We start from the raw sequence: 141,045 nt of genomic DNA on the forward strand, positions 1-141,045 counted from the left end.
TTTATTGTTGGTGTTATTGTTACAGCATTAGCCCGCCTGACTAATCATATATATGTGTACCCATCCTTATCCGTTGTACTCTGAACACAACTCCCCAAAGCCTTAGTTAGTGCTAGGCTCCGCTTCCCACTCTTCAGTTTCCGTCCCTGGCTCTATGCTCAACTTCCATCTTTACTTCCTCTTATAGTCCTTAGTCCAAAGTCATTGATAGACCGAGTCCCACCAACAATTCAAGGTTCTAAGTAGCACATCTTTATCTCTAGGCAGTGAGGCACAATAGAACGAACATAACTTGGCATTTCTAAGACCTAGATCCAAATCTCTCCATTAAATTACCAGCATGTGACCTTGGCTGTGTAACTCTCTCTGAGACTCAGTGTCCCCATCTGTAAGATGGGGATAGCAACATCTTCTTCAAATGATTGTTGTGAAGGTTAAACTAGGTAAGAGATGGCAGGGCTTACACAGCCTGATATATGTAAGTCCTGCAGTGGACCCAAAACTACGTGCCTCATCCCCAAGGGCTACCAAGGCTGGCCAAGCTCCCAGAAGCCACTCTACATTTCAGAGGGCTATGAATGCATGGGGAGATACTCCTGGCCCCAGGAGGGATAGCATCTGCTCAGCCCCCTTCCTGTACCCATAGAGACAAAACCATAGACCTCTTACTGCAAATATTGTGGCAACCTCCTTTAAATCACACATTGACAATAACACCAACAGCACCAATCATGTACTAATGCTAGTTACAACCTATTGGGTTTATTGTGTTGCACAGTCCCCAGAAGAAAATAAGATGCTAGAAGCACACTTCACTTTCACAACAAGCCTACGAGGTACTTATTCTACCGATGAAGAAAGTAAGGTTCAAAGAGGATAAGTAACCTACTGAAAGCCACATAGCCACCAGGTAGCAAAGCTAGAAATTGACCTATTCATATGTTCAATTGTCCACTGATTTAGTCAACAAATCATTTCTGCTATCTGCTCTGTGCCAGGCCCTATGCTGGGCCTCGAGACACAAAGATGCAAGGAGACCAAGTCCTCAAGGTGCACGTGGGAAACAGACCCATGACTCATTAGCTACAGTCCCAGGTAGAATGGAGCCTGTGCAATGCTGGTCCCTCTCTGGTCCCCTCCCCCCATTCTGCTACCTTCCAGAGCTGCAGAACCCCAGCAACAGCCCAGAGACATTTCCTGAGGCCACTGTTTTCCTTGGCCCCATGGTGGGAGACAGCGTGCCCAACAAGGTGGAAAACAAGGCAGGGGAAAGGGAGCAGACCTCCCAGCAACCTGTCCCTGTTGCTGGTGGGAGCATGGAACATAGAGGGCTGCCCTTGTACCCACCCACCAGCCCCTCCAGGCCATTGTTCCCTTGTTGTGACAGGGGGTTCAGCTGGGGCCCACAGACCGGGGGCTTCCTCCCCAGCCCGCCAGCCCGCCGCGCTTGGACAGCTGGAGGAAACAGGCGCTGGGGAGCCCGCTCTCCACTCCAACAACAACAGGCTGCCTGCCCACTGGCGGCCTTGCTGGGGGGCCGGCCTGGAGCCAGAGAGGCCCCCCCATTCCACCTCGCCACTGGCAAAACATGCTTTCTTGTTTTCTAAGGGGAGGAGGAGGCCCGTACCCATCCTGAGTAAACACGGGAGCTGATAAGCACGGACAGGCCTGGCTGCCAGGGTGCCAGCCGGGGCCATGGAGGCAGGGGCAGAGCCAGGCCCACCCAGGAGACCATTCAGGCCAGAATGCCAGGTTCAGAGTCAGAGGGGGAAGAGCAAGGTCCTGGCCACTCTGGGGATAAAGCACTCAACCCCAAATCTGCCTTTACTGAAAAGGGGAGACCCCAGGGGCTGCCAGGCTATGAGCACCACCACTGACCTCAGAAGCACAGTGCACTAACCTTTGAGGGCAGAAGTGCCCCATCCACTGGTGCCTGCTTCTCAGCCAGCCTCTATGCCATTACCATTTTCAGCCCTCAGAGAATGTGAAATGTAAGGCCTGCTGCCCATCACGTTTCTCAGATGAGGAGACGGAGGTTCAGGGAGGCAAAGCGACTCACCCAAGGCCACACGGCGACTGGTGCACAGTTGGGATATGAATCCACACCTGCTGGATCCCAAAGCCCCTGTCCTTCTGATCACGCCCCAGCCAGCCACACAGCCCTTTGTATTTGCAGGGGTCTTTAGCTTACGAAGCACCTATGAGCTCACCGTATTACCTTCTAAGGGCTGCAGTGGAGCCATTATCAACCTGCCATTTTTATCAGGAAGCCCTTAGTGTCTTAGTTTGCATTCCCCCCAAAGCAGACCCTGAGGTAAGGGTTTGAATGCAAAGCCGTTTATTCCGGAGTTGATCCCAGGAAGCTCCTAGAAGGGAGGGAAGGGAAGAAACAAATACAGGATGCATCAGGAGGCTGGGACTGCTGTGGGCAACTGGGACTCAGTCCTGCTGGAGACCTCTGGGACACAACATGGAACAGAATCGTCCCCCAGAGACACAAGGAAGCTGCAGTATTTACCCACCACTCCTGCCTGGCTTTGGTTGAGAGCTAAGGTGCTACTCCTGGCCCCTTAGCTCTCCAAGCCTTCAGACTGCCCTGTGAGGGGGGCTGAGCATGATCCCACAACCAGAGAAAGTCCTCAGGCAGAGAAATGCAAGTTGACATAACAGTATGTGCGGGAATAGTCAGGGCCCAGAGGACCTGAGTGGGGCACTGACAGGCCCTGCAACAGTTAGTAAAACAGGGAGCACCACTCCCATTTGGTAGATGTAACCCCTTGTGTTCTTAGGCCACACCATCCCCATACTTATGCATACTAGAACTCTGGTCCCAAAGGCCCCTCTTCATCTCTAAGTGACGTTCAGACTACCTGCCCTTTGTTGCAAAACTCTTATATATCCTGGCTCCCCGCTTTGCCTCCTCGGAGCAGTTCTCTCAGGGTTACTTGAGATGCTGCCTCCTGGGCTTGAAGTCCTAAAAATTTCCACCGAATAAAGCATAACTCTCAACTTTTATATTTTTTTTTAATGGACAAACTTTAATTCAGCACGCTACCTCCTGATCCCAAGTCTTTGGAAGAGAGGGGAGTGTACATCCTGTCACTTGACGTTTGTAACAGATGCTAGAAAGCAGTGCTCTGTCTGCTTTGGTCCAATTTGTCCCTATGCAAGGGTACACCAAGGTGGAGGGGGGAGTGGTCTACCCCACATGTGGTCAATAAAGGGGTGCATTGTCTGTAGCAAATTTTAAAAGAATAATAAAACTGACTAAAACTCAGCCAGCTTTTAGGGCTTCCCTGGTGGTGTAGTGGTTAAGAATCCACCTGCCAACGCAGGGGACACGGGTTCGACCCCTGGTTTGGGGAGATCCCACATGCCGCGGAGCAACTAAGCCCGTGCGCCACAACTACTGAGCCTGCACTAACTAAGTCCGTGCGCCACAACTACTGAAGCCCACGCACCTAGAGCCCGTGCTCCGCAAAAAGAGAAGCCACCGCAATGAGAAGCCCATGCACCGCAAGGGAGAGTAGCCCCCACTCACCGCAACCAGAGAAAACCCTCCCGCAGCAAGAAAGACCCAAGGCACTCAAAAATAAAATAAATTTATTTTTAAAAATAAAAATAAAGGAAATAAAACTCAGCCAGCTCTTTGTTTTCGCCATACAGTGGCAATTCTAGAGAATGTTAGTGATAAAACAGTCCCCACCACCCCCCGCCAAGGGGGACTGCTCCCACCACCACCCCTAAGGCACCACTGCTTGGTGCCACTCCTCTCCCACTCTGTGTCTGTGACAGACATTATAAAGCAGTCAGGTCTCTCTTTTCCACTGAAGTGAGATGCTGCTTCAAAACCTCTCCTCCACACGTTACTGTAAGCAAACCTGCTCTGAGCTGGCATCAAACTGATCCCTAGCACCTAAGATCCCTGGCCCAGGCCCTGTTCAAGAAGTGTTCCACAGGGCTTCCCTGGTGGCGCAGTGGTTGAGAGTCCGCCTGCCGATGCAGGGAACACGGGTTCGTGCCCCGGTCCAGGAAGATCCCACATGCCGCGGAGCGGCTGGGCCCGTGAGCCATGGCCGCTGAGCCTGCGCGTCCGGAGCCTGTGCTCCGCAACGGGAGAGGCCACAACAGTGAGAGGCCCACATACCACAAAAAAAAAAAAAAAAAATGAGGCTCAGAGACCCCCCAGGAATCCAAGGAGGCTCAGCAGCAGGGGCTCCAGCTGAGGTGACACCGTGGGCAGAAGATCCGGGCAGAAGGCTGCTGCATTCTGCAGGACAGGTGCCTGTCCCTGCTGGCGGCAGGCTCGGCCTCTCTGAACAAACCCGCGGCTGCCCTTGATCTCTGGCTCGTTCTCTCTGGACTCAGAGTCCTGAGCCTAGATCATACACCCCCACCCAAGCTGCCAGAAAGGGGGAGGGAGGATGATCTCACAAAGGGAAACGTCTGTAGTGCGAGATGGGGCTCAGCTTCCTTCTAAAACACATGTGAGATTCCCTCAAAACAAAGAGGGGAGTTGGGGTGCTGGGCAGCCAAAACTATACGACAAATATCAACCTCAGACCTTTGCCTCAAGGAGTTTACATTTTGGAAGGAGAGGTGAGGCGGGACCTTGGAGATCATCTATTCCAACATCTTCCACATGTTGTCAGTGGAACACCATAAGGACAGGAGTATGAGGAAGGCTAAGTGAGAGACACTGGCTAACCCAGTTCCCTCATTTCAGGCCTCTCGGAGCCTTTGATGTGCCAGCATATGCTGTGAATGTCCAAGGGAGGGAGAGATCATCCACTTTTTCCTTATTTCACCATGCAGCCCTTTTCTTGGAAAGTATTCTATAGAACTAGTATTCTGTTCAGCAGACCACACTTAGGGAACTCTAACTCAATCCTCACTTATAGACAGGGGAACTGAGAGACTTCCCTGGCGTCACTGGGTCCCTGGCCTCCTGACTGTCCACCGAGGACTTAGGGAAAGGACCTGTTCCCAGGAAAAGGAGGCAAAGATGGAGGCAGAGACCTGGGCCAAGGCAACTGCTCAGGCCCTCCCCCTGACTGGAGTCGCTGACATGAGCTCACTCTCCAGGTGCAGATGAACAATGCCCACCCTCTAGGCCTTTGGGGCCCACTTCCACCCTCAGGAAACCCCTTCCGGGGAAGTGGGGGGCGGTCATGGGCAGCACAAGGCCACCCAGAACCAGGTCCCAGCTGCCTCAGCACCAGAGGGAAGGATGCAGGACACGCAGCAATTAGCAGGTACTCGGGACATGGCTGTGCAGCAGGTGAGCTGGAGCCCAGCCCCCGCTCTGCCACATGGCTGTGTGACCTTGGGAAGGTTAGTTAATTCTCTGAGCCTCGGTTTCTTCAGCTGAAAGAAAATGATCCACTGAACTACAAATGACTCAGTAAAGTGTGAAGTATTCTTCAGATATGAAGTATTGTTGAAACAAACTTGCTTCCTTTTCTTAATGAGAGACACTGAAAAAGACTTCACAGGTAGGTCATGGCCACTCTTTGCGAGGCTTCCCTAAAAGGAGGTGTCTCCTATTTGGTTATGTTTGGCAGGGCCATAGCCTACCTAGAAACAGAGACAGGACAGCATTAACATTGAAGTATTCATTCCGGAAATATTTCCAGAGTGCCAGGAATTGTGCTCAGGGTTACATATTACACACACACACACACACACACACGCACACACACACACACACACACCCCTCATGGTGCCTCACATCTTTTATCTCCATGCCCTTGCCCTAACAGTCCAGGCTGCCTAGAATAGGCTTTCCCCTCTTCACCTGGTAAATTTCTATTTATCCTTCCAACCTCAGATGAGGGGTCTCCCCAGGGAAATCCTCCTAGCCTCTCCTCTCTCCAACCTAAGTGGATGTCTCCTCTGTGCTCTCTCTGCACAGACCCTCATCGCTGATCTTCCTACCCTAGAGTGACCTTACCTGTCTGTACACCGGTCTCCCCAAATAGACTATGAATGACTTGAGGGCTAGGAGCCTAGCCTGGCACATACAGGTTGAGTAAATTAATGTATAACCCAACCTTCAGCTCTTTCTGTTGTGGGAAGCTTGGGGTTTCTCCTCATGTCAACCCTTGAAGCAAGAGTCCATATGTCTTCCCATCTACCCCAAAGAAAATACATGCCACACGGCATCTGACTGCTGTTGATTTTGTAAAGACAGAGGACATGCACACCCCACAGCAAGACCCTCCAAATACCCATCAGACATGTTTATTTCTAATCTCCTTCCTATGACACCAGTAGTCCTTGATGGTAGCCAGTATGATGCCCCCTCCCAAGATGTCCAGGTCCTAATAATCCCCAAACCTGTGATTATGTCAGGTTACATGGCAAAGGGAAATTAAAGTTGCAGATGGAATTAAGGTTACTAGTCAGTTGACATTCAAATGGGGGATTATCCTGGGATTATCAAGGGTGTCGTAAAAAGTGGAAGAGGATGGCAGAGGTGAGTCAGAGTGATGTAATGTGAGAAGACCTTGAGCCAGCTTTGAAGATGGGAAAAGGAGAAAGGGAGTCATGTGACAAGGAATGGAGGTGGCCTCTGGAAGCTGGAAAAGGCAGGGAAACAGATTTCCCCCTGGAGCCTCCAGAGAAGAACGCAGCCTGACAACACCTTGATTTTGGCCCAGTGAGACCCATTTTAGACTTCTGACCCCCAGGACCATAGGAGTACACTTGTGGGGCTTCCCTGGTGGCACAGTGGTTAAGAATCCGCCTGCAAATGCAGGGGACACAGATTCGAGCCCTGGTCCGGGAAGATCCCACATGCCGCAGAGCAACTAAGCCTGTGCGCCACAGCTACTGAAGCCTGCACGCCTAGAGCCCGTGCTCCGCAACAAGAGAAGCCACCGCAAGGAGAAGCCCGCGTACCACAATGAAGAGTAGCCCCCACTCGCCACCACTACAGAAAGCCTGCACGCAGCAATGAAGACCCAAAGCAGCCAAAAATAAATTAATTAATTTGTTTAAGAAGCAATACACTTGTGTTGTTTTAGGCCACTAAGTTTGTGGTCATTTGTTTCAGCAGCAATAGGACACTAATGCATCCTCTTGCCCTTGCCCCTTACCATGCCCAGACTCTCCTGCCTCCAGCAATTCCGCTCTAGCCCCAAACTTGCACAGCTCACCCAGCTGAACAAAAGCCCTGCAGTTTGCCCAAATGCACCCTCCTTAAAAGGCAGTTTAGCAACCATCTGTTGTTATATAAAGTATATCCCTCGACAAGCGGGCTCACACCCTCGCAACTAATCAAAATACTGCTTCCAAATAGATACGATATTCTCCCTGAGATATTCTCCCTGAGGGAAGTCTGGCGAATTGATTTTCTCCCTCTTACCACAGGTGAAAATAATAATATAGCTAACATTTGGGAGCACTTGCTATAAGCCAGGCACTATTCTTAGTGCTATATGTATTAACTCATTTCATTCTCCCAACAACTCACTGAAGCAGGTGCTGGTCTCAGCCCCATCTTACAGTCCAGGGAGTTGAGACACAAAGAGTATAAGTAACTTGCCCAAGGTCACACAGCTGAGATTTTAATTCAGGCAGTCTGACTCCAGTCTGGGCTCTTAATCACTGCACATCCTGTCCCCCCATACGTGAGCAACGAATAAATGAGGCATGTGTGCAAAGTGCACGTGGATGTGCATGTGGACGTCTCTGTGTGCAGATGCTGAGAAACCAGGTCATGAAGACAGAGGTCCTGTGCTCACGTTTCTCATGGTCCAGCGGGCGACAGGAGGCCAATTCATCAGTCCAATGCTCTGAGAGCATCTGTGCAGAGCTCTGGGAGCAAAGGGGAGAGTCCAGATAGGAGTCAGGGAAAGCTTTCTGGAAGAGGTGGCATTGAGCTGAATTTTTAAGGGTGTGTAGGCAATAGTCAAGTGAAAGGTGTCAAAGGGCATTGGGTCAAAAAGACCCTGAGGCCTGAAAGAGAAATACAGAGACAGGACAGAGCCATTGAGAGACAGAGAAACACTGACTGCAGACTATAGAGGCAGAAAAAAAGAGGCAGAAAACAGCTGACTGTGTCGCATCTGGCTGTTCCCGGCCCAACCTCCCTCCAGTTCTGGGACAGAAAATAGCCTGGCTGACCCGTTGTGTGCAAAGCATTTCCTGTGCAGCCCTGGGGACCCCCGAGCTGTACTTTCTCAGGGGTGGGGCTGGCGGGGGGTGGGGCAGTGAGGGCAGTGGGGGAGGGGATGAAGTCTCCAGGACGAGAGTGGCTGAAGATGGGAAGGAAGCATGTGCCTATGTCAGGGTCCATGTATGCGCAGGGGGGTGCATGTGAGGGAGGGTGCCCCGGGTGTGCGTGATGCGGCTCCGTGTGTGCACATGGCTGACCCTGGGGTTCATGTGTCTCTTCATGGAAAATGAAGGCTGGGTGGACACACAGCAGGTCATGGCGGCCACCTCCCTGTCTTAGGTCTCGCGGCAAAGGGCAGCTCTAGAAGCCTTCTTGAGTACACAAGCCATCTCCTCTGGGAAGCCACCAGCATCAGTGCTCCTGAAGCAGCTTCCAGTGGACTCTTTATCCTGCCTGGTCCCCAGGGACGCCGCCTCTGCATGCTCCCTTCTCGGGTCACTGACCTAGTTCCAACTTTTGCTGGGGACTGAGTGATCCAGCCAGAACCTTCTCTGAGGGCCTTTCCCAGAGAACAGGGGGAGGATCTGGGGACGGTCAGGCCTGGCCTCCAGAGCCCAGAACATCTAATCAGGGAAGATATCCTCCTCTCAGGAAGATCCCAAACAACTCCAAGTGACTTCTCCATGCCTCCAGCCTAGCCCCTTCCCTCATCCACCTCACTGAGTCCCTGTCACCACATTCCCCAAGGTTGTTTTTGAGACTGTCGTTAAACAAGCTCTCCCTACCCTATCTTTATGCAGTTTATTATTTTGCCTTCTACCCCCGCTAGGTTTTTATCATTCCAACACACGTGATATCTTTGAATCTAGAGCACACATTTTTCCTATTTGATGGACCTGCAGAGACTGAATGGCCAGCTGCTGGGTGGCCACAGAGGGACCGCTGCAGAGTGGATTCCTGTGCAGGAGGGAGGCTGGGCTCAAAATGTATGTTCCCTTGCTCTCCTTCTAAGCCTGAGGTCTCAGCCAGCATCACCTCAAACTCTGACACACCTAACAACCAGCCAGGATCTTTGTTTCCACCACACTGGGGCCCATGGAGCTCACCCCAAAAGACCACAGAAGAACTTCAAGGCTGGAGATACACTGGCTTCACCCGACCGGGCCAGCCAGGCCTTCCTGGCCCTCCAAAGGCCTACAGCCCTGGCTCCCAAGCAGCTGCAAAAATAAGAGGTGCTGTCATCCTCGGCCTCCCAAAAGGAGACCAATGAACTCCTGGACTAAGAAACAGGAAGTAATGTTGTGGAGCACCTATCACGTATCTCCTTTAACTGACACCAACCCTTCTAAAAGGGAATTGCTATTCTGGTGAAGAAGGGGTTTCCAGAGGAGGCTAAATCAGGATTCCAAGTCAGGTTGTGTCTGATACATTTAAAGGACAGCACCCCCTCCCCCCAGCAACCCTTCACAAGGGGAGGGCCCGACATCGGGGTATATACAGGACGCAGGCTCCCAGAGAAAGGGGCCAGAGCAGATGACCTTCCCCCGGCCCAGCTCCTGGGACTGGGACAGAACGTCAGGGAGAGGGATGAGCTGCTGGCAAGGGGAATTTCTCTCCCGGAGGATCACGTGAGAGAAGGCTCACAAGCACACAGCTTTGGGGCCCAGAGACAAAGTATGATCTGAATTTGGTGAGAGGAATCTTCTCCCCACTTTGTGGCACTCCAAGTGGCTCCAGTTCACGGAGGACTGAAGGAAACAGGATGCCACCTGGCACCCAGTCTGCTCGCGGGTTTGAGGGCACGGGGACAGCACCCAGCAGGGAATAAGGGCTTTTTCAGGGGTCCCATAGCCCTTCTGTGGCTTGCAGGCCAGGACCAGTCATGAAGAAACAGACTATGAACACATGTGAGATGTCCTGGGAACCCTCCGAGTAGATAGAAGTCTGGGTCCTATAGATGGGGAGCTATGAGGCAGAAAAAGTGGGGCGTTAAGGCCAATGTGATTTCATTTGCAGGCACAGGTTGGTGAGGCCAGGGAAAGCCACATCTCACACACTTTAGAGATGGGGGTCAGGCTCAAAGAGGCCAAGTCACAGGCTCCACAGCCTTCCACTCCTTCCAGGACAGCAGCTGACCTGGGTCACCACTAATGTCCACCTCAATGCCAAGGCCCCATTTCTAAGGCCAGTGCATTTCTACTAAGAAATCACCATAGCAGAGAGGGCTGAGCCTACGTGGCAAACCCCTGCCCTGCCCAAGAGGCATTATCATACCCATTTCCCCTGTAACATCTGCCTTCTCTGAGAACTGGGTCCCCTTCCACCAGCCTCTGCAGAAGCTGCCGTGTCTCACCTAACACTCACCTTTCCCCCAGGCACTACCTGCTAGTCAAGGGCCAGTGTGTCTCTTCTCTGGGATTCTTTTGGATTCAGAAACCAAGGATCAAAGTTGTTCCTGTAATATATCAGACTTGGGAGCTCTCAGCAGCCCTGTTTTCCTCCACATGGAAGAAAAAGGTGTGCAGTGAGAGGCTGAGAGAGCACTCGTGAGCCCCGTGTCTGCCACTGAAGCAACTCTGCGGAACTTGAAGGTCTTCTTTGCCTGCACAGTACACGTTGGAATTTGGTCACTTGCCTAAAGCCCTGCCCAGCCCCCACACGCCCTTTCCCCTCCATCCCAGGATGGGCTGGACAACGAGCAGCGCCAGGGAAAAGAAAAGCTGGGGGGGGGCACCAGTCAGGCTGTCCCTTGGGGCTCCTCCCAACAATGGCATGGGCAGCACACTGTTTGTTCTGGGTCAAGACACCTCCCCGGATACCCCCACCCCTCAGCTGGCAGTGAGTGAGGCAGAGGCAGAGGCAGAAACAGACGGTAGAGGCAGCTGCCAGTATCTTTGGAAACCTTCTGATGCCTGGGGACCACCTCCCTGACCCCAACTCTGCGTAAGCAGGGAGGGAAAGAGGAGAGGTCAGATGGGGGACGAGAGAATAACTTGTTCTATGCTGGGGAAGAAGGCGATGACCCTGGGGTTAGGTGGAGAAGGGGCTGGGAGACCTCTGACCAATAGAAACAAGGTGGCCCGACTGAGACCTGCAACGTGGCTGCAGCCAGCCATTTCTCTTTTCTTTCCTTCAGGGTCCCCAACTGTGAAACATGCAATGGGAGCAGAATATACTCTGAACTAGAGAACCATGATCTCTCCCAAGTCTGGGGATAACTTGGCGTCACGTGTGATCCCAGACCCACTCCTAACCTTAGCACCTGCCAAGCTCCCCTGAACTCTGACTACTATGACTGTCTGTGTAGCTGCCCAAGGTGGGGGCAAGCACAGGGGACCAACACCAGTGGCCTCAGGTGCCAGGCATGCTGGACTTCACTGCTGGTGCAAGCTGATGGGAAAGCACGGGAAGCTGGGACTTGGGCAGGGAGGGTGAGTTCCTCCAAAGGCAGGATTCAGCCCAACATCAATGTCTTTAGGCCAGTTTGGTATTCAGAGCAGACAGCTTTTAGAACTGGAGCTTCAGGAGATGAGTATATTCAGAGCAGGACCCGAGTCCTGCAGCTTGGGGGCACAGAAACCCATCCGAGCCCCTCTGGGGATAGAGGGCGAGAGGAGAGGGACACCAACAAGACTAGACAGGGTATCCGGAAGCAAAGCAGGGCTTATCAATGATATCGACTGGGAAGGTGCAGCTGGGGTTAGATGGCTAAGATCCACGGGTGCCCAAAGCTAATTCCAGAGCCCAGAGCAGCCATGTGAATGGCTCTGGTATCTACACCAAGGACAGGAGACAAAGGGGGAAGAGAGTCCAGAGCAGCAGGCTTTGGGGTAAAGTCTCCGGGCAGTTGCGGCTCCCCCAGGCCTAAGCAGTCATGATTCGTACATGCACGGGGGCCACGGAACACTGTCAGGCCTGGAGGTGACCCAAGCCTAGAGTGCAGGGCTGACTCTGGGCAGCTTTCTCAGCCCCGTCTCAGAGGTCCCTGGCATTTGTGCTGTGGATTAACTCCACTGATGGCAGAAGAGTGCCACACAGAGCGTCCAAGACCACAGACACTCCAAGTAGTAGAGGGCCACTCCTCAGCTCTGGGTTACCCACACTCCCACCCCCCATTCATTTATTTCCCTCCTTATCTGCTTATCAGATTCCGGGGTTAGAGCACATCCCCCAGCACAGCGCTGTCCAGTGGAACACTCTGCGATGATGGATATGTTCTGCCTCCTCTGCCCAGTACAGTAGCTACCAGTCACCTGTGGCTATTGGACATTTGAGATGTGGCTGGCGAGGAACCGAATTTTTTTATTTTAGTTCATTTCACTTTTTTTTTTTTTTTTTTGGCTACACTGTGCGGCTTATTGGATCTTAGTTCCCAGACCAGGGACTGAACCCGGGCCCTCGCAGTGAAAACACGGAATGCTAACCACTGGACCACCGGGGAATTCCCCATTTTACTTTTAATAGTTACATGTGGCTAGCACCTACCACACTGGACAGAGCACTCTGTCAATACGGTGGGGCAGTCAACCCTTCTGAGGTCCAAGCACTTAACCATGTCGTTGTGCCAGGAACGATCAAAAGGGTTCTCTGTTAAGGTAGGGCTGGAGTGACAGAGATAAGAGGAGAAAGAAAAGAAAGGAAGACGTATCTACCTTATCTCATCCTCACGGAAACCCTGCAAAAGCCATATGATTATCTCCACCTTACAAATGAAGAGACTGAGACTCGAACAGGTCTAATAACTTGCCTAGGGTCACACAGTTAGTTAGGGTCACAGTCAGGGTTTGAACCCAAGTGTCAGACTCCAATGTCCACGGTTTTCCACTTCATCATGTGTCTGAGGAAGAAAGTGTCCCTTCCTGGCACTGACGGGTCAGGGTTGGGAGGGCAAAGCCGTGGGCTGCTGGACGGTGCTCTAACGCGCCTCTTCCTGAGCTAGGTCTGCCCTGTTAACAACTTCATTATTTATCTTGAAGTGCATTTCAAGAACTCGGACACACCCAGATCCACACATAAGGCCAAAGGCACATGGCCAAAGAAAAATTATCTGTTCTGTGCTTCCATTAGTGCAGATAATTAACAGCTGGCTTGATATTCTTGGCATAAAGGAAGACAGAGCTCTTGTTTTGTTTGGGCTGATATTAAAATAACTATTTATCCCCTCTGCACGCGGATTTGCTCACTCACTGGAGAACCAGACAGCAGGGTCAGAAGTGAGCTGGAAGGGAAGGAGATGAGGGTGGAGAGGGAAATAACATTTCTTAGACATCTAAGACTTGCCAGGTACCAAGCTAAGAACTTCAACAAATTACTCAACTAATAATCATCCGATGAGGTAGCTATGACTATTCGTGTTTTACAGGAGCAGGACTGAAGCTCAGAGCGGTGAAGCAACTTGCCCAAAGTCACACCGTTGATGGTGGCAAGAGTATGACTTCAAAATCCAGGTCTGCCTGATTCCAAGGCCATTTTAAATCACACTGGCTCCTGGCAGAGACCTGGAAAACTCCCCACTGCTAACGAAGTGCCTGAACTCCTTTCCAGCTCTGTCTGGCACCACACCTAAAGCCAGGTTCCTGCTACAACCATCCCTTCTCCCAAGTTCAGGCTCCCAGGAGCGGGAGAGGACCCCAGCCCCCAATCCCACTGTGCAGTCGATGACAATGAGAGGCAGGCGTCCCCTTCTCACCGACCACTTTCCTCCCCACCCCATGGGGAGCTGCCAGTTCAGCACAATAGTGCATTCTGTGTCCAAGAGCCTCTGCTGGCGGTCCCCACGCTTTTGCAGCCCCTCCAGACAATGGCAGGGCCCAAAGGCCTGATAACCAGTGACAAATGTATGTGAATGACCAGCTCACAGGAAGTGGCCTTCAATAGTCCGATAGCTTCCTGTATCCTGACATTGTGAAGGCCCACTTCCTGTGCTGTCTCCGAAAATACAGCAAGACAGTGCTGGGGGCAGGGGCAGAGGCAGGGCTTCCCTGTCCACCCCCAGGCCAGGTACTATTCAACCCTCTCCCCCAACGATGCCAACAGTCTCACCTGACTCCTGGCCAAACCCCACCCCAGCCCAGGCACAACAGAGGACCTATTTTTAAAGGGTCTGCAGCCTTTCTCAGTCCCCCACCGCCCACCCCTGCCCAGTTGCAGGATCCCAAGCCTTCTGCTGGGAAAGGCTTTCCCATGGCTACTTGCATACCTCGGGTGTACACTATAAACACACTTCCCTGTGTCCGCAGGTCACTGGACTCTGAATGATAACCTTCAATAGGCTTACAAATGCTTATTAAGTCACCGGCTTCAACCTTATCTTCCCAGAGCGGACAATCACAATTCCTTCAGCTTCCTCCTTGTCAAAAAAGGCAAAGCACAGCAAGAGCCAGGGAGGCCTCTGCCCTCACTGGGCTCCAGATGGACTCAGCAAAAGGCTTTCCCAGGTTTCACCTTCCCAAGCACCTTTCCTCCCAGAAGGAGCTGGTCAAAGAGATCAAGACCGCCTCCCAACTAGCAGGAAGGTGGGGTAAGAGCAGGGCTACTGTCGGGAGTGTCTTCCGTGGAGTCAAGCACTATGCTTAGAGCTTTCCCCTCGATTACCTGGTGACGGAGGTAGAAAATCCTCATATTAAAGATAAGCACTGAAATAAGCCAGACAAAGACAAATACTACATGTTATCACTTATATATGGAATCTAAAAAATAAAACTATGAATATAACAAAACAGACTCACAGACATAGAGACTCACAAACTAGTGGTTACCAGTGGGGAGAGGGAAGCGGGGAGGGGCGAGATAGAGGTAGGGGATTAAGAGGTACAAACTACTGTGTATAAAATAAATAAGCTACAAGGATACGTTGCACAACACAGGGAAGATAGCCAATATTTTATAATAACTATAAATGGAATGTAAACTTTTAAAAGTATGAATCACTCTGTTGTACACCTGAAACATATAATATTGTACATCAACTATACCTCAAAAAAAAATTTTTTTTAATAAAGACAAGCACACAGAGAAGTTAAGTCACTAGCCCAGGGTCACCCAGCTAATGAGAGGCAGAGCCATACTACCCCCAGCCTTGCTTGGCACTGGGAGATAGGTTTAGGTAGAGGGGAAAGGGGAGGATACCATTCGCCCCCTCCTCTCATTCCCTCTCTAGGACACCCACCCACATTCCAGACATGGAAAGTCCTCCCCTGCCTTCCCGGCAGGCAACCCTGGAGAAGGGCAGGGGGTTGCACCCACCCCATCAGTGGCCTGCTGCTGTGAGTATTGTTCTCCACTTTCAATGCCGGGGCACTGAATCAGCCTCAGGCCATTGTGGTCGCTGGGTGGGAGGGGGGCTGGTGTGGGAGGCAGGGAGAGGTCAAGAAGTGACAACCTATTCATTGCCCTTAGCCACTGGAGACCTGAGAGCTGCAGCTCAGCCAGTAGGAGCCCCCAGGTTCCGTGTGTCCAGGAATCGGGGAGAACAAAGAGGTCTCTGGAGATGGAAGGAAGGAGGGCAGGAAGCCCTCACCAACTTTCCCACCCTCCACCCTCCACCGTCACAGGGGAAGAAAGTAAAAGGGAGTGGCAGCCAGCTTCCCTGGGGGTAGAAAAGAACCCAAAGCCAGCAGCCCAGGGCTGAATTCCACAGCCTTCTCCACCAGTGACTTAGAGGGTGACTTAGCCTCTGAGTCTGTGTCCTCACCTGTAACTAACTAGGCTTTGCAGGGATTAAATGAGGTATCATGAAACACTCAGCCCCACGTTCACTGGAGCTCAGTGAGCAAGTAGGTTTTCCTTCTCAAGTTTTCTGGGCTTTCTCTGCCTCGGGTTTCCGTGACTAACAAGGTCCACAGCAGAAAGAGGGTGGCTGCCCTCTTCCAGCCCTTTTCCAAGAAGCAGGAAACCCGCAATCGTGGGACTCGTGGAGTGGTCTGGGCAGGAGGCGGCCGGCAGCCTGGCCTAAAGCACCGTCATCCCTGCCTCCAATGCTGGCTCCTGGACCCTGGGGGACCCGCGGCCACATGAGACCCTGGGCTGCTGACCACAGAGGGAGGCACCGAGGGCTGGGGAGGGGCAAGGCACCATCAGAGGCCCCTGAAGTGACCTCTAGCCCACCTAGTGGGGCTGCATAAAAGTGACAGGGAGGTGGGCTCCTGGATTTGTTATCTGTGGCCAATTCTGAATCCCAGCAAACTTCTGAGCCACTTTCCCACCTGCTCAGCTTTTATCAAAAAACACATAGCTCAAGGGAAAGAGTCTTTTCCAGAATATCAGCCTGAACCAAAACAATCAGACAGGTAAATCTTCTAGAAAACAGACAACAGAAGTGATGCTTGGATGCTCAGTGCCGCTTCTACTCCTCCCTACACAGAAGGGTCCCAAGTTGCAGAGCTCAGCTAAAGCCCAGGCAGCTGGAGTTGTGTCCCCTTCAAAGTCAGTGTGGCCCCTCTGGGAGGGCCTGGGGCCACGGCCAGACTCTAATGGTTGCCTAGAGGCGGAAGGGCGTCCAGTCTCTGATAAGAAGGGGAAGAGAGGACCAGTGCCTGCACCCCGCCACTGACTGTTCCTTCACCCCAGAGACCACAGGGATAACCAGCTCAGAGAACCTTCCAGCCCAGGGTTCCCACCCCGAGGCTTCTGGTGAGAGGCGCCGGCACCAGCCTCACTCCAGGACCAGGCCAGCAACCAGGGACCAGTGAGCTCCTGCCTCAGGAGGCTGGGCACCCGTATCCAAGGCTCTGGCCACTGCCGCCCTCTCCTTGGAGATTCCCCCAGAGGCAGCCCCTTCCATGATGCCACCCTGTCTATCCTCCCATTATGGGCTGAGCTGTGTCCCCCCCCCCCAGATTCATACATTGAAGACCTGACTCCTCACCCCAGCACCTCAGAATGTGACTGTTCCAGAGACCAGGCCTTAAGCAAAGTGATTAAGCGAAAATGAGGCCATTAGTGGGCCCTAATCCGATCTGATCAGTGTCTTTATAAAAGGAGATTTGGACACAGACACCAGGGGCTCAGGTGCCCAGAGGGACAAGCTTGTGAAGAGGCAGCAAGAGCATGGTCTCTGCAAGTCAAGGAGAGAGGCCTCAGAGGAAACCAACCCTGCTGGCACCTTGATCTTGGACTTCTGGCCTCCAGAACTGTGGGAGGACAACAGAACAAATTTCTGTTGTTTACAGCGCCTGGTCTGTGGTACTTCGTTGCAGCAGGCCTAGCAAACTAAGACAGCCCCCCGCCTCGTCCGGGGATCATGAGGAGGGGTCTGGGGGGACTGCCCCCCATTTACTCCCAGCTGAGCCTCACAATGGGTTGGCGCTCCAAGAGCCACAACAACCCAGGCAGGGCCCCTCCCACTCAGCCCCACCCCTCCGCTGCCCAGCTTCTACATCCTCTTCCAGAAACCCCCATCTGCCTGCAGACCATGCAGTGAGCCAACCAAGGCAGGGCTATGTGGGCATCAGGGACCCCCCTGGAGCTGGGGATGCCGTAAAATACCAAGGGGGTACAGAGGGACTGGGAGTGGGGGAGGCAAGTGGGAGGAGAGCAGCATCGAATGGCAGAGCCAAGCGGCCTCAGAGTTGAGGACCAGGACCCCTCACCGTCCCCCAGCCCTCCGCCACGGCATTGCCCTAGGCCTCGGTTCCCCTCTACAGTCAGGCACCCCTTCTTAGAGACCACAGACCTGAGTCCTGAAGTGCGGGTAAATGCATGGGATGGAAAAATACCACTAATCAAAATAACCAACTTTTCCTAAGGGCTAACTACACGTGAGTCTCTGTGCCAAACGCCTTGCGTGTTTTCTTTCCATCTTCACAATAACCCTGAGGTAAGCAATATATTAGTTCCACCTGACACTTGAGATTAAACTCTGAGAAGTTAAGTAGCTTGGCAAAGGCCACAGAGCTGTAAGTGGCAGTGCTGGGCTTTGAACCCAAGCAGTCTAACTCCAGAGCCAAGTTTGTTGGAGGCAGAAGGGGAAGGCTGGGATCTGAGCCCATTGGTGACGCGAGGGCCAGCCAAGGACAGGGCTTTAGGGACAACAGCAGACGGAGCAATCCACCTTGTCATCAACTGACCAAATTATAAACACAAAGGCCTCCATCTGTGGGAAAGACTGTGACCTCCTACCCTCCCGCACGTGGGGAAAACAGCTTGGAGAGCATCAAAGGGGCACAGCTGCCCCAAAGCTTTATCTTTGGTCTGTGTGCTGGGAAAATGAAACTGGGAAGGGGCAGGAGAAGCGGGCTGCAGCCTCGGGCAGAGACAAGTCACGCCAGCCACCAGCAGAGGGGCTGTGGCAGTGCCAGCTCTGTGCCCACTAGCCCTCACACACTCAAGGGTGTTTCCATTGGTAGAGTCAACTGGTTGGCAGGCCAGCTGACCTCAGTTTGGTGTGATGACAAGAAGCAGACTGGGAAGGGGCGGGGCCGTGGGATGGCCGCAAGCCAAGCTCTGCCAAGAATTCCCTGTGTTATCCTGGGTGAGCCATTTCCCGCCCTGCGCCTCGATCCTGTTAGCATAAGGGGAACCAGGACTCCTCTCCTTTCTGTTTGAGCTCCTTGGGGAGAAGGGACAAACGAAGAGGGCTTCATATAAACACAAGATGTTCTAGGCCAGCTTCTTGATGAAATGAGGATACCTAGGGAATTCCCTGCTGGTCCAGTGGTCAGGACTCGGTGCTTTCACCCTGGGGCCCAGGTTCAATACGTGGTCAGGGAACTAAGATCCCGCATGCTGCGCAGCATGGCCAAAAAATAAATAAAATAAAATGGTTAATTAGAAAAAAAAAAAATGAGGACACCGAAGCCTGCCCCATCCCTGTTTTCAAGGCTTCTGCCTCACCTTCCAGCCCACCCCCTCCCAGGCCACAGCCAGAGGGAAGGCACGAAGGGGAAAAAGGAGACAGAGAAGACACTCCAGAAGCAGCGGTTCCCTTGGGCTCCCAGGCATTCCCATGCCTTCCCAGATTTCCGTGTTCCGCAGGGTCAACCCAGAGGTCTGCTGAGGCTGAGGGAGAGCCCTACCTGGTAAAGGCATTAAGTGGTTCCTTGGGCTCTGACCCAGAGCCCTGCCGGGCTCCTTGGAGGGTTCCCATCCACCCTGCTGAGCTGCTACACGGCTTTGATCACTACTACACGAAGGGTTTCCTGAATGCTTTCCTGAGGACATTGTTCCCCACTACAGAGTCATCAGGGTCAAATTCATCATGGGCTATGCTGGTCCAGGTCCTACCCAGTGGGGAAAGCCCGCCCTCTGTCCAAGCCCCACTTCCCCTGGGAAAATTAAGCCAGTGGTTGCTCTTGGTTTAGCTCATTACCAGCTTTGGGGAAGGCAAAGCTGTAGCAAGACACGGCTGCCATTAGCTCAAGGCTGCCAGGCAGCTCAAAGCACACACCTGGGAGCCCTGCTCCATCTTCCAAAGAGGCTTGTCTCCAAACCCAGCCCCAGTTTCTGTCCCAGAATCACACTCAGGGGCCTCTTAATTCATTCAACATTTATTGGAAATGAATCTGTGCAAGGCTTGGTCCCTGCCCTCAAGGAACTCACAGTCTAGGGAAACAGACACACGACCATCACAGTGCCTTGTGTAAATGCTGCAGCAGGAGAGCGGACACAGGGTTAGAGAGGCAGAGGGAATGGCAGTCCCTGCTTAGCTACCTAGGCTGTCTTGTGGTGTAATGGAGTTCACCAGGCAGCCAAGGAGGCCCGATGCATAGTGCACCCGGAAGCATCAGGATCGGAACGAGCATAACACGTCAGGAAATGGTATCATTACAAAGCATGTTCTGTCCTGGGGATGACGGGAGGGAGGCTAGGGCAAGATGATGAAAGAATCTGCATGGCACACAAGGGGCTTTGGTGAGAGAAGCCATGGAGGTCTTTAAGGAGTGACCTCATTAAAGATGTGTTTTAGAGAGAAAAAGCTGCCAGAAATGGGAAGAATTTTCAGGAAGAGACCAAAAGTTTAGGCAAGAGAGATTATAAGGGCAGGGAAGTAAGATGGAGAACAGAGGATGAATTCCAGATGAAGAAGAAGTGGGTCACCACAGGTTGGGGGAAGGGGGAGTCAGAACCAAGTTGAGCAACAGGAGAGAGGAGACGGAATCCATGCCAAACACCAGGCCGGGTGTTTTACAAACACTCTCCATCTTCACAAGAATCGTCCCCATTGTACAGATGATGCTTAGAGAAGTTAAGTGACTTTTCTGGTCACGCAACTAGATTACAGAGTTAAGCTTCAAACCCAGGTCAACACCTTTAACTGTCATACAAATCTAGACAGAGATGCAGTGAGCTGTTTCAGAGAATGATCTAGAGCTTGGGGGGAAATTCACGACTACAGATAAGACATCTGGGAGTCCTCAAGGTAGATCAGCAGGTGGTTGAAGCCACAGGTGAGGCTAAAACAGTGCAGCAAGAAAAAAGCCAAGGATGAAACTGGAAGAACACTCACAGGTAGGAGAACAGGAGGAGCCAGTGGCAGAGGAGACAGCTGGAAAAGGAAACACAGGTGGTGGTGATGTCAAGACAGAATTCAGTGAAGAGTGCCGGACACTGCAAAAGATTAATTAGTATGACTGGGAGTGGATACCACATGTGCAATCACAAAAGCTTTTAGCCAAACTGGTTTCACCACTTTAGTGGTAGAAGTGGAGAGCAAGCAGCAAGGGCTAAGAGGAATGCAGGGATGGGGCTGAGGGCAAGCTGGCCTCACAGCTTGTTTTCTTTTTTGAAACCAAGCTTGTTTAAAAAAGAAATCAGGAACTTCCCTGGTGGTCCAGTGGTTGAGACTCCATGCTCCCAATGAAGGAGGCACAGGTTCGATCCCTGGTCAGGGAACTAGATCCCACATGCCGCGCAGCACAGCCAAAGAAGACAAATACATAAGAAATCACCTTGAAGGCTGCATCTGAACCCATACATGCAGAGTGTCAGGCCACACGGTTATGCAAAATTCTCTAGCTGCACTGGGCAGTTCAGGCCCAGAAGCAAACAGAAATGGACAGTGGAGCTGGGGTTGGAAGTGAAGGAACAGGGCCAGTGGAGAGGGGCATAAGAGTACAAGGGACTTTGGACTCTTCTAGACAGAAGAGCTGCCCTTTCTGGGACACCAGTAAAGATGTTTAAAAATCTCAAAAATATTTGGAGGACCCATTTGGAATTTTTAAACAAAAAACCAAAGCCAAGGTTCATCTCTGCATTGTGTAAAAGGGATTTGATAAACAGATAACTAATGTTAACAAATTTAATTTAAAAAGAATAAACTTTTTAAGTACATCAAGGCACCACTGGAACAGGATGCAAAATGATACACACTAATTACTAATTACTCCTCTTTACTGTTCAAGCTGATTCCCCAAAGACTTCTACTTAGCAAATACTTTGAAGAGACTGTTCAGAAAAAGAATAAAGGAGCATTTATGTCTATTCCATTATTCAGACTGGCTGCCATCCTGATTCGATAAAAGGGAGATTTTACTGGGATAGAACAGCACTTGCACATTTTCGAAGCTCTAAGCTGGCTTCTCGCTCTTTTTACACTACAGCAGGAAGGATATCAGTACCCCTATTCTTCCAAGGCCAGAAGAGGTGAAGGGGCATGTCCCAGGCCACCCCAGTCTCTTGCCTCCAAGTCCAAGGCTCTCACCTCCACCCATCCTGACGCATGCTACTCCCCGGTGTTCCCCCAAACCTCGCTCCGCCCGTCTTGTCTCTGACCTTGAGACGGCACCGATGCGGCTACTACTTAGCGACACAGGTTGAAGCCTGCACCCCCGTGGCCAGCCTGGTTCTTGGACAAGGCAGCCTTTCCTGTAAAATACTCCTAAGAAGCCCTCAACCACCAGGCCTGAGAGGGTCCCTGTGAGGGTGGGTCCCTGTGATCACCCTCCCAACCACGGCTGCTCTCCCCTCCGGATCCCTAGCTCAGCAGGATCACAAGGCTACGTGAACTCACTAGGATCACAAGGCTACGTGGAACTGTTTTTCTGCAATAAAACTCCAGCAGCCAACATTTATTGAGCACCTACTTGTTGCCACGGACTCTGCTAAGAACTTTACATATGTTACCTTAACTTTGTAACAACCCAGCAAAAATAGGTACTCTTATCCCTGTTTTACAGATGAGGATAACCGATACCTGAGGCTCAGAAAGGCTACGTGACTTGCTCAAGGTCACTCAGCTAGTGGTTGAGGCAGTACTCATAAGTCTGTCAGACTCGAGAATCCACTTTATTTTCACTGTACCACACCGCCCTGGCTCACCACTCTACAAGTGCCTAGAGACCCACACCAGAGTGGAAAAGGAAAAGTGAGGCAAGGCACGAGCCTTTTCATTTTCACTGCCTGGCTCCCAAGTGACTCTGGGGACGCTAATCCCATGGTGTTTCACTCGGCCGACGGCCTCACCAGCCTGGGGCCCTGGGAAGCTGACAGGAGTCAAAGGGCCCCCTGGCAGGCTTGTCCTGGCAGCTGCCCAGCTGACTTGAGCTAACACAGCAACAGGCACAGGAAAGGCTCGAGAGAGAGTGGAAAAGCACCAGACTCTGGGCCGCTGAGGGCAGAGAAGTGATCCCGGCCATGCTCAGACGGGATAACGCAGCTCTAAAGCCACCACTATCACCAGGCTGGGAAGAGACGGGGCGGGGCCGGGAGGGGTGCGTAAAAGCCCCAAGTACATCTACTTACTAATGTGTTTCAGTGAATCGTGACTGCTGGGCCAACCCAAAAGAGGGTCATGTGCCTCCAAGGTGAATCAGCAAGTGTGGAAGAAAACCAGTCCATGCCCTGGTTGGTCCCAGCAAGCCTGGCCCACCTTTGCCCCATCCACAGAAACCCTGCTGCCTGATGATACCTGAGCAGAGGCAAGAAAGCACGCATGATCTCACAGCCCCGCGGTAGCAGCGGAGCTCAGCCAGCCCGTGGGAAAAGAGCGAGCCAGCTGAGAATACTAACAGACTTGCTGGAGGCAAAAATTCAGCGAGGGCAAGCCCGAGGAAATAAAATTATTTAAAAGGAGCACAAAGTGAGACTAGAAAAAGGGAGCAACTTGGACTTCCAAAGATAGTGCTTCTTCCATCAGGCACTGGGAGGACGTACATCAGTGGTGGCAGGGTTATTCTAAAATATCTGAAAATCCAAAAATGTCTTAGTCTGTGGGAAAACTTTTTTTGTGTTATTTCTGTAGGTTTTCTGTCCTGTTATGTTTTGCTTAGGCTGATATTAAACTACATATGTGCAGGATGCCCAAAAGTGTTTTGAGGGAACCAATCCTGGGATCTAATGTTTGCCACAGTTGTTAGACTGCTTAAAAACAAAGCACACCTCTAAGATTTCATTAGAAGGCAAGGGGCAGCTTGACAGGTGGCATATTGGCAGCCACTGGATCAAATTAACCCTATGGGTATGTTAACATGCTTAGAATTTTTAAAAAAATAAATTTTCAACATTTAAAAATCAGAAGTTTCCATACCACACACCTCCCCCGTCCCCCCCAAAAAATCTGAACTTCTGGCATCTTTTCGAGAGGAAAACAACAATCTGGTATCTCTGGGCAAGCAGCACAAATTGCACGAAGCTGCACAGCCACTGCCCCCTTTAGGCAGGCCTGTGCTTTTCTAGCACCTGGCCTGGCCGCTCATTTAAGCCACCTGACTGACCCCTGTAGGCAAGAGAGTTTGCTACTGGTGGTTTAGCCCAGTGAAGGGATCCCAGGCTTGGTCGTCCTCAGGACTGCCACAGGGGGGCAGCACTGGTCTGCCCATGAGGCCTGGACAGCCTGAGCCTGTAACCAAGCTGAGCTTACTAGCACATCCTTCCAGAACCAGAAACCTCATCCTCACTTCAGCAGCAGACCCTGCTTCCCCACGCTCCCCATCGGATTTATGCCCTGAGAAGCAACAGCAGCTCATCTCAACATTCCCAGCAGGCCTCGGCGACTGAGGGGAAGCCACCGAATCGACTTGCCCCTCCTCCTCTGGCTTCTGGCTACCACTTTCCACGTCCCCCCGCTCCTCCCACCCCACAGCCGGCATCTCTACCTGTTCAGGAATTCTACCTTCACCCACCTGTTAACACCACTGGGCCTCAGATCCGGAGGTAAGAGGCAGGGCAAACACCCTCCTCCTTTTAAGGCAGGTTCATTCTTCATCAAATGCTCATTACTTGTCTTTGCTCACTCAGGTTAAAGGTCAGTTGACTTCATGAGGCAATAGGTTGGCTCTCTGCTCTCACCCCTTCCAACCTCACCGACAACATCTTTAGTGGCAGCATTTAGTATAAGCTCCTACTGCCCTTCAGGAAAGACATTTAGTATTATGCATTGAGGCCCTTAAAACTGTTTGTCCCATTTCATCCAAAATGCCATTTACTCTTAGAGGAAAACACAGGCAGAACACTCTATGACATAAATCACAGCAAGATCCTTTTTGACCCACCTCCTAGAGAAATGGAAATAAAAACAAAAATAAACAAATGGGACCTAATGAAACTTAAAAGCTTTTGCACAGCAAAGGAAACCATAAACAAGACAAAAAGACAACCCTCAGAATGGGAGAAAATATTTGCAAATGAAGCAACTGACAAAGGATTAATCTCCAAAATGCCATTTACTGTTCCTACCATTTAGTCCAAAAATGCAGGAAAATCCTTATATAAAATACTCTTTGCAGTATTTCTCCTAGTGAACGACCAGAAACAACCCAAATGTCCAGCAATAGGGAAACTGTTAAAAACAAACTATGCTGTATTCCCACTTGATGGGCAATTACACAGCTAATGAAAACAATTAGGATTATGAGGACCATGTGATAAGATAGGAAAGTGATTATGATATGAAAACACTATGTACAGTAGTATCTAAAAAAACTAGTCCAAGAATTAGTGAAAGATACCAAAATGTTAATATTTTATCTGTACCAGAGCCCTCAGAATGTGGGTAACCTTTTTTAAACCCCTACCAAATTTAATGTACATATACTATTATAAGGAAAAGTATGTGTGCATGTGTGTGTGAAGTTGGAAAATTTGATAGCAATTGTTAAGCTCCTTGGTCTACTCTTAATGTAGACTTTGAAAGTATATAAGCCTCATGTCATCATGATAAAAAGGCCCTTGGGAACCTGCGCCTCCAGGACTCACCGCCTCCAGGATCCAATGCAGCCACGCTAGTAAAACAAAGCTTCCGGGGCCCCAAAGTCCTTAGTTAAAGGCCAATTTTATCCTACCCGGAGATGCCTGCTTTGCATAGCTCCTAGGAGACCCCAGCACCACCTGGAAGACAGGATTAGATCAAAATGGTTCTCAGACGCCACTTTAATCAAGTTTTGCACTACACAGTGACGGGGTGGGGGGTGAAAGACAATGACTGTTTTCAAGCAAATTCACCTGCCCCAAGGTGAACAGCCTGGGCTCCCAAGAACAGAAAACTGCTTTCCTTCCCAGGGGAATCCCCTTCCTGAGCTGACAGGACAGGATTTCAGGGAGAATGCGCACAAAGGCCAGAGCAAGCTAGCTAAGGGAGCCAGGGAGATTTCTGAACTCTTCCCAGTGCAAACTAGAACTAGGCATGTAGGTACCCCTCCTAAAGGCATCACCCCAATCCCAGCCACTCCCACCTGAGGCCAAACTGCCTCCCCACAGGGACTGACAGCCAATGTTCACTTCATCACTCTCCTCCCTGTGGTGCACCTAGCAACGCAGAAGCCTGAGCAGCTGTGGTCACCATCCAGCAGAGGCAGCCTTCAGGCCAGAACCCTCACGGGCCTTCCTCTTCACTGGCCCCTCAGCTACTAGTGTGTCTGCCTGGCCATAGCAGAGCAGCCAGTATGTGTGTGGCTGTGTGGGGCGGGAGGGGCCAGAAGAAGCAATAAAGTAAATCAGATGTGGGTTCTGGTTGCTGGGTCGACATGGTGGCAGGACCAGTCCTGGCCCCCAGAAGGACCCATAGGGCCCTGTGTCCTCCATTAATTCTTCTCCGGGCGGTTTCTGTTCAGGACAGCTTTAGGGGCAAATTCCAGCTTGTCCTTAAGGCTCACGACCTGGGTGTGGTCCTTGCCTAGCAGCTCATCCAGCTTGCGGTCCTCCCGGCGCTCCGAGATGCTCTTCTCCTCCTCCACAGGCTGGAGATCCTTCCCCCGGATGAACCATTCCAGGTGGTAGCCCACAGCCCCAACCACGAAGGCCACGGGAAAGGTGACATAGGGAGCATAGGTGCGCACCACGGTCCAAAGCACAGGCCACATGACATCTGCAGAAGAGTAGGAGGCCGCATTAGGGAGAAGCAGCACCCCTTCCCACCAAACACGGACAACCCACCAGGGCTCTCCACTCACCAGGCAGCCTGGCACAATTTACTGAGCATCCACCCCATGCAGAGCAATGCAAGAGGGCACCCTGCTTTATGCAACAGTTGGGTCTCCGAAACAATCCAGGAAATTTCAGAAGAGTCAATTGTTAGGGAAGGGGGAAAGAATCTCATTTACGTACTACACTCTTTGACAATTATGCAACCACGTATGGCAGCGTTCCCCACGAGAGGACCTCTGAGCCTTACCTAATAAAGCTTCAATCCTACTGTTGACCCCAGGCCCTCCCTGCACAACTTGCCAACATTCTAAGAGCGGGTAAGAGCCTTTCTCTGCTCTACAATATTCCTCCATCAGCAGAGCCAGCCATCCTTTCCCCACCACGCTCACCGCTGTGAGTCTCCTGTCTCCAGGTTAATGAGAAGTAGTTCCTCTGCCCCACATAAAGAATAAGCAACGTATTTAGGCAGCCAAAACCCCAAACCATTACCCAACCACTCTGGATTTTAGATAAAGATAATGGTTTTTTCCTATTCTGAACCTGACTTTTCTAACAAGACAAACCTCTTCCTTACAAATCTGCTTGCCAAACCCCTTTCAAAATACACTCTCTTCAACCAAAGCCATATCCTCGTATTTGCATAAACTCCTAAAAATATCACCAGCCCATTATACATACTCTGGACACACTAGAACTTGAAAATTCTATGTTAAAAAACTACTGTACAAGAAGTGGAAAAACAAAGAAGTGGAATGACCCCAGGGCTTCCAGAAATTAAGTAAGGCAACACCAGGATAATGTAAAAACGCAAAAATTGGGTCACTCTCAGCCATTTAGTCTCAAATGATTATTATCATTATTAACAATTATCAAAGACTATTCACAACTATCATAATAGTGATAGCTCCATTTATTGAGCACTTATTACATGCCAGACCTTGGGCTAAGCTCTTTATATATACTCTCTCCTTTAATCCGCAGGTCCACTCTCTTGATGTAGCTGGCATGACCAGAGGGTTAAGTAACGTGCCCAGAAGTCTCAACTGAAAGATCATTCCTTTTGTGCACCTGCAGGTATTTCTCCAATCTAGCTATTTCTGGTCTGAACCTCACCAAAGTTAAGATGACTCTCTCCCCCTCCCTTTGGTTCCAATTCTCTCTGGAAGAACCCCAGCATTTTGTGGACCCAAGACTATAATGGACCATCACCAAGGAAAAAACTGCAGCAGCTCCAAGACTGCCCTCTGAGTCCCTGTCTTAGCACCAGGCACTATGCTGGACAATTAACACACTAGTCATCATCTGATCTTCACAACACCTCTATGAGGTAGGAATTATTAGCCCAGATTTTTGTTGAAGGCCACAAAGGCTCAGGGACATAAGCTTAACTTGCCCAAGATCACCAGAAGTGAGAGAGACATTGACTGGAACCCAGGCCTCTCCAACTTCAACACCTATGCTCCTTCTACTGGAAAGAACACACTGCAAATAGGTGTATGGTTTCTGTCCAAATCCTGGACTTGAGAAGAACTTACTGCAATTTTTTCCCATCAGCTTGGCATTTCACTACCTAGAAGAGCTTCCCTTTTTGCAAACTCTAAGATTACACTCAGAGATTTGTGACATTACAAGATTTAGGAGTTGTTAAAAGAGGCACCCTTGAAGAATCTCAAACCTAATATTTCATTTTCTTTCCTACCTGTAAGCAAGTTCTCTATAAGTAAACACTTTTCCTAAACAGCAACTCTCCACTCAGATTTCCAATCTGTCTTCAAATATATGAAGCATGAGTCCACAACTAATATTGCTTCTCACATGCAGCCCGAGGTCTCCCTCTGTGGTCGGGTTCACATTCTAATCATTCCCAAATAACGTAATCCTTTCATTTATTCAACATTTATAACCACTTTCTCTGTGTCACACATTGGGCTGGCCTACCCCATTTGTCTGCATTTCTCAAAGCACTTAACCCTCCAAGAGGGAAAGGCCCATGTTTGTGCGTCCCCACTGTGCCCTATTCATCCCCCACCCCTCCCACCACGCCCGGCATTAAGTGCTTAAAAAGTCTGGTGAATGAATGAGAGCCCAAGCAACTCATTTGTGTAAAACCACCGCAGTCATCTAACCACCCGCCCTCGAAAGGCGGCAGGAACACAGCAGGTGCCTTTGCTGATTACAAGAAGCTAGATACTCTAACAAGTCATCTCCAGGGTGTCAAAACGAAACAGGCAAAAGTGGCAAATATTTCCAGCCCCGCAATGAAGGAGCCTGAGCGTCCGGTGAAGGTCAAACGGTAAAGGTTGCCGGGAAACCTGCCCTTGTGCCGGGGACCTCGGAGGCCCTAGGAGACGCGAAGCCGCAGTCCGAGATTTGAGAACTGCTAACAAGGGCAGAGGAGACCTGACTGGGTGGAAGAATTAATTCTGACCGGTACTGAGCCCGGTCCGGGTATGAGAGCGCAAGGAGGTCAGGTCCAAGGGTCTGCCCTTCTCCCTCCTCTAGATTCCCGGTCCCCTGCCCCTATCCCACCACGCTCACGGCCTCGGCTGGTCTGTCCTCACCCACGTGCCTAAGGCCGAGAAGCCCGGGCTGCAGAATGTCTGCAGGGCGCTCAGACTGCCACGCCGAGCCCGGGGAAGAGAGGGAGCAGTCTAGCCTGGCCAGGGCCGCAGCGGACGCTCGCCATCTCCCTTCCCCTAACTCAGAGGTCAAGGCCACCAGCCGTCGCCACAGCTACGGGCGGCCCAGCAGCCGCTCGGGGGTAGGAACTGCCTGCCGGGACGAGTGCTCACCCGCGCCGCAGCTCACACCCCGCCGTCCGGCCCCAGCCCTCCGCCCGCGATCCGCCCGCGATCCGCCCGCGCTGGGGGAGCTCCGAAGCCGCCACTCCCAGCGGCCCGCGAGACCTCGCCCCGGACCCCGCCCACCGGCGCCGGCTCCCTCGGAGCGCAGGGATTGGCTGAGCTCCAGAGCCAAAGGCCTGAGGAAGCTAGGGCTCCGCAACGGGCCGCGCTGCGCAGAGGGACACAGCGCCCCCTCCCGGACAGGAGGTTTCCCAGTGACATCACCACGGGCTTTCGCGTGGAGAAAGTAGAAGGTCACGCATTCATGTATTCAACTGATGTTTATTAGGCTTCTTCTAAGACCTTGGTCTGGGCACAGAAAAATAAAAAACATGATCCTTGACCTCAAGAAGGTCTCAGCAGAGTAAAATCTAGAACTCTTAAGAACTCTTCTGGTCTGGGCTAGCTTTCTAGCAGCGTGACCTTGGGAACATTGTCAATCTGCCTGAGCCTCCTTTCCTTCTTATGCATAGAGGTAATAACACCTATTTCACAGGATGTTGTGAGAGTTGATGAAACAATGTATGCAAAGTGCTGTGCTGGCACATAACAAGCAGGGAAATAAATGGTACTATTGTTAGTGTACAAATAATTAAAATATAGTAAAACCTGTCTTACTTGACCCTTAGGTGCAAGTATTCACTGCCTCCTCTGTGTCCCCACTGCGCCCTGTACAGATGTCTACTTTAACACATATAGAAAAAAAAACACCAAAGCTTAAGCTCCATAACACCCCCACCTAGCCCTGTCTTTCCACCTTCATTCCACTAGTCTCAGGCAGGCGTACTTATTTACCTTTGGTAACACATACTAAACCCCTCTTATTCCCCTCCCCCACGCAAACCAAACTGTTTCACACCTCTGTGCCTTTACTTATGCTTTTTCATCTACCTGGAGTGCCCTTCCCACCTTTCTTTACCAAAGTAGCTCTGTCTTGTTTTTCAAGCTCAAGGGACACCTTGGTAGGAAGCCTCCTAGATTGCATTATCAGGGTAGATTCCCTTCCTTTATGATCTCAAAGATCTCAATGCTAAGCTCTGACAATGGAGGTGGAGAAAAAGGAACAGATAAAGAATAAAGAAATGTGTACGAAACCATTATTAGCAGAACGTGTTCACTGAGGGAGGACAAGGGAACAGAATTGCCCAGAATAACTAGCATTCAGTCAGCCAATTAACATGTGCTAGGCATTGGGGATGCAAAGATGACTGGGACCGTGTTTTCCCCCAAGAGTTGTCTGACTAACAGGGAAGCAGAGGGGTCTACAAAATGTCGAGAGAGTGTGAGAAATGTGATGACGGGAGCATGCACAAGTAGCACAGAGAAGGAGCCCCAGGAAGAATCAGGGGAGGCTCCCCAGAGGAACCTGCCCTTGAGCTAAGTCTCAAGTAGTGGCTAGCAGTTCTGTCAGGCAGAACTGAGTGGGGCTGCAGGGCACAGATTTAGGAATCAGAGAGTTGTGGGTTCAAATCCTAACCCTGCTGCCTGCTAATCTCAGAAAAGCTGTTTACACTCATTGTTTTAAAAAAGACAGTAATAGTACCCACCCCCCTTTGGTTGTTCTGTACTAAATCACCTAATGTGTATAAAATGCTTAGCATTTACAGTATATGGCACCTTCTAAGTGCTTGGTAATTGATCACCAGCATGTTTAGTATTCCTCAAATTTACTCCTCCTTCTGTAATGTCCTATGTCCATTTATGGCATTACTTACTCACCAAGCCAAAAACCTGAGTGACACCTTCAAGGCCTCTTCATCTCTGCATTATTCCCCAGATCCAGTTTATAGCACCTATGCCTCCTGAATGTCTCTCAAATTCATCATCATCTCTTACCTGGACCACCTTGGCAACTCCCTTCAATGGTCTCTCTGCCTTCCATTGCCTCCTCCAGTCCATTTCTATTCTGTTGGCCAAAGAGTCTTTCAAACACTTAAATAAAACCATGGACTCTCCAACTTAAACCCATGGCTCCCTTCCAGCCACATCTCCTTTATTTCCCCTCTACCCGTTCTAGCCTGTCACCTCTCTCCAGTCTCTGCTCTTCCCATTATCCCACACACACATAGCATTCCATGCCTTTGCCTAAGCTGGTCGGTCCTTTTGCCTGAAATGAATGTCTTCCCTCCTCATCCCTGACTACAAAACTCTAATTCATCCTGCAAGACCCAGTTCAAAAGGCTCCTCTTGCAGAAAGGTTTCCTAGACTCGCCGGCTGCTAGAGGCTCCCTCCTCTGGTCTCTTCAGCCCCTCTGGGAGAGCAGGCCTCCCTTTGTACCATAACTTTGTGTTTATGCGCCTTGCTATGGCCAGATGGGAGCAACTCAGGCACAGGGACTGGATCTAATCCTTCACATGTCCATGGAGCCCAGCACAACTACCTAGGCCACAATACCCTAAGGAGACTCCCCACATGCCCCCTACATTAGCCCCACAAGGGGAGATTTTAGACATCACATCTGTAGCAGGATGCCCACACAGTCTTGGATGCTACCCGGCTCTCCGTGTCCATTCCCATATACCTCATGGTCCCGGCAAGCCTGGCCCAGTTTCTGGGAAAACACAGAGACCCATAAAAATCTATATAATGTAGAGGTTAAACTTGGACTCAGCTACTTCCTGGCTTCGTGGTTTGGGCTAAGCTGTTGAACCTCTCCAAGTCTCGGTTTTCTCATCTGTAAAATGGGGGTGATAACAATACCTGCTTCATAGGATTGCTCTGAGTATTGTCTAGTTCAAACCTCTCCCAGCTCCCCATTTTCGAGAAAACTGAACCTCAGGATGATAGTCACTCAGCCAGTGCCCCACTTGGCAAATCTGGGGGAAATAGACATATGAACATTTCTAGTTGAAACTCTGAGTCATCCAATTTCAGTATTCCCAAACCTGGCTGCCATCAAAATGATGCAGTGGTTAAGAATCTGCCTGCCAATGCAGGGGACACGGGTTCGAGCCCTGGTCCGGGAAGATCCCACATGCCGTGGAGCAACTAAGCCCATGTGCCACAACTACTAAGCCTGCGCTCTAGAGCCCGCGAGCCACAACTACTAAGCCCATGTGCCTAGAGCCCGTGCTCTGCAACAAGAGAAGCCACCGCAATGAGAAGCCTGTGCACCACAGGGAAGAGTAGCCCCCTCTCACCGCAACTAGAGAAAGCCCGCACGCAGCAACGAAAACCCAACGCAGCCAAAATAAATAAATAAGCCCAAAAAACTCATCTGAGAGCAAAGACTCTTCACTAAGTCTTGCACAGGGCCCAGGAATCTGTTTGGGATCAGCTCCAGGCTGATTCACTTTTGGGAATTCGGGTCGCACGGGAGCCCTTTTCACCTCCCAGTGGCCTCAAATGAGTGTGTGTGGGAATATGACCTCTTGCTTTTCAGGTGGTCTTCCAGACCAGCCTGTAAAATATGTTCATGCCACTCTCTTGTTCAAAACCCTTCTGTGGCTCCCCGTGGCGCTCAGGACCCAGGCCGACCTTCCTCAAATTGACCCAAAAGCCCAGCATGATCAAGCCTCTGCACTCCCAATACCTCTTTCTCCTCCAAGCCTCTGCACAGCTGTTCTCTGATCTTGAACATTCTTCCCAGCCCTCGCCCTCCTTCAGTGGCTAATACCTAGTCATCTTTCCAGCACTCACCCTTATAATGTAACTGCTTACTTACTTGTCTTTCCCATATGGCTGTTAGCACCATAAGAGCAGAAACTAACTTGTTCAGAGCTATATTCAGGTGCTGGACAGGGCCAACAGTGGTTCTTGATAAATATTTGCTGAATACATGAATGAGAAGAACTGGCTAGTCCAGTGTGGCCCAGAAGAGCAGCCAACCCTTTTGGAAGGTTCTTCGTCCTGCCTCAGAGTCCACATCAACGCAAAGACTAGAGAGAGGGCTTTGTAGGTAGGAGCTGCCATTCAACTCCTTCTGGGCTCAAAAGGCTTTAGAGCTAAACGCTCAGGATTTACATTAGACAGACTTGGGTCCACCACTCTTAGGCCTGCCTGTGACTTTGGCCAGGGCCCTTGACCTCTCCTGGGCTTCAGCTTTCTCATCTGTTGTAAGGATGAGCTACGTTCGTGTAAAGCACTCTCATCTTGCCTGACTCTCAGCAAGCATCCAATAAACATTAGCCATCACTACTAGGTTTGGGATGCCACTGAGCTTCCCAGGAAAGTTCTGTTCTCTCTTTTGTTCCCCATCAATGTATACCCATGCACAGGAGGCATCAGAAAACATGACAGCACAGAATTGAACAGTTTTCTGGAGCGGAAAGAACAGTGGCCCCTTAGGGAAAAGGAAACCAATATTTGCCCATATCGAAGAACAGCAGCCCTCCTGTTTATGGAGCACACGCTGTGTGTCAGGCATTGGGCTCTGGGCTTCCCTCTCTGGGGGAACCCTGGGGAACTGGAAGGCAGAAAGGGAACCGGACTAAACTAGGAGGAATTGGAAGACAGGCGTCTTCACCCCACCCGGGCCCCTTCAACCCACCCGGGCCCCTCCAGGAGGGCTCAGGTCCTCTGTCGCCACCCGGCGGGGCCGAATCCCCGTTCCCCCAGCTGGCCCAGACAACCCCGCTCTCCCCAGACCAAAAGCCTGGGCTCCGGCCTCTCCTCCCTCCACACCCTGTCCCAGGCTCGGGCAGAGGTGGCTTCTTCTGGAGAGAGCAGCTGGCTCGAGTGCAGTTCTGCCGTTTTATTTTTCCTGGGATACTCAAGGGGATGTGGGAACAGCCACAGGTGTGGTGAGGGGAAGCCCCCATCTCCCCTCCCCAGCAGCTGGGAAAGGGGAGAGGCCCAGGCGCCCTGGTCCTGGGTTGGTCCAGCCACTGTGGTCCCTGGGCCCGGTGGGCTGAGGGCTGAGGGTAGAGCCCCTGGGAGGGTGGGGCGGGCTCCTAGGCGGGGTTCGGGAGTCTTCATAAAAAGCCACGAAGCTTGATTCCCCACGAAGCCCAGCCCCGCGGGGTGGGGGGGACGCAGAGCCCAGATGGGGGACCCGGCCCGGCCTGGCCCGTGGGGTAATGGCAGAGATGGTGCCCGTGGGGAGGAGGTGGGGACGAAGCGTCGGACCTGGAAGGTGGGGGGTCCCGGTGGGAGCGCAGGGCGGAGAGGCACGGCCCCCAGCCCAGCCCGGGCGCCTTCGCGTGGGGTCGGGAAGGTAAAAAACCCACGAGACCGTGACGGGCAGGAGGGGCCGGGGCGTGCGGTGCCGGCGGGGCGGGCGCACGGGGCAGCCCGCGTTCACAGTGACCTCGACGCTGGGTGTACAGTACGGGTAGAAAACCGCGGGCCCGGGCCCGGGCTGGGCGAGCCGGGCCGGTCACAGCCTGGTCTGGGCCTCGGGGATGTAGATCTCGATGCTGTCGGCGCTCTCGGTGGCCGAGCTGTGGCGGAAGGAGGCGGCGCGCTTGGCCGCCAGGAGCCGCTTGCGAGCTTCCTGCCGCTGCCGGTCCACCGAGTCCAGGGAGCGCTCCTTCACCGGCACGCCCCGGCCCCGCAAGGGCTTCTTTGGTATCGGCGGAGGGACCTTCTTCTCCTCCTGCCGGCAGAGGGGGCGGCACTTAGTTTGGGGGCGGGTCCCACCCGACTTCCCAACCGGCGCCCCCGCGGCCCGGAACGGTTAACAGCGCGCGCCTCTGACTCGTGAGAGCGGTTCTTGAGAGCGTGTGACGGCCCCCGAAGCCCCAGGGGTGCTTGTTCTGCCAAGGTGAAACCCACATTTTTCATTTTTTAAAGAGATGGACTCGAGCGCCCCCTGGTGGAGCCGTTTTCCACAACTCGCATCAGAGCGTTCGCTCCCTCCTGGTCCAGAGGAGTGCAGTTCCCCCCGACGCAGGCAAGGCAATGAGGGCTCACGTTCCAGGCTGCTGGGACCCATCACTGACAAGGTCTAGTGAGATGAGGGCTGAGGGGACCTTGAAGGTCCCCTCTGTGCCGAGGTCCAAGCTGAGGGCAGTCTGCCCTTCTGGAAGCTCTAGTTTGGCTCCCTCAAACGACAGCTGGTCCGAGGTGGCTGCAGCCACCAAAGGGTTCTTGCAGCTCAGGCAGTGATGAGCAGTGGGACCAAGCAGAGGGCAGTGACCAACAGCAGGGTCGAAGAGGGTCACCATCACCTGTCCAGGACTAGCTTTGCTGCCCAGGGTCGCTTCTCCTGCCTTCCTCCCCCCGCCCCCACCCACACTCTCTGGGGAAGGGCATTTTCCAGGGTCTGGACTCTTGGTTTGAAGGGACCTCCCCCCACCTTAGGCTCCAGGAGTTTCCAGCTGTTGGCCTTGAGTTGCTGTAGCTCCAGGAACTTGAGGGTAACATCCTCGATAGAGAGCTGCAAGAGGTCCCAGAAACCCGCCAGGTCCTGGAAGGTGGGCACGGGGAACGCAGTGGGGTCCTGCAGTGGAGGGAGACAGAGGGGAAGCAGTTAGTCGGCAGGGTCTGAGCCCCAGCTTGGACCAGAGAAAGCCCAACCCACCCTCATTGTCAGGAAGCTCAACCTGGGAGAGTGGGGAGGGGACTGGGAGGTAGGGAGACAAGACAAGACAAACACCTGGTCTCACTTCCAGGCGTACACACACTCCAGTCCCCTACCAGGTACACACACCTGATAGGCTCCGTGCCATGGGCACTCACCATGCTTTGCTGACACAGCCGGAAGAACTGCTGAACCTTCTGGGACAGGAGAAGTTGTGTGCTGCCCACGGCACTGCGGATCTTCTCCAGGACTGGAGAGCAAAAGGAGATGCGGGGAGAGGAAAGATGCCTCTCCTTACCCAGCCTCCAGGAAGTCTGCCCTGAATGACTGACCCCTCTGTTATCTGGCACCGTCTGTCTATCCGTCTGTCTCCTCCGGCCCCCTCCCCATCCCATCCTCAAGGTCATAACAAGCAGCTCCTATCCCACTTCACCAAGAAGACTGTCTCCTCAGACACTGAGGTTTCTTCTTTCACACGATCTACACATCTTGACTGCTTATCCTCCTGTGTCCGCTTCCCTCCCATGTCAGAGAACAGATGGAAAGCGGTGCCAGCCTAGCCCAACAGCCTTAGCCAGGCACTAGCTCCGTGGCCACTCACTGGCAGAACTTTGTCACTCCTCAGTATATGACTCCTTGGCTCACTGAGAATTACCAAATAATGTCAGGTGCATGACTCTTGTCTGCTAGTCACTATCCCATCAAATTGGGGATTCTGCGGTTAAGACTGTGTCTCCCCTCAGACTGGACTTGCAGGGAAGGGCATGTCCTCCCTCGTGCAGGGCCCTGTCTCCCTGGCTGAATCTCCTTCTCCTAGGCCTCAGACATGAGCTGACACTGTGCACTGCCTCCCCCTCTGCCTGAAGTCCTGGTCTCACACCTGGATCAGACCTGGATTCCCACACCAGCCCCGATGGGAATAGGGTCCCCTCAATCCCCATGGACTTGGGCTGGCAGCCATCTCCTAGAAGGCCCAGCCCTTTCACCCGGTCACTTTCCCAGTCCTAGCTCCGACCTCTGAAGCTGCTCCCTGCTTCCTTCCGAGAGCTCCCAACATGCCCTACTGCCAATGGGAGCCACCAAGGTCTGGGGCCATACGAGCAAACTGTGAGAAAGGCACAGTCAGGCCCAGCCAAAGGCCTCTCCTATCACATCGTGGTAGTGGCCGCCGCCGCCACGATGCCTCCGTGCCCGGGGTCCCCTCACTCACTCTCCTCCGGCAGTTCATAGTCCTCCGCCTCGCGCTCCATCTGCTGGCACCAGTGCTCCAGCTTCTCCACCTCCGCCCTCAGCATCTTGATGAACCACTCGCCATCCCGTGGGCTGGGGGACGTGCGGCCTGAGTCGGGGAGGCTACGTGAGCCGCGCTCCATCCAGGAGTCACGGCGCCCGGACCCGGGGCCGGGGGTAGGGGCAGGGGCGGGGCCGGGCGACCCATCAGTGGCCGGCGGCTCATACGGCAGTGGGTAGCCCTCGCGGTAGGCCCACTGGCCCTGCGTGTGGACCGTGCGGAAGACTGAGTAGGTGGGGGCCCGGGGCCCGGGCTGGGGCTCAGAGGCGTGCCTCTGGAAGGAGCGTCCGAACTGCAGGGCCTTGTCTTCTGTGGCCACGGTGGCCAGGCCGGCCAGGCCCTCCAGCTCCAGGTCGGCCTGCACGCCGGCTGTCACACTGTTGGAGCGCTTGAACCTCGCCCGCCTGGTGAGAGAGCTGGCGGTTATCTCTGCCCCTGCCCAGTCTCATGCCAGCCCTCACCCGCACCCCAGGCCAAAAGGAAACCTACAAAGTGATGGACATTAATTCACAACCTTTAAATGTATCAGTCCTTGCCATGGGTCGGTACATAACATACCTACCTGTTGCACCGGTTCTGGACAGGGGTGATATTCAAAATATTTAACCACCTGTACTTCATGGGCAGAACAGATGCTGGCAGACACCAATCAGACGGACAAAGCCAAAGTGCTAGGGCATCACCCCGCAGAAGCTGGATTGTGGGCCAAAAGGGCCTGGGGAGGGTCCAGGGTGGTGGCTCTTTACCAATGAACACAGCATTATTTCAGCATTTTAACAAACAACGTGTCTTCGCTAGTTCATACCAGCTGTACGGGTATATCCTCAGTCCTATGGAGAGATGAATAAACTATAGCACAGAGAGGCCCACAGTCAGCCAGCTGGAAAACAGGGGAGCCAAGATCTGGACCCAGGGCTGCCACGCTCCACAGCCCAAGAACTTCCCACCACACCAGCTGCTAGAACATCAGGAAGAACTGCCTTAGAGCAGCTGGAGAGAAGGGGTGGGCTGCAGCTGGGAGGACTTCTCCTCTAGGGACCCCATGGCTCAGCACGGAGCCTGGCCAGACACAGTCAGCGGGTGCCAGTGGAGCTGAATTAAGTTGTTGGCAGGAATGACACAGGGCCTGGAAATTTCTTGTCTTTGAGTTAATAATATGCAAATCTTATGCAAAACAGAACGTCAGTTGACCTTGTTCTCCCCCTCCCCACTGAGTTCAATCAGAGTGAGGGCTCTTTTCTATGAAGAAGTAAGTGCTCCCTGAGGCGCATGAGGTTGGGGTCAGATAATAGATAATACTTAAAGAAGAGAGAGTCAGGAGATGTGAGGGTGGCAGGGAGAGGTGAACAGACGTTTGAGATCTGGAAATTCAAGGACCATGAAAGAAAAGCCCATGTGTCCTAAGCTACCTCCACCCTCATATGGTCAGAAGAGAGAGGGTTTTGGGGGGCCAGATTTAGGGGCTCCTCCTGCTTCCCAGAAGACTCCCCCACCCCCCACAACTTTAGCCTTCCTCATGCTGCCTGGGCCTTCTCTCCCTGCCTGCCTGCTTCCCTCCAGCTGGCGGGCTGCCTGCTGGGAGCCTGTTGCCATAGAAACCAGACCCAGAAGGATGCTGCAGGACCCAGGAAAGAGAGATGCACTCATGTGCAGTCCCCAGCCAGCCCTATGTCCCAACCCCCACCCAGAGAAAGGGAAAGCAGGAACATATCCGCATTGCCTCCCATGTGGTCTTCACCTTGGCACCTGCCCTGGTCGGGGCTTGCATCTCTCTTTCCTTGACTATTGGATCAACCTCCTTTCGGACACTGCTGCCTCCACTCAGAATAGCACAGAAGAAGAGCAGTGGATTGCGAGGCAGACCGGAGTTCTAACGCTGGCCTTGTTGCTATGTGCCTTTGGGAGGTCACTCACCCTCCACCTGGGCCTCCACCTGGGCCTCCACCTGGGCCATCTAGTACGTATATATGTATGTGTGTATATAAAATACACTATATGATATATATGAATATGTATTATATATAAACACACACACACACATATGCTATAAAATGACAGGAATGAACCAGTGCCAATGCCAAGGTACCTCCTCTCTCTAAAATTATACTTTGCAGGTGGGGGATGAGTGAAATAGGTGAGGGGGATTAAGAAGGACAAATTTCCAGCTACAAAATAAATAAGTCACAGGGATGAAATGTACAGCATGAGTAATACAGTCAGGAATATCGTAGCAACTTTACACGGTGACAGATGGCAACTAGACTTACCGTGGTGGTCACTGAATGACGTACAGAAATATTGAATTTGTGCACCTGACACTACACAGTGTTGTAGGTCAATTACACTTCAATAAGAAATAATAATAAAATAATTTTTTGAATAAGATAAAATGAAATTATACCTTTTAAAAATTATACCTTGTAAAATTCTACCTATGCATATTTTAAGATCTGGGGCCCAACATTCTCTCACCAATCCACCCAGCACTGGAGTAGTCTTTCTAAAGCTGACCTCTGCCCAACCCATTCCCCTGCGCAAAACCCTTCCATTGCTCCCCATTGCCAACAAGATAAAGCCCAGGCTTCCTGTGCTAGCATTTACTCTGGATGCAGTCCTCTCTGGCCTCATCTCCCTTGAACCCTCCTTGCTCCCCAAGTAGATTATACTGGCCCTGACTTCAGCCTCTGCACGTGCTATTCCCCTGCCTGAAATGGCCTTCCTCCCCCTCACTGCCTGTTGGTTCCCTGCTCAAGCCCCCTCCTCTTCTGTGAGCCCCCTGACTGCCCCGAGGCCATCCTCGTACCATCCCTCCCTCAGCCGTCTTCTTGCATTTGGAGGCAGTCCCACGGTTTGGTTACCTTGCTCTGTTTCTGGTGAGAGTTTTGTACGTCTAACTGAACTGTCAGGGTGCCCTTTGGCTCCCTTTAAATATTTTTGTGCTTTGAGCTCGTTAGCCTCTGGCTCCTTCGGCGCTCCAGCAATTGCAAACCACACAGGTAAAGGTGGGGCTTGCCCCAATAAATACATTAGTGAAGATCTGCCTTCCCTATTTGCTTTTCTGTTACCCCCATGAAACATGGAGCTGTCCTTTGTCATCACTGGGTCTGTGCCTTTCACTGTCCTCTGAGGGGTCCTGAGAAGATCACACTGTATCTTTTTTTTTTGGCTGCGTTGGGTCTTCGTTGCTGCACGTGGGCTTTCTCTAGTTGCAGCGAGCAGGGGCTACTCTTCGTTGCAGTGCGCGGGCTTCTCATTGCAGTGGCTTCTCTTGTTGCGGAGCACGGGCTCTAGGTGCACAGGCTTCAGTAGTTGTGGCATGTGGGCTCAGTAGTTGTGGCTCATGGGCTCTAGAGCACAGGCTCAGTAGTTGTGGCGCACAGGCTTAGTTGCTCCGTGGCATGTGGGATCTTCCCGGACCAGGGCTCGAACCTGTGTCCCCTGCATTGGCAGGCAGATTCTTAACCACTGCACCACCAGGGAAGCCCCACACTGTGTCTTGATGGAAGTAGGCCACGCAGTCTGGAACAGAAGCATGAATGCCCCAGGCTTCATGGTTCTCAAGTCAGTACCTCAAGTAGCTCTCTCACTGTGTCTACTTGAAGGAACACCAAAGAAATTGAGGAGCTTATGGGATTACTGGAAACACAATCTTCACCAACACTTCCAGCCAGGAGCCAGAGATCTGCACAGCACAAGCAGGAATGGTCATCTTTGTGCAAGTGGCATTTAAAACCAGCAGTGTGAGACAAGATCACCCAAGAAAAGAGAAATGGAACAAAGATGCAAAGCCCTGGGGAACACAGACATTTCAGGGGCCAGTGGAGACGGCAGAGCCCCAGGCATGTCTAAGCCAGAGAGGAAGAGGAGGAAAATCAAGAGAAAGTCACCTAAAGGCAGACAGGGGACCACAAAAGGATGAAATCCTCAAAAAAGGGTCTCAAGCAGGAATGAGCAGCCAACTGGAAAATGCAGCCAGTTGAGAATGAAAGGTGTCCATTGACTTGGCAATATGGAAGCCACTGGTGATCAGGGCAAGAGTCAGTTTGGTGGAGTATGGGGGCAGACGCAGATGGGAGGGGGTTGTCACGAGGTGGAGAAAACTAGGCAAGACAACTCTTCCAAAGGGCTTGGTTGAGAAGGAAGGAAGAAAGAAGACAATGTACCTTTAAGGAAGGCATGATCTGGTTATTTGTCAATTGTATCTCCATAGAGCTTGAGGGGGAGAAAAAGGAGGGACATCTGGATGTTTCTCACATGCCATATCCCCAAGGGGTAGGAAGAATAATGGCCACCCAAAAAAGTCCATGTCCTAATTCCCAGAACCTATGAATATGTTACCTTCCACAGCAAAAAGGACTTTGCAAAAATGATTACGTCAAGGATCTTGAGACGAGATCCTGCAGTCTCCAGTTGTGTCCATTTTAATCAAAAGGGTCCTTATAAGTGAAAGAGGGAGGTAGGAAAGTCAGAATCAGAGAAGCAGATGGGACAATGGGATCAAGGTTGGAGGGATTGCCTGTGAGGACTCAACCCGCCGCTGCTGGCTTTGAAGACAGAAATGGGCTACAAGCCAAGGAATGCGGACAGCCTCTATAAACTGGGAAAGGTGGAAAAAATGGATGCTTTCCAGAGACTCCAAAAGGGGTCAGTCCTGCCAACACCTTGATTTTAGCCTAGTGAAACCCAGTTCAGACTTCCAACCTCTAGAAATGTAAGATAATAAATATGGACTATTGGATGCCACTAAATTAGTGGCTATAATACTGTGCTGTAATAATACAGCAGCCGTAGGTAACTAAAACAACCTGTAAAGAGAAGTCAATTCAAGCTAGAGAAGAGAGAGGCAGTAATCCAAGGACCAGATAGGAGGGGAACAAATAATAACCACTTTACATGAATCAATATGCTCGGCCCTCACATTAGTATCACCCCTACTCACAGACGAGAAAACTAAGGCTTAGAGAACCTAAGTGACTTCCTAAGACCAGACACTTATTAATTTAGTGCAGTCTGTCTGCAGAGGCCAGCTCTTAAACCATTACACTCCACTGCCTTCCTAGGACGGAGGGACAGGAGCAGCTTTAACCAGAAAGGCAGATGCCTCAACCCCTGAGGCAGGACTGCTGGAGGAGGCAAGGAAAGAGATGCAGTTGGAGGCTGGTCCGGCAGTGGAGAGGGGTCCCACCAATGACCTCAGTCGTTACAAAGAAGTAAGCAGGGAGGTCGTCTGCTGGAGATTTGGGGGTGAGAAGGCTGGGGGAGGGAATGAGAATGAATAGTTTTAAGGAAGGTAGGCTAGCAGAGTGGTTAAGCATGTATGCGCTGGAGCCAGAATGTCCGGGTCCAAAACCCAGCTCTATGGCTCGTGCCTCAGTTTCTTCATCTATAAATGAGAATGATAATAGTACCTACTCACAGGATTGTTATGAGATAATGTATCTAGGAAACTTAGAACAGCACGTGGCCTGCCCACTGCAAGTGTTAGCTGTGACATGGTGAGGCAGGAAGGTTTGTAGCTCACACTGAATAAAAAAGGGAGGTGGACAAGTAAAACAATGGGAGTGTAGCTCTGAGAACCCAGCCAGACCATTGTAGTTATTGATTATTATGATTGCTGTTGATCATTCCCATCTGTTCTCCCACAGCACTCTGAATAAAACCTTTTTTATACTCCATATCACATTGTATTGTAGTTAGTTATTTACATATCTGTCTCCCTTACTAAATTGGGCACTTCCTCAAATAAACGTTGGTTATTTGGTTGGTTGGTTGGAAGGGAGGATAGTAGAGATTACGAATCATCCCCCAACATCCATTCTCCTTTCTTCCTTAGTAAAAGAATCCCACGATTTTAAGCTAGACACAGGGCCCCTTCAAATAAAGATTCTTTTACCCATCTCCCTTGTAGCTAGGTGTAGCTATGTGGCTAAGTTCTAGCTCATAGGTTATAAGCAGAAGTAGTATGTGCAACTTTCAGAAAATGTCCTTAAAAGGAGAGGGCAGGCCCTTCTTTGTTCTCTTCTCCTCCCTGCTGACCATAATGTAGATATGATGGCTGGACCTCAAGCAGCCATTTTGGAACATGAGATGGAAGCCACGTGCTGAGGATGGAGGAGCAATAAGATAGAAGGAGGCTGGGTCTGACACTGCGGAGCACGTACCAGCCCTCAACTGACTCTCTGGACTTCTAAGCAAGAGAGAAATAAACTTCTATCATGTTTGAGTCACTGTCATTTGGGGGTATTCTGTAACTCACAGCCAAACCTAATCCTAACTCTAACTGATCCATTTTCAGGGTAGTGAAGTCCAAGGCTTATGTCCCTATTTAGTTTTGGATTTGGCAGTATCTGCTGCAGTCTTCACCAATCGCTGCAAACACAGGAGAGAAACTGGCTTCAGTTATGAATCATCACTAATTCATAACAATGCCTTTTACAATATTTTCTCCCCAAGCCTTTTAACACGGTTGAGGAGGCCTCCTCCCCTCAAGTCCTTTAGGGTGACAATGCTCACATTCCTGATGATTCTGGAAGTTATCATGGTTACTTCTGGGAGATGTTTCTCCTGTGATTCTCTAAGGGATAACACAAAAGGCTCTGGGAAGAAACTGGCTTATCCCATGAGACATACTGTCCAAGGAATGATCAACATCCAGGAGTTGTCAAGAAGTTTTGCCAGGAGTATTTGGCAGCAGGCTGGCGGGGGGGTGGGAGGGAGAATGGGCGTGGACATTTCAGCAAGGCTCAGCCATTATAGCAGCTCCCTCTCTGAGAAAGCATCTAAGAGTTTAAACATATAATCAATCAGGAATCCCCAAGTGCACCACCGCAGGCTGGGGGCTGTGACAGTGATGCCGAGGTGGGGCTAGGGTGGGAGTTGAGGAAGAGTCGTGACCATCCTGGAGTTGACGCTGAGGAATAGAGGCAGTGTCCACACCCCAGGCTTGTGGTCAGTCAGCGACTCGTTGCTTTTGCAGGACTGCTCTTGGAATATAACTTCATGAGGATGGAAGCTTCCTGTTCTTTCTGCACATTCCCTTCTCAAGGTCCCAAAGCCGGAAATGATCATGAAGCTGAGGGAGGGGTGGACTTCCAACACAGAGTTCTCCAGGGAGCCCTGGTTGGGCACAAGGGGATCTAAGTAGGGTTGTCAGATAAAATACAGGACTCCCAGTTAAATTTTAATTTCAAATAAATAACAGATAATTTTTTTAGTATAAGTATGTCTCAAGTACTGTTTGGGAAGTACTTATACTAAAAATAATTCATTGCTTATCTGACAATCAAATTTAATTGGGTGGTATGGTGTTTTTACTTGTTTACTTTGTTTTGTTTCTGCTAAATCTGGAATTTAAGATAAGATCTTAGTGGCAGGGATCTAGAAGTGGAAGCTACAAGGGGATCCCATGATTAGTGAGAGAGGCAAAAATCACATGGTTTTGATGTTCTCAAAAGGCCCTAGGGACAGACTTCTCATGTCCATCAATGACATTTGATGCATTCTTTTATCATGGCCCACAGTGTGCTGGGTCCGGGAAGACAGGTGCTGTAGGATGCCCTGAGATGGGGGTGGTAACTGTTTCTTAATGATGCTCCCTCCCACCACAGGGCCTTAGCACCTGCTGGGCCTTCTGCCTGGAACACTCAGCTCCCACTTTCACTTTGTTAATTTTTGCTCCTCCCTCAGATCTCCACTCAAATGTCACATTCTCAGGAAATCCATGCCTGACCCCTCTGCCTGGGTCAAAGGCCCCTATTACACACTCTCATAGTGTACACACCTCTCCTTTGTGGCTCCTTCTCAGCTGTACTTCTGCATCACTTAGGAGGTTCTTAGATTAACATGGCAGCAAGCTTCACAGGGCAGGGGCTGTGCCTGGCTCTGCTCACCTTTGTATCTTTGGTGCCCAGTACAGTACTTGACAGATAATATAGGGTTATAATAAATGTCTGTGGACAGATGAATCTTAGGTGGAGGTGCGGTGGACATGGAACTGAAGGGGCACCAACCCCAACCCCTGTCTATTTCTAAGCCAAGTCACCACTGATGATGAGCAACAGAACGGACCCACAGACAACTCCCAGGTATAAAGGGCTACAAATCTGCACTCCTCGCCCTACAGGTTAGCAGGGAACACCTGAAAGGCAGAAAAGGAGAAACTTTTCCTCCCCAGCAATTTTTTTAAACCAAAGTACAGAAAGAGAGAGAAATACTGGGACCAGTGAGACAGAAGCAAGGACAAGAGAGTCCAAGAAAATGGGGTGGCAGTGGGTGGGGGGCTAGGCCTGGATGTGTGCCTAGAAGGGCTGCTGGTATTCGTGGCTCACTTTTATGTACCAGCTGGGGCATGGTGTGCGGTAAGTCAGACTTAAAGTGCCAGGGACATAAGGGAGAGAAAGGACGGTGCAGGTGTATAACTAAGGATGCCTTCAGCAGACAAGCAAGGGAGCCTGGCCAGAAAGATGCGCCAGATTTCTTCTCTCCCCACCTGTCACCCCCTCTGGATTCCCAGTGTGATCACCTGTCCCAAGCAATCCAGTTCTTTAGACATTTATCCATAAACCTTCTCCTCTCCCCTGCCCACCCCTCCAAACCTCCCCAAGCACCTACACAAGACCAAGGAAGACCTCATTCTCTGCCTGTCCCCACCCTTCCCTGACTTCACTCCAAACGCTTCCAAAATTGGTCCCACTTCTCTCTGTAACTGCTGCTGACGACTGATCCATGTAGTGGACTGGACTAACTTAGGAAGTGCCCACCCACCCCACCCCCATACCTATAGAAATGCTGGATCAAATAGAGCCCAAAAGATGGTTTTGCTACAATGCCAAGCTTGAAAGCAGGAAAGAGACATCTTCAGGTAACAGAAACAAAAAGGAAATTCAAAACCTTAGTGGTGAAAGGGAACCGAAGCCAAGTGAGCCACAGGACTATGGGCCAGATATATCCTAGAGGCTAGATGGTAACGCCCAGGGAGGATTAAAGGAGAGACCCCAAGCCTCTGCATCCTGCGGACCTGGAAGGAGACCCCGCGCATAAAGCCAGCAGCCAAAAAAAAAAGGTGGTTTCATTTACAAATGTGGACTAGAAAATTCATGTCATGATTCAGGTATGTGGCCTGGAAGTAGGATGCTGAGAAATCAGAATATTAAGGCTGCTCTGGTTGTGGGTACGGGGTTTGAATGAGTAGTACCAGTGAAATACAGAAACCTCAAGCTGAGATATTAACTCTAAAACTGGTCCCAAGCTCAAGCAATGCTTGAGCATAAAGGAAATTGAACCCAGGAGGAAGCAGTGGGCAGTAACAAGCAATAGTGAACACATAAATTGTTAAAACATGTTTGTAAATCTAAACTATTAAACCATAAAAGATATAACAACAACAGATTCTTTAAAGGGTTTTAAAGGCAGGGTTTTTTAAAGAGGTATAATCAAAATACTAGATAAATATAACATGGAATGGGAGAAAATATTTGCAAAAGAAGCAACTGACAAAGGATTAATCTCCAAAATATACAAGCAGCTCATGCAGCTCAGTAGCAAAAAAACAAACAACGCAATCCAAAAATGGGCAGAAGACCTAAAAGACATTTCTCCAAAGAAGATATACAGATTGCCAACAAACACATGAAAGGATGCTCAACATCACTAATCATTAGAGAAATGCAAATCAAAACTACAATGAGGTATCACCTCAAACAGGTCAGAATGGCCATCATCAAAAAATCTACAAACGATAAATGCTGAAGAGGGTGTGGAGAAAAGGGAACCCTCTGGCACTGCTGGTGGGAATGTAAATTGATACAGCCACTATGGAGAACAGTGTGGAGGTTCCTTATAAAACTGAACATAGAACTATCATAGGACCCAGCAATCCCACTACTGGGCATATACCCTGAGAAAACCATAATTCAAAATGAGACGTGAACTACTATGTTCACTGCAGCTCTATTTACAATAGCCAGGACATGGAAGCAACCTAAGTGTCCATCATCGGACGAATGGATGAAGAAGATGTGGCACATGTATACAATGGAATATTACTCAGGCATAAAAAGAAACAAAATTGAGTTATTTGTAGTGAGGTGGATGGACCTAGAGTCTGTCATACAGAGTGAAGTAAGTCAGAAAGAGAAAAACAAATACCGTATGCTAACACATATATATGGAATCTAAAAAAAAAAAATGGTTCTGAAGAACCTAGGGGCAGGATAGGAATAAAGACGCAGACATAGAGAATGGACATAGAGAACGGGGAGTGGGAAGGGTAAGCTGGGATGAAGTGAGAGAGTGGCATGGACATATATACACTACCAAATGTAAAATAGATAGCTAGGGGGAAGCAGCCACATAGCACAGGCAGATCAGCTCGGTGCTTTGTGACCACCTAGAGGGGTGGGATAGGGAGGGTAGGAGTGAGACGCAAGAGGAAGGGGATATGGGGATGTATGTATACATATAGCTGATTCATTTTGTTATACACCAGAAACTAACACAACATTGTAAAGCAATTATACTCCAATAAAGATGTTAAAAAAAAAAAAGTGCTGACTCAGGGCTGGAAGGCATGGGAAACACTGGCTCTGCCCTGAAGGAGGAGGAAGCTGCCTGTTGCCAGACACACCTGATGGCTTTCACACTTTGATGGCCCTTGAGATTGCTTTGTAGAATCACTCATTTTTTTTACCAATAAAGGAAGAATTTAAAACATATATATATATATATATATATATATATAAAACATGGAAAATGGGAGGAGGGAGTTAAGAAGGAAATTAAAGTATACCAAGGTTCTTGTTTTGTGCCTATTTCAGGATAGAAGTACTAACTAATTTTAGACTTTATCAGAGACATATGAAATTAAGTATATTTGTTTAAAATTTGAGGGAAATCACTACTAAAACGTAAACTTCCAAAGCAGTGGAGGGATGGAGGGAACAAGAGAAATAAAGTCACCTTGATCGGTTCAATAGAGGACAGAAAAGTAGGGGAGGAGGAAAGCAAAGAAAAAGCGTGTCCAGGGCTTCCCTGGTGGCGCAGTGGTTGAGAGTCCGCCTGCTGATGCAGGGGACACGGGTTCGTGCCCCGGTCTGGGAAGATCCCACATGCCGTGGAGTGGCTGGGCCCGTGAGCCATGGCCGCTGAGCCTGCGCATCCGGAGCCTGTGCTCCGCAATGGGAGAGGCCACAACAGTGAGAGGCCCGCGTACCGCAAAAAAGAAAAAAAAAAAAAAAAAAAAAAGCGTGTCCAGTAGAAAATTTTTAAAGAGATGATAGAAATAAGGCCAAATAAATCAGTAATCAAAAAATATATAAATGGATTAAATAGGTCTACTTAACTCTATTAAATAGGTCTACTTAATGGATTAAGTGGATTTAATAGGATTAAAATATATAAATGGATTAAATAGGTCTACTTTACTTAATTTTAGGAGTTTAGCATAACCTTAATGCCTGAACTGAAAACAATAAAAAAGCATGTCCAGTAGAAAATTTTTAAAGAGATGATAGAAATAAGGCCAAATAAATCAGTAATCAAAAAATATATAAATGGATTAAATAGGTCTACTTAACTCTAGCTCCATACTGCTTACAAGCAACATATGTAAAACATAAGGCTATGGAAGGCTGAAAGACAAAGGATGGAAGAAGATATAATGGAAAATTAATCAAAAGAAAGCAGACGTAGCAATAAAATCAGGCAAAATCAACTTCAAGGCAAAAACCAATAGTAAGGATGAAAAGCATCCTATTTAATGATAAAAGGGCCAACCCACCAAGAAGACACAACAATCATAAGCCTGAATGCTAAATAGCATTCTCTCAAATTAAGAAAAAATTGATAAAATTCCCAGGGAAAATGACACATTCACAATCATGGTGACACATTTTTAAAACACCTCACTCAGAACTCTTAGATCAGACATCCAAAAAATATCAAAGATAAACATTTGAAAAATGCAATTTATAAGTCTGACCATATATATGCTATGTGTATATGATGAAGGAAGCCTTGACAAATTCTAAGGAATAAATATCATACAGAATGCATTCCATGACCACAATATAGCAAATCTAGAAATCAGAAGTGAAAAGGAGCCCCTCAAACCAAAAAATACATTTCGAAACTAAAAAAAATTAAAAAATAAAAAATTCTTCTAAATAATTTACAAGTTAAAAAGTAAGTTATGATAAACTTCCTAAAGGAAGTTAGTTACAAACTATTTATAACTGAACGATGAAAACACTGCACCCCAAAACATATGAGATACAGATACAGCAGTGTAGTTAGAAGGGAATTTATAGCCTTAAAAACATGTTAGAAAATAAGAAATAGTGTTCAAGAAGCTGAATAAAATCAAATATGGTAGAAGAAAGAAAATAACAGAGAAGTAGTAGAAGAAAGGAAATATTAAAGCTAAAAGAGAAACAATAGAGATGCTCACCCAAACCAAAAGCTAGTTTTTTTAAGACTAATAAAATATAATTTTAAAAATATATTAAAATGATAAAATATACAAACCTTGAGCAAAATGAATCAAAAAAGAGAGGTAGGGTATAAGCATGTGGTATTAGGAATAAAAAGGGGGGCATAACCTATAAATATAATAAAAATGTGTAAAATTATAATACCATGAGAAAGAATATTTGTACCAAAAATTTTGAAAACTGTCAATTTTTGTTAAATGGTCCATTTTTTAGAAAAATATAAATCATCAAAATTGACTGAAGAAGAAAAATAAAACCATAATAGATCAATAACCATGAAATAAACTGAAGCTGTAGTTCAAAAAGTTTCTCTTATCCCAAAAAGGCCCAGATAGTTTTATAGGCAACCTTTACCAAACCTTAAGGAATAGATAATTCCTACTTTACACAAATCGTTTCAAAGAACAGAACAGAGAGAATGTTACCAAACTCATTTTAGGAGTTTAGCATAACCTTAATGCCTGAACTGAATAACAACAATAAAAACAAAATTGTAGGCCGATATCACTTATGAACATAAATATAAAAATCTTAAATAAAATAACAGCTATTCAAAAATCCAGGAATCTATATGAAAATAATACAGCAAGACTGTGACAAAAACTGTTAGAGTTCCATTTCCCATTCTTCTCTTTGTGTTTAGCCATAAGAACCCTGATTTTCAGCTCTGCTCATTGCACATTGCTTCCCAATAAGAGACTATTCCACAGCACCTCCCTTGAAGCTAGATGCCACCACGGGATGAGTTTTTAGCCAGTATGATGTGGGAAAGTGTTGTGTGTAACTTTCAGGAAATCTTTTTTTTTCTTTTTTTTTTTTTTTTTTTTTGGCCTCACCGAGCAGCTTGCGGGATCTTAGTTCCCCGACCAGGGATTGAACCTGGGCCATGGCAGTGAAAGTGCCAAGCCCTAGACCATTGGACTGCCAGGGAATTCCCGCCGGAAGTCTTTCTAAAAGGAAGAACTGCATCCTTCTCTCTTTCTCCTTGGTGCTGCTCAGAATGCAGACAGGATGGCTGGGGCTTGAGCACCAGCTCTTTGGTTATGAGTGATATACAAAGGGTAGAAGATCAGCAAGACAGGACGAGCCTGGGGTCCTGACACTGAACTTCTACATCCAGCCTTTTTCTTTTTTCTTGGTGAGAGAGAAATATACTGAAGTCACTATTGAGACCCTGTTACAGCCAAACTTAATCCAAACTGATAATGGGATCAAGTGGGATTTATCCCAGGAATGAAAGAATGGGTCAACATGGAAAATCTATTAATATAATTCACCACATTACAGATGAAAGTATTAAATCTATGATCATCTAGGTAGATTCTGGAAAAGCACTCAATAAAATTCCACTCTCATTTTTTATTAAAAAATAAAAATTAAAAGCTCTTAGCCAACTAGGACTAGAAGGGAATTTCCTTGACCTGATCAATAGTATCCAACAAAATCTGTTGCAGGGCTTCCCTGGTGGCGCAGTGGTTGAGAGTCCGCCTGCCGATGCAGGGGACACGGGTTTGTGCGCCGGTCCGGGGGGATCCCACATGCCGCGGAGCGGCTGGGCCCGTGAGCCATGGCCGCTGAGCCTGCGCGTCCGGAGCCTGTGCTCCACAATGGGAGAAGCCACAACAGTGAGAGGCCCGCGTACCGCAAAAAAAAAAAAAAAAAAAAAAATCTGTTGCAAACATCATCACACTTATAACTGGGCCTTAGAAGATATTCACTAATGTCAGGAAGGACATAAGAGTGCTACACTCAACAGTAAACTAGAAGTCCTCTTCAATGCACTATTACAAGGGAAAGAAATTATAAAAATACAGATTTAAAAGAAATATCCTCATCTGCAGAAAATATAACTGACTATATAGATAACCCAGCGTGATTTTCAGACAAACTTTGGGTCCTAATAAGAGAGAGCAGCAAGGCTGCTGAATACAAAATCAACATATAAAACTTAATAGTGTTCCCAGACACTGGTACTGCCCAACAGGAAAAAAAAAAAAGATCCCCAACAGAAGATTGTCCATAATGCCTTTCTTCTGGATCATGAAAAAATCCTGCTTTCTACCTCTCCATACCCACCATTACTTCCCTGAAATTCATTCTCCACTCAGCAGCTAGTGATCTTTGGTAAACATAAATTAGATCATACCACACTCCTTCTTTAACCTTTTAAGGGCTACTCATTAATTAGAATTAAATTCCAGTTCTTTATCATGCCCATGCTGTACATGACCTGGCCCCCACCTATTCTCCAATCTACTCCCTCACCATTGTCCTGTCCTGTTCCACACCAGCCACATGAATTTTCTTTCAGTTCCCAATGCATGTCAAACTCTTTCCTCTCCCAGTGCCTTCACATATGCTATTCCCTCCTCCTGGAATGCTTCCTCCCCCGACCATCACCTGAGTGTTCCTAGTCAACCCTCAAGTCTCAGTTTAAATGTCACCTGCTTAACCTAAATAAAGTTCCTTCTCTCTTAGTGCCTGCTTTTTTCTTTCATATTCCCACCATAATTGTAATAATATCACATTACCTATTATACCACAGTGTGTAATCATATTTTTACTCATGGTTTGTTTATTCATTGCCTTGACTCCCTTCTAGGCCATAACTTCTACGAAGGTAAGAGTCATGTCTTCCACATTTCCCTGAGCATTTAACAGGCGCTGTCATATGCTTATGACATAATAAGTGTTAATAATACTTATTAACAGATGCTTAATAAGTATTTTCTGAATGAATCAATCCACAAATGAATGACAGAGGTTACTGACATAGTCTGAGTCTCAGTAGAATGCCTGCTGCACTCTTCCCAGGATTCAGGCTTGTTAGGAGGAATGGGGGGACCCCCAGGGGTCTATGTGGATGAGGGACCAAGAAGCCCCATGAGGGAGCAAATGGGGGCACATGGGCTTGGTTTCTGGTCCATGGGCAGCATCAGAGCTGGGGGCAGTGGTCTGAACACAGAGCTGCACCCAGCCATGACTCCTACCCCACCTCTCAAGAACTCAAGTCATAGACTTGCAGAATTGGCTTTACCGTAAAGCGCTACTTTTCTGTGATCTTTGTGGAATATTAAGAATTTGGAAGACGGTAGCTTTCAGTAATAACGGGGGCAACAAGGGCGCCTTTTTGCCGCACCCGATGGAGGCATTTACAGCTTCAGGAGCATATGGAGCTGCAGGGAGCTAGCGTGAGAGTAGAGAAAAGTGATGAATCCCCACAGGAACCCCAAGAAGTCTTGATCAGGCACACACACACACACACACACACACACACACACAAGATGCTCCCAGGGGTTCCCAAAAATAGTTGGGGGAATTTAGGGAAGGTCTAAAACCCAACAATGGCAACCGGGAACAGAGCTGTGAGGGACTGCTTCTGGCACTCTACTTTTATTCCTTCAAGGGGTATGGCCTGGGCAACACAGATTACTACGAAACTCTTACAGCCAGCCCCAGGCAGGTTCCCAGACACCACACTTAGGGCCACTGGCCTGGGAGCACTGCAGCCCAGAGGGCAGATGGGCCACTGTGACACTGCCACATGGCCATTAGAGAAAGCATCTTCCCATAGGAAGCCAACAACAGAGGGATTCCTCCCAGTATTCCCTCCAGAGTTCTCAGTGCAAATTTTTCAGTTTGAAATTAAGGAAACACTGTTTCTGAGGCCACCTAATGCCAGAATAGTGGCATACCCCCAACTGGTTAAATGCTTGTATGAGCCGAGTGGGGAGGAGTATTATATCTGCCCGGGGCCCCTGAGAGGCAATCTTCATGTTTATTTGTTTCTTTTGGGGTTCACATACTTGTACACCACAGGAAGTAATGAGGGATTGGAAAAATCCTGTTATCCCCTCTAAAGGACAATTGCTAGAGGCCTGCTTTGCACCTACCTGCTACTTCTCCCTACTACCCCGTTCCCGGGACCACTGTATTCTCCTGTCCACCTCACAGCACCTGGGACAGGTATGGGTACAAGGAGAATTCACTTTAGACTGCCCTGGTGACACCTCCATGGAGAGCCTCTGTGGCTGCTCTGACACCTCCCCATTCAAAGGGCTTGTTCTCAGGACCAGGAAGAGAGGGTGTGCAGGGAGCCCAGGCCAGTGAGGTCGTTATGCATCCCTCTCTCCTCTTCTCCACCCCACCCCCAGCAAAGCCTGAGATATCCCCACTCGGACCCACCTCTTGTCTTCTTCCACCTGTACACCGATGGAGTGGAACTCTCTTCGACTCCTGTTCTCCGTGTCCGAGTCTGAGATAGTCTCCACCTGGTGGCAGGATTGGGAAGTCAGTGGCCAGGGCTAGACCGAGGGATGCAAGTCCTTCCCAGGGAGAAGGGCAAGCGATGCCTGAGCCCCAAGCCAGCTGGCAAATCCTGAAAAGACAATCTGCCTGAACAAGACGAGAGACCCAGGAGGTTAGATGCATCAAGGTGCCAACCTCTGGGCACCGCTCTCCGCTCGCCAGGGGTGATGGTGCCAGGATGAGGGACAAGGATGTGGGCTGGGACTGTCTGGAGCAGCCCCGTCGATGATCAAGCTAAGAGTAAGCGAGGAAAAGGTCTATATCCAGAAGGGCCCACTGACCCCCTCAATCCATCCTCAACCGGGCGGGGCCTGAACTTCCTCGGCGCCTCCTCCTTCCATACCTGCACCCCGATGGACGGCCGCCACTTCCGCTGCCGCGCCAGGCTCCGCAGCTCCTCCCTGCCTGGAATGGTCTTGATGATGAGTGTGGGGGGCTTGGGGCTGGCCCGGGGTGACACCGGCGCCAACTCCAGGGTGCGCGCGCCCATGGCCGGGCCGTCCAGCCCGTCGGCGGAGCTGCAGCGCCGGGCTGGGCCCTCCGCCGCGGTGAAGCTCTCATGGGCGGAGTCGGTGCTGCTCTGGGCGGTGATGGAGATGCGGGGCGGGGCCTGGCTTCCCGGTGGGATGGGGGGCGGGGCCTTTCTGAAGTTGAAGGCTGTGGCCAGGGAAAGCAAAGACACATAGGGTGAGAAACACGTCCTGACAGGTGTCTGCCACTCCCCACACCCACGCGGTACCACGGGACCCAGCAGCCACGTGTACTCCACGTGCTGCTACCTACAGAACCACGTATCCTTCTCCCCATCATCCGACCCAGAGAGGCAAGCGATCTGCCCAAGGTCACACAGCAGAGCCGTGACCAGGGCCAGAACCGGACCCAGATCGCTCTCCAACCTAGGGCCGGGCCAGGGACAGAGGGGGCGTACTCACAGGAGCCGGGCCTCCCTGAGACAGAGGCAGGGGTAGAAAGGAGGGGCAGGCAGTCATCGTCTTGAGAGCAGCCGGCCTGGATGGCCCGGAGGTAGCTGTGGCTCCGCATGCGGAAACAGCCGGGCAGGTCCAGGGCGTCCACGGCCTGGGACTCCAGCTCCCCAAACACGGACCCGCACACGGCCTCCAGCTGCTGGTTCAGCTCCTCGCTGAGCTGGGTACAGGAGCCAGAAGGACAGTTACCGTGGTGCTGAGATGGGATGGGGGCGTCTCTGAGGCACTTTGCCTTAGGAATATATCTAGTTCTGCAGAAGCTGTGTCTCTGTATGACTCTTAACGCCTTTGGACTAAAAGAAACCCTCACCCCCTGCAAAGAAAGACGGAGGCACCTCTGCCCTGTGCTGCTCGCCAGGCCTGCTTTGGGACCAGCCTTGGGGTCTAATCTTTCCTCTAAATACTCCTCCCTGGACCCCCCCCCCCATGCCTCTCCCAGATGCCTAGCTCGGGTGCCTCCAGACCACCCCATCTTCCTCTCCACCTGTCCCAGCCCTTCACGTTTCTCTCACTTGACCCTGGGGGGAGAGGACCAGAGAGCTGACAGCCACCCTCCTGCCAAGTATGGGGATGGGGTACTGTAGGGAAGGACAACTTTTATTTTATTATTTATGACCAACTGCATTACAAAAATGATGGAAAGCAACCTATAGAGATAAAATGATGTGGCAGGAAGGAAATTAATGGGTACATAACAGAGCAAAAATTATCATCCTTCAAGTGTTCCAAGCCCTCCCCCACCTTCTGCCCACTAACTAGGGTTCTGGTTCAGCCTGCCGGTTCCTTCCCTGCCCTCATCCTCTGAGGAAAGTTCAGCCACTGCTGATTGAGGTTCTTGGTTTTGGTTTTGATATTTTGTGATGCAGAACCCATGGTGTTTAAAAAAAATTGAAGCAACTAAGAAAAAGCAAAACAAAAATTTTGTTCATGGAAGCATGTCACATAACACTCCACTAAGACTAAATATACCAGCGGCTGTAGCTTCATTTGCTTTATATGAGAAAACTGACACAAAGAAAATATAAAGGTAGGGAAGAAGGTGGTTCAGTGGTAAGCTCAACACCCAGAGCACAGGATGGTTGCACATTTGACCCTGAGCTTCAGAGCACCCATAGCTTCAAGGAGTATAGCTTCTGGGTTGCCCACATGGGCTATGTTGTGAGACTCAACTGGACTCAAGTGCTGGCTCTGCTACTTCCTAGCAGTGTGGCCTGGGAACATTAAAGTTTTGGGCCTCTGTTTAATCACCTGTCAAATGGGAATGATAATGGTACCATCTTCATAGGGCGATTTAGGAAACTCAGAGAAAAACAAGGGAGGCACTTGGTGCAGGTAAGCCCTCAGTCAGTGCCACAGGATGGTCTCAGGGCCTACCTGGTAGACACAGGCCACCACTCATGACAATCACACTATTCTTGTCACTGAGTCCAAGAGAAATTCCCCCATGGGTGATTATGTAGAGGCCACTGGAGGAAGTCATGGACAAGGTCCTCAGTAGCATCCACATGGTGAATGTGACAGCAAGTATCCCATGGTTGCATCTTGTGACCTCCCAGGAAAGATTCATGGCATCATATTTATGTACAGTCAACAGAGAAAGGAGTAGCTTGACTCATGTGTAAACTGCAGCTCAGTGATTCCAAACTCGGCCCCCAAAGTGTATATGACATTATATCACTAGAGTCTACCTCAAATTGAGCAGGAATTTCCATCCTATTCTACAGATAGGCAAACTAAGGCTCAGAGAGGGCAGATGAATTATCCAAAGATGCCCAGCATGTAAGTGAGAAAACTAAAGTGTCCAGTTTCCTGTCTCTCCTGCCAGGCTAACTGAGCATCAGAATGTCCTGGAGAGCTTGTTAAACCTGTATTAACTCAGTCCCCACCCTAAGGATCTGAACCCAGGGTTCTCTAACTATAAGCCTCTCTTCACCTTGGCTGCTTTGAAGGTCAGAGCCAAATTTGCTGGAGATTCAGTGATTCCAACATGGGTCCAGTAATTAAAAAGAAAGACTGTCTGCAGCTTTTTCTAAAGGAACTTCATTACAAGTGTACAGAAATCACAGGCCATGGACAAATCAATCCAAGATCCTGTAGACATGAAGTTCTCCCATGTTTGTCCGGCACAAGCCACACTCCTGTGGCACCTGTGACTTTCACGACTCCTTGTGAGTCTACCTCTCATTTTCCTATCTCTTGACCTCTGGGGTACCAAGCACCAGTGGTACCTGAAGCTCAGGAGCTGATCTAACTCTTGCTATTTCTAGGCCGGGCTCAAGATACTCCCCAACTAGAACCAATCCAGCCCAGAGGGTCCCTCTGAAGCACAAGAAAGCTTATCTAACCCTAGCAGAGAGCATTTCAGTCTCAAGTCTGGACACCAAGGATGGAAGGAATCTCACTCTGTGGCTTATATCTACATCTCCAGCCCTTTTCTCTGTGTAAAGCACTAGGCATAATATCTGGCATATAGCAGGTGCTCAATAAACATTAACTACTATTATTAGTAGCAAGAGGTTCTTAAATCACAGTGACAATACCTCTCAAAGGCCCATCTTTCCCAAGGGTTCTCAAGCTCTTGAAATCCCCACCATATGCTAGTCCCATGACCAATTCTATCCAAGGCAGACAGAAGGAGGGTGTGAAACTCTCTGGGGCTACACATATTCCATCTCTACTAGCCAAGAGGAGCTTCTGGCGTTCCAATAAGGGACCAGGACCTAAGGGAAACGTAGATTTTTATAGACTCTCAGAGGAATACTGCATCTGAGCTGATCTTTACTGTATTACAAGTATGAAATTGTGACATTGTGCTGTGAATTCTCCTATTTTCCCTACACTGCCTTCCACCCTGCTCCCCTCAACTCTCACTTTCAGGAGAGTCAAAGCCAAAGAATCCTCTTGGGAAATGAGAACCTTAACCTTTCTGCAAACCAGACTCAGAATCAGTAAATATTTCCAAGGATGTGGGATATTTAAAAGAAAATACTTTGTTTGGGTCTAACTGAAAATTATCTGTACTAGAGTTAGTGGGTCCAACTGGGGACAAGGCAACATCCTGTATACTTTACATATGTCATTTGGTTTAGATAACCTTGGAAAACCCTCCCATTTTAAAACATTCTAAAACACTTAATAAAATATAACAAACGTTTTATATACATTAATTGAGCTCACAAGAAAGCGAGGTAAGTCCCCAGGGGACAAAAGCAAAGAGGAGACTGGAAAATCAGAATATTAACTGTGTGAGCCAATGCTGCAAACAGCCCAGTGGAGGGTGGGAGGCGGGGGCAGGGGTTGCTGGTCTCAGTAACCAAAGGGCTTAGATTTTAACACCCACTTGGGCCCACACGAAGCGTGGAATTGGAAATGGGAACCTGAATAAAAGTAGGAAAGGGGAAAGCTTTGATGAAAAGACAAACTAGAAAAATCAATTATCAACACAGACTGATGACAAGGGAGCTAGTCTGTAGTCTAGGCACTGGGGAGAGGGGAAAGATGATAAATCTCCTAAGAGTTTATACCCACAAGCTAGTCTTCACACAGACCCAGTCTTCAGTGTCTGCATGGGCCAGACGCCCCCCAAATTAAAAATTAACATAAAAAGGTGCCAGACCGAGAATAGTTGAACAGAAGCAATTTAAAAATATTTTCTGAATGGTTCTGAAGAACCTAGGGGTAGGACAGGAATAAAGACGCAGACGTAGAGAATGGACTTAAAGACACAGGGAGGGGGACGGGTAAGCTGGGACGAAGTGAGAGAATGTCATGGACTTATATAAACTACCAAATGTAAAATAGATAGCTAGTGGGAAGCAGCCGCATAGCACAGGGAGATCAGCTCAGTGCTTTATGATCACCTAAAGGGGTGGGATTAGGAGGGTGAGAGGGAGATGCAAGAGGGAGGAGATAGGGGGATATATGTATATGTATTGCTGATTCACTGTGTTATAAAGCAAACATTAACACATCATTGTAAAGCAGTTATACTCCAATAAAGATGTTAAAATATATTAATTAATTAATTAAAAATATTTTCTGGGGGACCCACTCCTAACCCAGGCTGATGAGGGTTCTCAAAGATAAAGCTACACTGAAGATGAGCTCATATTAAACTGTGTGGTAGACAACCTCTAACACAGCTCCTAATCATCTTCACCTCCTGCATTCACATCCTTGCATAGTGCCCTCCTCTTGAGTGCAGATTAGACCTATTGGTCCACTTCTAATGAACAGAATATGGCAGAGACAATGGCATGTCACTTTTGAGATTAGATTACAAAAACACTGAGGCTTCCATCTTGGACACTTTCTCTCACCATCTCTCTCTCGGAGTCTTTGCTCTGGGGGAAGCAAGTTGTTATGTTTGAATTGTGTTATGTTGTGAGCCATATGGTGAGTCCCACACATCAAGGATCTGAAGCCTGCTGACAGCCATGTGAGTGTGGAAGGGGATCTTCCTCTAGGCAAGCCTTGAGATGACTGCAGCCTTGGCCAACACCTTGATGAAGCCTGTGAGACATCTGATCCATGCGGCACCCAGCTAAGCTGTGCTTGGATTCCTGACCCACAGAAATTGTGAGATAATAAATATTTTTTGTTTAAGACTCTATGTTTTGGGGTAATTTATTATGCAGCAATAGATCACTAATGCAGACAGTGACATAAACAAGAACTAAGCTTCTACTGAGTGAAGCCGTTGAGAATTCAAGGTTTATCGGTTACTGCAGCTAGCGTTACCTTAGCTAAAACAGAATAGCTTTTAAACAATGTTTAAATTTTCTAAAACTTAAAATATAAATAAAACTGAAAACATAAGGATAGAATAAAAGCTTTGAGGGACTTTCCTAGCGGTCCAGTGGTTAACACTCCACGCTTCCACTGCAGGGGGCACAGATTTGATTCCTGGTCAGGGAGCTAAGATCCCACGTGCCACATGGTGCGGCCAAAAAGAAAGTTTTGAAAAAACCAGAAAGATTTGAAAAGGGACTAAATCAGATTTCTAGGGGGCAAAGGGGGAAATTTAAAACACAACTAATGAGTAAATGAAACACAATTGAAGAGAAAAATAGTGAACCAGTGAATAGTGAATAATATCTGAGGAACTTACCTAGAAGGCAACGTAGAGAGGTAAAGAGATGGAAAATATGACGGAGAGAATAAAAAGGCCCCAAATACAACAAATAAGAGTTCTAGAGGGGGCACTCGATAAAATGTAGAAGAGGCAATATTCAAAGGGTTAATAATAGTCACTGAGAATTTTCCAGACTTCTGACTTCAGACACAACAGAGTGAGGATACCAAATCCTATCCCCCAAGACAAGTATAAAGCTGCACAAAACTGTCAAAAACAACCATTTTATCACTCTGAAAATCAATCAAAGGTATACAGCAAAGAAACACATTCATGAAAACTACTGAACTTTGGGTAAGGACAGCATGAGTCTGTGGTGTCCTTGCCTGAGGCTGCTCCCATTACCCAAGCTCCCAGCTCTGTCTGTTGCAATAGTTCAAAAAGGGTGGGCCAGGCTATGAAAACCAGCTGCTTCACTGCAACTAACAAAGGGAGCTCACTTAATTTTGAGCATTGTCTGTTATAGTGTCAAGGATAGGAATAACCAGCAGCACTGCCAGGCTGAGGTTTCAGCACTGTTTGGGGGCAAGCAACGGGACTGTCAGACTAGACAGGGATTTGATGGGGAGTTCCAGGGGCTAAGACAGCCACAGAGAGTTTGATAAGCTCTTCACATAGTCTGGGTTAACTAGAGGCTGGGTGCATGTACAACAGAGATCAGAGAGGCCTTGAGCCCACCCACATATCCTTTGCCAATGGAGCCTGTGCATACGTGCAGAAGAAATGCGAGAGAGCCCAGTGAAAAGTAAAAGCCAGCGATGGCTTGAAAACAGCACAGTGTTTGTACTCCCCAGATCACACATAGAACTATAAAAGGAGAGAGAAGAAGTCTTACGGGCTTGAAGTTTTTGAGCACAACCTCTGATCAATCTCTGGCTGGACATTAAGCTATGCAGAGACAGGGTCAACCCCTAGGAAACCAGGCTTTAAAATAAAAACAAGAAAGAAAAAAAATTAGTGGAGAAATCAGAGGCTGCATCTGGAATCATAGATAGATTTCACAGATTTAGCCCAGGGATTAACAAACAAACAAACAAAGCAATAACAATCTTCAAGAGGTAAAATAAGAATCCAGAGTTGCTACAATACATTAGCTAAAATGTTCAGTATTCAACCAAAAAATTTGTGACACATGTAAATAAACAAGAAAATGTGAATGTCCCCAAACATTTGATTTATCAGACAAAGACTACAAAGCAGCTATTATAAGAATGTTCAAAGAACTAAAGGAAAGCATGTTTAAATATTTAAAGGAAAGTACAACAACAGTGACAGCATTAATAGAAAATCACAACAAAGAGAATTTTTTTTTAAAAGGAACAAGAAAAGAACTTCCCTGGTGGCTCAGTGGTTAAGAATCCGCCTGACAATGCAGGGGACATGGGTTCAAGCCCTGGTCTGGGAAGATCCCACATGCCGCAGAGCAACTAAGCCCATGCACCACAACTACTAAGCCTGCACTCTAGAGCCCGCGTGCCACAACTATTGAAGCCCATGAGCCTAGAGCCCCTGTTCCGCAACAAAGAAAAGCCACCACAATGAAAAGCCCACACACCTCAATGAAGAGTAGCCCCCGCTCGCCGCAACAAGAGAAAGCCCTCACACAGCAACGCAGACCCAACCAGCCAAAAGTGGCAGCCAAAAATTAATTAATTAATTAGTTTTTAAAAAGAACAAGAAAAGAATCAAATGGAAATTCTAGAGCTGAAAAGTACAATAACTGAAATTAAAAATTCACCAGAAGGGCTCAGCATAAAAAGTGATCAGTAAACTTGAAGATAGATGAGTATAGATTATCCAATATAAAGAACTGAATGGGGAAAATGACTGAATAGAAATGAACAGTGCCTCAGAGACCTATGGAACAACATCAAGTATATCAGTATGCATGTAATGGGAGTCCCAGAAGAAGAGAGAGAGAAAGAGGAAGAAAAAGTATTTGAAAAAATAATGGCCCCAAACTTTCCAAATTTGATGAAAAACAATCTACAGATCAAAGAAACTCAATGAATCCAAAGTAGGTTAAACATAAAGAGATCCACACCCAGACACATTACAGTCAAAATGTTGAAAGACAAAAAGAAAATCTTAACAGCAACAAGAGAAAAACAATTCATCGCATACAAAAAAAAATTTGATTAAAAACTGGTTTTTCATCAGAAACAATGAACACCACAGGCAGTGGAATGGTATAGTGAAACTGCTAAAAGAAAAAAACTGTCAACCAGGAATTCTATATCCAGCAAAACTATCCTTCAAAAAATGAAGTAAAAATAAAGACATTTCCAAATAAATACAGACTGAAGAAATTATTGCCAGCAGAACTATCTTACACGAAATACTAATGGAAGTTCTTCAGGTTAAAAGGAAGTGACAACCAGTAGTAACTCAAATCCACAGGAAGAAATGAGGAGCACCAGAAATGGTAAATATGTGAGTAAATATAAATAGGTCTATAAATATATTTTTCACATTTTTTTCTCTCAACTTCTTTAAAAGACGTAAGCAAAGCAATTATTATAATACTATTATTGGTTTATAATAATTTTTAGGTTTATAACACAGGTATAGGTAATACATATGACAATAATAGCACAGAAAAGGGAGAGAGAAAGGAGATATATTAGAGCAATGCTTCTGTATTTTACCAGAATCAATTAGATTTTAATAAGTTAAGATACACATTGTAATTTCTAGTGCAACCACTAATAACTTGAATAATATAGTAAAAAGGAATTAACGAAAAGAAATTAAAATGGTACACAAAGTATTTAATACAAAAGAAGGTAGTAAAGGAAGAACAGAGGAACAAAAATGACATGAGACAATCCAACCATAACAATAACCACATTAAATGTGAGTAGACAAAACACCGCCATTCAAAAGGCAGAGATTTTCAGACTGGATAAAAAAGCAAGTAGATAGAAAGTAAAAAGAAGGAAAAAGATGTACCAGCAAACAGTAACCATGAGAGAATTTTCCAGATTTGATGAAAGACATGAATCCTCAGATTCAGGGAACACACCACACACACACACACACACATACACACACACACACACACACACACACACACATCATAGTGAAACTGTAGGACACCAAAATCAAGGGCAAAATTTTGACAACAATCCAAGAGAAATGAAAATAACCAAGAAAGACTATTAGATTGATAGTAGACTTCCCCACAGCAACAACAGAACAGATGACAGAGGAATATCATCAAAACACTGAGAGAAAATAAACGTTGACCTAAAATTCTGTGATAAGCTAAATTATATAAAATAGTGAGAGTAAATGACATTTTTGGTTAAAGGCAGAATTTGCCACTAACAGACACTCACTGAAAAAAGTTACTAAAGAATTTACTTTAAAAGGAAGAAATGAAATGTAAGAAGGTATAGTGAGGGGGAAAAAGGTAAAAATGTGAAGTATTAGTAATACTACTAATCAAGTATTGGTAGTATAAAATTTAATAACAATAATAAAGATTAACTGAGAGAGGTAAAAAAAAAGGTGGGACTAAAATACTGGGCAACTGGTACATGTAAGAAGGGAAGAGGTGATCAAAAGTAAAGCGTCCTAAGGTCTTTACATTGTTCAGAAGAAGGGTAGAAGTAATTGTCAATCTAAGACAATCTGAGAATTTGCTAAGTCAAATATGCACATGAAAGTATAAGAATAACCACAAAAATAATGAAATTAGTACATATAACTGCCAAATCAGTGTGGGATTTGGTGAAGAGAAAAATGAAGAAAATCCAATTGATCCAAAAGAAGGCAGCAAAGGAGTAGAAAAGCATCACCCAAAAGGCAGGATAAATAGATGGGCACAAAATAAGATGACAGAAATGAATCCAAGCATATCAGAAATCACAATAAATATAAATGTACTAAACTCTCAAACAATTGTCAGAATGGATATAAAATAAAATATAGCTATAAACTACTTACAAAAGACACACCTAAAACATAAAGAGACAAAAAGCTTTAAAGTAAAATATAGGAAAAGATGTTCTAGGAAAATACTAGAAGGGCAAAAAGTGATAAAGATAATAGAGTGATGTCGCTAGTTCATTAAACCTGTAAATTTCCTCTTCTGTAAATCAGGGGTTATAAACCATGGCCCCCTGGAAAAATATGTAAAGTATACATGATGTTAGATAGTGTAAAGCGATGAAAAGAAGAAGTGGTGGGGGGGGAGGAAGAGGAAAAGGAGAAGAACAGAGAAGGGAAACAGGAAATGTTGAGGGGGTTAAAATTAAAATTTAGAACGTTTGGGTAAAGACCTGAAAGAAGCGAGGGAGCAATCCATGGGAGTATCTGGGAAGGAGAGATCCAGGCAGAGGTAGCAGCAAAGGACCTAAGGCTGAAGCACACGTGTGGTGTCAGAGGTGCAGCAAGGAGACCAGTGTGGCTGGAGTGGGTGTGGGATGGGAACAGTGTTAGAACAGGAACTCAGAGGGAGCAAAGGGCCAGATCATGCAGGGCCTTATACATCATAGTACAGTGTTTGACTATTCCCCTGAGCAAGGTCTTGATTGAATGCAATTTTATTCTTAAATGATCACTCTGGCCGTATTATGAGAGAATGAAGTGGAGCAAGGACAAGTGCAAGAGATCAACTAGAAAACAGTGCAACAGTCTAGACAAAAGAACTTGCACTGACGTGGTGACTTGCACTGACGTGCTGGCAGTGGAGATGGTGAGGAGTGACTGGATCCTGGAAATACTTTGAAGGTGGGACCGACAGGATTTGCTGAAGGGTTGGACATGGGATGTGTGAGAGAGAAAGGAGTGCAGACTGACTTCAGTGTTTTAGATCAGTGCTCCTGGAATAACAAAATTGCCATTATCTGAAATGGAGAAGACATTGGATGGAGTAGGAAATTTGAGGAGGGAGAAAAGGGTACCAGCAGTTTGGTTTTGAACATCTCAAGTTTGAGATGTCTACTCAACATCCATGTGAGATTTCAACACACAGATATATATGCATTTATGGGAGAATGTGGGCTGGTGATAGACATTTGGGAGTCATCAGGCTCTCAATAATATTCAAAGCCATGAGCCTGGATGAGCTCACCCAAAGAGTGAGTGTAGGAAGAAGTCCAGGAACTAAGCCCTGGAAAACTCCAGTGTTCAGATCCTGAAGAGTTTGCGGGCACCAGTGACACAGACTAAGAATAGGCAACCAGAGAGAGAAGGCAGAAGAACCTAAAAGGTGTGGTGTCCTCAAAGCCAACTGAGAAAAGTGTTTCAGGAAGGAGAGAGTCATCAGCTGCGTTAGATGTTGCTGATGGATCAAGTAAAACAAGGTCTGAGCATTAACTAGTGGGTTTAGCAACATAGAATGGTCTTCTGTGAAAAGATGGCTGTGCCAATCAGATTCCCTGATTCAGGAAATGTAACAAAGAAATGCTGAGAGACTGCAGCAGCAAAACCATGGGAGCCAACCAGGACGGTCTTTGCATTGCTTTTTTTGCCCAGCAAACAGTAAAAATAGCTAACCTTTATTGAGTGCTGGCTGTGTGCCAAGAACACTATTATGATGCCTATTTTTAAATAGGGAGAGTGGGGCTCAAAAAAGTCAAGTATCTTGCCCCAGGTCACTCAGCTGGTAAGTAGCTGAGCTGGAATTCAAACCCACCTCACGCATTTAATTACTAAACTGCACTGCCTCCTTTAGTTAAGGGTAAAGTCTACACTTAGGTAGAACTCACACTTGTAAAATACCAGTGTGGGGCCAGGTACCTTGTGTTTGCATATATTTTCTCACTGAACTCACAAAACCCCTGTGAGATAATCATCATTACAATTGTCATTTCAAAGATGAGCCAACAGGGGCTTGGCTTCCCTGGTGGCGCAGTGGTTAAGAATCCGCCTACCAATGCAGGGGACCAGGGTCGAGCCCTGGTCCGGGAAGATCCCACATGCCACGGAGCAACTAAGCCCATGCGCCACAACTACTGAGCCTGCGTGCCGCAACTACTGAAGCCCGCGCATCTAGAGCCCGTGCTCCGCAACAAGAGAAGCCACCACGATGAGAAGCCCGCGCACCACAACGAAGACCCAGCACAGCCAAAAATAAATAAATTACATTAAAAAAAAAAAAAAAAAAGATGAGCCAACAGAGGCGTTGAGAGGGAGGTATCTTGCCAGTGTTCCACAGGGTGGAGTGGAGGGGAAAGACCTCAAGCCCTGATCATCTCTGAGACTGCAGTTCTGCCTATCTCCAGTCTATATGCTCAATCTTGCCTTTTACATGGGGTGGGTTGGGAGAAATCAGGCCACGAAAGGGCTGGGGAACCTCAGAGAACTGACGCTGCCGTTACAAGTTCATCACTTTGAGGATGCTTTGTGGTTTTTAAGGATGTGACTCTCTGAGATCCTCAGTCTGAGTCAGCTCCAGGAGTCCCAAGGCAGGCTTCCCAGCTCCCCAGAACCAGACCTGTTCTCTCTCCATGGGCAGATTCCTGATTTTAAGGCCTAGGCTGAGCATGGGACTGAATCCCCCTTCCCACCCTTTCCTTCCAGCATGCTGGGCCTCTCCCTACCTGTCCGGTGGTGAGGGAACGGCTATAGCCAGGGATGGAGCTCCGGGGGTGGATCCTGGGTGGGACACAGCAGCTGGGAAAGGTCAAAATTCCAGATTCAGAATGGGGGTCTGCTAGGAGGTGGGGGAGGGGAATGAGAGCACTGAGGCCCCTGAGCAGGTCTAACCCTCAGAAATCCCAGAGATCCCCAGGAGACTCCTGGGTAAAGGGATTCTGCCAAAGAGACATTCAGATAGGGGTTATCACAGGCACCCCCTCTTTATATGGGGCAGAGCAAGACTGCCCAACTGAACCCTAAGCAGGGAACCTGACTGGTACCCACTCTACGCACGTCTCCTACAGGCACCCAGGATCAGCATCCTACACCCCACCCCCACCCCAGCTCTCCCTGTCCTTACTTGATCCGGGCCTGGTCCACGCTGGAGGAGCGGCGGGTGGTGAAGCGCCGGGCGACCGCTTTGGGAGATGTCTTGGGGCTGCCATCTGAGTCTCCACTCTCCTCATCCCCCATGGCTTTGATGTAGCTGCCGCTCCGCATCCTGCGGCAGGGGATCTCCCCGTCCTTGCCCCCAGTGGGGTAACCCCCCCAGTCATCTTGCGGCACCTGCAGGGACAAGGGGCCTCTGTCTTTCAGACAAGTCCCTGCTGAATCTGGAAGTGGGGACCCACATTCTCCACTGGCAGTGGGAGACACTCAGCCCTGGCTCAAGCAGGCCACGTTCAGGAATGTGCAGAGGCAGAGCAGGTGAGGTCTCCGCTACAGGAGATGCCCCATCATCCTCCATGTGCCTTTTGCTCCTTAATTGAGGACCACCTAGAGAGTCTAGGAGCTGACATGCCAGGTGCCAAGAGGCTGAAGCTCAGAGGCCAAAGTGACCTATGTCAACCTCACCCCTCTAAAGCGTCACCTGACCTCAGTGACCTTTCACCCCTCCTTCTCCTTCATCCTCTTAACTGCTTATAGCCCAAATCCTCTGACTTTCTGCCTCCCTTCTGTGAAGAACCACAGAGGGAGTGACATCAACTTGTGCCTCAGAAAGAGCACTTCAACAGTCCAAACAGAGGATGGATCGTGGAGGGCCAGGAGCAGGGCAGGGGCTCAAGTGGCGAGAGGGAGACCAATTAAGAGGCTGATGCTGTTATCCAGGCAAGAGATGATGAGGCTTAAATTAAGACAATGACAATGAGGGGGAAGAGGAGATGGAAATGAGAGGTGTTAAGGAGCATCAGTGAGCCTGATTAGACGTGGGGGGTGAGGGGGTGGGGAGGAGTCGATGACGACTGAGATCCTGCTGGCTGAGGACCTGGGGGGATGGGGCTGCTGCTCACTGAGCCACAGAATCCCAGAGAAACAGGTTTGGGGAAAAGGTGATAGGTTCAGCGTTGAGCATCTTGAGTTGGCAGAGAACTGTGGAGCAGGTGGTTGGGCGTTTGGTTCTGGAGTTCAGCGGAGAGATCTGGGCTGGAGGCAGACATGGGGGAGTCATGGGTGGCAGCTGAGTCCACAGGAGTGAATGAAACAGCCCAGGGGAAAGAAGAAAGAGAGGTGGGAAGGGATCCACTGACATTTAAAAGGGGACTGCGAAGAAAGGGAGAGGAGCCTATGAAGTCACCTGAGAAAGAGTGGGCAGAAGGGTGGGAGGGAAGTCAGGAGAATGCCATGTCATGGAAACAGGAGACATTTCCAGAATAGAAGGAGTTGATAATGTCAAATGCCACAGTGCGTGCAGAGGTTAGTGATTCAGGCTAGGGAGTTAGAACCATGTTCGAATTCTGGCCCCGTCACTTGCTAGCTGGGTAAACTTAAGCAAAACTGATTAATCTCTAAGCCTCAGTTTCCTCGTCTGTGAACTGGTGATGATAATTATGCCCACTTCACAGCATTGGTGGGAAAGATAAGTGAGCCAATATAGAGTGCCCAGCACAGAGTAAGTGCCCAATGTTGACCATTGTTATAAGCATTGAAAGGTACCTTTCAAGGAGAGTTCTCAAGAGACCATTGGTGACCACTCCCAGGACATTTTAGAGGACAGGGGTGTGGAAGTCAGACTGCAGTAAAGGGGAGAGTGAAAGGAAGTGAAGTAGTGGAGTCTACACTCTAAGAACTTGGAAATGAAGGGAAGACAGGAGGGAGATGGAAAGGGGTATGGGGTTGAAGAAAAATATTTTTTTTTTAGGATGAGAGAGATTTGGGCATGTTTGCAGGACGAGGGAAAGAGTCAGTAAAAGAGACAGTCTTTAAATGTGGGGAGGAAGGGGGGACAGCTCATGGACAGAGGGGATCCCAGAGAGATGGGCTCAAGCCCTGTGGAGGCGTCATGCTGGGATGGGTGGTCCTGGCTTCTCCTCTGAGCCAAGAAGGAAGGGTATGAGGGTGGCTGGGGATTTTGATGAGTCCCCAGGTGCACTGACAGGAAGGTGAGGGAGTCTGGGATGGTTGGCCTACACTGTGAAGAATGAGGTGTAATGAAGGTATGCGGGAGGGGCCCAGGGCAGGTAGCGAAGATTTAAAACACCTGTTGAAAAGAACAGGTTAAATGGGGTGGGGGTCAGGCTGCAGGGAGAGCATAGGGCTCGGGAGAGGAATAGAGATTCTGGGGTGGGACTAAATGAGGGGTCAGAGATCAGTGTAAGAACAGGGATGGGATGGGGCCCCATGAAGGAGCCCTCAGGGGGTGAGGCGGACAGGGCTCGGTGTGGGGCTGGGCTCAATCAGAAGATGGGAACGCAGGGAAGAGACGAGGCTCCATAAAGGAACAAGGGCTCTGAGTGAAAAGAGGGATTCTGCAAGAAGTCTGAGAGAGAGCTGGCATCCAGTAGGGGAACAAGGTCTCAACAAAAGGACTGGGGATCCAACAAAGACACCTGGTCTGATGTGGCCAGCTTTCCCTGCTTTTGTGCCAGGGAGGCACCAGTCCGTCTAGAGAGTCCCTGCAGCCCCTTGTTCTCCCCCACACACAGGCTCAGACTTTCCAGTCCTAAGATTCCCTGGAACCCCAGCCCCTGATCGATCCTTGCCCTTCCCCATACTCTACAGAGAGGAGCCACAGAGGCAGAGGGAGGCAGATGGGACAGCCAGGCACGCTCTGCACACTGCAGGGCTCCCACTCCATAGCCACTGCGGAGCTGCTGGCTCCTCTGCAGGACACTGTGAGTTGCATGTTAAAAAGGAAGCCCCCAAGGAGGTGAGGGAAGCCCTGGAGAAGCAGCAGGGAGCAGCGGAGTGGTGGCAAGGTTCCAGGGATGGGAGAAGAAGGGTTGGTGTTCTCTCCTCGACCCTTTCTGCTGGACCCTTCAATCCCCAGCTTAGAGAACCTCTCTCCCAGGGAGGGGGCAATCCAAGGCCAACCCAGAAGTCCTGAATCCTAGAAGTCTCCAACCTCCCCTTCTGTCTCCCACCCCTTCCTGCTTCCACTGTGGCCCCATCTGTTCCCTTGAGCTTTTGTGAGTTCCCTACCCAGGAGAGCCCTAACATGTGAACAACTTACCAAAAAGGCCAGTGACACCCAAAGACACATGCAAGCTCAACTCTCCACACCTTTGAACGTGCTGTAGTCTCTTCCTGGAACACCCTTAATCCTGGAACTTCTGCACTCAACTAACTCCAAATTCTCCACTGAGATTCTGCTCAGGGGACATTCTTCCTAGAAGTTGTTCTGGCCACCATCACCCAGGTGGGTGAGGTGCCTCCTCTGGGCTCCCAAGGCTCTCTCCTCTCACAGCCTCATCACAGTGTATTCTACCTGATGCCTTGTCTATCCCACCTTTAAATGGTGAGCTCCTCCCAAGCAGCATCTGTGTCTTCATCTTTGTACCCACAGCACCCAGGAAATGCTCACTGAATGAATGGACGCAGATGAACTACGCGGAACGTGGGTTTGGGGGATAACCCTAAGTCTACGGGACTTCTAGGACTTGTCTAGACTTTTCCTCCTAAAACTACAGCAGGGCTCAAGAAAGCCTGTCAGGGGATATGAGAGGGGAGCGTAAGGCAGAGAAGAGGGAGGTTGATGGCAAGAAGAGCCCCCGACCCCATCTCAATAGGAAGACGGAGAGGGGACAGTGAGAGATGGATGAAGGCTCCATAAGAAGAAGGGTTCAGAGCTCTTAGCCTCAACTGCAGACACTATAGAGTTGGTAGAAGAGGACAGGGACAGTGTGCCCTGGCCTGCTGCTGTGTCTGGAGCTCAGACTTGTGTGAAGCCCAGCCTGGGGAAACCCATGAGACAGGCTCCCAGGCTCTTCCACAGCCTCACGGGTGTCCTGCTGCAGGTTCCCCAGAATGACAAACACCAGCAGAGGCACATTCTGGAAATAACTGACCTTCACATTCAAACAATATCTGGACCACCCAGGTTTGGGCAGAAAAGAGGTCTGGAGAAGGCCTAAGGGGCAAGAGGACTGCTTTCCAACGGCTGACCTCCAATCTTGGGGAAGCTACAGGCAGGGAGCACCGCACTGTCCTGTTCACTGCCTACTCTCAACCTCATTCTGCCTCCAGCCTCACGAGGCAGAGGCCAGCACAGCTTGTCCAAAACCTCAGGTAAAGGAAAAATCTTCCCGGCACTGACATACAGTATCAAAATAGAAGGGCCCCTTCACTGCATAAACAGGGAAACTGAGGTCCCCAAAGGGGCTCAAGGCAATACAGTGAGGCAAGGGAGAGCCTCCCTGACTCCAGACTCTCCATCCTGGGAATAGCTGGCTCCCACCCAACCCTTTCCACAGCTCCCTGGGTGACAACATTGATGAGGGCTGAGGACCCTGTTCCCCACCCCCACCAAAGCCTCACCTGCAGATAGTGATAAGTCCTGGCTTTGGCCTTGGCCTCTGGACCCAGGAGCCCCTTGCCTGGCCCGGCCCCTGGGTATCCATCCCGGCCCTGGCTGACCATCATGGTATGCCAGGCACTCCGCTTGACCGATTGTCCGTCCAGTGACATGGACATGCCAGTGCAGGCGAGACAGCGGCCTTCCGACCCGCCCGAGCGCCCCTTGAAGCTCAAGTCCCGGTAGGACCCATCTGGAGCCTCCAGGCAGAAGGGACCACCAGGCTCCCCAGGGGGCCGCCCACCGGCCAGGAAGCCGCTGTCACTGTCCAAGTTGTCGTCGGAGCTCCACCAGCCCGCGGCCTTGGCCTGCTGCCGTCCATCCCCCTTGCGGTCCTTGCTCTTGCTCCTCTTGCCATGCCGGGACTGGTGGTGGTGGTGGTGGTGGTGATGGTGGTGGTGGGAGGTGTGGAGGCCTCCAGAGCCCGGGCCAGGGTAGCTGTCTCCGCCGGAGCCACCTCTGCCCTCAGCCTTGGGCCCATTATAGTCCCGCTTCCCTGGCGCCTCCAGAGAGTGGGACTTGGCAAACAGCTTCTGCACAGAGTGAACCAGGTGCCGGATGCGGCTGGGGCTCTCGCTGCGGGCCTCCGGGGTAGTGCCAGACCCTGGCCCGGGCCCGGCCCCTGCTGGCCCTCGCTGGTATGGCAGCGTGTGGAAGCCATCTTGTTGAACGGGCAACTGCTTTTCAAACTGGTCCAGAAGTGTGGGAGGCAGGCGGGGGGCACCCTTGCCCTGTGGGTGGCCCACACAGTCTTCACAGGTGTCGAAGGGGCCCTGGCCAGGGTACATCCTGGGGAAGGTGCTGCTACCCCCCCCAACCCCGGCCCCTCCCGGCCCTCCCTCGGGGCCTGACGCTGGTCCCTCACTCAGGCTCAGGGGCCCTTCAGGAGAAAGGTGTCCCAGGCCAGCTCTTGGGGCACAGAAGCGGGGCTCGGTGGAGAAGGCCTCCCCGGAGCCCAGCAGGTATGGAGCCCTGGCAGCGGGGCCCACGTCCATATGCTGCTGGTCGGCAAAGCGGGCTGGGCGGGGATGGCTGCCTCGGTCGCCATGATAACCCCTCATGGCCTCAGCAAGGGCTCTTCATAGTGCTGGGGGCCAGGCCCCAGGAACCTCCTGGAGAAACAGGGAGCAGTGGGATTAGGACTGAACGACAGGCCACGTCACCTGAAACTATCTTTTATTAGGTATTCTTATATCCCTTTAGGTAGTGCATACCAATTTAGTGCGATGGATTCCACTATCTTTCCACAAATGGGCTTAAAAGCCTTAAAACAGTCATACTAGACAAAGATGCTCACAAGGGCACAAAATAACGTCATCATCCATCAAATGCTGCAAATATGATAAATACTTATTCACAAGAGGAAATGCCCTCAACCAAATGGGTTTTTTAAAATCCTTAGGTAACCCAAAATAAAAAGATACCAATACAGACATAAAAACAATAGTCAAACATACTAGCCATTAGGTGAACTAGCTTTTAACAAGCTGACATGAGGCAAATCGATCCAGCACCACACCTGTGTCTCATCCCTACCCAATTCCACGGCTAGGAAGACTCAGGCCTCTGGGTCACAGCTCCCAGAAGCAATAACCAAAGAGAACACTGGACCCAAATCTACGTATCTATCACGATTCTGCAGGAAAACCCCTCTGCTTCCTTCCACACCCAGCTCCTTCTATCTGGCTGTAAGCTTATTCTCCTTCCCCCCCTACCCAGGACTGAGATAAGAAGGGATAACCTGAGATGACTCCACCTTCCTCTTCCGGGTTCCAAATATCCCCTGATGAAATTTCCCCTTTTGCCTTTTACCACCCACCCCCATTCCAATGGAGGGGAGTCATGAAGGGAGGAGAAACATAAAGAGGAGGAATGCTGGCTCTTCGAGCAGCATCTGAATCCTAAACTGGGGTTAGAACCCAGGAGTTCCTCCTCCCAGGAACAGTGGGCTGGCAGGGCAGGGGGGTGATGGAGAGAAAGCATTGGAACCAGTGCTCCTGGCCCCCATCCCAGGCTTGCCAAGACTACAGGACAGAGAGGTCAGCTCTCAGCAAGTACTGCCTCCAATCAGGACTCCAGAGCTGCCAGGACAGGAGCTACGGCAGGAGGGGGTGCCAGCAGGAGGGACAGGGACTGAGGAGCTGGCAGACGGCGCCCTCTCTCATCCCAGACCAGGCTCCTGGGCCATCTGCTGACTATGAGGTGATGACAGCCTCAAAGACTCCAGACAGCAGCACCTCCAAGGCTCTTCCTCCTTTCCTCCCCTCCACTGCCTCCCCATACCCACCATGGGGATGGCTTCTTCCAAATCCTGCTCACAGCTCATCTCTGAGCACTTGCTACGTACCAGGTACTGTGCATACCTAATATTCTCTAATCCCACTGAAATCCTATGTGTAGACATTATCCACACTTACCCATGAGAAAATTGAGCTCAAAATGGTAAGGTCACAAAGCCGGTAAATGGGTGAGTCACTTTGAATCAAGATTCAAACCCAGGTTATTCTGATTTAAGAAGCCCATCTCCAAAAACAAAAAAGAACCCCATCTCTCAGAGTCTCCTACTACTCACCATCCGGGTTGTCCCATCCTTGGTGTCAGGATTCCCACCGCCAGGCAGAATCCTAACTTCAAAAGGCTCAGGACCACTGGCTCCTGACCAAAAAGAAAAGGGTGGTAAGCAAAGAGGAAAAGAGATTCTCCTGGAGTCCTCCGAGGACCAGTCTCAGGCCTTGACAGTTTCCGTGCCCAACCCCCCAAACCAGGACTGATTGGATCCCCCATGATGCAGAGCCTTTGGGCCCCCAGAGAAATGAAGTTGGCTTCATTATGCAAATGTATGCAAATGAGCTTACAGTTTGGACTACCTCCAACTGCAGGTGTCTGTGTGATCTGTCCATGGTGCTGAGCCACTGCATTTTTTTTTCATTGCCCTCAAATATGATTCCATTCCACAAATATTTGTTGAGCAGCTACCATAATAATACTCGGAATGAGAAGTGTATAGAGGTGATTTAAGTGTGGCCCCTGTCATCGAGAGGCTTGTAGTCTAACAGGGGAACAATCTCTCACGTGATAGGGTTATTTTAGGTCCCTGTATTTTTGCACAAGCTGCTCCTTCCTCCTAGAATCTCCTTTCATCCACCTTCCAACCAACTCCCCTGGCTAACTAACACTTATTCATATTAAGCCCACCTTCCCTCGAAGACTTTTTGTGCTGTTATTCTGGGTTATGCCTCTCTATTGGGTTTTTATCACACCCTGGGTTCCTCCCATGAAAGCAGCTATCACACTGCACTGAAATTGTCTGTTTCAGTTTCTGTCTTCCCAACTAGAATCTGGTCTTCTGCAGGGTAGGAACCAACCTCTATTTATCACTGGATCTCCAGCACCTAACTCGGGGCTTTGCCCAGAGCTGGTACTTAATAAATGTTCGCTAAGTAGATGAATAAATGACTGTGCTGGAAAGAGGTACCAAAATGTCAGGCCAGTTAAGATGAGGGCAAGAGCAGATCCAATAGAGGGAAATTGAGGAAGACTTCCCAGAGAAAAGTGTGTTTAAGATGGAGAACAAGATGGCTGTGTGTAAGGGAGAGAGAATTCCCAGTGGAGGGAACAGCAAGCATAAAGGCAGAAGAGTTGGGCAAATAAGGAATTCTGAGGCGTGGGTTGAGAGAGTTCCAGCAGACACGGGTTTGGAAAACACTGGGAAGAGATGGGAGAGAGTCAGAAAGGAAGACGACTCTGAAGTTTGCAGCAGCCGTGACTGGAAGACTAATGATGCCATTATTAGGCACAGGGATGTCAGGAGGAGCTAGCTCTGCGGACATGATTAATAGTAGTGGAAGAGACACAGTCAGACAACAAGAAGAACTTCCTGACCCTGACGGATGTGAGACAATGAGGAAGATTGTGAAGTCTCCTGGGAATCTTCCACAGAGGGGAAGGTAGGACATGCCCAGCCCCTGGCCCACCCTATGGCCTGGGCTGGAGAAGATGTTCGTTATCTTGCCTGGAGGGGAACTGGGTGGGGGGCACCTCACAGGTATTAACTGCCTGGCTCTAGATGACAATTCTCCTCCTCTGCCCCCCTCTGGGGAAGCAGAGGGGACTTCAGACCAAAATGGCCTCTCAAGCAGCTATTGGAAAAGCACCTAGAAGCATCTCCCCACCTTGGAAAGAAGCTTTGATAGCTTGGTCTTTCATCCATGGCATGGTCCTTCTCTTCCTGCCCCAGGCAGGACCCATGTCTGAGACTCACAGCACAAAAGGCCACTTTGACAGAAACCCAGACCATCCCATTTGCTTTCTTTGTGGCCACATCAAACCTGGGAACGTCCACACCAATGGTGGGCATTCCCAGGTTTCCCCCCTTCCTCCACCACCACACAGGTGCTGCTGCCAGCCCTAAACCTTCATAAAGATCTTATCAGTCTCTTTAGCATCAATCCATGTCCTCCCAGCTCTAGTCTCAAAGGAGATGGGTCCCTGTGTTTGCTTCTCTCCAGACGAGCCACCCCCAACTCCCTTACCCATGTCCTACAGGGCAGTACTCGCTAGTGGAAAAAGCTCAAGCCCTGAGACCAGAAAGTGTGTGACACTAGACAAGTGACCTACCCTCTCTAAGCCTAATGATACCTGCTCACCTATCTCCAAGGATTTTAGTATCAAGCGATACAAAACCACTCTGTAAACTCTAAAAGATTACACAATATAATCCCACATGTGAAGCCTTCATTTTGGACTTCCCAAATCCCCAACGTCCAAATATTAAACAATACAATCAAATCCAAATTACTGGGAGAAGAAGATATCCAATTGATGGATTTCCTAAAGAGAAGACTTAATTGATATAGATTCCATTATATAAACTTCCTCCTATATATCACACTTATGATCACATACCTTCTGCTGCCACCTCCTTACTAAACATAATCCACAGGCAGGAAAAACAAGCGAGGAGGGGACTAATAATTCAATCCATCGCCAAGTCCTATGGATTCCGCTTCCTAAAAATAGATCTGCCCACTTATTTCCATATGCACCAAATCACTGTCGGCTGACTAGCCAAAACTCATTCTCAACCTCCTTTCCCCTTTCCCAGCCTCCCTTGTACCTAGAAGCCACATGATTCACTTGTAGCTAACGATATATACATAAAAATTTGATGAGGGATTCTGGGAAAGATTTTTGCCTTTATAATAAAAGGGATGGGGCTTGCAAGTACCATCCTTCCTCCCTTTCTTTTCAACTTGAATACAATCATGATGCCTGGAGCTAGGGTAGCTGTCTTGCCACCATGAAAGAAAGGCCTAGAGAATCACAGAAATGCTGGCCCTGGAGTCACTGAGCCATGGCTCCGACATAAAGCAGTTGCCTTCCTCCAGGCCTAAATGCAGGAAGGAGTAAACTCCTCCTTATTTAAACCACTGTTGGCCAGATTTTCTGTATTTGCAGCAGAAAACACTGCTAACTAATCCAACTACCTCAGAACATCATCTCCTGCCTGGACGTCTGCAAAAGCCTCCTAAATGGTCTCCCTGCTTCCGTTCTTACCCGGCTCCAATCCAAATGGTCATTTGGAAACACAAATCTGATCATGTCACTTCTGTGGTTAAAACTCTTCACTGGCTTATTGATGTTCTTAGGATAAAATGCCTTAACCCATCCAACAAGGCCTGCAGGCTCTGGCCCTCCCTGGGCTTCCAAACTCTGCTCACAACACTCTCCCCCTTGCTTCCTCTGCTCCAGCCAGGCCAGTCTTTCTGCAGTCCCATGATCTCTCCCATCACGGGGCCTATTCCCCACCCCCTACCCGTCCAGAAAGCTTTTCCCGTCCACCTCTGCCTTGCTAACTCCTACACACCCTTCAGATCTCAGCCCGGTTGTTGCTTCCTCAGGGAAGCTTTCTCTGGCCTCCCTGACTAGGTCAGATCCCCCTGCTGTGTGCTCTCAAGGCACTGTGTACCTCTATAGCTCTTCTATCATTACCATTGTCAATTTGTGTGATTCAGAAATTGTCTGTCTCTCTTACATGGAGCATGTAAGCTCCATGTAAGTGGAGGAATTTCGTCCATCTTATTCACTGCATTACCCCCCCCCCACTCCTAGAACAATGTTTGGTAGATGGCAGGTGTTTGTTGAGTGAATATAAGCCTATAAAGAACAAGATCCTTTTCACTTATGACATTTTAATTCCCACAACTATGCCAAGGGATAGATATTATCCCCACCTCCCAATTTACAGAAGAAGAAACTGAGGCTTGGAGGGGCTGACCGTCCCAAGGTCATACAGTTGGTGACAAACCCAGAAGTCAAACCCAGTGTAGTCCCACTCCAAGGCCTGAGCTTTCCTCATACCTGGGCTGCTGCTCAGGGAAGCCAAACGGATTAAACACCCTTCTGAAGGAACACAGTAATGAATTTGGTTTTTTTGTTTTGTTTTTTAAAAAGGAAACAAATGACTAAGAACCACACACATACTACACACTCCAGAGGTAACCAAAGTGTGGTTTAGCCTTTTCCCCTGAGTGGTGAGTACTGAATTTGTTCCAAGTCCAAGGTCAGATAAGTACAGAATAAAGGAAGCTCCCTGAAACCCTCTGACAACTCTGGATGCTGGTGCTACTTTCCCCCATTTTATTGCACCAAGTCATCTATCTACTATCCCAGGCCACCAGCACACAGAGAGCTGCCCAGATGGCGAACCTCTGAGCCCAGGGGAGCAGCTGCTTTTGCAGTTGCCTGTAGCTGGCTAGGAAGTGGGGAGTGAAGGAGGCTAGGAGGGTGCTGTGAGTGACACATTCTCTGATGCAGCTCGCATCTATCTGGGATTGGAAGAAGTGGCACACATGCTGTCACCGAGAAATTACCCAATTTAGCACCAACTACACAATCCAGCAATTAGTGTCTTAAACTGGAACTTGCTGGGGGCTGCCAGGCTGGCAGAGTTGTTGTTACAAATCTCACTGGGAAACCAGCTGTGTAATTCGCCAGGAGGTTGTCACTGCCCCAAGCAATTACCTTCCAGAAAAACAATGGGAAATGGAGGAAGGAAAAGGGCTGCAGAGGAAAGAGTCACAGTGGTTTCTTGTCCTCTCCCCCAGGACCCTGTGTGGCCAAACCAGCTGATTTTCCTTTCTTGAGACCTAGGTGACTCCCAAACTCCCTGGATCAAAGCAGTTATTGGTATAGCCTCTGTTGTCAGACTCTATTAAAGCCCCTTTCCATTCACTTACTAGCTGTGTGTACTTGGGCAGGTGATTCACCTCTCTCAGCCTATTTTCTCTTCTGTACAATGGGGATAATATTAGCACCATCAGAAAGGGATGAAGGATGTGATGGTTAACCAGGTAAAGCATATAATACTGCACCTGGCACATGGTGAATACTCAATAAAGGTAGCTATCCGTATTTGCATTTTCATTTTTACGACTTCCTCCATTGGTTTACAGTGTGACCTTGAGTAGGTCACTTAGTATCTCTGGGACAGCTATATAAGACCGAAGGTATTCTACTGGAAAAAAGCAGTTCTTACTCAAGATTGTCCACACCTGGGCAGCCAAGGAGCAAGGTGCCTTCGACAAAAGCCAGGGTCTCAAAGGCTGACACAAAGTGATGCTTTGGGCAAAGATAAAGATTTCAGAAATCAAGTATTAACTGCTTCATGCCTTCCCCCAAGAAGCTGTCTGGAAGAGCTACAAGCTGGACATGATGGTCCAGATGGCAGCAAAGGGTACAGTTGCTCTCTTGCTGTGGATCAGCCTTCTCTAGTCCCCTCACACTGGAGCCTCTGAGGTCATCCCCTCACCAGTTCCAACATAGCAGCACCTACAGCAAGTGAGGCCTGGAATTCATTTTGCTGCTGTAGGCCCAGGCTCCTCCACACCTGCGGGTGAGCTACGTGTGCCCTTGGGACCTCAAAGTTTCAGGCATTGCCTTCCCACCCCCTTTCCCTGTGTCAACCTAACCAGATTGGCCAGGATTCTGCCTCAGTTTCCCTTTCCAGTCCTCCTCCACCCCCTATCCTGACAGCAGCTCAGAGGCTGGGGCTCCGTCCCCGGTGAAGGGGCCAGCTAGTGGGGGGCCCTAACACAGAGCCTCTGACCTGTAGCCCACACTCCCATGCCCACGGATAGGAATTCCTCCTCAGCCCCAGCCTTTTCCTGCATCCAGGGCTGTCCCAGCCCCCTTGACCATTTCAGCACTGGCTTTTCTCAGCTGCCTTCGGCAGGATCTCCACAGCTGGGCTGGTTTCCTCACCCCTGGCCTCTTGCAACCTCGCTACCCAGCTCTGTCACTGAAGACTCGGCAGGCCTCGTGCCCAGCCCCCACCCTTAGGACCCTGGAAAAGCCTTCTCTTCCTCTCACTACCCCAGAAAGTGGAAAGAAGGGAGGGGGAACAGAACAGGAGGGAGGTTTGGGATCTTTTTCATTCACCTTTATTACTTCATTTAATCAACTCTTCCTAGGGGTTTAGGGTAGGAATTTTACAGAAAATGGGCTTTCTGCTCCAAAACACTTGAGACACAGGAAGATCCAAGTCTAAATCCATCTCCTGACCCGTTGGACAGCGCTCAGCCCATGAATAACCCACACTACCCATAATCTCTTTGAAAATCCCACCTCAGGGGGCTTTGTACTTGATGTTCTCTCTGCTGGAACACTCTGCCCCAGATATTCCCATGGCTTCCTCTGTCTCCTCTCTCAGGTCTCAGCTCAGAGAGGCCCTCCCTGACCACTCTCTAACTAAAGTCGGACTCCATCCCCCAGAAACGCTCTACATCACCCGGTTTCATTGCCTTCATAGCACTATTGCTCTTTGAAATTATTTTCTTTATCTATTACATGTTTATAGTATGTTTCCCCATAGCAGAATATAAGCCCCAGGAGGGCAGGGACTAAGTCTGTCTTATGTGCTGCAGTATCCTGAGTGTCTAGAGCAATGCCTAGCACGAACAGGTGCTCAAAAAGTATCTATCGCATGAATGAATGTCGTCACTTTCCACTCCACTCCTGTGTCCAGCAGCCCACAGAAAGGGCCTCCGCTCCTTTCCCTATAAGGGCTCTAGAGAGCCCCTGGAGGATTTGGTATTCGAAATCCCGCCACCAAACCCAGCCCTGTTCGTCACTGTTTATCTAGGCCCTCTCAAATGGCAGGTAAAGATGGTTCTTTTCCAGCCACGTCTGGGGCTCTCGAGGTGTGCCCCTTGGCAGAGTTCAAGGAAGGCAGCAAGGGGAAAGAGGAATGAAGGGGGAAATTTACACTCCCCACACTGCAGAGCAGAAGGAGGAGACCGTGAGGAGGGAATCTCCCAGCCCCAAATAGGTCTCTTCCTCCAGACTCTCTGGGTCCCAGCTTCTCTCCCAGCTGGGGCCATATAGCCCAGAGGCACCAGAAGCAAAGTTCAGGCTTCTCCAGGGCTACCAAATGCCCTACGAGATACAGTTCCGCCTGACCAGCCTCACCCCTCATACCCGCTAGCTGCGGCCACAGCCAACTGCTTTGGGCCCGTTCTTCCCTTTCTGTCAACTCATCAATCCTCAGGTTGCTCAGCCTGTCCCTGCTCCCCCTCCTGAAGGTCTCCAGGAGTCTGCTTTGGGGAAGTCATCCCAGCCAACCGCTGAGAGGCAGGATCCCAGGACTAGACTCCTATAGGACCCTGGTCAGGGATGGCTAACGAGAGAGACTGTGGGTGATGGGTCCCGAGTGACAACTGTTTGGGTTCATGTCCCAGGTCCACCAGTTACTAGACACGTGGCCTTAAGGAAGTCCCTGCATCTCTCTCTAGTTCAGTTTCCTCACCTTCCAAATGGGGACAAGCCTAGCTCTTTTCTCACCATGATGTCATGAGGATTAAGGTACTGCGGGTCAAGTAGCACAGAGCTGAGGGTTAGCTCCTGACTGCCAGGGAGAAAACACTAAGACATGTGCGATCTGGGAGCAGCGCCTTCGACAGGGTTCCTCAGACAGCCTCAGTCAGAGGCTGTAGCCATACCTGAATCAGGTATGCATCAGAGAGCCCAAACCCTGAATACTCATTTGTTTCATGCTTCACCCAGGACTTTCTGTTTGCCTAGGTTCCTTTTGAAGACCTCCCACCCCTTAAGCATGCTGAAGACAGCAGAGCAGCTCTGGTGGCCAAAGATGATGGCATCTGAGAGAACTAGACGCCCTTGATTTGTAGACCCCACTGATCCCCGCAGCCAGGGCTGGTGGTCTTTCTTCCAACTCCAAGGATCCGGGAGGGAAAGCCCGGTGAACTTATTGCTCGGTATTGAAAAGACAATCATCTGCTTCCGACCATTTCATCTCAGTCTACCTGCGTGACCATGAGTCTCAATTTGGTCATCTGTAAAATAGGGATAACGATACCTACCTTCTAAGGCTGTGGCAATGAGAAAATAAGCTGATCTGTTCAAGGCAACTGGCACATATGTTTCCACACGTTGGCTTCTCCTGACGTGAGCACCCTAGTGCCTTCTTTTATTTGTATGTGTTTGATGAGATTTGGGCTGACGCTGCCCTGGCCTCCAGGATGCTGCCAAACCTGAACCTTCTAGGGCCATTAGAAAACAACAGGTAGAATCCCAAGTCCATGGCAAGGGTCCCCTGGGCAGCAGCTTCTCAGCCAGGCCAGGCCTGTGGCCTGTGCTACTCTCTGGCCCAGGTGTCTTGCTGCCCCATGAAGCCTGCCTCCTGGGTTGGCACACTGTCCTGGAAGCTCTCTGTGAGAGGTGGGGCCAGGATTGCCCACACCAGGGTCTGTCTTCTCTGGGCCTCTCCTACAGGGAAGTCAAGCACAGAGCCAGCCCCCAGGGGACCCGATGAGGGCTAGTTGGTTGGCTAACTGCCAGGTTGACGTGGTGCCCCCTCCCTCCCCTCTGCTCTGCCTGATCCTCCCCCAGCAGCCAGGGTGTCTTAACCCCTGCTCTCCTCGCTGGACTTCCGGGCTTAGCAGGAGCTAGGACCACAACGGGAGAGAGTATGGGGAGAGGAGTCAGCACAGACTATGAGATTCTTCCGTATGGAAAGCCTGTCCTCCCAACTTTGCCTCTGATGCAGTTCAAGTATCCTCTCTTCCGAGAAACCTCACCTAAGCGTGCCCTCCTCATCAATCCCAGAGCACAGCAGTTGCTACCTTCACTAAGGTCCCATACTTCAACACAGTAGGATAAATAGCTGTCTGCAGGCTGTGAGCTCCTTGAAAACCAGGATCCATCTGATCTATCTCTGTATAAACAAAACCTGGCTTATAGTAGATGCTCAATAAGTTCAAGATCAATAATTGAGCCATCAAGAAGCAGCACCCCTCGGCTGGTGCACAGAAATAGGGAGAGAAATGGGAGAAGGCATGAGGGAAATGACTCCCTGCAGCCGGACCAGAACTCTCCAGCAGGCAGAGCTGGTAAAGTGTGACGTGGGTTTCCTGAAGAGCTGGGAGTGTCCTGTCCAGGGAGGCATATAAGCTGAGATTGGAGGACCACTTTGGAGGATGGTATAGTATGCATTCAAGCACAGAACACATTTCAGATCATACACCCTCTGGTACCTTTCAACTCTGAAGTGTAAGGCTCAGCTCTTTGAATGCCTACAACTGAACAGGCATTGTGTTAAGTGCTTTAGATGTACTTCTTTGTGTAGGCCTCGCAACCATCCTTTGTAGTAGGTTCCATTATTATTCCCATTTTACAGATGAGGAAATTGAGGCTAAGAAATGCAAAGAAAATTGCCCAAAGTCACACAGGTGGTGGAGGATTTGAATCTGGATCTAGTCCTGGCCTGACACTCTCAACCACTAGGAGACCAACCCCTGGCAGGTCTAAAAGAGCATCTCTCTCTGACCAAACTGGTCTGTTGAGGTCACCAGGTGGACCCTCAGTGTGCCCTGATTCATCACTCAGCCTCAGGAAACCTCCACCCTTGCCATCCCTCCCTTGCACATGGGCATCCGGTCCCAAGACTGCTTATTCACAATTTAACACACGTGTTCTCCAGAAGCAGCTTACACAGCCATGCAGACTCATCCAACGCAACTCACATGGCATTTGTCCTCAAATAGCTAGTCATCATCACATAATGTGCACAGATATACACAAACTTGTTCCCACAAGGGTCCACACGCACGTGCATTTTCATCCAATGGACATTGATGCCTGTGCACACAGAAGCTGTGCAGATACAGAACCTCACATACACGTTCACATGTTTATCCCCACACAACCGACATACATGTTCATTTCACATCACTTAAGCACCCACATCTGCTCAATGTCATACACTAAATCCTCCCCCAACAAGAACTTTATCCATTGTTCCCAGATCCAATACTAGGCCCAGGTGAGCAATGATGCTGCCTCCCTCTGGGGTTGGCCAGGCAACCCAAAGATCGGGAGATGGTTCAGCCTGCCTGTGATGGATGGAATTAATCTACTGAGCTGGAGAAACTAAATAATTAAATCCCTAATCACCCCCCCCAAGCCAGCCCAAGCCAATATAGCTGAGGGAGGGAGGGGGCTCTGAGGCCCAGACCAATATCCTAGAGAGGAGGAGGGGCTTGGGAAGAGAGGCATAGACAGAACTCTCTAGGAGGGTTCTCTGGAAGGCAGACAGACAGACATGGTTCTCCAGTGCTACCGGCTCTCCCTTTCCACATGGAAATGGTGCAGCTTGGGAAGACAGCCCACCATCACCCACTAATACAGAGTGAGAGGAGGGGTACAGTCCTTCTCCCACCCTCCCCAGAGTCCTTCCTGCCCCTCCACGGTGTGCGTCCTAGCAGTGTAAGGGGATGGCAGACAGGACACTCAAAGTGCCCAGGACCATGGCCGTCAATGGGGACTGTCAACCCAAAGGGGGGCTGACGTAAAATCACTCAGGCCCTGGCCACCCCTGGAATAGGCCCCTCCCCTGCCTGCCGCAGATGGCAGGGACGGACCCTCCACACAGGTGCACCTGCTTCCCTCAGGAAGTGGGTCCAGCACGTGACTAACAGGCTGAGGATGGAGCAGAGGCCTGGGCAGGGGGGCTCAGGGAATGAGCCTGGGAAAAGGCCCCAGTCCGATTGGCTGAAAAGTGGGTCATTTTCCTTTTGAAAAATAGTGAGAAAATGGAGAAGTAGGTCGTGCTCTCATCCCCTCAACCCCAGGCACCATCCCGGACTTGTGGGGTGGGGCGAGAAGGAGAGGTCTGCACATGCCAAAGCCCCATCTCCCCCAGGACTCCACTGGGGGGGGCGCCCAGCCCAGGAGGCCAAGGTTGTCATCACTCAGGACGCCCAAGGACACGCACTCTCTGAGGCCAGGCCGGGAGCACAAGCCCCACCCTGCCCCGGGGGCCCTGGGCCAAGCTGGAGGGATGGGCGCTCCCGCGTGCAAGACCCTGAGGAGCCCCCTCCCATTCTCCTGTCTGTTGTGGTGCCTCCTCTCCTCTCTTCTCCTCCCTTTCCTCGTCGTCCACGTGGGCAGAGTCGTTGCCATGACACCGCGGGCAGGTGGGCGGCTCTGGCGGCTCTTTCGGCCCAACCCCCACGCTCAGAGCCCAGGTGGGAGGGGAGCGGCGGCAGCGCCCCCGCCCCTGGTCCAGATGAGAGGAGAGATTGGCAGAAGGTCCCCATCATACACCCCGGAACCTGGAAGGGGCTCTAGCTTTTGGAAATGAGGCAACCCAGCTCTTGGAGGGGTTGCGGAGGATCTCTCAACGCGGATTTTAGGCCTCAGGGCCCGCCCCCTACGCAGGTCAGGCAGCGGCACGAGCGGGGCTGACCCACAGGTCCCACCTCTTCCTCCTTTTCTTACCAGCCCGCCTCCAAGCGTTCCCCAGGTACCAAGTTTCAGTCACTTCACCCTAGAAGCTGAATGGTCGTGCCTGAGGTCTAACCTCAGTTCCTCATTCTGCAACACAAGCTCAAGTCTCTATGCTTTTTCCTTAGAGAGGAAATCAGACACAGCTGAGCCTCTCAGAGAGATTCCTTCCCTACCGCCAAAGCCCCAGCCTGTCCGCTAGAAATCGGGTCCCAGTTCCCTGGGTGTCCCCACATCCCGGAACTCCCACACCCTAGTGGGGAACCACTCACTCCTAAGCCCATACTTGGTCAAGGCACCCACCCGGCTAGGAAACGGGACCAGAGTGGAAGAGGGAGAGGAGTGGGGGCAGGGAAAGGTGAGGGCTAGAAAGTGGAGGCTGCCTGAGGATGCTGTCCTGCCTCCCACCACATCTGGCCTCAGGAAGTCTCGGCCAGGCCTGAGCTCCTCACGGGCTCTGAGCACCCCTCTCAGGATCCACGTGTTTCTCCCCGTGTGTCTCTCAGACTCTGTGACTCTGCCTTCCAAAGACCCTTTCCACCGCTCAGCACCCTGTGCCCTATCCCTATTCCCTCAGGCAGGGGCCCTGCGTCACTGATCAAATGGAACCTGCCTGGCAGCCCTTCGCAGCCTGGCTGACAGGGGTAGACATATGTGGGGTGGTGGTGAGAAGATCCCATCATCCAGGGTTAGCTGGAGGCTGTCCCGCTTGTCACTGGGTGTTCATGACATACGTACCAATTTACATATAAAGACACTTTTACTTTCTTCCTTAGCCTTCCGCGACTAAGATAGTAGATGTCACCGGCTAAAATATGACATGTGCACACGTGTGCCTGTGTGTGCATACATGCGCGTGTTTGGACACTGTATCTCCCTGTCTCCACCTCCACTCCCAACGTTCTCCATCAGGCTGCCCTCATCCTAAGTTCTCACTAAAGCTCTTACAATGGGTTCCTAACTGATCTCCCTGCCTGTATCCTGGCCCAGCCCGATCCACTCTCCTCACTGGCTGCCAGTGCGATCTTCCTAAAATCTGTTTATTCAACAGATACGTATTGAGTGCCTCCGAGCCAGGCACTCTTCTGGACACAGTAGGTACAGTAGTGAACAAAACATTCTCTTGCTCCATTCTCATGAAGTTTCTCTCCTAATGGACAAAGAGATGATGAACAAATATATGAAATAATGGAAGTGGTAAGTGCTGAATTATTTTTTAAAAAGGGGAGGTGAGAGGACAGCATGACAAGGGGCTATTTAAGATAGACTGTGGGGCTTCCCTGGTGGCGCAGTGGTTGAGAGTCCGCCTGCGGATGCAGGGGACACGGGTTCGTGCCCCGGTCCGGGAAGATCCCACATGCCGCGGAGCGGCTGGGCCCGTGAGCCATGGCCGCTGGGGCTGCACGTCCGGAGCCTGTGCTCCGCAACGGGAGAGGCCACAACAGTGAGAGGCCCGCGTACCGCAAAAACAAAAACAAACAAACAAAAAAAAGACTGTGGGGGAGGCCTCTCCAAAAAAGTGACTTCTGAGCAAAGACTTGAATCAAGCGAGGGAGCAAGTCATGTGGGTATCTGGAGGGGAGAGCGTTTCGGGCTGAGGGAAAAGCAGAGGCCCCCAACGTGAGGCTGTGCTCAGCATCTTTGTGGAACCGAAGGGAGGCACTTGTAGGGGTGGCATCTGAGATCAGGGAGGTCCCTGGAGGCTATTTTACACACAGCACTTATGTCACTCCGACCCCACTAAGCACTTAGGATTTCACTCTGAGTGAGATGGAAAGCCACTGGAAAGGCATGATCTCATCTTAAGCTGGCTGCTTTTGTGGGGAGACTCTCTGGAGGAGGGGCTGGCAAGGGTGGAGGTAGGGAGACCAGTTGGGACATTTCCTGTCACTAAACCACCTTTTCCTACCTCTGCCCACCTGGTGAACACCTGTTCAAGCCTTGGCTCAAAGGCCTCCTCTTCTATGGCTCCTTTACCAAACCCCTCCCTTCCCCGCTCCAGAACTGACCAAGCCCTCCATAGGCCTCCACTTGCCCCCGTGAACACTTACGTCCTCCTACTTTCCTGAACACTCTCCTTACTTGGGTCCAGGTCTTTTACCTTCTCTAGACTGTAAGTTACCTGAGGTCAAGGACCATCACCAGTGTCCAGCACGGTCTGTGGCGCATCACCGACATAAGAAAAACGCTGGCTGAATGAATGGATGAATTGGGGGGGGCACATGTGATGGAACAGGGACTATTTGTAGGCTGTTGTTAACCTGGGTGAGTGAGGTGCACGTGTATGTCATCGTGGGTGGCAATCAGGCCAGTATTAACACATGCCCACGTATTTCTTCTACTCTGTCTATATGCATATGTGTGTTAGCGTGTATGTACATGTCGACAAATCCCTCTGTTGGTATGTACATTCCTGTAGATTTTTCACGTGTATGTATACATTTTAGAAAGTGCATTTATGTTCAGACATGCATATTAAGGCGTAGACAAGTAATGCACACATATACATGTACACACGCCCATGTGTGAAGCTGATGCACACACTTGGGCCTCCCTAAAAATCCCTACCCCTTTCATCCACTAAGCCCAGCTTGTTCTGCTTCATTCTTGAAACTTCAGCAGTAACGTTCAAGCTCCCAAACTCTTTCCCCTACATACACCCCTGAGCACCATAGCATCTGATGTGCCTTGAGCTCAGCTCCCTTTCTCAGCTGTCCCCAAGGCCTGTACAGTTTTCTCCTCTGCAAGATCCTTTCATACGGATGGTGGCAGGGAAGAGTTGGGTCCCCATGAGAAGATAACTTGAGACACCTCGAGGAGCCTGGTTTTTGGAAAAGAGCCACAGGCATGAGAGTGGATCAAGTTCAAGCTTGTGTGAAAACAACTTTTGGACAGTTCCAGTGTTTAGTCAGAATCTCTCCGTCTCATTCTTTCTGTCACATTTATTCACATGAATGACTCAACTTATGTACACATATTCACATGCTGCTAATTCATGTGCCCCCACATACATGCTCACATGCATACTTACACTCACATATATGTATGGTTGGGTGAGCACCCTCCCACACACGGGTTTAAGTAATTGCCTTTATGGTCACATATATACATAGACGCATACATAGAGTCATACATACATATCACGTAATACACAAACTCATAAATGTGTACCCATTCATACAGCATACTCACACATACGTATGGACATATACACAGTCACATACACACTCACAGGCAGGAATACACATGCACATGCACTGGAATAGCAGAGATGTGCACAAAGCCAGGAGTCCACATTCTCTCCAAGTGACATCACAAGTTTGCGTTTGCTCTCTCCTCTTGCCAGTCTCCCACTTCATTTTGGAAAGTTATTCCTATTATCAATAGGATATGCCCCACTCCTGGATATACTCCATTCCTACCCACTCAAAGAAAACAAAAGTCATTCCAAAAAAGGGCTCTGTCATCCCCTTGTCTCATGCCTGGAATAACCAATATTTCCACAGACAACCTGGGAGGCAGGGAACAATGGAGTAGGTACACCTCAGAATAGGTGCACCTTTTTCCACCCAACAGGCAGCCCCCACCTCCCATATATATACAACTTTTTAATTCTGAAAGGGGAAATGAAGAGAAAATATCAAGGCCAGAGTTCTTCCTCCCAGTATCTCTGGGTATGGTCCACGGCTCCCAGACTCCAAAACAGCTATTGGGGCAGAGGGAGGAACAGTAAGAAAATTATCCCTGGGCCTTAAAACTTCTTGGGGATGCTTCTCTTCTTCCCTAGGGGGCAGCTTCATGATGTTCAGTGAACCCCTCCCACCCCAGCCAAGGGCCCCAGCAAAGACAGGGTAGGCCTGGAGGCTTAAAAACGTAAAGGGGCAGGGGCTGATCTCGGCTCACAATAATAAAAGAAGCAAGTATTTAGAAAAGAGGAGCTGGGTAGGGAGCAGGGGAGCAAGCTGAAGACACCTCCCAACAGGAAGGCAGCTGCTGGAACACTGGGTCGTGAATAGCAGGACCCTCCAATGGGCCAGGGAGAAGGGGGTGGACATCCAACGTTCCATGTGGGGGTGGAGGGGTGACTGCTTCAGGCAGTAGCAGCAGCTCCAAAGTAAAGTCTTATCAAAGCTGTTATGTAACCAAGGGAGCTGAGTGGAGCACAAACACCTCCCCTCCCCAAACAGGCACCCACACCCACACCCACCACCTCCCAGCATCCACAGCATAGGAGAACTCAGCTCCTCCCAAGCAGCTAGAGAAGGGAGGAATCATCTTGATGAGTTACATCAAAAACATGATGGGTGAGGGGCTCCTTAGTAAGTAGAAGTCACATCTGGAAAGGGATGAACGGGTTCAGTGTGGGGTCCCTAAATACCTCCCCTTTTTTTTGAACTCCCTGCCACACCCAGTTTTTGCCCAGCATCCAGAAACTTTCTCCTTCCTCTCCCCTCAAGAAGGATCCCATTTGAATATTTGATTGTTCCTTGGGGATGGGAGGTGAAGCTGCTATCATCCACTCCTGTCTGTTGTTCCCCCACAGCCTCATCTGCATGTCCTGACATTTGGCTCTCATCCCCCTGGGATGACAAGGGAAGGGACCTGGAAAAATAAGTCCTTGCTCTATTCCCTTCAGATTTACAAAGATGGAGCATAAGAACCCAGAAAATTAAGATGATCCTGACCCTAGATTAGTGCGGGAAAGATTTACAAGGGAGCTAAGAACTGAAATCCAGACCCCCATCCCCCGATTTGAATCCTTTTTCTCCCCCCCAGATTTTTCTCTTTTCCCACTGCCCCATCTCTAGTAGCCTCCTCCTTCTCTGCTGCATGGCACTGAACAATCCCACCCACTCCTTAAGTCCTTTGCTTGGAAATCTTTCTCCCCAACAAAGTCTCTCCCAAATGCTGCTCTGAGCTCTGGTTGGGGTGGGCAAAGCATGAGACAGGCTTGCAGAAAATGTCACTGTCTCCTGTCCTGAGTTTGAAAGTATGGTGGGCAGGGGGATGCTACATGGTCAATCAAATTATCCTAAACTCCTGAGCTCTACGCACCCCAGGCCTAACCAGCAAAACCTGAAGTCTCTTAATCCAGATCTGCCTTGAGCCTGAAGTTCTGGGACCCAGTAGGAGAAAGGCTGGTGCCAATACCCCTAAGCTTATTGCACTAAAAACTACCCAAGAGAAGAGAGCTCACAACCGCAACATCACCCTCCATCCCTACCCCCACACCAACAGTCGGGTGGTTTTGGAAAGGAGAGGGGAACTGAAACAGGAAAAGAGGAGTCCCTTTCCCAAATACCGTTAGGAACCGTGAGGCCTAAGGTCAGAGGAAGGACCCCAAAATCTATCTTTCCGTCCAGGGATCCTGTCCTTGGAAAGTAGGTCATCAGGGAGAATTTTTCTAGTGAGCCCTCAGCACTGCCCAGCAGCCTCTCCATCATTGGGCCCCCAACACAGCCCCATTCAATACCCGGGACAGTTCCAAAGGAGCAAATCCCACCGAGTCCAATTCAGCACTTGGGACAGCTCCCAGCCACTCTGCGGTCCTGTTGCCAGAAACCCAGGATGCCAGAAACGAAAGGCTTACCCCACTACACCCCCGGTTTAGTACAGAAGCCCCTTTCCCCTGCCCCTCCCACACTCGCTCCCATCCACCGGAGGCACCTGGTACTCCTCTCTTCCCTCTATGTCCAAAGAAAGAAAAGAAACCCAGACTCCAGGCTTCCCTGAGTGAGCCTAGAGAGAGGACCCCACCCACCTCCTTTCAGCCCTGAGCCTCTCAACGCCACTCACAGCTGGTTCTAAAACCACTTTCCTTCTCAACCACCCCCCCAAAAATAAAATAAAATAAATACTCACGTGGGGGCCCCCAGCCCTGTAAGCAGATATGGCGGGGGGAGGCAGAGAGAGGTAGCTCCCCACACCCCGTTCTGAGCCCCCTTTCCGAAGGAGCCAGCTCCCATCTGGACTGGGGGGAGGAGAGACATGTGGAAGCACTGAGTGAGGGGAGGGGAGAAGGGAGAGGGGAGGAGGCAGGAGCGGAGGACTGCGGGGGGGGTGTCGGGATGGGGGCGAGGGAATCCTTCAATTTCATTCTCTCCCCATGTCTACATCAGCCCTGCAGGCTCAGCTCTTTAATATTTACACACAGGAAGAGGGAAGGATGAGAAAGAACAGAGAGTGAGGGGGGCAGGAGATACCTGAGCTCAAAGGGCATAAACGCAGGGGCCTTGGGGAGCTAGGAGCTCACACCATCCCCAGCCCATTCCCATTCTGAGCTCTTGACTGGAAGGAAAAAGGAACCCTGGGACCATTCTGTCCCTTTGTTAACAAGACACTTTGAAGCAGCATCAGAAAAAGATCAGATCCCCACCCACATACCTGGACACCCCCACAAACCCAGATTTCTCGGGTGCCTTATGTTCAGAGGGCAGAGGCAGTATTCATGCACAAGCACGTTCTGATGCTTGGAGGAGTGTTTGCATGTGGACCGCTGTGTAACAGCACATGAACATGTCAGCTAGCATGTACAGGTTTATACAAGTATGTTCTGAGTGCATCCACATGTAACAGCCCATGCAGTCATACGCAAACTTATATAATCGTATGTGTCAACCAGTCCCCAAGCGACCTCCTCGCAGCTCTCCAGCTAAAACCCCAAGGACAAGGCCACCCACCTCCCCAGATTCCCTTTTCACAGGCCCTTCCCTCACAGCCTCACTTTTTCTTTCTGTAACATGGGGAGAAGGACTGATGGGAAGGCATGCTGCATTTGAGCCCAGGGACTTGACAAGTTATTAGCAACGATGAGCTGGCAGTGCGTTGCCATAACGATGGTGCCACCACCTCACCCCAGCTCAAACCCAGACTCCCCAGACGGCAGGAGGCCCGCTGAGCCAGCAGCCTTCAGACCTGGGGGAGGGGGTGGGTAAAGAGGGAATCAAGATGTACTGCTTGTAGAGTGGAGGGTATGCAGCTGTTCTTCCAACCCCCACTGAGAGACAAAGCTTTGAATCTACCAAGTGGGATGAAATCAGATGCTGGAACGGTTTCCTGACCATGGGGAGGGAAGACACTGGAAGGGGTCTGTAGAAGCCCCTCTGGACAAAACCTCCTGTTGTCACTTGCTCTTTTGTCCCTCACTCAAAAGAACCTCTTCTACTGATCTCAGTAGATTAATAGAAAAACCAAACAAATAGGAAGCACTTCTATGAATTCTGATTTTCCCACCTGTAAAATGGGAACACTTATCTTTTTTTTTTTTTTTTTTTTGCGGTACGCGGGCCTCTCACTGTTGTGGCCTCTCCCGTTGCGGAGCACAGGCTCCGGATGCGCAGGCTCAGCAGCAATGGCTCACGGGCCCAGCCACTCCGCGGCATGTGGGATCTTCCCGGACCGGGGCACGAACCCGTGTCCCCTGCATCGGCAGGCGGACTCTCAACCACTGAGCCACCAGGGAAGCCCGGGAACACTTATCTTTATCATTTAGCCCAGGCTCCTGGAAGGCTTAATTAGAAAGAGTTTAAGGGTAACCACAGACCCCTCCAAAATCAGACAAGCCCCAGAAGTTTCTCTACCTAACAGGAACATATGAAGTAAGGAACCATCAGGCCAATGAGGCAAAATGCATCAGAAACTGGATGGGATGAAGGAAAATGGAGCTCAGCCAGCCCAAGTTCCAACATCAACTGGAGAGAGATGAAGGCAGCTGCTGCCACAGAAGAAAGTCTGGGAGTCTGGCCTGCAGCAGCTTCAACCCCTCAGCAGGAATTAAGAGATGCTCAATGGCCTACCTCAGTGGTGGGTATGGCTAGGAATCCCCATTCCCAGGAACATCTGTAACTCCTTCTCTTTGGAAAGGGGTCCCAGGTTGAAGGGTCTACAGCCTTAAGGTTACTGAGTCTTTGTTTCTTCTCCCCAAATCCCCTCTGCTCAGTTTTGATGAGCAGAGCGTGGGGTGAGACTGGGGGTTTCTAGGAATGGAAAGCAACATGGAAGGTTGTAAAGTTCCTAGGCTAAAACTAGCCAGGAACCCACAAGTTTGCTGTGTGACCTTGGGCAAGTCCTCTCCCTTCTCTGGGCTTCAGTCTCCTCACTTTGTAATTAAGAGGTTGGACCAAGTCAATTCTAAGCTTCCTCCCCTGGCCATCACTCTAGAGCTACATACAAGCGCACTCCTTGGATGTGAGCCCCCTGGCATAAAATGCAGTGGGCACTGCCTGCCAGATCAGTGGGGCGGGGGGGTGGGGGATGCGGGGGTTGTATCTGAGGCTGTTCATCCTATGTTCATGTTCCTTTTAGAAACACCTGCCACCCTAGCCCTCCCGGCTCCCTTTTTAGACCCTGATTCACTGCCAACTCACGAAGCCTCTCCCTCCCCTCCCTCTTCTCTCCTCCTCTCTCCCTTTTAGGCCTTGGCAGCTGGGTGCAGAAGTAGCCCCAGCACTCAGGGCATGCTGGGTGGAGGTGGAGGGCAGTGCCACCAGGGTCAGAGAGAGCACACCAGGGAGTACCACTCTCTAACCCTGGCCCAGCCCAGCTCTTTGAGTCACCAAAAGACCTGGGTTGGAGTCTTTCCGAACCACTGACTAGCAGTGTGTGATTGTGGGGAATGCAATTCACCTCTCAAGCCTCAACATCCTCATCTGTAAATTGGCATTATATTAAGTTGAACCACATGAAATTGCTGTTTTGTAGGTAAAAAACAAAAACAGTTGAATATTGACAATTTCATATGGCTTAACCTGCCCTGCCTGTTTCCCGGGATTGTTAGGAAGATGAGAAAAGTGTTGAGAAGGGAGCGTTTTTTAAAAGCCCTGAACTGACATAAGGGCATTTTTTTTTAATTATCATTACTTCAAAGAGCTTTTGCACAGACCCACCAGAGTCAGTGGGCTGAACCAATGACCCAGAACTTGGAAATTTAGGGATTGGAAGTCTGGAAACAGCCACCTGCTCTGATGACTAAGAACAGGACAGAAGCCTCCACCTGGCCTCCTGAGCTCCTGGCTCTAAAGGGCCCTTGGTGAAACAGTACTGGGGTGACACAAGTTCCAGGCCCCAAGAAGGAGAAGCACACACAGACACATACACTCCAGCTCCCCCACCCACAGGCCCAAGGGCCTCAGCATGCAGCTAGGACACAACCAGTAGCATCACAGAGGGTACCCCATGGGGTAGGTGAAGGTGGGAACCAACGTGGAAAGTGCAATGCAGCTCTTGCCTGAGTCAGGGGTGAGGAGTCCCTGGGGAGGGGGTTTGAGCTGACCTCTGAAAAGTCCCCTCTCCCTGTCCCATCCCCAATACCACCAGAAATCCCCTGGGAGAGGAGGGGACAAAGCCCAGGTGCGAGTGATTCAGAGTGAACCCTGCTCGTATACATTCTCTCTCTCTCTCTCTCTCTCTCTCTCACACACACACACACACACACACACACACGCACACATTCACACAGGCCACAGATACCTGGACCCACTCACAGAAACAGTCGCACCGGCACACACACATCCATTCGCATACACACTCAGAGACATCCACAGACACACACACAGTGACAACACACACTCATTCACACACATGTCCACCGACACATACACAGCAACATACTCACACGGCATACACCCACTGACACGCACACACTCACCCACAATGACACACGCACACTCGCTGCATACACTCACTGGCACACACAATCACGCACAGACCCACGGTGACACGCACGCGCACTCACACACCTGCAGAGGAAACTTCTCTCTGGATCTCCCCGACACCGCCACTTGCCCTCCACAACCCAGCTGGCTACTCCCTCCCAGACCCAAGCCTCAGCGGCCCAGGGCTGGGCCGGGGCGGGCGGCCACGCGGCTCTACCCCGAGAGCCGGTCCGCGCTCCGCGTGGTCCGCCACCGGTCAGGCCCGCGGGCAGCCAGGGCGGGGCGGGGGCGGCGGAGGAGGCCCAGTCCTCCCCCATCCCGGGGCCGGGAGCCGAGGCCGCCGGAGCCCGGGGCGTGGGCGGCGCCGGGGCCGCAGCCAGGCCGAGGCTGGGGGGCGCTGCAGAGGGCGCGGCGCGCGAGGCCCCGTCCCCACCCCTCTCCGCGCCTTACCTGGCCCGGCTTGGGCTCCGGCCGGGTTACATGGTGCCGGCGGCCCGGGCCGGGGGCGCTGCGGCGGCTGGCGGGCGGGCAAGGACGGGGCCCGGCACTGCGGAGCCCCAGGCTGAGGGGCCACGCTGGCTGCTGAGCCCCGAGCGAGCGCCGAGCGGCTGCGGGCGCGGGAGCGGGAGGCGGCCAAGCCACGGAGGCTGGATTTCCCGGGGACCAGGAAGGGGAGGCGGGGGGATCCCGCCCGCGCGCTCCGCCTCCGCCCCCGCCCCCGCCCCCGCGCACGGCCGCTTAGCCCGGAGCCGGCGAGAGGGAGGGGACCGAGCTCCCCGCCCCCGCACGGGACCCAGGAGGGCCGAGGTTGCAGCTCGCGAACGGCCGCCGGGGTCTCAGAGGAGCCCCCGCTTAGCTGAGCGACAGCGCTGGGGAGACCCAGGTGGGGGGGCGAATAAGCCCCCGCCTCCCCGGGGACCGCCGGGGACCCAGGAACGGGCACACACAGTGTCACAGTCACGCACAGCCGCCTAGGCACAGAGACCCCAGCCCAGAGGCGGGCGGTTAGGGAAACAGTCACACAGCCTCCCAGACACGGTCTCGCGCCCCACTGAGGCACAGTCACACCCTGAATGTCACACACAGCCCCCCGGGCACATCCCTCTAGGAGACTCTTCGGGTTTCCCGGGTGAGCTACTCGATTTCAGCTCCTGGCCTCGGGTCTAAGAGCCCCCTTCCTCTGTTTCCCAGGGTGGGGCGCTGTGCCGGGCCTCAGAGCCACAGACAGGCATCCCCCATTCACAGTCCACACAGCCCAGGCATCCCCAGTGTGGAGCGAGAACCCCGCTAGACCTGTCGACTTTGCTGGGGCCCCCACCTGTACCCACTGTGCCCGTCCACCGCTAGGCCCTGAGCCAAGGGTCGTGCCTAGGCGGGGGCGGGGGAGGGAAAGGGGACGGTCCGAAGCACAGCCGGAGGCTGCAGAGCCAGGACACAGGCTGCAGGAGACAGGAGAGGCGGAGGAGAGCTGACTGCAGCAGTCCCTGGCTTGAATCCGTCTTGGCGCCCAGAGCGATGCTGTAATGGGGGGGCGGGCGCGCGCACTGGGGAAGCCGCTTGGGGAGGGGCTCATTCTGGATTCCGATTTCCCTGGGTGAGTGTGAAGAGAGCACTGCCCCAGGCTCCGAAAGTTGGGGTGGAGAGTAGTGGGCAACCTTAAAGCCTTCTTGCCCTCTTTCCTCCTCCACACTTTCTGGTCCTGAAAGCTTTGGGGTGGTGAGGTGTGGGCTTGGGAGGCTAGGGACACTGACCATCCTCCTCTCTAGGAATAGACCTTGGAGTAGTTCTGATTGAATACCCACCCAACAACCTCCTTCTCCCTGTACCCCTTTGGGGTCACTGGCTCTCCTCCTCATATAAAGGGGGAGACTGAGGCAGAGAAAGTAGAAGTCACAGGCCCAAGTGAATTAAAACTGGGAGTCAAGCCCTTTTTCCATTTCCCAAGAAGATGTTTAAAGATGCCACATGACATAAAGTTCTGGTGGGAGATAGGCAGACTGGTCACCTGTCCTGCTGCCCACATGACCTGTTCAGTCAAGACGTTCCAACATGAGCTAAGGTTGCAGATAGTTCCCCAGCCTAGGGATCGGCCAAGAGCAGATATCAGGGAAAATAAGATTTAAAGTTGATCCTAGGAACCCCCCTTAGAACTACAAGAAGCATCTCACTTTCCATGAAGCATAATAACAGCTATCATCTAGGATGCTAAAAGGCACCACTATGTTTTCTCAGTTCTAAGATGTATACTTTGTTAACTATTCTGAAATTGGAAGAGCATCTTACAATGGATAGGGACATTTTATATGGTTTTCTACGTTTCTCTTACAGTTGTATAAAAGAGCTGATGTGTTTTAGAATTGAGAAATAGTGTAGTTTTCACTTGTTTATTCCACAAACACTTACTGATTGTACCTGGCACCTTGCTAGCCCATTGAGGCATAAAGATTAGTCAGACAGACTTTAGACAGTGTTCTCCCACATCCATCCAGTGATGTATAAGGGAGATGGAGACGTAAATCAATCATTACTATGAGAGCCAGCTTCATGGGAATGTGAACGGTGCAGTCACACAGAGCCCCATGCTTACAAGGCTTTATGCTGGGCTGTCACTGTCTTGAAATTCTTAATAATTTTTTAACAAGGGACCCTGCACTCCACAAATTATGACTGCTGTATTAGGAATGCCAGGCCTTAGTAGAAATGACGGATTCAAGCCAGGGACGCTAAATACTTTTAGCGTCTAGAGCTCTGTCTGGGTGAAGAAGGGCAGTCAAAGAAGTAAAGAAGCATAACGGAAGCATATGAGTAGAGTTTCAAAGATTGGTAGAGAGAATTAGGGTAGAGAGCCACACATGTACAGAGACAGAAATTCATCAAAATGTCAATCAAGCAGTATGGCAGACCAGGGGCTTGGTTCACCCTCCCACTGAAAGCATGATAAATGATTTTTTTTTAACTTTTAAATCTTCTTAAATTCATCAATGAGCTGGCAAAAAAAATAAAAATTACTCCAGCCGAAATCTAAGTGAAGGCAGAACCAGAGAAGTGAGCAGAGCACTGAAGCCTGTTAGCCTTGGGAGCTGTAACACATTGGTTGCAAAAGGGGCTCACCTCTTCCTGAATCCTTGTCTTTTGCCATATGACTTTGCAACTTCCTGCATCAAGAGGGCGCTCTATTTTCCCACCCCTTGAATCTGGGTGGACTTGTGACTTGCTTTAACCAATAGAATGTGGAAGAAGTCATGGTGTGCCAGTTCTAAGCCTAAGCTATAAGAGGCTTGCCTACTTCTACTCTTTCTCTTGGTCTCCTGCCTCCTTTCTGAGAACAAGCCTGGTAACCTGCTGTCGGATGAGAGACAAGATACAAGAGAGCTTTGCTATCCAAGACAAGACCATCATAGACTAGCCTATAGCCAGCTGACCCCCAACCATGTGAGAGAGTCCCGCCGAGAGCGACAGAGACATATACCTAACCGTAGCTGACTGCAGATATTTAAGTGAGACCAGCTGAATGAGAAGAACCACCCAGTCAGTTTGATGACTCTTGAGCAATAATAGATGCTTATTAATTTAAGCCACTGATTTTTTTGTTTTTGTTTTTTTTGCGGTACGCGGGCCTCTCACCGCTGTGGCCTCTCCCGTCGCGGAGCACAGGCTCCGGACGCGCAGGCTCAGCAGCCACGGCTCACGGGCCCAGCCGCTCCACGGCATGTGGGATCCTCCCGGACTGGGGCACGAACCCGTGTCCCCTGCATCGGCAGGCGGACTCTCAACCACTGCGCCACCAGGGAAGCCCTAAGCCACTGATTTTTTGAATAATGTGTTATATCACAATTTTTTGGCAATAAATAACTGATTCAGGGGTATTTGCTAACATATGAAACTGAACTTCACTTTTTGTGAAAGAAGGACATGAGGGAAAGACAGGACAGGACATGAGGGAAAGAAGATGAAGCACAGGGTTTAACTTGGGCAAATACTTCCCTGTTTAAACTTAGAACCCTAAAGGGCTCTACTCTAATGTACACGTGAGCTAGGAAAAAACTCACCCCATCCCCACATGTAGGAAATTGCAAGGAAAATTATCTGTTTTAAACCTTGGCAATAACAATGAGTGTAGGGAGGAAGAGTCACCTCCTGAGATTCCATAACTACAACTTAGACCTCACGTGCAATCAAACTCACTCTACCGAGGTGATCTGAAAAACCTGAAACCAAAAATTTAGTATAAATTGTTCCCAGACAGGTAGCGCCCCAGGTGCCTGGCAGAAGCAAATGTAAATCTTTGTTAGAGGAACTCACTTTCATCTTAGGCCTCAAATAATTTCCACAGATAAAGTTCCAAAGAAAATGAACAACAACAAATGGCAGAAATGCATCTGCAAAGAACCCAGTTATTAGACTTATGAGACACAGAACATAAAATAATTATGTTTAATGTATTTAGAGAAATAAAATAATCCTGTTGCCTTTGGCTTATTTTCCTTGTCTCATTGTGCTGGCCAGAGTACAATAGAGTACAACGTTAGGCAGAAGTGGTGACGGCGGGTATGTTTGTTTCATTCATAACTTTAACGCTCTGACATTTTTTCTTTAGGATGATACTTATTGTAGGATTTTTGAACACCTCTCTTGATCAGGTAAAGGCAGTTCCGCTTTACTTCTAATTCACTAACAGTTTTAATCAAATATATGTTGAATTATTCAAGGACTTTTTCTGCATCTTTTGACATGATCATATGGCTTTTCTCCTTTAATCTGTTGTCATCATTCCATTTAGAGATTTTCCTAACATTAAATTTCACTTTCCGGAGATAAACCCAACTTACCTGAAGAGCTTAATGGTTTATTTTACATATACTGTTGGATTTGATCTGCTAAAATTTTGTTTTGGATTTTTGCATCCTATATTGATAAGTAAAATGAGCCTGATATTTTCCTGTTTTTTTTTTTTCGTCTAGGATTTGGTTTCTAAATTATCCTAGCTGCATAGAGTGAGTTGGGACAATATTATCCCTCTTCTTTTCTCTGAAGAAGTTTGTATAAGATTGGGATGGTCAGATATTTGTAATTTTGGTGAGACGCATCTGTAAAAGCATCTGGAACTGGTGTGTTTTTTTTTTTAATGGGAAGTTTTCTGTTTTGCTTTGTTTTGTTTTGTTTCACTATTGCTTCTGTTTCTTTAACAGGACTATTCATTTATTTTATTTTTATTTTTATTTTTTTGGCCGTGCTGTGCGGCTTGCGGGATCTTATTTCCCTGACAGTGAAAGTACCGAGTCCTAAGCACTGGAGCACCAGGGAATTCCCTAATAGGACTCTTTCAGGTTTTCTATTTCTTTTGAATCAATTCTAATAATTTATATCTTGCTAAGAATGTCTATTTTTTCTAAGTTTTCAAATGTATTGTCATAAAGTTGATGATAAAATTCTATCATCTTTGGAATCTGCTTCCTCTGCAATTGTCCCCCCTTTTATAATATTTATTTGTACCTTCTCTCTTTTTCTTGATTCTCATTGCCAGAGACTTGTCCATATTTTAATTATTGTAAAGGAGCAATTTTTTTAGTTTTGTTGCTCTTCTCTATTGTATCTTTTCTAATTTCTTCATTTCTGCTCTTATTTTTATTATCTACTTCCCTCTATCTTCTTTAAGTCTACTCCTTCTTTAACTCACTGGTTAAATTGGAAATGTAGTTTCTGCCAAGTGCCCGGGTTTGATCCCTGGTCAGAGAACTAACAACCTGTAAGCCACAGCGTGGCAAAAAAAAAAAATTATCCTTGAAGAAGTATTTTCACTGCATTTCGTATGTTTTCATTATCATTCAATTCTGAGTGTTTTTAAGTTTCCATTGAGATTTCTTCTTTGACCTATGAGTTATTTGGAAGTGTGTTAATCATTTCCAAATAGCCGTATTTAGTGTACGTTTTTGTTATTGTCTTCTAACCTAATTGCACTGTGATCGAAGAATCTTGCCTGTATGATAGTTATTGTTTGAAATTTGCTCTGTGACTAGTATATAATCAATGTTTGTAAATGTTACATGTGTGCTTATGGTAGTTAGTCTCCAAGGTGGCCCCCAATTATTCTCATCTCAAGGTGTTTATTCTTTTGGGTAGTCCCCTCCCACATTGAATAATAGGGCTGTTATGTACAACCAATATGACGTTGCAGAAATGACAGTACGGGATTTCTGAGGCTACATCGTGAAACACGTTGCAGTGTCCATCTTTTGGTCTGAGGTTGCTCACACTGAGGGAAGCCAGCTGCAATGTCATGAAGACACTCAAGTAGCCCTGTGAAAAGTCCTACATGGGAAGGAACTGAGGCTTCCTTCCAACCACTAGCACCAGTTTACTTGTTATGTGGGTGAATCTGTTTGAAAGCAGATCCTCCAGCTCCAGTCAAGAAGACTGTAGCCACTGACAACATCTCTCTGAATCTCATGAGACATATTGAACTAAAACCACCCAGCCAAGCTGCTCCTGAATTCCTGACCCAGAGACACTTAGAGATTTAAAAAATACTTATTTTTGTTTTACACTATTGAGTTTGTGCAGCAGTGGATAACTAAGACAGTTTTGAAGAAGATTTTGTACTCTCTATTGTAGAAAGGAGAATTATGTACAGTCATGCTTCTGTTTGTTCAATTTTATTGTTTATATCTTCAATATATTTAGTGAATTTTTATCTGCTTGACTTATCAGCAATTTAAGAAAATGTGTTGAAATCTCCCATCGTAATGTGGATTTGTGGATTTCATATTGTAGCCCTATCAAATTTTCTTTACCTTAAGGTTACTTTCTTAGGTGCATGCGTGGTACGATTAAAGAGGAAAAATAAAACTATCATTATTTTCAGATGACATAATTTTCTACATAGAAAATAATCTAAAGACAAACTATTAGATGTAATTGTATTTAGCAAGGTATCTGAATAGAAGATCAATATACAAAAGTCACTTGCATGTTTTTACATTAACACAATAATAAAACATGTAATTTGTAAAAGTACATCATTTATAATAGCTACAGAGGTGTTAAATATTTAATAATAAATCTAATAAAAGATACATAAAAGTATAAATATTTACTCAAATTCATTAAAAAAGACCTAATCAATGGAGAGATATTTCACATTCATGGATAAAAAATCATGATTTTTGGGCTTCCCTGGTGGCGCAGTGGTTGAGAGTCCGCCTGCCAATGCAGGGGACGCGGGTTCGTGCCCCGGTCCGGGAAGATCCCACATGCCGCGGAGCGGCTGCGCCTGTGAGCCATGGCCGCTGAGCCTGCGCGTCCGGAGCCTGTGCTCCGCGACGGGAGAGGCCACAGCGGTGAGAGGCCCGCGTACCGCAAAAAAAAAAAAAAAAAAAAAAAAAAAAAATCATGATTTTGTAATGATGTCAGTTCTTTCCATATTGATCCCTACATTCAATGCTATTTCAATTTTTAAAAGTGTAGGGCTTCCCTGGTGGCGCAGTGGTTGAGTCTGCTTGCCGAAGCAGGGGACACGGGTTCGTGCCCCGGTCCGGGAAGATCCCATGTGCCACGCAGTGGCTGGGCCCGTGAGCCATGGCCACTGAGCCTGTGCGTCCGGAGCCTGTGCTCCGCAACAGGAGAAGCCACAACAGTGAGAGGCCCACGTACCGCAAAAAAAAAAAAATGTACTTTGATAAGCTGATTCTAAAATCATTATGGAAAAATAAAGAACCAAGAACAACTAAGGCACATTTTTAAAAACTTTTTATCATGAAAAATTTCAAACACACACACAAATATATAGTAGAAAGACTAGTATAACACCCCCGCCCCCATGTATCTATTACCCAAATTCAATTATTATAAATTCGTGGCCAACTTAGTTTAATCTATATATCTCCCACTCTCCCTCTCTGTATTATTTTAAAGTGAGTCATAAACATAATATTTTGTTAATAAATATTTTAGTATGTATCTCCAAAACCCAAGAATTTTTTGTTAAACCTAATTGCAATATAATGATCACATCTAATAAATTTAACAATAATCCCTTAATATCATCAAACAACTAGGGAAATAGCCAATCAAATATTTCTGATTTCTCATACATTGTACAGTGGACCCTTGAACAACACAGGTTTAACTGTGTGGGTCTATTTATTCACAGATTTTTTTTCAGTGAATGTGTACTACAGTACTACATGATCCATGGTTGGTTGAACCCACAGATGTGAAACAGCAAATATGGAGGGCCCACTGTAAGGTTATAAGTGGATTTTTGACTGCTCAGAGGGTCAGCTTCCCTAACCTCCACATTGTTCAATGTTCAAGGGTCAGCTGTAATTGACTGATGTCATTTAAGTCTTTTTAATATCTAGATTCCCTCTCTCCATTTTTCTCAGCAAATTTTTTTTTTGCAAAAAGCAAGATTGTTAATCTTGAGAACTTCCTACAGTTTGGATCTTTTTACCTGCAGAGTTATTTATCATATTTCTTTATCCCTCATATTTTTTGTACATTGCTAATTAGATCTAGAAGTTTGATCAGATGCAGGTTCATCTTTGGGGCAATAATTCTTCATAAGTAATGTTATATATTTCTATCATAATCTCTCTTTTTATGATGTCTCCTTTTTCTGCATTAGAGGCTGCAAAATGGTGGTATACCAGTTTTATAATACCCTCCTCAATTATTAGCTGGAGCACTTTTACAAAGAAATACTTCTATCAAAAGAAACTTCTCTCCTCAATTATTTTACTGCCCTAATGTAAAGTTTGTAGAGGAAAAGAAGAAAAAACACGTGATTTTTTTTTCCTTCAGTTTTCAGTCTTTTAAACAATGAGTTGGGTAAAAAAATGAATCTTGACCTCAAAAAGTAGAAGAAAAAATCTTTGACTATAAAAAAAGCAATTCAAAATGGATTATAGACCTAAATGTGAATGGTAAAATATTAAAGCTTACAGAAGAAAATATAGGAGAATATCTTTATAACCTTGAAATGGGCAAATATTTCTTAAGCAGGAAGCAAAATGTGCTACCAGTATAAGAAAATATTGAAAAGAGGATTATGGGAATATGGTGGAGTAGAAAGCACCAAGAATCTGTCTTCCCATCTATACATCTGCATTGTGAGAATTTGTCTGATATAACTATTTTGGAACTATGGAGGCTATTGAGGGCTTGAAACTTTCAGGGGAAAACTTGGACTGTAAATTGCTATTGATTTTGGTAAATTTCAGCTTTTAGTATGGTAGCAGTGGCCTGTTCCCCATCCTCAGCCATGTAGCAGGTAGCTGTGCATGTATTCCTGGAGCAGCTTGCATAAGCCAGGGTGCAGAAAGGGCCCTGTTCTCCAACTATCAGAGATCTATGCTCTGCTCAATGAAGCCATATCTAATAATAGAGGTATAGACAAAGAGGAAGTGTCCATTGTTGTTGGAATTCCACCTATGATTGCAAGACCCTACCCCTCTGGCTAAAGTGATTTCCAGAGATTTATGGGGCTGGAGATTTTTTCCCCATTCATTTTCCTCTTTTCCATTTTTGGGACACAGGAATTAAAGACTAAGATATTCAAAAGCAACTACATATTCAAGAGAAATTAGAGTGTCACCATCCATGCCCAGGAAAAGGTACAGGCTCAGAAAACACTTGAGAAGACCTCAACTTTACACCTCATGTTGATCCTTGGTACAGAAACAGCCTACAAGAATTTATTTTAAAAAAACAACAGCAAACCCTCAGGATGAGGGAAAAATCTGATTTCCAGAGTTACCACATTATTAGATTAAAATGTCCAGATTTCAACAACAACAATAAAATCACAAAGCCACAAAAAAAAAAACACAAATCACAAAGAAACAGAAAAGTATGGCTCATTCAAGGGAAAAATAATAAGCCAACTGAAACTGTCCTTGAAAAAGACCTAATGGTGGCTCTACCAGCCAAAAGCTTAGAACAACTGTCTTAATAAAAAGAAACTGAAAAGATATTCTGGAGATGAAAAATATAATAACTGAGGGGAATTCCCTGGTGGTCCAGTGGTTAAGAATCCTCCTTTCAATGCAGGGGACACAAATTCAATCCTGGTTGGGGAACTAAGATCCCACATGCTGCAGGGCAACTAAGCCCATGTGCCACAACTACTGAGCCTGGACTCTGGAGCCCGCAGCCACAATGAGAGAAGCCCGTGTACTGCAAAGAAGAGCCCGCGCACCACAACTAAAGATCCTGCATGCCACAGCTAAGAGGTCCACATGCCACAACGAAGATCCTACATCCTGCAATGAAGACCTGACACAGCCTAATTAATTAATTGAAAAAAAATACAATAACTGAAATAAAAATTTACTAGAGTGTCTCAAAGGCAGATGTGAGCAGGCAGAAGAAAATATAAGTGAACTTGAAGATAGGACAATGGAAATTACTGAGGCTGAGGAACAGGAAGAAAAATGAACAGAGCCTAAGGGACCTGTGGGGCACCATAAAGGAGACCAATGTACTTATTGCAGGCATCCTAGAAGGAGACAAAAAAGAGAAAGGACAAGAAAGAGAAAGGACTCTTCAAATATTTGGCTAAAAATCTCCCAAATTTGATGAAAGACATGAATACAAACATTCAAGAAGCACAATGAATTCCAAGTAGGATGAACCTAAAGAGACCCACACTGAGACTAATTATAATCAAACTTCAAAAGACAAAGAGAGAATTTTGAAAGCACAAAAGAAAAGCAATTTTTCACAAACAAGGGATCATCAATAAAATAGTAAGCAGATTTCTCATCAGAAACTTTGGAGGCCAGAAGAAAATTGCCAATATATTCAAAGTGTTAAAAGAAAAAACTATCAACCAAAAATCCTATATTCAGCAGAACTGTTCTTCAAAATGAGGGAGAAATTAAGACATTCACAGATAAACAAAGCTGAGGGAGCTTGTTACCAGTAAACCTGCTCTGCAAGAAATGCTCAAGGGAGTCCTGCAGATTGAAATGAAAGGACACTAGACTCAAAGCTGTATGGAAAAATAAAGATCTCACTACAGGTAAATTCGTGGACAATTATAACAGCTAGTATTATTGTAATGATGATTTGTAACTGTATTTTTTGTTTGTTTCTACATGATTTAAGAGACTAATACATTTAAAGAAAAAATTAGTGTAAAAGTTAGTATTACTATAAATTTGGTTCGTAACTTCAAATTTGTTTTCTACATAATTTAGGAACTAATGCATTTTAAAGAATTATTAATTTATGTTATGGGACACACTATATGTAAAGACAAAATTTTGTGACATCAACAACTGAAAGGGGTGCAGACAGAGTTTTTTTGTATGTTATTGAAGTTAAGCTGGTATAAATTCAAATTATTGTTATAATTTTAGGATTTTAAATGAAATCCCCATGGTAACTACAATGAAAAATAGCTCTAGAATATACACAAAGGAAATGAGAAAGGAATTTAAATGTTTCATTACAAAAAAAAATACCTAAACACAAAAGAAGACAATAATGAATAAGAGTGGCTATACTAATGTCAGACAAAATAAAATTTAAATCAAGAAGCATTACAAGAGGGCTTCCCTGGTGGCGCAGTGGTTGAGAGTCCACCTGCCAATGCAGGGGACACAGGTTCGTGCCCCGGTCCGGGAAGATCCCACATGCTGCAGAGCGGCTGGGCCCGTGAGCCATGGCCACTAAGCCTGCACGTCCAGAGCCTGTGCTCCGCAACGGGAGAGGCCACAACAGTGAGAGGTCCGCGTATAGCAAAAAAAAAAAAAAGCATTACAAGAGACAAAGAAGGACATTATGCTGAATGAAATAAGCCAGTCATAAAAAGATAAATACTACATGATTCCACTTATATGAGGTACTTAGAGTAGTCAAAATCACAGAGACAGAAAACAGAATGGTGATTGCCACTCATCGGAGGGAGAAGGGAATGGAGAGTAATTGTTTCAATAGGTATACAGTTTCAGTTTTGCAAGTGGAAATGTGTTCTGGATATGGATGGTAGCGATGGTTGTACAAGGATATGAATGTACTTAATACCACTAAATTGTACACTTTAAAATGGTTGTGAGGGTAAATTTTATGTTATGTGTATTTTACAACAATTTTTTTAATTGAAGAAAAATATTAACAAATTGGATTTTGTTAGAATTAAGCAGATGTTCACTAAAAGGCACCATTAAGAGAATGAAAAGGCAAACAACAGACTGGGAAAAAATATTTGCAATACATGTATCCAATAAAGAACTCATATCCAGAATATAAGAAGAATCCCTCCAAATCAACATGAAACAAAATAACAAACAAAAAATTTTAATGAGAAAAATACTTAACTACTTCTCAAAAGAAGGTCTCTCACTGGCCAGAAAACCTCAATTGGATACCACCACACACCCAACAGAATGGCTATATTTTTAAAAGAACAATACCAAGTGCTGGTGAAATGTGGAGCAACTAGAACTCTGATATATTACTGGTAAGTGTGTAATGGTACAATCATTTTTGGAAAACTGTTTGACAATATCTCTTAAAGCTAAACATATACCTACACTATGACCCAGCAATTCTACTCCTAGATATATATCCCCCCAAAGTGAGCGCATATGTCCACCCAAAGACATGTACAAGAATGTTCATGGCAACTTAATTCATAAGGGCCCCCAACTGAAAACAACAAAATGTCCATCAATGGTAAAATAAGTAAATAAATGTTAGAATATTAAAACAGTGGAAAATCATGCAGTAATAAAGAGAACAAACTACCGCTACATGTTACAACAGTGAAGAATTTATAACCTTGCTTCTTAAAATGTGGTCCACAAACCAGCAGTATCAGCATCACCTGAGAGCTTGTTAAAAATGCAGGATCCACAGTCTTACTGAATCAGAATATACTTTTTTTTTTTTTTTTTTTTTTTTTTTTGTGGTACGCGGGCCTCTCACTACTGTGGCCTGCTCCCATTGAGGAGCACAGGCTCTGGACGCGCAGGCTCAACAGCCATGGCTCACGGGCCCAGCCGCTCCACAGCATGTGGGATCCTCCCGGACCGGGGCACGAACCCGTGTCCCCTGCATCGGCAGGCGGAATCCCAACCACTGCGCCACCAGGGAAGCCCCAGAATATACATTTTAACAAATTCACTAGTTGACGCAAATGCACACTGAGATTTGAGAAACACTATTCTATATCTTGTTCTGAGTGATAGTTGCATAGATTTATATAACTGTAAATTTTCATCAATCTCTACATTTAAGATAATACTTTCAATTGTACATATTTAGATCTATACATTTAAATGTACTCTACTGTGTCTTTTTAAACTCGATACAAAATTAAGATAATCAAATAAAAGTAATGATTTGGTTCACTAGCATTCTTAAGGGCACCAATGAGGATTTTAAAAATATCATTACAGGGACTTCCCTAGTAGTCCAGTGGCTAAGACTCTGCGCTCCCAATGCAGGGGGCCCTGGCTCGATCCCTGGTCACAGAACTAGATCCCGCATGCCGCAACTATGGATCCAGCATACCACAACGAAGATCCCGCATGCCGTGACTAAGACCTGGCACAGACAAATAAATAAATAAATATTTTAAAAATATCTCATGGGCTTCTCTGGTGGCACAGTGGTTAAGAATCCACTTACCAGTGCAGGGGACACAGTTTCAAGCTCTAGTCTGGGAAGATTCCACATGCCATGGAGCAACTAAGCCCATGCACCACAACTACTGAGCCTGTGCTCTAAAGCCCACAAGTCACAACTACTGAAGCCTGCACGCCACAACTACTGAAGCACAGGCGCCTAGAGCCCATGCTCTGCAACAAGAGAAGCCACTGGAATAAGAAGCCTGCATACCACAACAAACAGTAGCCCCCGCTTGCCTCAACTAGAGAAAGCCTGCATGCAGCAATGAAGACCCAACCCAGCCAAAAATAAATAAATTAATTAATTAAAACAAAATTTTTAAAAATCTCATTACAAACTCATGGATTTAAATACATTTAAAGTATTTTAATCCATTGAATTAATTATTCTATTTTGCTCTCTTTTTCCCATCTTTGACCAAAGAGAGCCTCTTTAAGCTGACTGCTGGGCACTTTGCAACTCCAGAAATATTGGTGATTTCCTTGCTTTCTAATATAAGAAAATGTTCCAGAACTTCCCTTGTGGCTCGGTGGTTAAGAACCCGCCTGTCAGTGCAGGGGACACAGGTTCAAGCCCTGGTCTGGGAAGATCCCACATGCCGTGGAGGAACTAAGCCTGTGTGCCACAACTACTGAGCCTGCACCCTAGAGCCCGCGAGCCACAACTCCTGAAGTCCACACGCCTAGAGCCCATGCTCCGCAACTAGAGAAATCCTGCGCACAGCAATGAACACACAACGCAGCCAAAAAAAAGAAAAAGGAAATGTGGTACATATATACATATTATACAATGGAATACTACTCAGCCATAAAAAAAGAACAAAATCATGCCATTTGCAGCAACATGGTTGCAACTATAGATTATCATACTAAGTGAAGTAAGTCAGAAAAAGACAAATACCGTATTATATCACTTATATGTGGAATCTAAAATATGACACAAATGAACCTGCCCATCAAACAGAAACAGACTCACAGACATAGAGAACAGACTTGTGATTGCCAAGAGGTGGGTGGTTGAGGGAGAGATGGACTGGGATTTTGGGTTTAGTAGAAGCAAACTATTACATATAGAATGGATGGACCACAAGGTCCTACTGTATAGCACAGGGAACTATATTCACTGTCCTGGGGTAAACCATAATGGAAAAGAATATAAAAAGGAATATATGGGCTTCCCTGGTGGCGCAGTGGTTTAGAGTCCGCCTGCCGATGTAAGGGACACGGGTTCGTGCCCCGGTCCGGGAAGATCCCACATGCCGCGGAGCGGCTGGGCCCGTGAGCCATGGTCGTTGAGCCTGCACGTCCAGAGCCTGTGCTCCGCAGCAGGAGAGGCCTCAACAGTGAGAGGCCCCAACAGTGAGAGGCCCGCGTACCGCAAAAAAAAAAAAAAAAAAGGAGTATATATATATATATATAAAACTGACTCACTTTGCTGTACAGCTGAAATTAACACAACATTGTAAATCAACTAAACTTCAATTTAAAAAGAATTGGCATCAAGAATTTTTTAATTTCTTTATATGAATTCCTTCAAATGAATGAGAAAAAGATAATCAAATAGAAAAATACATGATACAAGAGTAAAATACATGAGCAAGATATATGAGCAGGGAATTCTCAGAGGAAAGACCTATGGTTAATATACACTCAGAAAGATGCTCAAACTTATTAGTAAACAGGAAATGCAAATCAAGATCACATTGAGATACCAACTTACACCTTTTTTTTTTTTTGCAGTACGCGGGCCTCTCACCGCTGCGGCCTCTCCCGTTGCGGAGCACAGGCTCTGGACGCGCAGGCCCGGCGGCCATGGCTCACGGGCCCAGCCGCTCCGCGGCATGTGGAATCTTCCCGGACCGGGGCACAAACCTGTGTCCCCTGCATCGGCAGGCGGACTCTCAACCACTGCACTACCAGGAAAGCCCAACTTACACCCATTTGATTGGCAAAAATTAAGTTATCTGACAATTCCAAATGTTGGAGAGAATGTGGATCAACAGAATCTCCTATATTTCTTGTGGAGGTATAAATCTGAACAACGATTTTTAAATAATTTGGCATTAATTTACAAAGTTTGCCATTACACAGACCCTCAAGGGTAATATTCAGAGTATTAACAACCAATACCACATGGATACGGACAAATTAGAACAGATGCCTGGTCAACCAGACTGGATGCTAGCCAATAGTGCTACTGGTGTGCACTGGTTTGTTACTAATGCTACTTCCAGTATAACTCAGCATTCCACCCCTATTTACATATCAATGGAAACTTGTTCATGTTTATCAAGAGATAGGTACAAGAATATTCATAGCAAGACTGTTAGATATTAATGCCCAGTCAAAATGCCTATTACCAGAAGAACAGATAAAATAATCATGGAGTAGTCACACAATGGAATATTATAAAGAGCATGTAGAAATATGGATAAATCTTAGTTAATATAACGTCAAATTTTCTCTAAGTCCCAGAAGATTATATACATGCTAATACGCTTTTCATAAAGTTCAAAAACAACTAAAACTGAACAATATACTTAAGTCACATAGACATGTTATAAAACTATAAAAACAAAAAAGAAAGGGAATAATCATCACAAATTTAGGAAAGGGGAAGCACAGTTATAGGATGAAGAGGAGTAGATAGGTAGCTCTTCCAGCTGTGGGGTTGGATGGTGGGATTATAGGTATTCACTACATTCTTTTATATATACATACAAACATTCATTCATACACAAATAAGAGGTCTATGTCCAATGACGCCAGTGACCATGAACTAAGGGTTATGATTTATCCAATTCTGTGTCTCAGATTCATTAAAAAATTAAAGGCAATTTTGAAACATGAGCAAAGAACAAGGAATTTTAAAGAATGACCAAGCAGATAAGAAAAGGAACTAAATATAACTTCTAGAAATGAAAAATATACTAGTTATAATTAGAAACTCAATAAATGGGTTTAACAGCCAAGTGGAAGCAGGTACTAACAGAACCAGTGAAACAGAAAGGTAGGACTGAAAAAATATATGCAGGAAACATCATAGAGAAATAAAGCTCTGAGGGAGAAGGGTTAAGAGACACGAAGGGAACATGAAATGACCTAACATACTTCTAATCAGAAGCCCTACCCCCCAAAAAAGAGGGAGAGAATAGGGCAGAAGCAATATATGGAGAGAGAATGATGATTTTTCAGAACTGATAAATATATCAAACTATAGATTCCCAACAAATTTCAAGTAGAATAAATAGAAAGAAATCCACACCTACAACATTATATTAAAACTGTAAAACCAAAGATAAAAAGAAGAATTTAAAAGCAGCCAAAGACAGGTTGTCTTCAAAGAAGCAATAGATAAGCTAACAATTGACTTCACATAGCAACAACAGACACCCAGAAAACAGTGGCTCAGTATGTTCAATACGCTAAGGAGACAAAACAGTCAACTTAGAAATCTGTGCCCAGTTAAAAAAGACTTTTCACATTTTTTTTTTGCTATACACAAAACCATCAATTTTATTCCAGAATACATTATCTTAATGATAATAAAAAGCTTCTGTATGCACATACTGCCAATACATTTTAAAAGGCCCAAATTTTAACAAATAGAATAGAGAGTGGCATGGACATATATACACTACCAAATGTAAAATACATGGCTAGTGGGAAGCAGCCGCATAGCAGAGGGAGATCAGCTCGGAGCTTTGTGACCACCTAGAGGGGTGGGAGGGAGACACAAGAGGGAGGAGATATGGGGATATATGTATATGTATAGCTGATTCACTTTGTTATAAAGCAGAAACTAACACACCATTGTAAAACAATTATACTCCAATAAAGATGTTAAAGTAAAAAGACTTTTCAAGATCATGGTGAAATAAAGATATTTCAGAGAAGAAAAAATTGAAAGATTGCCATTAGCAGACCTCAATAAAGAAAATTATAAAGGAAGTTCTTTAGACAAAATATCTTCTCATGTAAAAAGTGATCTCAGATGAAGGTTTAGGATGCAAGAAGTAATGAAGAACAAAGAAAATGGTAAATATGCAGATACATATAAATAGGCCTTGACTGTATAAAACAGTAATAATACAGGATGGTGGGTTTTTCAAAGATAGAATTAAAACATATGACAACAATAGCATATATCTCTGGAAAAGAAAGAAAAAAATGGAATTAAAGTATCTAAGACCCTTGTATTTGATGAGAGGAGGATAAAGAGATCGATTAACTTCAGACTTTCATAAGTATATATGTTAAATTTTCTAGAGTAATCAAAAAAAGAATAGAAATAGAATATATTACTTCCCAAACAGTTGTAGAAAAATTGAAATAAAAGTTCGTCAATGAAAGTGGGAATCCAAGTGCCATTTCAAGATGATGAGACTGTGGGAATAATGGTAGGAGATGAGATTAGTCATAAAAGCAAGAGTCAGATTATAAAGGGTCTGGTGAGCCCAGCTGAGGAGTTGGATGCCTAAGCAATGTGGAGTCAGCGAAGTTTTAATTTAGGCAAGACTGACATGATCAGATCTGCTTTAAGAAACAGCATTTTTTGTTTTTTGTTTTTTGTTTTTTGTTTTTTGTTTTTTGTTTTTGCGGTACGCGGGCCTCTCACCGCTGCGGCCCCTCCCGCTGCGGAGCACAGGCTCTGGACGCGCAGGCTCAGCGGCCATGGCTCACGGGCCCAGCCGCTCCGCAGCATGTGGGATCTTCCCGGACCGGGGCACGAACCCGCGTCCCCTGCATCGGCAGGCGGACCCTCAAACACTGAGCCACCAGGCAAGCCCAAGAAACAGCATTTTAACAACAGTGTGGATATAGACTAGATTTCATGTACACACACACACATTTATATAAAATCTCACAAAGATAATCAGAAGTGTCAAACTTTGCCAGGAGGTGAATACAAATGTCACCCATTAACATTCACAACTAAATCTTGGTAGCTTAAAACCCAGACCTTTTGAAAGCAAGCAAAAAGTGAGAGCTTTAACCCGTGGCTAGCCAAGCCAGAAACCTGCTCAGTCAGAGCCCAAGCATTTGTGGAAGCTCCCTCCACACTGGCATTGGCACCCCCATCATTGTTATGTGCCATTGTTAATGGAATTAAAATGCTGCTGCTTTGGCTTGAGATTAAAGTTATCTCTTGTGAAATGGAGAGAAAGCTTTTTCTATGTAATGCTCAGTTGGAGAGGTCCTGCAGTGAAATTGCTTGAGCTGTTAGTTATGTCATTCTTTTCCTCATTGCCATGGATATACAGGCGGGGACTCCATACCTCAGGCCCTAACGTTTCCATGAGAGTCATACTCCTGCTGAAGCTCCATGCTTATCGATGTTATCACCACCACCACCACTAGGAACCAATGAAGCAGGAACTCAGCCATGCCACATGCTGGTAGAGTTGGAATTCAGCTGTAGCCTGAAGGTCATGAAACTTAGAGCCTGTACTGTACTCATGGCCAAGAATCCATGGCTTCACTCCTTGGAAGTAAGAAAGAGACTGTCCTGATGAATGTTCAGTGGAAGAGAGGAGGGCAGCCATAGCGAGGTTGACTGAGCCCCACGGTGTTATAGATATCAATGATTTGACACTTCCAATTCAAAAAATAAAAAGTATTTTTATTTCCGTTGTTGTTTATCCACCCTACATATAATACTTTGCATCTGCTAATCCCGAACTCCCAATCCGTCCTTTCCCCACCCACCCTCCTCCTTGGCAACCACAAGTCTGTTCTCTATGTCTGTGAGTCTGTTTCTGTTTCATAGATAAGTTCATTTGTGTCATATTTTAGATTTCACATGTAAGTGATATCATATGTTATTTGTCTTTCTCCTTCTGACTTACTTCACTTAGTATGATAATCTCTAGGTCCATCCATCCAATAATGCAAATGGCATTCTTTCTTTCTTTTTTATGCCTGAGTAGTATTCCATTGTATATATGTACCACATATGCTTTATCCATTCATCTATTGATGGACATTTAGGTTGTCTCCATGTCTTGGCTATATGTTCTAGGGCCCTATGTGGGCTGCATGAGCTCTTCGGCTGTGATGGAGCCAACTACTGTGGACACGATGGTAAGAGGGACTGGCCCCTGGTCCAGTTGCCTCCAAGGCTCATGCAATAGCTGTGGACCCACTGGAGGGTGGGGTAGACTTCCTGTGTAGTAGGCTGTGTAGCCGAGGGCAGGGGGAGAGGTGGTTGAGGCTGGTGCCAGACTACTGGTGGGTGGGACCAGGTCCCCAGCACTAATAGTTTAGATAGAGGATTCCAGAATGATGCTTGCCAGCTCTGGTGTTATTGCAGTAGAATGAGCTCCCCAAAATGGCTGCTGCCGGCATCTCCATCCCCAGAAAGAGTCCCAGTTGCCTCATTCCCCTCAAGAAGGCTTTCCAGGATCAGCAAGAGGGTCGGATGCAGGCTCCTTTCAAACTGCTGCTTCTGTACTGGGACTCAGAGCATGTGAGGTTTTGCATGCCCTGTTTAAGAGCAGAGTCTCTGTTTCCTATAGCTCTCCTGAATGTAAGCTCCACTAGATTTCAGAGGCAGATGTTCTGGAGTCTGGTCTTCCTGGCGCAGGATCCCCAGGCTGGGGAACCCAATGTGAGGCTCAGACTCCTCACTCCTGCAGGAAGACCTCTACAATTGTGATTTTCTGCCCTTTTGTGGATTGTCAACCCAGGTGTGCGGGTCCTGACTATCCCACACCCCTCCTACCTGTCTTGTTGTGGTTCCTTCTTTATGTCTTTAGTTGTGGAAAATTTTTAATGCTAATCATCAGGTCATTCTCATAGAGAGTTGCTCTGTAAGTAGTTGTAATTCTGGTGTGTCTGTGGGAGGAGGTGAGTTCAGGGTCTTCCTACTCTGCCATCTTGACCACTTCCCCCTAAGTATTTTCTAATTTTCCTTGTGATTTCTTCTTTGCTCCACTTGTTTAAAAGAGTATTATTTAATCTCCACAACTTTGTGAATTTTCCAGTTTTATCTTTGTTATTGATTTCTAACCTCATCCATTGTGATCAGAGATTACTTTGTTGATATCTATCTTTTAAAAATCTATTGAAACTTAATTTGTGGCCTAACGTATAGTCTACCCTGAAAAATGAGCCATGTGTCCTTGAGAAGAGTATGCATGCTGTTGTTGTTGATAGAGTGTTCTGTATATGTCTGTTAGAATACTTTGGTTTATTGTTCTGTTTAAGTCTTCTATTTCTTTACTTCTGTCTGGTTGTTCCATCCACTATTTAGAGTGGGGTACCAAAGTCTTCAACTATTATTGTGGAGCTAGTTTCTCCTTTCAATTCTTTCAGCTTTTTCTTCATATATTTTTATTGTAATTAAGTGGTAAAATTTGTAATTGTTCTATCTTCTTGCTGTATTAAACCATTTATTAATATATAATGTTCTTTTTTGTCTCTTGTAAACTTTTTTATTTGAAGTCTATTTTGTCTGATATAAGTATGGCCATACCAGTGCTCTTTTGGTTACTATCGTATGAAATGTCTTTTCCCATATTTTCACTTTCAACCTGTTTGTGTCTTTGGATATCAGATGAGTCTCCTGTAGACAGCATATAGTTGGGTCATGTGTTTTACAGAGCTACTAAGCTCTGTCTTTTGATTGGAGAGTTTAATATGTTTACATTTAAAGTAATTACTGCTATTCACTTCTGTCATTGTGCTATTTGTTTCTATATGTCTTCTATCTTTTTTGCCCCTCATTTACTGCATTACTGTCTTCTTTTGTGATTAGTTGAAATTTTTATTTAGAAATTTAGAAATATTTTGATTTTTCATTTCCTTTTATGTATATTCTAGAGCTCTTTTCCTTGTGGTTTCCATGGGGATTACATTTAACATCCTAAGATTATAACACTATAATTTGTATTTATACCAGCTTAACTCCAATAACATACAAAAACTTTGCTCCTTTACAGGGCTGTCCCCACCCTTTTCAATTGTTGATGTCACAAAATTATATCTTTATACATTCTGTGCTCAAAATCATAAACTAATAGTTCTTTTAAATGCATCAGTATCCAATTATGCAGAAAATAAGATTTGGAGTTACAAACCAAAGTTACAGTCATACCAGATTTTACACTAATAAGTTTTTTTAATGTATTAGTCTCTTAAATCACATAAAAAACAAACAAAATACAGTTACAAGCCACTGTTATGATAATAATTGCTCTTATAATTGACCATGCATTTACCTTTACTGAGATCTTTGTTTATCCATACAGCTTCCAGTTACTGTTTAGTTTCCTCTCATTTCACCTTTCAGGATGCCCTTGAGCAGATACAGTCATGACAAACTCCTTCGGGTCTTGTTTATCTGAATGTCTTACTTTAATTTATCCCTCCCTTTTGAAAGACAGTTTTGTCAATATAGGATTCTTAGTTGACAGGTTTTTTTTTCTTTTGGCACTTCAGATATATTGATCACTGTCTTCTGGTGTCCAACTTTTTTAATGAGAAATTTGCTGATAATCTTATTGACAATCCCTTGTATGTGACAGGTCACTTCTCTCTTGCTGCTTTTAAGATTCTCTCCCTGTCTTTGTCTTTTGAAAGTTTGATTATAATGTGGCTCAGCATGAGTCTTTTTGAGTTCATCTTACATGGAGATTGTTGAGTTTCCTGGATGTTTATATTCATGTCTTTCATCGCATTTGAGTAGTTTTCATCCAGTATTTTTTTCCAATATTCTCTCTGCCCCTTTGTCTCTCTCCACTCCTTGTGGGACTCCCATTATGCATATGTTGGTCCACATGATGGTGTCCCACATGTTCCTTAGACTCTGTTCACTTTTCTACAACCTTTTCTCTTTCTCTTCTGCAGCATCAACAATTTTCAATGTCTTATCTTCAAGTTCACTGATATTTTCTTCTGCCTGCTCAAATCTGTCTTTGAATTCCTCTAGTGAATTTTTCATTTTAGTTATTGTACTTTGCATCTCCAGAATTTCCTTTTTGGTTTCTTTTAGATTTTCTATCTCTTTCTTGATATTTCCATTTTGTCCATACATTGTTTTCTTGACTTTCTCCACATCTTCCTATAGTTCTTTGAGCATCTTTAAGGCAGTTGTTTTAAAGTCTTTGTCTAGTATATCTTCCATTAGATCTTCTTTAGGGATGGTTTCTATTGGTTTATTTTTCTTCCTTTGAATGGGCCACACTTTCCTGTTTCTCTGTGTGCCTTGTGATTTTTTGTTGAGCACTGTACATTTTACTCTAATAATGTGGTAACTCTGGAAATCAGAACCTCTCCCACCCTCAGGGTTTTCTGGGTTTTTGCTTCTTTTTTCTTTTTTTTTTGCAGTACGCAGGCCTCTAACTGTTGTGGCCTCTCCCGTTGCAGAGCACAGGTTCCGGATGCGCAGGCTCAGCAGCCATGGCTCACAGGCCCAGCCACTCAGCAGCATGTGGGATCTTCCCAGACCGGGGCATGAACCCATGTCCCCTGCATCGGCAGGTGGACTCTCAACCACTGCACCACCAGGGAAGCCCTATTTTTTCTTTTTTTGTTTTTGTTTTTTATTGTTGTAGGTTGTCTTTATGCTGATGATCGGCCTGAGTTGTAAACTTAATGTCTTCTTAGATCTTTTCTATGCCTTTTTGTGGAACTGTGTGGTCATTATTTAATTCTCCATGTAAATGCAGTTTCTTTTGAATGTGCTTGTCTTTAATGTCTGGCTCCCAAAAGGGAAAAAGTGAAAAATGAAGGAGGGGGAAAAGGGCACTGGTTCTTTAAATCCCCTGAAAGTCACTTCAGCCAAGGGGGAGGGTCTTGCAACAAGGGGGGAAGGTGCAACAACAATGAATGCCTACCTCTTATCACCACTGTGATAAGAAGCAGCAATTAGCAATCAGAGCAGAGACCAACTATATTTGGCAGACAAGATCATTTTTGCTACCACATGCTATGTGCAAACTCCTCTAGGAATACCTGCACAACTGCCTGCTACCTGGCTGAGGGGTGGGTATGGGTCACTGTTATTGTGCTAAGAGCTGAAATTAACCAAAATTAACTATAATTTACTGCCCAAGTTTCCACAAGAAATTGCAAGGCCTCAACAGACTCTAGATTTCCAAAGTAGTTACAGCAGACATATTCTGCCAAAGCAATTGCTGTCTAGGTAGGAGACAAATTCCTGGTGCTTCCTCCTCTACCATCTTCCCAGAATCCTCCTGAACAGCAAACTAATATTACATATATTGTGAACTACTAAAAGAAAATATGGAAGTCAAAAATAATTATTGCATAATTAGTTTTATACCATTGCTAGAAAACCAAGATTTTTTCCTTTTTATTGGCATATACTTCATATGCAGGAAAGGGCACAGATCCTTAATGTACAGATCAATGAATTATTACATATGTAATCGCTATCCTGGTGAAGAGGTAAACATTTCCAATATGGCAGAAAGATTTCCTTATGTACCATGCCACTTAATATCTCCCATGAGATTACCCACTATTCTAAATTATATCACCATACAGTAGTTTTGTCTGTATTTTACATTAAAACAGGTTCCTACATACTATATATAGAAAATCCTAAAGATGTCACCAAAAAACCTAATAAATAAATTCAGTAAAGTTGCAGAATACAAAATTAATATACAGAAGTCTGTTGTGTTTCTATACACTAACAACAAACTATTAGAGAAATTAAGAAAATAATCCCATTTACAATTCCATCAAGAAGAATAAAATATCTAGGAATAAATCTAACCAAGAAGGTAAAAGACTTGTATTCAGAAAACTCTAAGACATTGATGAAAGAATTGAAGATGACATAAACAAATGGAAAGATATACCAGGCTCATAGGCTGGAAGAATTAATATTGTTAAAATGACCATACCACCCAAGGTATTCTACAGATTCAATTCAATCCTTGTCAAATACCAAAATACAAAAATACCAAAGACATTTTTCACAGAACAAGAACAAATAATTCTAAAATTTGTAGAGAAACACAAAAGACCTTGAATAGCCAAAATGACCTTGAGAAAAAAGAACAAAGCTGAAGGTATCACAGTCCCTAATTTTCAAACTATACTACAAAGCTACAGTAATCAAAATGGTCTGGTAGGCACAAAAACAGACACATAGACCAATGGAACAGAATAAAGAGCCCAGAAATGAACCCACGTTTATATGTTCAATTAATCTACAACAAAGGAGACAAGAATATACAGTGGGAAAAAGACAGCCTCTTCAATAAATGGTGTCAGGAATACTGGATGACTACATGCATAAGAATCAAACTGAACTAATCTCTCACACCATATAAAAAAAAACAAACTCAAAATGGATTAAGGCTTAAATGTAAGACCTGAAAACATAAATCTCCCAGCAGAAAACATAGGCAGTATGTTTGTTAATCTTTAATATATGCTTCCAAATAGTTTTACAAATGTTTGTACAAGTTGATACTCCCATAAGCAATGTATGAAACTTCTAGTTTCTCTACATCTTCATCAACTCTTGGAGTTTTCAGTTCTTTTAATTTTAGCCATTTAAAATCGGGTGAGTATGAGGTGGTATCTCATTGCAGTCTTCTTTTTTTTCTCATTGCAGTCTTAATTTGCCTTTATCTGAAAGATAATAATGCTGAACAGTTTTTACAAATGTTTACTAACCATTTGGATATCCTCTTTTGTAAGCAACCTATTCAAGACTTTTTATCTTTTTAAGTTTTTAGTTGTAGTTTTTTTACATTGCTCATGAAAGAGTTCTTGATGTATTCCTGTTATGAGTTCTTTTTCCAAATATGTGTTGCAAACATTCTCTACAAGTCTGTGTTTTGCTTCTACAGTCCCTTAATTTTGTCATTTGTTGAAGAGAAATTTGTAATGTGAATGAAGTCAAAATTACCAATCTTCCTTTTTATGATTATTTCTTAACTATAGTCCTTAAACTAAGTGCTGTTTAAGAAATCTTTGCCTACTTGAAGTTTATGAAGATATCTCCTCTGGTTTCTTTTAGAAGCTTTATCATTTTACCTTTCATATGTAGGTCTATGCTTCATCTCCAATTAGTTTTTAAGTAGAGTGTGAGGTAGGGATCAAGGTTAATTTTCTCCCATATCACTTATTTAAAAGACCCACTTTTACCCCCACTGAATCACAGCAGCATTTTACTTATAAATCAGAGGACTATATGAGTGTGGACCTATTTCTTCTCCTCTACTCTGCCCCATTGAGCTAACTGTCAATTTTTGGACCAATTACAAAGTATCTTAAAGCGATGTCTGCCTTGACCTCAGCCTCTGGCAATGATGGACTTATGGGACCTATGCTTAGCCTTCCACCAAAAGAAGTAGGAAGGCTTCCTTGGTGACGCAGTGGTTGAGAGTCCACCTGCTGATGCAGGGGACACGGGTTCGTGCCCCGGTCCAGGAAAATCCCACATGCCATGGAGCAGCTGGGCCCGTGAGCTATGGCCACTGAGCCTGCGTGTCCAGGGCCTGTGCTCCACAACGAGAGAGGCCACAACAGTGAGAGGCCCGCATACAGCAAAAAGAAGAAAAAAAAGAAAAAAAAAAGAAGTAGGAAACTTGACAAAGTATATGCAACAACTGTTTTCATACATTGGACACATAGCGCAGAACTGTAAACCTGAGAGAAGGAAAACAAGCATAGTGAGCCCTATGAATTCCCCAGCAATCTGCCTGGAGATGCATTCTGGACCATGGTGCAGAGTAGACGATCTTATCCCAAGCAGAGTATGGAAGTCTTGTTTAATTGAGGAAAATAGAAATTGGGATTTGTGGAGCCTGACCTAGCTGCAACTCACAGGGCAAAGTTACAAATAAAAGGAACCCTGAAAAAAAGAGCTCTAGAAATCTGATTAAAGGTTCCCTTGGGTTTATTCTAACCCCCAAGTCATGCACAAAAAGGGGAACACCACAGGGCAAAGAACATGTAAGGAATTGTAAGGTTAAAAGTTATCAGAGCTTGGGCTTCCCTGGTGGTGCAGTGGTTAAGAATTCACCTGCCAAGTCAGGGGACATGGGTTCGAGCCCTGGCCCAGGATGATCCCACATGCTGCAGAGCAACTAAGCCCACGTGCCACAACTACTGAAGCCCATGCACCTAGAGCCTGCACTCCACAACAAGAGAAGCCACTGCAGTGAGAAGCCCGCACACCACAATGAAGAGTAGCTCCTGCTCACCACAACTAAAGAAAGCCCGTGTGCTGCAGCAAAGACCCAATGCAGCCAAAAATAAAATTAATTAATTTTTTAAAAAAGTTATCAAAGCTCACACAAGTTTGGGAGACATTCAAACTCTGACCAGTTAGAGTGGAGAGCCCTCACTGAACACCCGTGGCATTCACTAAAGCTCTCAGGAGGATCATGCATTAGTAGTAGGGCTAAATTATCCCTATAGTAAAGATTACTCCCAACTAGTCCTGATAAAACTTTAAAACAATGCTGAAGAAATCAATATGATTTGAAATAACTTAGTTGCCTCATAGTACAAAGTACAAAGCTCTTTAGAAAGACACTGAAACTCAATAACATAACTTCCAAAATGCCTGACATCCAATCCAAAAATGATAGATATGCCAGGAGAATGTGATCCATAATCAAAAGAAAAAAATTAGTAAATAGATACAAAGGTCAGAAATGAGAACGATAATGGAATTAGCAAACAATGACTTTAAATAACTCTCATATATATGTTTAATATAGTCAAGAATGTGAAGGAAAACATGAACATAATAAGGAGGTAAATAGAAGACTTAAAGATAACTAAGTGGAAATTCTAAACATAAAAAATACAACATGAAAAAGTCACTGGATGGGATTAATAACAAATTAGACGCTGGTGAAAAAAAGATCAGTGAAGTTGAAGACAAAATAAAACTTCAAAATAAGGAATAGAGAGAGGAGGGAAAAGAAAGACTAGGAAAAATGAACAGACTCAATGGAGCAATTTCAAGTGGGTAGAACCCTGCCAAGCTGTGGAGGCAATGTTACCACCCCAGTGGGTGTGAATGGCAGAACATCTAACCAAAGAGGATTTTTCTCCAACCTTAAAATCTTGTGGAGCTTGCCTTGCTAGATTTTGGGCTTTCTTGGGGCCCATCGCCCCTTCCTTCTTTCCTATTTCCCCCTTTTGGAACGGGAGTGTCTCTCCTATGCCTGACCCACCATTGTATTTTGGAAACACATACAGTGGTTTGTTTGGTTTCACAGGTTCAAATCTGGAGCATAATTTTTTCTTGGGTTGGATTATACCTTGAGGATCATCCATAACTGATTTAGATGAGACTTTGGACTTTAGATTTTAGAATTGATGCTAAAACAAGGTAAGACTTTTGCAGATGTTGGGCTGGATTGAACATACTTGGTTATCAGAAGGCCATGAATTTGGCAGGAGGTTGGGGATAGGAATGAAATACAGTGGACTTGAATGTTTGTGTCCCCCAAAATTCATCTGTCAAAATCCTGCCCCCTCCTCAATGTGATGGTTATTACAAAGTGGAGCCTTTTGAGGTAATTAGGTCATGGGAGTGGAGCCCTCACGAATGAGATTAGACAACCATCATACACAAAACTCTTTGAGAAAATAGATGAGAAAACATCCCATCTTGTTTATAAGATCAGCATTATTGTGGTATCAAGTCCAGACAAAGATATTTCAAAAAAATAAAACTGCTGATCAATATCTCTCATGAACATAAGCACAAAAAACCCTAGACAAAATATTAGCAAACTGAATCAAGCATTATATTAAAAAAATGTCTTGATATCTGGAAGTGTAAGTCCTCAAAATTAAGTTCTGTCAAGACTGCCTTGGCTAGTCTAAGTCATTTATATTTCTATATAAATTTCAGAATCAGCTGTCAACTTCTATAAGGATAACCCTGCTTAGATTATAACTGAGATTGCATTGAATCTATAGATCCGTTTGAGGAGCACTGACATCTTAATAACATTGAGACTTCCAATCCGTGAATGTGGTATATCCCTTTATTTACTTGGATCTTCCCTAAGAATATCTTAAGATACTTCAGTTTAGAAAGTCTTGCACATCTTTCATTAGATTTATTAATAGAATTTGTGTGTGTGCATACTATGGTAAATGATATTATTTTGTTTTGTTTTCTAACTGTTTGCTGCTGTTATATAGATATACCATTGTTTTCGCATATTGATCTTGTACCCAGTGACCTTGGTAAGTTCACTTTTTAATTCTAATATTTTGTCAATTTGGATTCATACGCAATCATCTACAAATATTGATGTTTTACTTCTTCCTTTCCAATCTTTTTAACACATTTCTTTTTCTTTCTTTATTGCTAAAATTGTTTTCTTTCTTTCTTTACTGGCTAGAACTTCCAGTAAAATGTTGAATGACATGGTGATAGCAGACATCCTTATCTGTTTCTGATCTCAGGGCTAAAGGTTTCAATGTTTCATAATTAAGAATAAGGTTAGCTGTAGAGCTTTTGGCAAGTAACTTTCATCAGAATAAGGAAGTTTTTCATTCCTCATTTTCTGAGACTTCTTATCATAAATGGGTATGATATCTATTAGTTTTTCTTTATTCTGCTAATGTGGTGAATTACATGGACTGCTTTTTGATATTAAACCACAACTTGCATTGTTAGAATAAAACCTTCTCACTTGGAATGTATTATCCCTTTTGTATATCATAGAAATAAGTTTGTCAGAATCTTGCTTAGAATTTTTGCATCTATGTTCATGAAAGATATTGGTGTGTAATTTTTCCTCTCTTGTAATGCCCTTATCAAGTATCATTGCTATGGTGTTCTCACAAAATAAATTGAGAAGTCTTTGCTCTTTTTTCTATTCCCTGGAAGAGTTTTTGACTAATGGTATTAATTCTTCCTTAAATTCTGAAGGTATTCACTAGTCATCTGGACTTGGAACTTTCTTTGTGGGAAGGTTTTAATTATGGGTTCATATTATTTAATATATAGAGAGAGATTCTAATTTTTACTTTTTTCTTGTGTCAGAATTGTTATGTCTTTCAAAGAATTTGCCCATTTCAGGTTTATTATCTTTTAAATATTTCCATAATTACTTCCCCTATTGCTATGTATATTGATAATTTTGTTTTTCAATCTTATTTTTCTTTATCAGTTTTGCTGGTTATTTGCCAATTTTATCAATCTTTTCAAAGAAGCAACTTTTGGCTTTGTTGATTTTATCTTTTGAATGTCTGTTTTATTTTCATTGTTCTCTGCTCTTATTTCTTATTCTTTTCCTCGACTTTCCTTAGGTTTAATTTGTGTTTCTTCTTGTAGCGTCTTCTTCTACTTTTTTTTTTTTCTTCCTATTTTTTTGGCCATGCCTCCCAAACCAGAGATCAAAATCGTGCCCCCTGCAGTGGAAGCATGGTGTCTTGACCAGTGGACTACCAGGGAAGTCCCTGTAGCTTCTTGAGATGGAGGCTTAGATCATTTGGTTTTAAACATTTCCTCTTTTCTAATATATTTACTTAAAGCTGCAATTTCCTTTCTAAACATTGCTTTAGCTGACTCTCACAAGTATAATAGTATAATAAGGGACTTCCCTGGTGGTCCAGTGGTTGAGACTCTGCGCTTCCAATGCAGGGGGTGAGGGTTCGATCCCTGGTTGGGGAACTAAGATCCCACATACTGCATGGTGCAGCCAAAAAAGAAAAAAAAAAAAAAAAACTTACCAAAAAAACAATATAAATAAATTTTAAGAACAAATATAATAAAATATTTGGAGCTAAATAATAATGAAAATGCAGTATCATTCAGCTTAAATATTTTATAATTTACATTATGGTTTCCTCTATGACTCATAGGTTATTTAAGACTGAATTGTTTAAAATCCAAATATTTGGAGGATTTTCTATTTATCTGTTGTTCCAGTTTCCAGTATAATTTCACTGTGGTCAGAGAATCAGGTTAGGTCAATTTTTGAAAGTTGCTGAGACTTGTTTTCTGCTATATCATATTTTAAATGTTCTATTTCACCTAAAAAGAATGTTGTTGAATATTATGTTTTATTAATGTCAATTAGATGCAGTTGATTAATTGTGCCATTTAAACACTTTATATTCTTACTGAATTTTTGTCTATGTGTTGTATCAGTTTCTGAGAGAAATATGCTAAATCTCCAATCTGTAGATTTGTCCATTCTCCCTTTTAGTCCCATCAGCCCTTCCATTACGTATTTTTGAGGATGTATTATTATTGGGTGCATATAAATTTAGATTTGCTATATATGTGTTTTGGATGGACTCTTTCATCACTAAGAAATGTCCCTTTTCTTCTCTATTAATACTTCTTGACTAAAAGTACACTTTGTCTGGTATTAATATAGCTGCACCAGCATTCTTTAAATTAATATTTATATAGTATATCTTTTCCATGTTTTCACTTTCAACCTGTCTGCATCCTTTTATATAAAGTGTATCTCATAAAATGCAAATTGTTGGGTTTTGCTTCTTATCTGATCAGACAAACATTGTCTCTTAATGTTATTGTTTGGTCATTTACACTTAATGTAATCACTGATATAGTTTGGCTTAAATCTACCATCTTGCTATTTGTTTTCTCTGTCTCATTATTTCTTTGTTCTTTTACATTGCTTACTTGCCTTTTTTAAATTAATCAGATAGTTTTTATTTTATTTTTTTCACCTCTATCACCTTTTTATGTTATACATTCTTTTATAATTCTTTCAGTGTTTACCCTAGAGATTGCAGTATGCATCCTGAACTTATGAAAGTCTACCCTAAATTAGTTTTTCTTATATTGTAGGCATATTAGTGATGAATGTCCTCAGCTTTTGTCTTTTTTGGGGGGATTTTTAAAAATTTTTATTTTAATTATTTATTTTTTATACAGTAGGTTCTTATTAGTTACCTATTTTATACATATTAGTGTATATATGTCAATCTCAATCTCCCAATTCATCCCACCACCCCCACAATCCCCACTTTCCCCCCTTGGTATCCATATATTTGTTCTTTACACCTGTATCTCTATTTCTGCCTTGCAAACTGGTTCACCTGTACCATTTTTCTAGATCCCACATATATGCATTAATATATGATATTTGTTTTTCACTTTCTGACTTACTTCACTCTGTATCACAGTCTCTAGGTCCATCCACATCTTTACAAATGACCCAATTTCATTCCCTTTTATGGCTGAGTAATATTCCATTGTATATATGCACCACGTCTTCATCATCCATTTGTCTGTTGATGGGAATTTAGGTAGCTTCCATGACCTGGCTATTGTAAATAGTGCTGCAATGAACATTGGGGTGCATGTCATGCATAATTCTTTTTGAATTATGGTTTTCTCTGGGTATATGCCCAGTAGTGGGATTGCTGGGTCATATGGTAATTCTATTCTTAGTTTTTTAAGGAATCTCCATACTGTTCTCCATAGTGGCTCTATCAATTTACATTCCCACCAACAATGAAAGAGGATTCTCTTTTCTCCACACCCTCTCCAGCATTTGTTGTTTGTAGATATTCTGATGATGCCCACTCTAACCAGTGTGAGGTGATACCTCATTGTAGATTTGATTTGCATTTCTCTAATAATTAGTGACGTTGAGCAGCTTTTCATGTGCTTCTTGGCCATCTGTATGTCTTCTTTGGAGAGCTGTCCAGTTAGGTCTTCTGCCCATTTTTTGATTGGGTTGTTTGTTTTTTATAATATTGAGCTGCATGAGTTGTTTTTATATTTTGGAGATTAATCCTTTGTCCGTTGATTCATTTACAAATATATTCTCCCATTCTGAGGGCTGCCTTTTCATTTTGTTTATAGTTTCCTTTGCTCGGCAAAAGGTTTTAAGTTTCATTAGGTCCCATTTGTTTATTTTTGCTTTTATTTCCATTACTCTAGGAGATGGGTCAAAAAAAGTTCTGGCTGTGATTTATGTCAAAGAGTGTTCTTCCTGTTTTCCTCTAAGAGTTTTATAGTGTCTGGTCTTACATTTAGGTCATTAATCCATTTTGAGTTTATTTTTGTGTATGGTGTTAGGGAGTGTTCTAATTTCATTCTTTTATACGTAGCTGTCCAGCTTTCCCAGCACCACTTATTGAACAGACTGTCTTTTCTCCATTGTATATCCATGGCTCCTTTGTCATAGATTAGTTGACCATAGATGCGTGAGTTTATCTCTGGACTTTCTAACCTGTTCCATTGATCTATATTTCTGTTTCTGTGCCAGGACCATATTGTCTTGATTACTGTAGCTTTGTAGTATAGTCTGAAGTCAGGGAGTATGATTCCTCCAGCTCCGTATTTTTCCCTCAAGATTACTTTAGCTATTCGGGATCTTTTGTGTCTCCATACAAATTTTAAGACTTTTTGTTCTAGTTTTGTAAAAAATGCCATTGGTAATTTGATAGGGACTGCATTGAATCTGTAGATTGCTTTGGGTAGTATAGTCATTTTCACAATATTGAATCTTCCAGTCCAAGAACATGGTATATCTCTCCATCTGTTTTTGTCATCTTTGATTTCTTTCATCAGTGTCTTATAGTTTTCTGAGTACAGGTCTTTTACCTCTTTAGGTAGGCTTATTCCTAGGTATTTTATTCTTTTTGTTGCAGTGGTGAATGGGATTGTTTCCTTAATTTCTCTTTCTGATCTTTCATTGTTATTGTATAGGAATGCAAGAGATTTCTGTGCATTAATTTTGTATCCTGCAACTTTACCAAATTCATGGATGAGCTCTAATAGTTTTCTGGTGGCCTCTTTAGGATTCTCTATGTATAGTATCATGTCATCTCCAAACAGTGACAATTTTACTTCTTCTATCCAATTTGGATTCCTTTTATTTCTTTTTCTTCTCTGATTGCCATGGCTAGGACTTCCAAAACTATGATGAATAATACTGGTGAGAGTGGACATCCTTGTCTTGTTCCTGATCTTAGTGGAAATGTTTTCAGTTTTTCACCATTGAGAATGATGTTTGCTGTGATTTTGTTGTATATGGCCTTTATCGTGTTGAGGTAGGTTCCCTCTATGCCCACTTTCTGGAGCGCTTTTATCATAAATGGGTGTTGAATTTTGTCAAAAGCTTTTTCTGCATCTATTGAGATGATCATATGGTTTTTATTCCTTAATTTGTTAATATGGTGTATCACATTGATTTGCATATATTGAAGAATCCTTGCATCCCTGGGATAAATCTCACTTGACCATGGTGTATGATCCTTTTAATGTGTTGCTGGATTGTGTTTGCTAGTATTTTGTTGAGGATTTTTGCATTTATATTCATCAGTGATATTGGTCTGCAATTTTCTTTTTTTGTAATATCTCTGTCTGGTTTTGTATCAGGGTGATGGTGGCCTCATAGAATGAGTTTGGGAGTGTTTCTTCCTCTGCAATTTTTTGGAAGAGTTTGAGAAGGATGTGTGTTAGCTCTTCTCTAAATGTTTGATAGAATTCACTTGTGAAGCCATCTAGTCCTTGACTTTTGTTTGTTGGAAGATTTTTAATCACAGTTTCAATTGCATTATTTGCGAAAGATCTGTTCATATTTTCTATTTCTTCCTGGTTCAGTCTTGGAAGGTTATACGTTTCTAAGAATTTGTTCATTTCTTCCAGGTTGTCCATTTTATTGGCATAGAGTTGCTTGTAGTACTCTCTTATGATGCTTTGTATTTCTGTGGTGTCCATTGTAACTTCTCCTTTTTCATTTCTAATTTTATTGATTTGAGTCCTCTCCCTCTTTTTCTTGATGAGTCTGGCTAGAAGTTTATCAATTTTGTTTATCTTCTCAAAGAACCAGCTTTTAGTTTTATTGATCTTTGCTATTGTTTTCTTTGTTTCTATTTCATTTACTTCTGCTCTGATCTTTATGATTTCTTTCCTTCTACTAACTTTGGGTTTTGTTTGTTCTTCTTTCTCTAGTTCTTTTAGGTGTAAGGTTAGATTTTTTATTTCAGATTTTTCTTGTTTCTTGAGGTAGGATTGTATTGCTATAAACTTCTCTTAGAACTGCTTTTGCTGCATCCCATAGGATTTGGATTGTCATATTTTCATTGTCATTTGTCTCTAGGTATTTTATGATTTCCTCTTTGATTTCTTCAGTGATTTCTTGGTTATTTAGTAATGTATTATTTAGCCTCAATGTGTTTGTGATTTTTATGTTTTTCCCCCTGTAATTGTTTTCTAATCTCATAGCATTGTGGTCAGAAAAGATTCTTGATATGATTTCAATTTTCTTAAATTTACCGAGCTTTGATTTGTGACCCAAGATGTGATCTATCCTGGAGAATGTTCCATGTGCACTTGAGAAAAAAGTGTAATCTGCTGTTTTCGGATGGAATGTCCTATAAATATCAATTAAATCTCTCTGGACTATTGTGTCATTTAAAGCTTGTGTTTCCTTATTAATTTTCTGTCTGGATGATCTGTCCATTGGTGTAAGTGAGGTGTTGATGTTCCCCACTATTTACTGTCGATTTCCTCCTTTATAGCTGTTAGCAGTTGCCTTATGTATTGAGGTGCTCCTATGTTGGGTGCATATATATTTATAACTGTTATATCTTATTTTTGGATTGATCGCTTGATCATTATGTAGTGTCCTTTCTTGTCTCTTGTAACATTCTTTATTTTAAAGTCTATTTTATCTGATATGAATATTGCTACTCCAGCTTTCTTTTGATTTTGCTTTGCATGGGATATCTTTTTCCATCCTCTCACTTTCTGTCTGTGTGTGTCCCTAGGTCTGAAGTGGGTCTCTTGTAGACAGCATATGTATGGGTCTTGTTTTTGTATACATTCTGCGAGCCTGTGTCATTTGGTTGGAGAATTTATTCCATTCACATTTAAGGTAATTATTGATATGCATGTTCCTATTACCATTTTCTTAATTGTTTTGGATTTGTTTTTGTAGGTCCTTTTCTTCTCTTGTATTTCCCACTTAGAGAAGTTCCTTTAGCATTTATTGTAGAGCTGGTTTGGTGGTGTCAAATTCTCCTAGCTTTTGCTTGTCTGTAAAACTTTTAATTTCTCCATCGAATCTGAATGAGATCCTTGCCAGATAGAGTAATCTTGGTTGTAGGTTCTTCCCTTTCATCACTTTAAATATATCGTGCCACTGCATGTTGGCTTGTAGACTTTCTGCTGAGATATCAGCTGTTAACCTTATGGGAGTTCCCTTGTATGTTATTTGTCGTTTTTTCCTGGTTGTTTTCAATAATTTTTCTTGGTCTTTAATTTCTGTCAACTTGATTACCATGTGTCTCAGTATGTTTTCCCTTGGGTTTATCCTGTCTGGGACTCTCTGTGTTTTCTGGACTTGGGTGGCTATTTCCTCTCCTGTGTTCAGGAAGTTTTTGACTATAATCTCTTCAAATATTGTCTCAGGTCCTTTCTCTCTCACTTCTCCTTCTGGGACCCCTATAATGTGAATGTTGGTTTGTTTAATGTTGTCCCAGAGGTCTCCTGGGCTGTCTTCATTTCTTTTCATTCTTTTTTTTTTTATTCTGTTCCATGGCAGTGAATTCCACCATTCTGTCTTCCAGGTCACTTATCTGTTCTTCTGCCTCAGTTATTCTGTTGTTGATTCCTTCTAGTGTATTTTTCATTTCAGTTATTGTATTGTTCATCTCTCTTTGTTTGCTCTTTAATTCTTCTAGGTCTTTGTTAAACATTTCTTGCATCTTCTTGACCTTTGCCTCCATTCTTTTTCCGAGGTCCTGGATCATCTTCACTATCATTATTCTGAATTCTTTTTCTGGAAGGTTGCCTATCTCCACTTCATTTAGTTGTTTTTCTGGGGTTTTAACTCATTCCTTCATCTGGTGCACAGTCCTCTGCCTTTTCATTTTGTCTATCTTTTTGTGAATATGGTTTTCATTCCCCAGGCTGAAGAATTGTAGTTCTTCTTGCTTCTGCTGTCTGCCCTCTGGTGGATGAGGCTATCTAAGAGGCTTGTGCAAGCTTCCTGATGGGAGGGACTGGTGGTGGGTAGAGCTGGGTGTTGCTCTGGTGGGCAGAGCTCAGTAAAACTTTAATCTGCTTGTCTGCTGATGGGTGGGACTCGGTTCCCTCCCTGATGGTTGTTTGGCCTGAGGCTACCCAGCACTGGAGACTACCCGGCTCTTTGGTGGGGCTTATGGTGGACTCTGGGAGGGCTCATGCCAAGGAGTACTTCCCAGAACTTCTGCTGCCAGTGACCTTGTCCCCGCAGTGAGCCACAGCCACCCCCCGCCTCTGCAGGAGACCCTCCAACACTAGCAGGTAGGTCTGGTTCAGTCTCCTAGGGGGGTCATTGCTCCTTCCCCTGGGTCCTGATGCACACTCTACTTTGTGTGTGCCCTCCAAGAGTGGAGTCTCTGTTTCCCCCAGTCCTGTCAAAGTCCTGCAATCAAATCCCACTAGGCTTCAAAGTCTGATTCTCTAGGAATTCCTCTTCCTGTTGCTGGACCCCCAGGTTGGGAAACCTGATGTGGGGCTCAGAACCTTCACTCCAGTGGGTGGACTTTTGTGGTATAAGTGTTCTCTAGTTTGTGAGACACCCACCCAGTGGTTATGGGATTTGATTTTATTGTGATTGCACCCCTCCTACCATCTCATTGTGGCTTCTCCTTTGTCTTTGGATGTGAGGTATCTTTTTTGGGGAGTTCCAGTGTCTTCTTGTCAATGATTGTTCAGCAGTTAGTTGTGATTCTGGTGCTCTCGCAAGAGGGAGTGAGCACACGTCCTTCTACTCCGCCATCTTGAACCAATCTTAGGAAAACTCCAAACTCCAGAACTCCACACTCAAGAAGCCCTCCTTTGGATGTGTTCAGTTTTTGTCTTTATTTCACTTTTATTTTTGAAGGATTGTTTTTTTTAGGTTGTCAGTTTTTTTTCCCCCAGCACTTTGAAGATATCATTCCATTGTCTTCTACCTTCCATATTTTCTTTGGAAAACTACATATTAATCTTATTATTGCTTCTTTAATTGTAATGTATCTTCTGTATGATTTTAAGATTTTCTACTGTCTTTGGATTCAAGTTCTTTGACTAGAATATGCCTATGACATTTTTGCTTGGTTGGTTTGGTTTGTTTGTTCTTATTTATCCTACTTGGGGTTCACTGAAGTTCTCAAATCTGTGCGTCAATGTATTTCATCAATTTTGAAAAATTCTTGGCTCTAATTTCTTCAGATATGCCCTCTACCCCCATCTTCTCTCTTCTCTCTGGCTCTCCATTACAAGCATATTGGAGTTTTGATTGATCTCATCATTTGTGTTCTTTTCTTAAATTTTTTTGTTCTTTATTCTCTTTGTATTTCTATTTAGATATTTTCTATTGACATTTCTTGAATTTTATAATCTATGTCCAATCTGCTGTTAAATCTATCCAATGAGTTCTTAATTTCAGGCACTGTAATTTTCAGTCCTAGAATGTTTATTTGATTCCTTTTCTTTCTTTTTTTTCAAGTAAAGAAAGGAAACTCAAGTTTATTTTTCATTTTCTTGGTAAATAGTGATGCATGGGGGTTTTACACAAAAATGAGCTACAGGCTCAACTTGGAAGCCCCAGCTCCAACCAGTCATCTTCCATCAGTCCTCAACAGGAGGTAGTTCCAGAAGGAACTCTCCCTTCAAACAACATTCTCTGTACCATTTGCAATGGAAATCTGTGAGCACTTCTTTTAACAGAGGATATAAGCTATTGTCCCTGTTTGTTTAAGCCTGTCCCATCTCTTAATAACAGCAGCATTTTCAGAATTGTCAATACACTTGGTTGGCCAGAGGAACCTGTTTTTTCAGCACATCCTCTTGTTTTAGTTAAAATTCATAATGCAGAAGATTAGTTATAACACAAAATCTCAAACATCTCCACTTCTGACATTGTACTACTAGTTTATTTCTGTTGTTACATTCCAGCTTCTCTGTTTTATTTTGAAAAATATATAGATGTAAATTCATTTTTACATGTCTAAATTTCCTATTCAATATTCAGAAGTAGATGTATAGTTTTGTGTCTGTCCTGAGTGTGTGACCAGTGCTTAGATGCCATATTTTATATTCCATTATATTGCACTTTATTCCTACAGCATTGTAAAAGCAAATCTACTCAAAGAAGTCCAAATTAAAAACAAAGTCTTCAAAATGAGCATTTAATCTTCAAATATTAGTTCCACCACAATAGTAAGAATTAGCACCACCACCTATTGACACCTTTTTATATCCAAGTATTATATGAGACACCTTACGGATACTGTCTCATCCTTTACATCTGGGTAAAACTGAGCATGTGAGGGGGCAGTACTTTGCCAAGGTCCTATATCTGGAACATGGTGGGGCTGGGATTTCATCCTAGGTCTCTCAAACTCCAGATCCCATGCTTTCCCCCTCTGTATCCCATGCTTCTGTCATGCCTTAATTTCCAAGAAAAATTTAGCAATTCAAGCAAAATAACTTGAACTAACTGGAATATTAGATTTTTCATTTTCTTTCAAATCACAGTAATATATCATTTTTTTTCTCAGTTGACATTTTTACAAAGACAGTTTGCTCATACAAGTGACCCCTTCCCCATGAAAACTGCTGCTGTTTTTGAAGTTTCAAAGGTAACCTACCCCATCTCTGATTCCCTCTAATGCCCCAGGACAGAAGCCCTGGCAGGCTGCAACTAAAAAGGTTATTTGACCCCTCATTGTCTTAAGTGCCTGAGACAAATAAAGTATTTGATGACAGACTTTTCTTACGTTGTTGCCATCAGTGTTGAAATGCTAATGATTCTTTCTTCCCAGAAAAATTACTTTGGTAAAAATTTACCTTGTAGCATTAATTACTCATGTTTATTGGTAGATTTGCTTCTAGCAAGAGCTCGATTAATTTGTTTTACTTTTTTTTTTTTTTTTTTTGCGGTACGCGGGCCTGTCACTGTTGTGGCCTCTCCCGTTGCGGAGCACAGGCTCTGAACATGCAGGCTCAGCGGCCATGGCTCACAGGCCCAGCCACTCCGCGGCATGTGGGATCTTCCCGGACCAGGGCACGAACCCGTGTCCCCTGCATCGGCAGGCGGACTCTCAACCACTGCGCCACCAGGGAAGCCCTGTTTTACTTTTATATATAGTTTTTTGACTGGGTGAAATTATATGTGTGAATTCTGCTTATTAACTGTTATTCTGTTAATAAAAGAATCCCAAGTTTTGCCAATATTACCTTCTCTCTATTGTTCTCAAATCAATCACTTGATTCCTTTTTGGGAATTTCAATTCTCCATTGAAAATGTCTATTTTTAATTAATTTTGTCCATATTTTCCTCTATTTTCTTTAATCATTTTAATTAATTATAATTATTTAAAGTCCTTGTCTTGGGGACTTCCCTGGTGGCACAGTGGTTAAGAATCTACCTGCCAGTGCAGGGGACACAGGTTCAATCCCTGGTCCGGGAAGATCCCACATGCCACGGAGCAATTAAGCCCAGGCACCACAACTACTGAGTCTGCACTCTAGAGCCCACAAGCCACAACTACTGAGCCCATGTGCCACAACTACTGAAGCCCATGCACCTAGAGCCCATGTTATTCTACAAGAGAAGCCACCGCAATGAGAAGCCCGTGCACTGCAATGAAGAGTAGCCCCCACTCGCTGCAACTACATAAAGCCTGCATGCAGCAACAAAGACCCAATGCAGCCAAAAATAAATTAATTAATTAAAAATAAATAAAGTCTTTGTCTTATACTCCAACATCTGGATCACTTATTGATCAGTTTTTATTGTCTGTCTGATGATCAGTCTCATTTTCCTACCTCTTTGCATGTCTAGTGACTTTTTATTGTGTGTCAGACATTGTTAAAGTCATGTAGAAGATCTGTATGATATCTCCTATGACAGAGCTGGGTGACAATTTTAGTATGATTCAGTCCACCTCTGACTCATTCTTGCTTTCAGGTTGGGCTTTCCTGGGCTTTTGACTAAGAGTCTAATTGCTCTCTGTCTCCCCAATCCTGAAAGACTCACTGGAGATTCGGTTCTGCCCTTTAGAGGCTCTGCACCTGGCACTTTAGCTTTTTTTCCTACCTCCTCTTTACTCCCACAGCTTCAAAGTCTAGAAATTTTCTTGAGGGGAATATCAGCTATGTTTTTGCATCAGGCCTCATTTCTCTAATTGGACTTTGTGTCCTAAGCATCTCAAGATTATGAGAGATTTCACTTGGCCTTTTGGAAGCCCTCAGCTTAGCTTCCCAGCCTTTCACACTCAGACTCAGAACTCAGAAAATGTCCTATGGTTACAAACAGCTGTGTTTTAGAGTCCCCAGTTTCTCACAACAGCCCCACTTAACTGCCAAAAGACATGTGGTTCCTTTTTCTACCAATATAAGGTCTCTGCATGGGTCAAGCTCAATACTCAACTCATGCACAGAATGAGCAAATGTTCCCAGGGAAGGAAACATCCAGTGACTATCAACTCAACTTAGAAGGGATACTCCCTGTCTGAATTCCAATTCTTCTAGTCATTGTTGCTTCCACAGCTCTTCAGTATCTTTAACATATGGTATTTATAATTTATTTGGCTTTTTCCAGTTATTGCAACCAGAGTACAGTATGTATTAGGGTGCTATACCCTATGCAAATCAGAATTCCAAAATACAAGTATGATTTGAATGAAGAACGAAAAAACAGCTTTCAGTTTTGAACATTGATTTAAAAGATTGCCAAGGGGCTTCCCTGGTGGTGCAGTGGTTGAGAGTCCGCCTGCCGATGCAGGGGACGTGGGTTCGTGCCCCGGTCCGGGAAGATCCCACATGCCGCGGAGCGGCTGGGCCCGTGAGCCATGGCCGCTGAGCCTGCACGTCCGGAGCCTGTGCTCCACAACGTGAGAGGCCACAACAGTGAGAGGCCCATGTACCGCAAAAAAAAAAGATTGCCAAGGATAAATCTATGGTCATGGTGCTAATGTGATTAACAAAGAAAGGTATACAAGGCAAAAGTTGGGCCAAAAATCCAGAAATATTCTTTGGCCATGTATTGTACATAGTTTGGATTTACTAAAAGACATAGTTTCAATTGTGCTGATAGCAATGACATTTTTTGGAGTAATTCAAAGATTATATGCAATATTTTCTGGACATGCCCAAAGATAGAATATATTGATGAAACACATCAAATATGACCTCAGAACCACTCTCAGACACATGGTAGAAATCTCAACTAAATGCCATTAAATCAATTACATTTAATTTACTTAAGATATGATATGTACCAGAAAAGTTAAATTAAACAAATAAAATTCTCCACTAAAGAACAAACTATGTTCATTGGTGGAAAAATATATTAATTTTAAAGAGATATTAGTTAAAAAAAAATGTTAGTAGAAGTTTATAGAAACATAAGAGTTAACTATTTCACTTTTATTTATTTATTTATTGGCTGCGTCGGGTCTTTGTTGCTGCGCGCAGGCTTTTTCTAGTTGGGGTGAGCAGGGACTACTCTTTGTTGCAGTGCCCAGGCTTCTCATTGCCATGGCTTCCCTTGTTGCAGAGCACGTGCTCTAAGCGCGCGGGCTTCAGTAGCTGTGGCGAGCGGGCTTCAGCCCGAGGCCTCCGTAGCTGTGGCTCACAGGCTCTAGAGCACAGACTCAGTAGCTGTGGCACACGGACTTAGTTGCTCTGCGGCATGTGGGATCTTCGTGGACCAGGGCTCGAACCCGTGTCCCCTGCATAAGCAGGCGGATTCTTAACCACTGTGCCACCAGGGAAGTCCCTAGACTGTTATTTTAAAATAACAGAAAATGACGACTCGTTGCTAAATTTGTTCAGATCTCTCTTCAATCAAGATTATACCTCAATCTATAGTACCCAAAAAGTAGTCTGTATAAAAATTAGTTTTGAGATTTTATGTCTGTGAATCTTATTCATTGTCAGACATTTTCCTTTCATTGTTCTAATTGCCTCATATTTTATTGAAATCTCACTTCGGTTGTATATTTCACATGCAGTGTTTCTCAATTTCAAAAAAACATTTTCTGATATGTATAGATATATGTTTTAGTTTTAAAAGTGAAATAGGGGCTTCCCTGGTGGCGCAGTGGTTGGGAGTCCGCCTGCCAATGCAGGGGACACGGGTTCGAGCCCTGGTCCGCGAAGATCCCACATGCCACGGAGCAACTAAGCCCGAGCACCACAACTACTGAGCCTGCCCTCTAGAACCCGTGAGCCACAACTACTGATTCCGAGTGCCACAACTACTGAAGCCCGCCTGCCTAGAGCCCGTGGTCTGCAACAAGAGAAGCCACCTCAATGAGAAGCCCGTGCACCGCAGCGAAGAGTAGCCCCCGCTCGCCGCAACTAAAGAAAGCCCGGGTGAAGCAACAAAGACCCAACCCAGCCATAAATAAATAAATAAATAAGTAAAATTAAATAAATAAAATAAAATAACAGTAAATTATTGAAATTTTTGAAAAAAAGAACTTAAGAATTTCTGTATGAGTATAGAAATGGCTTGAAGAAATGGTAAAAAATATTTATATTATGAATAATGGTGATTTATATGATGAAATTAAAATAATTAATATTTTCTGTAATAATAATTTATCATACACCACCCAAATACAATGTTTGAACATAATATGTAAAATTAGATTCTCTCACCTTTGATAATTTGCTGATTTTCAGTCTTGAAAACCACAACTTTAAATGTATTTTTCTATTCTGTCATTATGAAGGTATATTTTTCAAGGAAGATGAATGGAATGCATTTCATTTAAAAATGTGTTTGCTTAATTTATAACTTGTAAATATTTAGACATATAGTATCTGGGCCTCCTTCTGCACGCTCATCCAGAACCCCACCAATGCTAGGGGCCAGCGTGAGCCCAGCACCCCAACCACTAGTACATTTCAGAGCTAGCCTGGTGCTCACGGAAAATTAGGGGCAAAGAAGCATGACTTAACGACAGCATTAGGGCCAGATGGTGGGCATGTTCCATACCAGCAGAGGGAAAGGGCAGGCCTGGGAGAGCCCTGGAGTGACTGGTCTGGGGAGGAGGTCCCAGTCCCTGAAGCTGGAATGTAGTCCATGGAGCTGGTTTCAGGACCAGTGAAAGACAGCTGCAGCCACAGGGGTATCTGCAAAACCCAGAGGGAAAACACTATCCTCCTTCCAAGGCTAGAGGAGAAGGAAATAGATGTCAAGGCAAAGAATCAGCTGCAGAGAGAGCGCCTGGGGCCAGGGCCTGAATACAATAGAGAAATCAAGCTGAGGTGTGACAGGCTTCCTGCAGGGGCTGAGGGAACAGGCGAGGCTGGTCTGGAGAGGCGGACTCAGGAAAAGCAAGCAGGGTCACTGAGGAAGCACGGCTGGCTGAGGGGCCCTAGGCTGGCGTGTGCAGAGCCGAGGACCTGGACCAGCCCTAGCCAAAGGCAGGAACAGGCTTGGGCTGGGTTCAGAGACCTGGACAGTAATTGAGCTGAAGGAGAGAGCGGGTTCCGGCAGGAAAGGAAGCGTTCTTCCTTCTGTGTCAGGAGCATCTTCTCTGCACCACGTTTGGACCCCACAGCTACAGGGTGTGGCCTGGGTGGGTAGAGGTGGGAATTGGGCGTTCCTGGCCCTACAAGAGGTAGCGGGGTCCAGGGCATACTGAAAACATACCCTAGACTCCCCCAGCTGCTGGGAACAGTTGGCAGATGAGTTTTCCCTGGATCCTGGAGAAAGAGGGTGTCCAGCATCTAATCAAGGACCAACCTGGGCTCGCTCTTCTCCATCCTGGACTGAGGGAGGGTCTTGGGTCAAATTCTTGAAAGTTTAGAATAAATAAGGCAAAAAGAATCCAAAAGGATTGACAGTACAAAGCCATCTGTTCTCTCTCATCCCTCAAGCTCTTTGCCTCTGGGTTCTCACCCCAGGTTCCTACTCTCCTGAATCACCAGGGAGAGGGGAGGGTGATTCCCAAATGCACTAACTCCAAACAGAGGCCTTCCTTCCACTGTGTCTGAGCTCCCAGAGGCAATCGACTCTCAAGTTCTTTTTCCTCAGGTCAGACACAGAAGACTAAGTTAGACATTTCCCAAAGGAAACTGACTACTAAGGGAAAAGTCACATCAAAAGCAAGATAGTACAAGACCACGGGGATGGATGATGCCACAGGGAATCATTTTTTTATTTGAACAGAATCAAATTTGGCCTCAGGAGATTCAGCTGGCTCTAGCGTGGACACGAGATCATTTCTCAGAGACCCAGCAACAAGCAATTCATTCCACCAGAGCAAGTGAATTCATGACGTGGGCCCAGGCTGCCTCCTGGCCTTGGCCTGAGATGATGGTCAGTGTTGCATGGAATGAGCCAACCTAATTCCCAAGGAAGGAGAGATGACAATTACCAATGTGTATTTGGGCTTTTGTTTAATTCCTCTAGCAAGCAAGACAGGCGTTTGGCTGGTATGAGGTCTCAGGTGATACCCTTTCCCTTCCCACTTCTGCCCCCACTGGCAGGTTTCAGATATGGAGGAGACCGAGAAGACTTCTAGGAAAAAGAAGAAAATTAACCATGCCCACAGTTGAAATGCAGACAGGAGTCCAGATTCAAGGAGGAGGCAGGTGACAATATCCAGTCCTAGTGAGGGTGTGATAAAACAGGGACTGTTACGAGCTGTTGATGGGTGTGTAATTGGTGCTGCATTTTTGGAGGCAATTTGATGATTTAATTAAACCATTTCAGTGCACACACATGCTCCTTGACGCAGCGATTTCACTGCCAGGAATTTATTCTACAGATTTACAAGTATGCAAAGATTTGTGGACAGGGACACTCATTGCATTATTAGTTATCACAGTAAAGCAAATGCCCAAGGGGTGGGATAGGGAGGGTGGGAAGGAGACAAAAAGAGGGAGGAGAAATGGGAATATATGTATAGCTGATTCACTTTGTTATACTGCAGAAACTAATACACCATTGTAAAGCAATTATACTCCAATAAAGATGTTAAAAAAAATGCCCATCAACAGGGGGATCAATTGAGTGAAATCAATACTCTGCATCTATTAAAAAGAATGAGGTAGATCTATACGTGCTGATATAAAAAGAAGTACAAGATACATTAAATGAGGAAAAGTGCAGAAGAGCCTTGTAACACTATCCCATTTGTGGATTTTTGAAGGAAATTGACTATACCTATATCTGTACTGTAATAGAAAATCTCTGGAAAGATACACAAGAAACTGTGAATGGTGGTTACCACCGGGAGAAGCTTTATTTTTGATTTTGCATTTTTCTCTACTGCTTTGAATTTCTTTTCATGAGCATTATTTTTAAAATGTAAAAGAAAACAGTTAAAGAAGGAATAAGGGAACAATGAAAGGTAATGTATCAAAAATTAAAGAAATTTCTCAAACTTACCATTAGAAGGCAAATTCAGCAATAGGACCTGAGGTCAGTAAGACATGGTAGCTGACTGGTGAACCCTTCCTGACCCATCTGACTTGGCAACATGAACACGCTGCCCTCACTCATTAAGCTTGAGATCCAAGCAGCCTTGTTATGGGGCCCCCTATAACATGGCCGAGGAGAGGGAGTGGTTCCATTCCCCCACTTGAAGCCAACTGCTAAGTCATCAAGGCACGAGGAGGGAAAGCACTAGTGGCCAGAACCATTGCCAGGGATTTGCACCCAGTGACAGAGTCCCGGCTAAGC

The 141,045-nt window shown here is 46.5% G+C and overlaps 2 protein-coding genes across 6 annotated transcripts; both read right to left on the minus strand.

Moving 5' to 3' along the window:
• Positions 1-25,408: 25,408 nt before the first annotated feature.
• Positions 25,409-29,378, minus strand: SMIM12 (small integral membrane protein 12). 2 transcript variants are annotated; one of them, XM_067725402.1, is made up of 2 exons: positions 29,212-29,378; positions 25,409-26,360 (listed from the first exon to the last, which is right to left on the minus strand). In XM_067725402.1, exon 2 carries the CDS (start codon positions 26,353-26,355, stop codon positions 26,077-26,079), a length of 279 nt encoding a protein of 92 aa, XP_067581503.1. In that variant the 5' UTR covers positions 26,356-26,360; positions 29,212-29,378; the 3' UTR covers positions 25,409-26,076. The 2 variants fall into 2 exon arrangements, with proteins under 2 accessions (XP_067581503.1, XP_067581504.1); XM_067725403.1 differs by lacking the exon at positions 29,212-29,378 and adding an exon at positions 28,981-29,004.
• Positions 29,379-29,528: 150 nt separating this feature from the next.
• DLGAP3 (DLG associated protein 3) lies at positions 29,529-95,451 on the minus strand. Of its 4 annotated transcripts, XM_067725399.1 has the most exons (13): positions 91,320-91,427; positions 90,979-91,087; positions 73,886-73,968; positions 71,277-72,425; positions 66,883-67,088; positions 66,485-66,557; positions 54,746-54,959; positions 54,157-54,470; positions 53,691-53,776; positions 36,937-37,421; positions 35,885-35,976; positions 35,502-35,645; positions 29,529-34,799 (listed from the first exon to the last, which is right to left on the minus strand). In XM_067725399.1, exons 4-13 carry the CDS (start codon positions 72,372-72,374, stop codon positions 34,581-34,583), a joined length of 2,931 nt encoding a protein of 976 aa, XP_067581500.1. In that variant the 5' UTR covers positions 72,375-72,425; positions 73,886-73,968; positions 90,979-91,087; positions 91,320-91,427; the 3' UTR covers positions 29,529-34,580. The 4 variants fall into 4 exon arrangements, with proteins under 4 accessions (XP_067581500.1, XP_067581499.1, XP_067581501.1 ...); XM_067725398.1 differs by lacking the exons at positions 90,979-91,087; positions 91,320-91,427 and adding an exon at positions 95,220-95,441; XM_067725400.1 differs by lacking the exons at positions 90,979-91,087; positions 91,320-91,427 and adding an exon at positions 94,854-94,989.
• Between the last annotated feature and the right edge of the window lie 45,594 nt (positions 95,452-141,045).

The sequence above is a fragment of the Pseudorca crassidens genome, chromosome 2 (assembly GCF_039906515.1).
Source record: "Pseudorca crassidens isolate mPseCra1 chromosome 2, mPseCra1.hap1, whole genome shotgun sequence".
Lineage (NCBI taxonomy): Eukaryota > Metazoa > Chordata > Mammalia > Artiodactyla > Delphinidae > Pseudorca > Pseudorca crassidens.

Bases quoted from the DNA above. Each gene is read 5' to 3' on its own strand.
- SMIM12 (XM_067725402.1), bottom strand. From the start codon at position 26,355: ATGTGGCCTGTGCTTTGGACCGTGGTGCGCACCTATGCTCCCTATGTC.
- DLGAP3 (XM_067725398.1), bottom strand. From the start codon at position 72,374: ATGAGGGGTTATCATGGCGACCGAGGCAGCCATCCCCGCCCAGCCCGC. The intron at 67,089-71,276 runs GTGAGGCTTTGG...TTGTCCCTGCAG, and splicing joins GGACTTATCACTATCTGCAG to GTGCCGCAAGATGACTGGGG. The intron at 34,800-35,501 runs GTGGGGGGAGGT...CTCTGCCGGCAG, and splicing joins GGAAACTCCTGGAGCCTAAG to GAGGAGAAGAAGGTCCCTCC.